Source organism: Thermobia domestica, chromosome 11 (genome assembly GCF_964235325.1).
Source record: "Thermobia domestica chromosome 11, izTheDome1.hap1.1, whole genome shotgun sequence".
NCBI classification, from domain to species: Eukaryota; Metazoa; Arthropoda; class Insecta; order Zygentoma; family Lepismatidae; genus Thermobia; species Thermobia domestica.
Genome location: NC_137464.1, coordinates 99,195,688 through 99,321,046, shown reverse-complemented (window position 1 = coordinate 99,321,046; position 125,359 = coordinate 99,195,688). Strand labels below are relative to the sequence as shown.

At 36.7% G+C, this 125,359-nt stretch overlaps 2 protein-coding genes across 8 annotated transcripts; one reads left to right on the top strand and one right to left on the bottom strand.

The window, feature by feature from the left end:
* Positions 1-22,441: 22,441 nt before the first annotated feature.
* On the top strand, positions 22,442-110,710 carry LOC145664307 (solute carrier family 25 member 45-like). Of its 6 annotated transcripts, none has more exons than XM_081730852.1 (8): positions 22,442-22,595; positions 35,183-35,397; positions 40,526-40,662; positions 53,738-53,847; positions 65,912-66,155; positions 86,074-86,203; positions 106,493-106,617; positions 110,283-110,710. In XM_081730852.1, the coding sequence occupies exons 3-8, from the start codon at positions 40,629-40,631 to the stop codon at positions 110,546-110,548; spliced, it is 909 nt and encodes a 302-aa protein (XP_081586978.1). In that variant the 5' UTR covers positions 22,442-22,595; positions 35,183-35,397; positions 40,526-40,628; the 3' UTR covers positions 110,549-110,710. The 6 variants fall into 6 exon arrangements, with proteins under 6 accessions (XP_081586978.1, XP_081586981.1, XP_081586982.1 ...); XM_081730855.1 differs by lacking the exon at positions 106,493-106,617 and adding an exon at positions 92,790-92,908; XM_081730856.1 differs by having other exon boundaries at positions 22,443-22,595; positions 106,511-106,617.
* LOC145664309 (uncharacterized) lies at positions 75,938-85,686 on the bottom strand. Of its 2 annotated transcripts, XM_081730858.1 has the most exons (5): positions 84,018-85,680; positions 81,735-82,075; positions 80,304-80,510; positions 78,062-78,220; positions 75,938-76,999 (listed from the first exon to the last, which is right to left on the bottom strand). In XM_081730858.1, exons 2-4 carry the CDS (start codon positions 81,834-81,836, stop codon positions 78,134-78,136), a joined length of 396 nt encoding a protein of 131 aa, XP_081586984.1. In that variant the 5' UTR covers positions 81,837-82,075; positions 84,018-85,680; the 3' UTR covers positions 75,938-76,999; positions 78,062-78,133. The 2 variants fall into 2 exon arrangements, 1 of the variants encoding a protein (XP_081586984.1); XR_014127353.1 differs by lacking the exon at positions 81,735-82,075 and having other exon boundaries at positions 84,018-85,686.
* Positions 110,711-125,359: the final 14,649 nt, after the last annotated feature.

The following is a 125,359-nucleotide window of genomic DNA, read 5'->3' as shown; positions in this document are numbered from 1 at the left end:
CTCTTTTATAGTGTTGCTCATTTGTGTAGCAAGTGCATCTAAGAAAATAATAGTGAAATATATCTATCTAATGTCTGCAAGTAGTGTAAGTACCCAAAAGAATAAGCGCCTGCCCTCGCAGCTGGCCAGTAATTCTGCTTCGTACAGGATTCATCGTCATTTCTAATGATTTAGTGTCACTTCGAGTACGTATTGCACCCATTTGTGGATTTGCTCGTACATTATTTAAATATTGTCTTTGGAGATAATCGTTTTAATTGTCAGAAGTCTTAGTTGTGTTATAAACACCTCTTGAGCAAGGTGATGTGTATGTTTAATAATTGCAATAATGCTAGTTGTGTTTCCACCGCTTCTTCTCATGGTATGCCGCATAGTCATTGTACTCATTCTCAGCCCAGTCGTGACAAAGGTTTGGATGGTCGGAGAGCTGATAGTTTTCCTGGTTATGAGCGAAATAATTTATTCAACCCTTTGCTTTCTCAAAATCTTAAATCAAGAAATGACTTGCCTTGTGTCTCGTCAGTCAGTGTTGGTCATGGTGACTCTGCCTACCCAAGAACTTCCACCTTGGAGCCAGATGTCCCCTCTTTTCTGTCCAATGGTTGTCCATTGTCTAGTATTAATGGTAACAATAATAATGGTCATGGTTTAAAGTCTTTGCGTTTGTCAGACTTGAGTCATTTTCCTGAGTTTACAGGAAACGTGTTGGAAATTTCCCTACTTGATTTCTTGCAACAATTAGAGCAAAATTTCAAGTTGTTGAATCTTGATCCCGAATACCAAGTGTTAGTTGCCATGAGAGCCATGAAAGATTCTGCTGCTTGTTGGATCTCACAGGTCTCAGATCAAATTCATTCATATCATGACTTTAAACGTCTTTTCTTGTCGCAGTATCTAAATCCAAAAGTTTGTAGGGCTCAGTGGAGATATTTGTTGTCTACCAAGTACAACCCCAGCATTCATGGAAAAGCTTCTGAGTTTGTGTGGAAACTTTCCAAAGGTTTGAGAATGCTTAAGAATAACATGTCACAAATAGAATTAGTGGATTATTTGATTGACACATTACCCCCAGAGTATCAATTCACCTTAAGCCAAGTAGAAATTACTTCTGTCTCTGAGCTCGCTGAGCGTTTGATGAGACTAGAGGTACCTGATAAAACTAAGTTACTGAATAGTCCTTTAATGTCTTTAGAGTCATTTAGTTTTAAGCGCAAAGCAGGTAATGATAATGATCCTCCCAGTAAAAGTAAGAAACGCAATGTGCATTTCGATGTCAACCTTACCACTACTATGATCAATGAAAGTAATAATGAACAAGATAGCTCTGGTACGAATTCTAATTCTGAAAATAAGGTAACTACTAAAGAGAAATGGGCTCAAGTGGGATATGCCAATGTAAAGGATTACCTATTCAATAATCCTCCTGGTAATAACAGTAACAATGATAATAATGTTAATTTCAGGCGTAATAACAGAAGAAGGTTTGGCTTTGGCAATCGTAATAATAACAATAGCCGTAATAATTTTAACAATAGACAGAATAATAGTAATAACCGACAGGCTAATTGTAACATTAGAAGAGTAAACGTTAGAAATAGAAATTCTAGTAGAAATGCTAATAATCAATCAGGAAATTCTTGTGAACAGGCTGAACCTATTTCATCTTGTTGTAATTGTAGTCATTGTCCTAACTTTAGGAACAACCATGAGAGTATGGGTGTGAATTCGCAAACTATTTCTGAGCCTTATGCTCAATGTAATGCAGCTTTAAATTAACAGGGCAGACTCCTGATTGGTCGCCTGAAGCCCGCCAAGATTGTAGTCAGCGGCCAGAAGCTATGTTATCTAACAGAACTAATGGTACTTGGTTTACTCAGTCTCCTCTCCAAGTTTTCTTTATTTTAAATGAAAATTCACATGACAATGTTAGTGAAAATAGTGTTTTTATAAAGTCACCTTATTTGTCAGGCCAAATAGCCGGTTTATCTCTATCTTGCATAATCGATAGTGGGTGTGAAGCTAACCTTTTGAGTTATGATAAGTGGAAAAGAATCGTAGAAGTGTTGCCTACCGCCAAGCTAGTTCCAGCTAAGCATGTGACTTTACAAGCTTTCGTGGGTGATAATAAACACAGAGTTAAAGGTCAAAAAACTTTATATATAGAATTCTCTGGTCATGTTCTCGAAGTTTCTTTCTTCATTGTGGAAGGTATGAAGTCAGACGTTCTCTTGGGAACTCCTTTCCTGAATAAATACAGCTGTGTGGTAGACTTTTCTAACCGCATTCTTACCTTCAAAGATCTCAATGGTAAGCCAGCGAAGTTGAATTTGAACTCCTTATGGATAAGTTCAGTGGAACCGGAACCTTTAATACAAGAAGTGAACCAAGAAGACAATTATTTGGTGCCAGTGAGTGAAATTCGAGATACCATCTTGTCTAGAACTGATTTAACGGAGGATGTTAAGTCCAGATTAGTAGATTTACTAATTCGTTACAAGGAGCTATTCTTCGAGCGACCTAGACCAGTGAAGATAAAACCTCTAAAGATCGAGCTCACTGATAACGAGCCAGTGGTGTGTAAGCCGTAAACAATAGCCTACTCAATGCGAGAACCATTCAGGAAACTCTTGCAGAAATGGCTGGAATGGGGAGTGATCGAAGAGAGATTGTCACCGTATTTAAACCCTGTACACTGTGTCTATAAGGCAGATAAGCCGTCTATTAGGCCCACGCTGGATTTGAGACACTTGAATAGGAAGGTAATAACTGCTAATGTGCGCGTGGAGCCCATACAGGATATTTTAGCTCGCCTCAAAGGTTCTATGGTGTTTTCCTCATTCGACTGTAAGGATGGATACTATTGTCTACCCTTGGAAGAAGAATCCTACGAGAAGACCGCTTTCTTATTTGAAGGAAGGCAATATTGCTTTCGTTATTTAGTGATGGGACTGAAATCCGCTACAAGTTTGTTCCAGTTCGTCATGAACAGTATTTTCGACTTGTCCACAAAACATTTTGTCTCCTGTTATTTAGACGACCTTCTTTGTTTTTCACCCTCTATAGATCAGCACTTCGAGCATCTAGAATTTATTCTGTACACTTTAAACAAGTTGAACTTTTCTCTAAATTTTCGTAAATGTAGATTTTTGTTTCCAGAACTGTTGTTCCTAGGACACATCATATCTGGCCGAGAAGTTAAAGTCAACTCCAAGCTGAACGAAACTATCAGAAATTTCCCTGTGCCAAGGACTCGTAAGCAATTACGTCAATTCCTAGGTATAGCCAATTGGCGTCGCAAATTCATTAACAATTACGCCGAGTTAACCGAGGATTTGGTGCATCTTCTACGTAAGGAAGTGAAATTTCAATTTGGTCCAAAGCAACTGGAAGCTTTTGAGTTACTAAAACAAGAGTTAATTTCTCCTCCTGCCTTAGCATTGCCTGACATGAGTAAAACTTTTCACATCTTTTCAGATTCATCAGCCATAGCCATTGGCGGGTATATTGGTCAGTACGAAGGTGACGAGTTTAGAGTAATTTCTTATGCTAGTAGACGTATCAAACCTACTGAAATGTCATTGTCTATTTTTCAGACAGAGTTGTTAGCTGTAGTATTTCTCTGTGAGAGGTTCGCAGATTATATTCTTGGTAGAGAAACTGTTGTCCATACAGACAACAAGGCCATAACACATCTAAAAACTATACGCAATCTAGACTCTAGAACTACTAGATTGTTACTAAAACTTCAGGATTATAATTTGCAATTCGAACACCTGTCCTCTGGTGAGAATTACATCGCTGACGTTATTTCACGTAATCCTCCTGATGAGGATGAGTCTGGTAATACTATGTACATGGTGAATGTTGTGTTTAGAAATTTAACCCAATCCTCTTTCTTACAGCTAATGTCAAAAGAACAGCAAAACGATGCTTTTGTTAGTAAATGTTTGACTAAATTGGAGGAAGGTAACCCAAATTATTGTAAACATTTAAATTTAGTATATGTTAAGCAATCTAATGTTTGGAAATTAATTATTCCTAAAAGTCTAGTGCATGTAGTAATTGACGAAATTCATAAGGAAGCACATTTTGGTTCCAGGAAATGTTACCTACATTGTAAAAAGCTTTTCTATTGGCCGAATATGAAACGTGGCATTGCTAAATTTATAAATGATTGTGAAATTTGTGCAACAACTAAACCATGTTCTCAGGCCAAAGTACATCAAATTTGTCATGTAGAGGCAGACCGCCCACATTGTAAATTAAGTGTAGATCTCATAGGGCGCTTACCAAAAAGTAACTCTTATTCATACATATTATCTGTCCTAGATGTTTATAGTAAATTTCTTGTGTTGTATCCAGTAAGGAATGCTAATGCCAAAGAAATTATTTCTATCTTTACTAAAAGGTATTTTTACCATTATCCAATTCCCCAGGAACTCATCACTGATAGGGGAGCACAGTTCGTTTGTTGTTTATGGCGTCGTTTTTGTCGCAGAAATGGCATTCAGCACTTGTTATTAAGTCCGTACAATCCTAAATCCAACCCTGTGGAAAGGTATAATTCAGAAGTTTCTTGCCTGTTAAGGGTATTTATCAATAAGGATCATACTCAATGGAGTCAAAAATTGTCAGAGGTTCAGTCACTGTTAAATAACTCTGTGTCTCTTACTACTGGTTATGCTCCTTCAGAGCTTTTTCTCAATTTTTCAGCTCTAGATAACTTCAAGAAAGAATTAGATTGGCCTTCAGAGTTTGGTGAAGTAGACCATAAGTTTAGACATCAGTCAGTATTGTTGAATACTAGAAAAAGTCTTAGAAAAAATAATTCTAAGGTTAAAACCAAAGGTATCGAAATCAAAATTGGTGATCTCGTTTTTGTAAAGAATCAAAAACATAGCTCTATGATAGATAAAACCATTAACAAATTTTTCTTGAAATATTTAGGTCCATTTTTGGTCATAGGTGTGGAAAATAATGCAGTAAGTTTGGTAAATTTAAATAACCAATGGATTGGCACTCATAATTTGGACAATGTTAAATTGTTTAACTGTTCTCTGGAAAAGCGCCAGGAACTATTGGTGAATACGTACTTATAAAGAAAAAACTGTTTGGTCAAAGTTTTTTTTCTTCAACCTGGGCGAGGTTGTAACGCCCCCGTATAATCTAACTAGAATTGTAATACTAGTGTATCTTACGAAGTACTTCTTGTAACATAATAGTAGTTTGCAACCCTGTAGAAACATCATGCTCTCGTTCGCGCGCAAAGGATTCTGGGTACCCGGCAAGAAGATGGAAGTATAATATGTTGTAGTGATAGATACCTATCAACACATTTTCGGTGTATCTTTATTACTGGTGCTCATCTGCGTTTCAAAAGCTGATTTAATTCACATTGTATTATGTAGAACCATTTTCGCTATTTAGTCTATGTGATTAGCATAAGTTGAAGCAGTATTTTAATGGTGTTGGGACGTAGGTCTTCGCTTTATTCCACCACGTGAGTCGGCATTGTGTGGAAATTTTTCATGTCCTGTACAGTGGCTTCGTACAAGCATATTCTCACATCTGGTGTGCTATTGGTGAAGTGAATTCGTCATTATGTCAGTAGTAGCACGCAAATTCAGTTTGCAGCATAAAATAAATCTTATCATGTACAGTTAAGCTTTTATTAGCGGGGCCCCCAACCCATCCACGTCGTCAATGAAGTAACGCAATGGTTGAGTATTCCATCTGCCTTCATCATCAGCCTACTTCAATTCTGTTTTCTGCTATGGAAGTCCACAGATCTTATTGTCAACACAACAGGAACAAGCTAAATTTTGTGAATGTGTTTTTAGGAAGCAGTCAAAGCAATATGTCTAGTGACCAGCCAGTATTGGTATATTTTCTGCATATCATCATGAAAACCGTGAATTTATCTTATAGCAACTTATGCCTCTGTAACCTCATAATCAATCTGAACAGTTCCATTCATATACGTAGTGTAAAAGTCAAGATGAAGCAAGATGTCATTTAAGTGTATATAGCTCCATGCCATTGAATTTACTCCGGACACGCTTTCTCTGGCGTTTCCTCAATGTGTTATTTAATGTAGCCAGTCTTGGTTTTATTTTTGATAACCCCATATCCTGTACTTACTACATTTGTTACGTATGTGGATCACGTTAAACCAGTATGCAGTTGTCATTTAAAGTGCCCAGTGCTGTCCAGGAAGTGGAGGTATCACCGGCTTCTCCCTGCTCGGAGAGGATTTTTCACAATGAGGACATTTCTCTACAGACAGATTTCAGTCATGGGTAATCAAGAAGGATCAACATCGTAATAGTGTTTCGTCAATTTGTCCAAGCGCAGTATATCACGTGTGTGAGTGATGCATTAGTTCGTGTGTCTCGTGCAATTGTTTTTCTCTTTTATAGTGTTGCTCATTTGTGTAGCAAGTGCATCTAAGAAAATAATAGTGAAATATATCTATCTAATGTCTGCAAGTAGTGTAAGTACCCAAAAGAATAAGCGCCTGCCCTCGCAGCTGGCCAGTAATTCTGCTTCGTACAGGATTCATCGTCATTTCTAATGATTTAGTGTTACTTCGAGTACGTATTGCACCCATTTGTGGATTTGCTTGTACATTATTTAAATATTGTCTTTGCAGATAATCGTTTTAATTGTCAGAAGTCTTAGTTGTGTTATAAACACCTCTTGAGCAAGGTGATGTGTATGTTTAATAATTGCAGTTTGAGATCATTATTATTAAGCCACGAGCGCGTCTCCGCCATTTAAAGTTTGCTTGGCCATATAGCACAAGTTGGTTCAGTGTGTTGTTCCCTTTGGTTATCCTAGTTGTACTACAACTAATTCAATTCTCTGCAGAATTCATATTGTTCTCTCTCAAGTTCCTTTTTCTTAATTTTTGTCCGAAGGTATCCTTGCCTCATTCGTGGTCCACGTTAGATTGATTACATGGGTCTATATTATGGTACGTCACAATGTTAAGTATTATGATATGTCACAATGTCGTTATAGTCATATTTGTCAAATTTGTCCACATTCTGTCCACCTTAAAGAATCCTACGTTCACTGTGAGTAATGTTAATATGACATGATGTTTCTTTTAAAAGGGGTTTATTTGTCTTTTAGTATTAAGTTGGCCGTGTACGATGTTTACGTATAATAAGGTCTTATCCGATACTATGTCCACCCGACTAGTCGTGGTTCTTAAAGTTAAATTGCTCGAGCTATTTTGTTGAAGTATGTACTAAAGCCATGGTAAACTTATCAACATAACAATCTATTATTCTATGTGTGTGTGTTTGCTTTTCGTATATTCAGTTACCTATGCAGCATGTTTAACTTGCGTAATGTATAGTATGAGTCTGTTTTATTGCATGACTGCGCAAGGTCAAAAGTCACAGGAGTTTCATGTTAACTTGATTCTAGTTTCTATGTAAGAAAACAATATTATTCCATTTCTACGTGCATAATGCTCATTAAACAATTTTACTTGTGGAAATATATATATAGTCAAATAAAATGTTGCAACCCATACAATCCCACTTTTTATATTTAGAGAAACCAAACCTCAAGGGTGTATCTTTGGTAATTAAGTTAGGATCGTTTGTCGTGTTGGCAACCCAGCATCTTCTTGGTTTACTATCAGGTAAGGAAATCATGACACAAGAAAAGGGCTGCTCTCTGTGCACTCGTAGAGTGTACAGGTGGCAGTCTCGCTTAGGTTGGATTCGTTTACCGGTGTATTTTTGTTTTTCTTTTAATTTTCCACCTTTTTAGGATCTCTTATATGCAGGTATATCCTGTACTTGTTTTTTTCGTGTTGTTTTTAACTTCTTTCCTGTGTTCCAATCAGTTCACAGGTGGCGACCCCTTGTATATAACTATTAACACGGTGTTCCGGCACTGAGCGTCAAGCTTAGCTGTAGCCTCCCAGGGATTAGGGCCCTCTGAGGCGCTACACTGTCAACAAGCCCCATTCCCTGGCGGAGGGTGGAACGAGGAAATCCTTTGTAACAATCAATCCAGAAGGAAACAAATTATAAAATAGCGTCTCTTTCTAGTTTAAATCACGACCCCTGCTGCTGTTACTTCAAGGAGCTTATTCCAAATAAACGGCATGATTATTTTTATTTTAACATGACATACATCGCGAGTAATCTTGTTTGAAAAAGTTCGTAATCACGTACTGAGAAGGGAGGTCGAAAAATGTAGCATCATTATCACGTTTTTTTCAGTATATAGTTTTTTCGCTTTCCCAAAATACTTTTTGTGACATTGAATTTCGCATTTGAGTTTTTCATTTACTTCGACGGAGTCGGGGCCCCAAAACCTGTGAGGCCCCGGGGCACCGCTTCGGTAGCACCGGTGTATTTACGCCGCTGGCTCAGAGCACCAAATTTTTCCGCTGTTGGACCAACATTATAAGGCAATTGAAGAGCGTGAACGCCGGTTTAGAAAGAAAGAAAAGTATCACCTGGAAGCCAATACGATGAACCACACCATCTGAACGGCCGTAATAGTCCATGGGATTTAGCGACAGGAAATTTGTCACTTCATTCTATCTGTTAGTTAATATTATGAGTAATAATTCAATACAATGTAACTGAAGAAAAATGATATTATGACTTCTTTATCGCTAGTCTCTCATGCAATTTGCCGTGCCACTCGGTGTAAAAGTATACACTTAACTTGTATCACGAGATTCCATAAAGGACTATGGCGGGCCATATGGTGTGCATTTCAGCATTTCAGTCAGTCAGTGCTTGACGCGTAGTCAGTACTTCGGCGTTTAACGCCATATTCCTGACCCTCTCTGAAGCATATAACGTTACATAATGTCACACAGCCTATCCTTGGTATATACAGAATGTTCGGAAAAACTTCAAATCCTTTTGAGAGGTGATTTCTGACACCAAAATAAGACAAAAAGTTTAGATCCACCTGGGTGCAGGGATGCCTCCTTTCGCCTCTATGACCAGTCGAAAATTTGTCGTCATAATGCAAAAACAGCCATAACTCAAGAACGAAATGTCTGATCGAAGTCTGATAAAAAGAGTCATTCATTATTTTTAATCATAGATGCCATTAATGCACAACTGAAATTGATGCAGGGGCGGCGCAAGGTATCCTTAAAAAGTAGGGAATTCGTAGGGTATTCTACGAAAAGTAAAGGCAGAAAGTATTTATATAATGCAAAAAGAGCAACCTCATTCATGAGAGGCCATATGGGCCAAAATTCTGGATGCAGATGAGTCTCCACACTTAACGTAAAAGATTTCAACACATAGAGGAGACGAGGTTCGGAGATAACACCAAAAACTATGTGAAATTATTCCTTACAAGAAGGCATGAAAATATTATGTACAATCATGAATGTAGTAATACGTTATCTGTAGCTGTAGTCCACCCGATATTCGACGGAACGATGCTGAAAAATAGTTCGAGAACGAAGTGTGGGATCAAGATCGAGTAAAATGACGTAGGAATAATTTTCAGCAACAGTGGATCTAGGGCTGGCGGTGCAAGGGTTGATCTCAAAAAGAAGGAAGTTTATGATATCTTCACAAGTACCACCATTGGTGACCATTGCTTGATAATTGTGACAGTTTGCAGTGCATTAATGGATTTCAAGGTTGTAACGTTCCGCATCAATGTCAACACCTGGGAGTAGAGTGATAGTTTTGGAAAGCTTCCTGTTCGTTGATCACTATCAGTCACTGTCCTGACAGTTTTCGAAAGTTATAACCGATTGATTTGTTCATCAGAAGTGACAAAACCGATACAGGAATCAACCAACTTGGGTTATTCAGTACACTCAGAAAAAACGTGCACCTCCAAACGCGACCGTTATTGGTAGGGTAACTCGTATGACTCCCATGAGTGCAACTGTATCACCTTATCGACTGAGCAGAGCTACTGAACAATAGTGGTATGGTATACGCCTAACTCGTCTGCGATTGCGAGAACACTTTTCCGAGAGTTTGCTTCCACGATAATTCTAAGGAGCTCATCAGGAACATGATGCTGGTCGTGGCCATGGAGCTCATTTATCTGTTTTGTCACTGACACTAAATTCCACAAACCAAAGGCATATAGTGAGTTCATTTACCATTCATTCCCTACCAGATGTGGAGAATGTTCCAGTTTGAACTCGTAAAGAAAATGGACTAGCAATTGTGTGTTCTATGGTACAGGTTCACGCAGCCTTCTTCAACAACACATTGCTTCTGAGGTGAGTTACTGGACATTTTAATCCATTTTCTGAACATTTAAGAAGTGGAATTTGATCTCAGCCCATCCATTGGTTGCATTACATAGGACGGTTTACTACTGAACGTAAAATTAGACATTTCAAGCCTACCCATCTAATAGAATGTATAGTAGAATCCCAGTAACTGTATTATCTGTCACATTAAAAATGCACGTTTTTTGCGGGATAGTATCTCTTGCCCATTAAAGCGATGGAAGATATGAGAAAATCAGTTCACTTAATATAGTTGACCTTAAAAACTCTTAAAGCTGTGGATCCTCGTAAAAGAACAAAATATATTACTTTGCAAATACAATTTACACAACAAATAACACGAATAGTGTGACAAGCAGGGAAAGCAGATAAAATGAAATGAAATGAAATCTTTGAGTTTTACGTCCCACAATTATGCCGGTTAGGCTAAAGGAGACGGTGATGATGAATAATGAATGAAATGGTGGAATGAAGAAAGTGGGAGGAAACGGGAGAACCCCGAGAAAACCCACGCACACGGTGTTTGTCCACCACAAAGTTCACTTGGTGGAGGCTGGGATCGAACCCGGTACCCCAAGCACCAGAGGTGAACGCTCTACCACTGAGCCACCGCGGCCCGAAAACAGATAAACTGTTTATAGTAAGACGACAGAAACAAAAATCACAAGCTGAATGTTTAGAGTGTATAGCAAGAAAACAAGCACCTGAGTAAGTGGCATAGTGGGTAACGTTCTAACCTACCAATCAGCTGATCCATGTTCGAATCTTCGTCAAGCCCACTTTTTTCTTTTCGTCGAAGGAACAGCCAATACTTGTTGTATTTATACTTTTATTTCTTTTCGTCAAAGGAACAGCAATTACTTGTAGTATTTACTTTTTCTTTTTGTCGAAGAAACAGCTATTACTTGTAGTATTAGAGTTTTATATATGGTTTTATTCTGTTAGATTTTCTTTTCTTGTCTAGGGTAATAATATAAGGCTGCAAGTATGATTCTACCTAGGTAGATCAAAAGTAAAGGTGTTCTAGATTTTTTCCATTAATGAAATATAAAAATAAGCTTACATCCGAAACTAAATATACAAATAATTGAAATGAAAGTAGCAAGTTGATGAGTCACCACTGGGCAGAAGAGCAAAGCAATATAACCTGAGGCGCTTTCAAGTGCCTGTCTAATCCCTGTCTTAACTGTGAACTGAACAAACCTTTTTTTTAAAAAAAAAACACAATGTTATCAATGAAATACTGGTGTGTGTGAGAGAATATAAAGAGAAGAGGAAAGAAACAATATTAGTATATTTTGTTTTTATTATTAGATGTTTCAGTATGTTGAAAAAAAATCATGTTCACTATTTACTGAGAATATGATTAATAAACTAGTGTTCATACCGAGTGGAAAGACAGTATGTATTCTGGAAGGTCATATTCTATTTGGGAATACTCATGTGAGAATGAAAAGAATGTAACGTTTATGGAATCAACCCTATCAAGAGATTAATTCCTGATGTGAGTTCATTTAGTTTAGTATCCCAAGTTAAGTTGTAGAACCATGCCTCATATAGTCTTGGTGCTGAAGGGGATGTTACACTGCCAATGAACCAACTGATCAATCTTAGAACTATCAGTTTGAGGAAATATGATTGGTTTGTGAACTGTGAAAAGCCTCTAGTAATCTACAAGCCATGCATGAAGCAATTTCCATGTAACACAAAATAGACTGAAGTCGTAAATCTGCGTATAAAAGTGCTCGCTGAACTATTATGACTCATAATTAAACTTGATTTTTAGTTTCCTAAAATTGTGCTTCTAGGTTCCTAATACGGGTTCAAAAGACCCGGAAACATATTCTAAAAATCAAAAAATAGAATACACAATTCGTTTAAAAATATAGGCTGGAGCAATCTTTAAAGGTCAGACACGAACTAGTTGAAATGTACAATCTTCCAACGAGAAGAATAAGTTTAAGGAAATATTATTTGCGAAATATCAGTGTTGGTTAAGTTACTTGTAAAAATGTAACGCGTTACTAACGCATTACTTGCCCCAGAAAATTAACTTTTACTCTACTTCGAATGAAACGCAAGTAACGCGTTAGTTTTAGGTACGAAACTTTTAATATATTTTTAAAAATTCTTATTATTTCAAATTTTTCTTCTACTACTACTACCACTATTATTATTATTATCATTGAAAATTCTGATTTTCTCCAATCATCGTAAATGTTTAGAACTTTAGGTTGATAATAGTAGCGCTGCTATATTCTTTCATGCGGACAGTTACTTTCTAATAAAGTAGGACTGCTCATCAAACACTTTATTCAAATCAACTTCTTACTGTATATCGTTAATTATGACACCCATCAATCATATCCACAGTAATAGCAACAATAAAATTCCGATCTACGTAATAAACACATCATACTGAGTTAAATGGTAGTTCGGGTTTGGCTACACTATATGTAAAGTCCCCCAGATATGAGGCGTACAAGAAAATTTTTCATTGAAATATATTGGATCTTTTGATCCAAAAAGTGTAGGATTTTTACAGTGTGTATATGTTGCACTATTTGTAGCTGCTGTAACATATTGTAAACATATTTGCTACCAAATAAAAATATTTTGAAAAGTATATATATATATATATATATATATATATATATATATATATATATATATATATATATATATATATATATATATATATATATATATATATATATATGTGTGTGTGTGTGTGTGTGTGTGTGTGTGTGTGATTCTTTATTATTGATTTATAATTAAGGATAATCATAATCATATGAAACATTTTACAATATTTGTTACATGGATGTTTTGACGTTTCGCTGACTAATTTAAAACCTGCTTATTCAAGTTGAAAGAGTATATCGTAGAAAATCACTATATCAATTCCACGATAACTAATCAGCATATTACATCTTCTACTTCACCTACACTCAATATACTTACATTTCTTTATTTAATCTCTTGAGAAAACGAAATCACATCTTTTTTATAACTTTGTTTCAATTGAAACTTTTTTCGAGGAAATTGCAACTCAAAGGCTTCATAAGTATTAACAGAAACGCACTATACAAAAATGAAGTACTGAAGTAAGTATTAATATAATATTGCTAACAACACGCGTAAACAAATAATCAATATAGCAAATTATTATGGACAGTAGCTTGATTCCAAATGTTTGTGTGGGTGCTGTTTCGGTCTACTCTAGAAATTTAACTTAACAAAAACTTAATTTTAGATGCTTTCTCAAATTTGTGGACGAACTGGAGCTGTCAAAATCTATGACAAAATCTTCCAAGTGCTTGCAATCAGTATACATGATTTCCCTGAGACTGAACTTATCTTCCGAAAACAGCATGTGGGACTAAGATCTTATCTGTTTCTCTGTGTGTCGTGACTGACAGTTCATGCTCCATTGCTCCATTCTGAGAAATTTACTACAGGAAAGATACATTTGTTTCCGAAAAAGGTGTACATATAGTTATCATCGGAAATGTTACGATAAAAGTAACGCAAATTGGGCACGTTACTGAAAAATTTGTAACACGTTACCGTTAGTTACTTTGGAAAAATGTAACGCGTTACTAGAAATTGTAACTTAAAAAATAACGCGTTACTTGCGTTACGTTACTTCCCAAGACTGCGAAATATTTAAACTCTTCCCCAATAGAATAGCATATCAATCGAAGTGAAATGAAAAAGATCCAAATGAATCCAACTGTTAAATATCTTCTAGATATATTTTGAACAGCTAAAATGCTTACTCATTTTGGCCAGTTTATGAACTCAAAATGGAAAATTAAGGTATTGTAGGAGTTGCTCTGCTTTGTTTGCTAGAGTTGGAATTTCCGAAAACAATGGACCACGTGATCACAGATTTGTAAGGAGCAGTTTAAATGACGAGTTTCATCTTCGTATAATAAAACATTCGTCAGAAACTCTTTTTTTGGAGTATATTTTTAATATTTTTTCCTCGCTTAGAACATGTATTCTATGAAAGTAACATGAGAAAAGCCCGGCCACAGTTAACTAACAAGGGGTAAGCAAACTTTTTTAAATGAACTTCGGGGTCATCCTTCGCGAGGCAGTAGTGCACACTTAAACTGTTAATATTACAAACTGGAGGAGCGCAATACCCAGAAATGTGGGGGGAAAACGTCTTAAAGATTCCAACTTGCCGCATATATGACACGATGCGTAAAGTTATCAAGTGACGGCGTGGCAGAGTTAGGAGGGTCCACAACTCTCGTGCAAAGGGTCCCGGGTTCGATTTCTGCTCGAGTCTTTTTCGTTTTTTAACCAATAAAGTAGCTATTTGTAACTACAAGTAAAATATTAATTCATCATATGTTTATAATATAAAAAAACAATAGAAATGTTCAAATCAGTTGTAAAAACTTTGAATATTCCATGTTAACTAACAATAAAATGTGACCTATTCCGCGTTGTATATTGATACCATGGGTTATATTATGGTTAGCACAGCCGTTGTGAAAAAATATTCTTGATGCGAATTGACTGGACTTTTACAAGGGGAGATGGATTGTGCTTCAGACGACAATAGCATGGCCAACTATGACAGTTGTAGGCAGGGGCGTCATTTAGGGAGAGCAGTAGAAGCAATTTGCCCCTGAAGAGTTTGAGGAATAGATATACTTTAATCGATTGCCCACTAATATACTAGTATAAAACGTAAGTCTCATTTCAGTGGTGCTCTTGAAATGACGCCGCTGGTTATAGCATACATCCAGTATTACCAACAGAAATTTATCTTTCTTTCCCCTTGTAATTCGCACACTGTCCACAGATATAGACAAGAAAAGCCAAGAACATTTTTACACAACGACTGTGCTAACCATATAACTCGTGATATCAATATACAACACGTAATAGGTTACATTTTATTGCTAGTTAACATTTTATCACTACTTTATTGGTTAAAGCAAAAAAAAATGTTCACTCGAGCGGGAATCCAACCCGGGACGCATTTCCGCCGATCCCAAGACGTGCATCCAATACATGGCTGAGGTAGCACCCTTATTGGCCACGTACCGATGACCACAGAGTTTCAAATTCAACCTGCTACTATGCTTGTTGCTTTCGTTTCTGTGAGTGTGTGTCTGAAAAGAGAGAGAAATTATCCATATTATTACTTCTGACATACGTACATTGCATTATAATTCTTGATTTCTGTTCACACTTTACGCGGTACAAATATATTATCCTTAAATAAGTCTTCATCCAAATAAAAGTTTGAAAAACGAACTACACATGAATGTTATTACTGCCTACAATTTTAACATTTTTATTAGATAACATAATTGTGCTAATTGTGCTCACAATAAATACACTGGCTTATCCAGAAATCGTACACTTTATAATGCAATACCTTCTTTTGATTTCAAATGTACACTCATGTCCAAAATGATTGTCGAATATCTATAACTGTCTTCTTGTAAGAGTATAATTTGATAATGATTTTGTAGGGTACTTTTAATACTGATATTATGTGTATAATCGGGAAATGTATATTTGTGGTAAATTTCATGGGAAAAGAATCATAAATACGAAAATTAGAATGAGTAAAACAAAATGTTGCTAAATGGACAAGAAAGTTTTATTTTTGTTTTATTGTTCTTATTTACTGCTCTTTTGAGATGAAATTTGCCACAGACATGTCTTTGCCGATTATACACATACTAACATTATAAGAAATACCGGGCGAATTCGTTATCAAATTATATTCCTACAAAAACATATTTATAGACATGCGACAATAATTTTGAACATGAGTGTACATACAGAACTTGAGTTCCAGTCACTTGTAATGAAGGTTATAAGTGTAGGTTGATTAATAAGGGAGAAACAATGTTAAATTCTGGACTGTATGAGTTAGCGGATTGATACGATATGAGATGAATAGGTAGTAGAGCAAAATATGACTGTTTTAAACCCAATACGATATTAACTTACGTAGGGTGTGTATGCTGCTGTAATGGAGGGAAATACATAAATGTAGAACGGAAACTAGTAAAAGGAAAGTTGCATCTGAGATAAATGCGGTGGAATGGGGCAGAATTCTGAGTGATATCCCATGTTATGGGAGCATAAATTTGTAAAATCAACGGAAGAAATTGTGTATTTGATTTTGCAATAGGATCGTAAAAGTAATAAAAAAATATCGGAATGTTATACATTTAATATTTATTAATGTAGAAGTATCATACAGTACACCTAGAGTTGTATTCCTTGTTTCCTGATTGCTTTCAAATAGTTGTGTTTTCACAAATTTCAACTTTCCTCCGCGTTTCATTCACTTTCTTTGTGCTGCCCTGGCGCCGCCACTGTTTCGCCATCACTTATACATAATTGGATTCTTCGGATGGGATTTCCTTTGATATGTTTTGACCCGATATTTCTATTTCTCACCATTACAAAGATACTGTATTCCTACAATCCGCCTCCCATAAAGTCCCTACAGACTAGCCGTTGTTGCCTTTGTTCATTAACATTTGTTGTTGCATGTTCTAAGTAACATCCCCTCCTACAATTTTTCAGTGTAAATTGTTCACTTTTCTCCATGTTTCATTCACTTTCTTTGTGCGTCCCTCCAGCGCCGCCACTGTTTCGCCATCACTTATGCATAATTGGATTCTTCGGATGGGGTTTCCTTTGATATGTTTTGACCCGACATTCGTATTTCTCTCCGTTCTTAAGATATTGCAAATTGCCGCCTCGGAAGGTGGCATTTCAGACGCCTCTAGTGTCCAAACGAAGCCGCATTCACCCAATGTTCATAGGACATTTCTTGCTTGTTTTTACCTATAGATTCCTCTCCCGAATTTTCCGACATTCATGCACGACCACCCTGTATACACCAAACAACTTTTAACTTACAATATAGTAGGACATGATGCTAAATGTATTTGTTCCTTTGTCCTAGCTCGAATCCTTGATATTACATTGGGTAAAAAGTTGATTCTTGAACTGAAGAATGCCAGAAGTATTTCTCAGGAGGACTTATCCTAAACTTTTAGGTGTATCTTTGTTCTTATCAGCGCCCTGATATCAGAGCTTCTCCTCTCTCTCTTTGTTACAGGGTACGATCAAGTAATCCGATACTTATGAAAGAGGAAAAACACATTGAAGTTTCTCAACAAGCTCTGTACAAACAAGCAACTTCTAAAACCTCTACTGCCTTTCGAGTAATACTGTTAATGTAGGGAATTTCAGTTCAATGCTCTTTGCTGTTATTAATTATTAATACCTTTATAAGGAGAAAAGGTACTGGGTTTGTTATTTACTTCTTTCACTTGCATAAAACGGAACAAATATTACCTTTTTCTCTCTACTGACGGGACGGCCAGGGCACACCCTTAAGATGGGACTGTCCCGGTCAAAACGGGACTTATGGTCACCCTAGCCTTAACACACTGACCACAATTATGTGTTGCATTTGCTGCAGATTTTGAAATCGGGTTACAAAAAGGTAGAAATTAAAAATATGTAGTAATTTACATTTGAATTTAGGGTCCCTTTCAGCATGAGCGTGCATGAGACGTGGAACTACAGCTTAACATGAAACCCGAACTGCATGAGCTTCAGCTGAGAATCGAACCGGTCCTCCTGCGCCAAAGGTGCGTACGCCATGTGTAATAATTTAGAAACGAAGAGCATTTTTAAAGAAGCAGTTTATGTATAAACTGAAACTGAACCATGTACGTAGTGTTGTTATTTGTATGTTTGTAACACTATACTTAGTGTATAATTTCAGATTCAGCATTGAAATCTCAAATGTTCAATAATAATAATAATAATAATAATAATAATAATAATAATAATAATAATAATAATAATAATAATAATAATAATAATAATAATAATAATAATAATAATAATAACAACGATAATTCAGAATAACCATATTTTCATATTTAGTTTCCTTGTGGCTATATGATTAGCATAGACGTCTTTGGCGCGGAAACCTGAGTTTGATTCCAGGCGACAATTTATGTAGTTAGGATTTTACGTTAAGCTGTAGCTTCACATCTCATATGGGTTTGCTGCTGAACGGGACTCCAAACCTCAAACCACTCACCATGTTTTCATCTGTTTATATTTATTAAATGTTTAATTACTTAAAAATCTCGGTGGTTAGCATTCCTCGTGCGATTGAACAGAGCATGGCTTATCTATAATGACAATAGAACGCTATTTGCCTCAAAATACTTCTAAATCAGGCTTACTCTTGGATGCAAATGAAGACGAACTGGAGGGTGTAATGTAAAATTAATCTGAGAACCATTTCTGTACATGGTAAAGTAACAAGGCCAAGACGTTTTTAATTTTGCATCATCAAGTGACTGGAACCCAAGTTCTGTATGTACACTCATGTCCAAAATTATTGTCGCATGTCTATAAATATGTTTTTGTAGGAATATAATTTGATAACGAATTCGCCCGGTATTTCTTATAATGTTAGTATGTGTATAATCGGCAAAGACATGTCTGTGGCAAATTTCATCTCAAAAGAGCAGTAAATAAGAACAATAAAACAAAAATAAAACTTTCTTGTCCATTTAGCAACATTTTGTTTTACTCATTCTAATTTTCGTATTTATGATTCTTTTCCTATGAAATCATACTGAGTCCGTGGGTCACAGTGGGTGGTGGGTCGCAGTGGGTCACAATGGGTCATGGTGGGTGGTGGGTCACAGTGGGTCACATGCTGTTGACCCACGACCCACTGGCCCACTCCGTCTCTGGTATATAGAAGCATGCAACAATGATGTGTGAGAATGGCCGTGACACTAGTAACATGGAGCTCTCAATTATTACACTTTTACACTAGCACTTTGGGAGACTCGATTTCGATTCTCGGTGGGAGCTCATGTGGTTTGATCAAACGTTAATCTGTAGATCCATGTCTCATATACCATCAGTTATGAAAATGATGTTAAACTCAAATTCATTCTTCCAATACTAGTAACAAAAATACAGTAGTATTGTAGTGTGAATACAGTAGTTTGATTTTATCGAAAGGAAAAACATTGATCATAGAAAAGTAAGGGAAATCGGAAAATGCAGGAGCAGGGCAAATATGTTCAGATTTCCGTAATACTTGTGTACTATCTTTGTACTAGTTATAGTATATACTATTGTTATATATACGATGTTAACTAATAACGGTCGCCCCTTTGTGTTAAGCTCCCTTCATCACAGTTTCTCTTCCGCCTCTGCTCACTCCAGTTTCACACTTTCCAGTGGATCAATGAATAAATATTCTCGTAAAAGTGAACAAAAAGTAAGAAATAACCACTTCTGTTTCAGTTATTCTCGTTGCATCAGTTATTCTCGATGACAGAGATATAGTCCGACTTATGCAGAGTCATTTTGACGTATGATTAGAGACATACTAAAGGTCTGACTACTGCAGGAAACATGTTAATAAAACTCTTTAGTATGGCGTTAATCACGCGTCAGAACGACTCTGCATAAGGCCCAGTGTGTGCAGTATTCTCTTACAATGGGTTATATGATAGTCACCCTTATATTATGTGTTATTTCCAACTTACTACTACTGTACCTCTCCCTATGTGCTGCACATACAATTTATAGCTGCTACTTGAATTTAAATTTTGTCATCCCAGCTTTTAATATTCTTTGAAAATCACTACTGTTTTTAGCGATTTTCTTTAGCATGCCCAAGATTAATTAGCATTATTCATATTCGCTAATACCAAGAGCTTAGTTCTATCATAAACTGAACAGAGTACAAAGTTTCAAGATCAATGACGGAAGAAACTTGAGCTGCTGTAACGTCATTATTAGAAGGTCCAATAGAGGACTCTCTTTGGATGAACCTCCTGAGATCGGCGAAAATGTCCCCGGGCGAGTTGTTATTTGCATCCCTGAATGATGTATTATGTGTACGCGCAGCGACGCAACTAGGCTAGTTGTCGCCCGGGGCAAGAACTCGCCTTAGCCACGGCGGACTTTATATGAAGTAGCGGGGATACGGACAAAATCTCGCGGCCGAAACATCGCCGCCCAAAATCTCGCCGGCCAAAACCTCGCGGGACAAAATCTCGCCGGGCCAAAACCTCGCGTGGCCAAAATCTCGCAGGCCAAAACCTCGCGGGACAAAATCTCGCCGGGCCAAAACCTCGCGTGGCCAAAACCTCGCCGCCCAAAACCTCGCGTGGCCAAAACCTCGCCGCCCAAAACCTCGCGTGGCCAAAATCTCGCCGGGCGAAAACCTCGCCACCCAAAATCTCGCCGGGCCAAAACCTCGCCGCGAATGAAACTTTTCTTTAAAATTTACCCAATGTGTTTCTTAATATGCAATTCCACATTACAAATAATAATAATAATAATAATAATAATAATAATAATAATAATAATAATAATAATAATAATAATAATAATAATAATAATAATAATAATCATAAGAAGAAGAAGAAGAAGAAGAAGATACAAAACATCGTGTGCGTGGGCTTTCTCGGGTTATTCCCGTTTCCTCCCACTTTCTTTATTCGATCATTTCCTTCATCCTGGTCATCTACGTCTCCTTTAACCTATAGGACATAATCAAGGGACGTCGTAAAAACTCATATATTATTTCATATTTTCATAGATATTATTAGATTTTTGTTAAAATTTTAAGTTTTTGGATGTTCCAAAGTTCACGAAACTAACCTCGTTAGTTGTCATTACTTTCCTTAGTATATGCCGACTTTCTTTCCCTATAACCAGTTTTAAAACATCCTGTCGCCCTACCTTCACATTGAAATCCTTTAATACAGAAATAGAGTTTTCATATGGTATCTATATGAAGACTTGGTCAAATACCCGTGATACTTCTTCTGAAACAGCGTCTTTTATACTGTCATCCTTATAATCTGTTGGAACATTTACATTTTGGTCAGGCAAGATTTTGGGTATGGCGATATTTTGGGGCGCGAGGTTTTGGCCCGGCGAGATTTTGGCCCGCGAGGTTTTGGGTGGCGAGGTTTTGGCCAGGCGAGGTTTTGGCCCCGCGAGGTTTTGGGCGGCGAGGTTTTGGCAAGGCGGGGTTTTGGCCCGGCGAGATTTTGGCCCGCGAGGTTTTGGGAGGCGAGGTTTTGGCCAGGCGAGGTTTCGGCCTGGCGAGATTTTGGGCCGCGAGGTTTTGGGAGGCGAGGTTTTGGCCAGGCGAGGTTTTGGTCCGCGAGGTTGTCGCCGCGAGGTTCTGGCCGCGAGGTTTTGTACCCAAACCGTGTAAAATATATCAACAGTTTGTTGCTTTAGAATAGAATATTTTAATTATAACATACAGTCAAGCTGTTGTCTCGAGTATTATATTCAGACATTTTGCATATCTCTCAAATCTGTAGGCTCTTTTGGCTGCAAAGGTTTTCACAATGTCCTCGAAAGGTAGCTTTGAAACTAACTTATGCTCTACTGATATGATCCTAGGGTTGGTAAGTCATTGTTGTCCTGTTAAGTTTCTGAGGTATTTTTTTAATAATCTTAGTTTGTTAAAACTTCTTTCCTTGCCTTATAGTGTAAATAAATATTAGCCCAGTTTTGCGCCCACAATCCGCCGCCTGGGGCACAAGCCCCGTTTGCCCGCCCATCCTTATTTACGTCACTGTGTACGCGTGCATCAAAGTGTGTGTATATGTGCGTGATTCCAAAAAGTGACTGTACTTGTGTGCAGGCCTGTAGCCAGCCCCAAAATGTAGGGGGGGGATCCAACCATATTATAGTTAATCATCATATTATAGTTAATTTGCCAGCCTACCGTGAAAATGTTTAGGGGGCCAGCCAAAATTTAGGGGGGCCCGGCCTCCCTAGACCCCACCTGGATACGGGACTGCTTGTATGTCGATCTTTTGCTCACCTTGGAATCGGACTTTAGCTTCCCTTGTAGTCAGTTCTTTATTCCACTCCTTTGGGGAAAATCCTGCTGGCGTCCATGAGTATATATTTGACAATTCACTTTGTTTATTTACATGAGGAGGAGAATCGGAAGATATTAAATATTTAGAACCAGTCTCATACAGTATACGTACGAATATTCAGGAACAACAAAATTAATAAATTATTTATTTTTTAAATATAAATATATAGCCCTAGTTAAGTTTAACAATTTTTGATATATTAGCTCTTTTCTAGCATACATTATGGTCACGGACCATCTGACAGAAAGTTAACGGCAGTAAGTTTGCTCTGTTTCAGCAGGTCACAAGGTCCACAAAAAGAGATAAATATGCCTAAAAGAAGAAAACAAGTGCAGAGGTTAAACGTTGACATTTTTAAAAAAACAAGCTTCACTGAAGTAAGTCAAAGCGAGTAGTAAAATGTAATTTTTGAAACAGCTCTATTAGAATGTGTAGTTTAAAATTGAAATTAAGTAGTGACACATATATTGAAATGAAATATTAACTCACGTAAAGTTGAATAATTACGAGTGTGCAGTGAGAAAAATTATTATGTCGGTGTAGTGCAGCAGACGTTTCTACTCCTTAGAAATCTTCGAACAATTGTTATGCTTATACTCACATGATTGGGCGATTAACTACAAATGCTGTCAGTATGCCTAAAGTTTGTTTTGAAAATGTTTTCCTTTAAGGTAGTGTATTGAGATAGAAAATTGTGTGTCGTGAAACATTAAAGGATTGAGTATAGTAGTAGTAGTAGTAGTAGTAGTAATAGCAGTAGTAGTAGTGACTCTTCCACTTCCGGTGACGAAGAACTGGGGGGAGCGGACTATACACAAGCCACATTAAAAAATAATGTGTCCTCTGCTGCGTGGTTCGGACAAATTTCCGATGACAATCATCATTGAATCAGGAGGGCGTAATAGTAGGCAGGGGCGCACCCACACAGGGGTCCACCGGGTCCGGACGGCGGCCCTCAAATGAAAAATTTACGGAGAAATGAACAGAATCAGACGAAATGCTATCATGGGAATAACAAAAATGCAATGCAGGTTATAAGTGTAGGTTGATTAATAAGGGAGAAACACGATGTTAAATTCTGGACTGTATGAGTTAGCGGATTGATACGATATGAGATGAATAGGTAGTAGAGCAAAATATGACTGTTTTAAACCCAATGTGATATTAATTTACTTAGCTGTATGCTGCTGTATGTGTATGCTGCTGTAATGGAGGGAAATACATAAATGTAGAACGGAAACTAGTAAAAGGGAAGTTGCATCTGAGATAAATGCGGTGAAATGGGGCAGAATTCTGAGTGATATCCCATGTTATGGGAGCATAAATTTGTAAAATCAACGGAAGAAATTGTATATTTGATTTTGCAATAGGATCGTAAAAGTAATAAAAAATATCGGAATGTTATACATTTAATATTTATTAAGGTAGGAGTAGGAAATTGAAAGTGTGCTCTTTACCATATAATACACAATAACAAGGACATGATGAAAGGAAGTGCTATCATAAGGCAGGTGTAAAGTGGTAATGCTAGTGTCGCAAAGCTTTGCGACACACAATGCATATGTTTATCCCGTATTAATGTTTTTCCATTATCTTCATATATGTGTGTACCCACCGTCGCTGACGCACCTCCTCCTGCTGTACTGCCCTGACTCGGTTAGATGGCATTCGTACTTTTTAGTGGCCGCCTTGCACAAGTTGGTTTGTGCTTAATACACTGTAGTTCTTAAGCCAGAAATCCACATACTGTATTTATATTCAGCTCTGGTGAAGTCAATATTTTTTTCTACATATGCACCTATTAATGGAGCTCCTCCTTTAAGAAACGCTTTCTAAGGCAGTAATAGTAGGTCTGCATGTAATGTTGAAGGAAATTCATTCACCTACGGCAGTTTAGCCTTGCCTTTGTTCTCATTCTCATGCTGACATTTCGTCTCGTCTGTTGATTTCTCCGTAAATGTTGTATTTCGGGGCCGCCATTTTCGGCCCTAAAATTACTTGTTTAGGAGAGAAATGATCGATGTAACATAATGACTTGGTCTTACAATTCATCTGTAAAAACACTTCTCTTATAAAAACAATCTAATTCTATACTTTTATCTAGAATATAGGTGGCAGTGCTTACCAATTAATTGCCGTCATTTTGGAGTGTAAAATAACACCAGTTAATTGCTACATAAACATAGTATATTGTAGTTTCGAATTCCCCAACTTTGGACTCCTCCGAATAAATAATTCTGGGTGTACGCCGGATTGTGGGAAGTAAAATCGATTTAATTGTCTCGCAACATTTTTGAGTTACATTTAATTGTATATTTAGTGTATATTTATCTCTAACACTTCAGTTTTTCTCTGGCCCCGGAGAAGGCGTTACCTTCTGTGGCCCGCCCAGTTTCGACTGGGAATGAAATTGCAGTTAAAAAAAAAATTGAATTTTCTAAGTTGATCGTTAATGCCTCCAGGAACAAAAAAGTGATTGGGGCAATAGACATTTTATGAGATTTATTATTATTCAAGGTTGATTTTCAGAATTAAAGCCTTCTTTAGTTTCTAAACATCATTAAAAAAGAAAAGCTTTGTAAATTGGAAATTTATTACAGCATCGATTTAGGACTTTATTTTGCGACACAAATACATACACGCTGGCGCACACGAATACATGAACTTCTGTTTTTGGTCTGAAAAGCGAATAAGACTCGCTATTGCTTCGAAATGTGATATTTCTGTTGTTTCTGTCTTTTTCACATTTCGATTAATGTCGGGGGATGGCGGGGAAATCCCCTCTCGTCAAAGTTTATCCCCGGCCGGCTCGCAGAAATAACATGATATTTTTACATGGAATAAGTATTTTCTTTCTATATATTTGTCAAAAACATCCCCCTTTAGTTCGGAAGTTTAATTCAAACACTGGTATGGTACGATGGCCCTATAGGTTTGGTGGGAGATGGTAGGAATGGCCCTATATCTGTCAGTAATTTTATTTTCTAGATCTGGCAACACTATATAAGTTGAAAGCGAAAGTTGATAGAATGCGAATTCTGGCAACACTGCAGTTAGTTCAACTGTATGATCTAGAAAGCTTTTTTCGTATCAAGTATAGTTTGCTGGATATTTTGATTATCGCAATTGTTAACATATTGCGTTATCCACAAATCCGTTGACACAAGTAATGTTATTCCTTGGTGGTTGGTGTAAAGGGAGATAGGCGACAATAGATGGCAGCACTCTTCTACACAAGTAACGTATTTTTATATTTTCTCTGCTGCTTTCATAAATTTTATGCTAGAGAGTTTAAACTTTCTGCAAAGAAAGTTCAAACCTATTCTGAAGGAACAGCCCGTGTCAATTTTGGATATTGTGACGTTAGAGCATTCCTCGGACTAGAAGCAGGCAAAGACAAGTTTGAAATCCGGTTAAATAAAGACGAAGAAATATACATATAGTAAAAGGATCCGGGTTTGGTTCAATAAGTTCAGAAAAACATATACGGAAACGTTATATTCTTTATATCCTAATTACATTGGCGACTTTTTCTTCGGGGTAAAAAGGGGTCCGCATGGCATACTGGAAAATATTGCTGGAGACTTCTAAGCTGGAAAACAATGTTGGATCCAGTAACAATTTATGCTGGTTTTGCTGTAAATTATGCTAGTAATTTGACGAAAATTTATGGTCCAGCAATCAAATTCCAGCACAACTTTTCTTTTAATTTGGAGCGGAGGGGACACAAGTTCGGATACCAGTTTAACTCTAGGTTCCGTCTCCTTACGATGTTATGAACATTCATCCCATGGAAAGCAATGGCAAACCACCATGAATTCATCTTACCAAGGGACTTTTAGGTCAAATACCTGCCTTCGGACAGAATATCACATCATCATTCATTAACAGCCATAGAATAACACATTGCAAAATTTTGACCCAGAATATATGCCAGACTGCAAGACCATGCGAGAAAGTCTCGCGCGAGACGCAAGATGAGACTTCACATTTGCGAGACGAGACGAGACCAACATTTGAGGCTGTGAGACGAGACGAGACTTTCCATTTCTCGTCTCGTCTCGTCTCGCGTGCATCCCTAGGGGCGTGGTTCGGCCCACTTCATCGGTCATGATGAATATGGTTTTTCTTCGCTATGAGCTTCTATTTCATCGCTCGTAAAATTTACTGATTTACTGTTTCAGTATTCCCTTAATTAGTTTAATTATTTTCTCTATTTAAATAACTTATTATCGCAATTTGTAACAGTATTTATTATATTATTATATTAAGGGTTTATGACGTAAATCACAATATGATTTTGTGTTGCTTTCCGTTATTAGTGATTGTTTCGGATGCTTTCGTTCTTTGATTGCACCCCGTACATGTCGCGCACCGTCATAAAAACACAGTAACTAATTCAAACTATTATTAATTTTCTAAGTCATATTGTAGCCAATAGTTACTCAGATATACTTCATTCATTCTTTTTTTTAAAGTTGTAAACCGAATACTACTTGTTTCTTTCGCCATTTCAATGAAAAACAATATGAAGTAGCAAAAGAACATTTCTGGCTCAATACTTTAAGAAATATTTATGCAGATATGTTATTTATAAATTACAAAGGTAACCAAGGAAGTTTTGTCACTTTTTCACCCACCATCTTCGAACATCGATATGTCACCTAAGACGTACTTGGAAGATCAAAAATAGTCCCCATCAGCATCGACGACCTTCTGCCAACGTTCTGGAAAGCCATGGGTTCCATCGCGATAGAACTTGGTGGGCAGTGAAGAGAAGAAGATATCAAGTGCATCTTGTGCCTCTACTCGGGATTTGAACTGACGTCCTCTAAGGTGATTGTCCAAGGAAAAGAAGAGGTGATAATCGGATGGTGTAATGTCCAGGGAGTATGGCGGACGCAATAGCGTTTTCCATCAAAGGCGTAGAATGGTGTTTTGAGTCATTCTAGCCACGTGGAACTTAGCGTTGTCCTGTAACAGGAGGACCCCTTAGCGGTTCAGAAGTGCTTGCTCCAGAGTTTTAAATTTTTCCTGAACACGCTGACAATGCACGATGTCGCAAGCAGTTCACCAAAGATACAGGAGGACCTTTTTCTGGTGCAGTGCTGATTTCAGCTCTTTTGGAACCGTTTCATGGGATGCTAACCAATGATGAGGGCGCCGTGGAGCTTCATACAGAATCAAATTCTCATCTCATGTCAAGACCTTGTCCAGAAATGGCTCCTTCCTCAGACAGGATAGGAAAGAAACACAGGTGTCTGCTCGCGTTGCCTTCTGGCCCGGAGTAAATCATCGACCACTTGTACTGTTTCCCAAGTTGATGGAGGTGTTGCCGAATGGTTTCTCTACTCACACTGAATTGTAGTCCCAGTTCCTGACATGTCTGGCCACTGCTCGCCTGAATTGCTGCCTGAAGATATTCATTTTGTACATGTATTGGTCTTCCTGCACGTGGTGCGTCTTCGAGTGTTTCGTCACCGTCCTTAAACTTGTTAATCCACCGCTGCTCTGTCCACGTAGTTACGGCATCCTCACCAAATATCTGGCATATCTTTCGTCCTGCTGCAGTGGCGTTTCCAGGGCCGGATTTCCCAATAGGCCCGGTAGGCCCGGGTCTATGGGCGCAAGCTCCCAGGGGGCGCACGGTCGAGAGAAAAAAATTAAAAAATATCTAGAAATAAAAATAAATAGCCATAACTTAACATATTTTTTGCATTGATTTAAAAAATCAGGCTAATAAAGCATTTTGATTTTGAAGTTCATTGGAACAAATAATTGTTGGTAAAGTTCACCAATCTTTTGTTAATACATTAACGGTATTTTGTTAAGCCCAGAACCAAGTAAATTCCTAAAAAAAACTTGCAATGATAAAATTGCATCGTGGAGTGGTGTTTAAGCAATTAACATATAGGCCTGATATAATTTTCTAATAAAGGTTTTTAGGAAAGTAACTTTAACCAGACTAGGGGTCGGAAAAAATTATTGGGCCTAGGGGCGCCAAAATGCTAAATCCGGCCCTGGGCGTTTCACCCCAGTTTGAGCTCGTACAGTATACACGCCCTTACAACGCTCTGTGGAAGTCCCATATTCACTCTGTTCTTATGCAAGTTAAAGGTGTAACTGAACTGCCACAACCAGGTAGTATGTTTATTATACCCACACCAACAACTGACCTTCCCTTACCTTCATTCGTATTCAACTCAGTGTGCGAGGGCCCCCACAAAAGCGACAGAACTTTCTTGGTTACCTTTATACTTACCAGTGCTTCAAACAACAGAGGACAAACAAGGAGGATGCTGCTAAAGTTATCCGTTTTGCTAGTTATCTAATTTCCAGAAAGTAAGCTGCTGGCGAACAGTCAGAAAGTCCATTGAGGCGCTTTATTTTTCATTATGTTATAAAATGTCGAAGAGCCTTTCTTTGTCGTCAATTCTACAGCCAGTCTCACGTAATATAATTTCACCCATAATGCATTGGTATGTATTAGTGAGAACTAAGAGCAGTCTAAAGGAAAATGTATTTTTGAGGGAAGAATTAATACAACTATATGTGATATCAAAAATGAACTCCATTCTCATGAGGGAAAAGCTATGGTATGATGTCTTTGTAGTAAAAAATACCTAATTTCATTAGTAATATAGATGTATCGCAAAATGCGATGCAATTTTTTTGTTTGTATCGCAATTGATTTTGTGTAGCAAATTGCGTTGAGATACCGCTTTAGAAACGTTTATACGGGGTGGTGCATTTAAAATTTGTCACCCCCTGTATTTTCGAAACGACTGTGAATATGAGAAAACGCAGAAAAAACGCCCATCATTATTTTAAGTGGCTTGAATTTTGAGCTATACCTAGGTAAAAAAAACCACCCCAGACCCCCATATAGGGGTACGTGGGGTCAACTTCAAAATTTTAAAGGCAAAGGGAAACGAGTGATATATCGTTGGAAAGATCTCGATAAGAGAAATATTTTGCCGAAAGTTTCAAGTTCCTGTGTTGTTCCCATCCTAAATGGCGGGGGTTCACATTTCGTGTCCATAAAGTCCTTTGCCACCCAGTGTATCTTTGAAATGACTGTGAATATGAGAAAACAGAAAATCACGGCCATCATTATTTTAAGGGGCTTGAATTTTGAGCTATAAAAGATCTACTCCAGACACCCCCATATAGGGGTACGTGGGGTCAACTTGAAAATTTTAAATGACAAAGGGGATCGAGTGATATATCGTTGGAAAGGTCTTGACAAGACAAATATTTTGCCGAAAGTTTCAAGTCCTTATGTTGACCCCATCTAAAATGGCGGGTGTTTACATTTCGTGTCGATAAAGTCCGTTGCCACCCCGTGTACTGTATCTGCGAAACGACTGCGAATATGAGAAAACGAAAAAATACATTTGTCATTATTTTAAGGGATTGAAATTATGTGCTATAAAATCGGGATACAATTCATTAAATCTTCTAGTAGTCGCACGATAGTTTCGCCCACATTCTCCGAAAAAGAAAAATAAGTTCAAATATATCTTCAACAGAACGTGCTCCTTTGATACGATTCATTATGAATGTCGCAAGAAAATCTTCAGCAAAACTCGAACACACACAAGCTCAATCAAACTATCCTCGATAAACTGTCAGAACAACACAGCGTTCACTACTTCGTTTCAGTACTGATTGGAAGACTGCACCCAATTACATTCGTTTGTATGAAGATTGGATTCGACGCGAAGACAGGGAGAACTACAACAATATTACAATTTATGAGCACTGTAACGCATGACTCACCATTGTATGTGAGAAATGTAGTAGTTGCTACGCAAAATAACATCCAAATGTCCAAATTGGATAGGTAATTGTACTTTTAAGTGCTTGCGTGAGCCTAATTTCTCTTAGTCTTAAACCTGTCTCTGTCAAATGGGTTCGCGCCTTTTTGCGTGGAAAACCCTGGTTTGATTCCTGGCGGGAGCTCAAGTGGTTCGGATTCCACGTTTATCAGTAGGTCCCGTCTCATGTAGCCTCGCTGCTGAAAGGGATGCTAACCTCATAATCAACTCAACTCAACTCTGTTAAATGGATAACTTGCTTCGCCGAACACTCAACCGGTGTAGTCAACTATGCTTCGACTGGTGCGCCTAGCGGCAAATCTCAGAACGAACAAGTGACACAGTAAGATGTTTATGCAAAGGTTGATTCACGCCAATGTAACTAATTGGAAGGTAATTTGGGACTGTGTATGCGGGTTGTTTAATTTCCAATCAACAAAACTACGTAGTCCTACATGTCTAAAACCTGTAGTGATTATCACTTCTCTACACTCTGGTAGTACTGATCCCTCTTTCTGATGTCTATATTTTCGCAACTCTTTATTCCTATTTTTGAAATAACCATTTCTTAAAACCTTACTTTAATGACAATACAATATAACACCAACATGCGCCTCCGTTTACAAAACCTGGCGTAAGATGCACAGAAACAAAGTCTCAACCCAATAAATTATCATTTTCTCGTTTTACAAAAGATTTTACGATACTTACACCCTGCCTAAAAATAAATTAAAAAAGAAAAACAAAAAAGGAGAACCACCACATTCACAAACAATAGATATCTAAAAGTCATCAAAGTCCTTCAATCCGAAATTTGATTTCACCGACATTTTAGAGTTCGGCAAACTAGCAAGTTCAGGTCACACACCAAAAAGTTTATTTGTCGAGCCCGTTCAAACTACTTGGCCCTCTTTGCCATTTGAAATCTTCAAGTTTACTCCTGTACCCCTATTTGAGAGTTCTGGGATGGATTTTTTATAGCACATAATGTCAATCATTTAAAATAATGACGAATGTGTTTTTTCGTTTCCTCATATTCACAGTCGTTCCGCAGATACACGGGGTGGCAACGGACTTTATGGACACGAAATGTGATCCCCGCCATTTTAGATGGGGTCAACATAGGGACTTGAAACTTTCGGCAAAATATTTGTCTTGTCGAGACCTTTCCAACGATATATCACTCGACCCCCTTTGTCATCTAAAATTTTCAAGTTGACCTCATGTACCCCTATATGGGGTTGTCTGGGGTGGACCTTTTACCTAGGTATAGCCCAAAATTCAAGCCACTTAAAATAATGATGGCCGTGTTTTTGCGTTTTCTCATATTCGCAGTCGTTTCGAAGATACACTGGGTGGCAACGGACTTTATGGACTCGAAATGTAAACTTCAGCCATTTAGGATGGAATTAAAATAGGGACTTGAAACTTTCGGCAAAATATTTCTCTTATCGAGACCTTTCCAACGATATAACACTCGACCCCCTTTGTTATTTAAAATTTTCAAGTTGACCCCACGTACCCCTATACGGGTGCCTGGCTTGAACCTTTTACGTACAGCTCAAGATTCAAGCCCCTTAAAATAATGATGGGTGTTTTTTCTGCGTTTTCTCATATTCACAGTCGTTTCCAAAATACAGGGGGTGGCAAATTTTAAATGCACCACCCTGTATAGATATACGAAAGGGAGTAAGGGAGAGAGTAGAAAGTCAAAAAACACTATTTCTATTTGTACTATTGTTTCGTTTAATCATTTTTTTATTTGAATATCTGAAAAATAGTTCTCGGTTGATCACAATGTGACACTATCACATTAGTTACACACTTCAAGAATATATGAAGCCTTACATCATTAATACTCCAGGACAAGATGCATACATGTTTACTTGTTAGCACAGTAAAGAACTTCTAGTTCTTGTGTTTTTTATATGTAATGAAGTTGGATTAGGCTATTTTGTTTGAAGTTAAACAATTGAAAATACACATGTTTAACAAGCACGCTACTATGAAAAATCGAAATAAGTATTTGTTTTTGAGCCTCAAAGCTATGCTCATTGATAGGTCTTCATGTATACTTCTTTTAGAAAACACTTTAAAGTCTCGTATGTTTTATTTCACTTCAGAACTGTTCAAAAATATTGACTATGGGAAAAAACAATCTAGGGACTTCAAATACTATTCTTATTCTCGCAAATCTCCCCATTTGGTTTCTAATATGTCTCATTAAAAATTTTTGAGTGAATTGCTTCATCTTGAGTCATATTTAGAAATTTGTCAACAATAAAATGTTTTAAATAGGGAGAATTCCGAATTCGTTTCAAGAGAGGGAACTCAGCATCTGATATTTTGGTGCAATAATTTGTCTTTGACTGTGGCAAGCATTTATCAAATCCAGACTATCTTTTCTGCTTCAAAAGTCACAGACAAAACCTCACAAGTTGCTCTGCTTCCGAAAGGCATTCCTCTGTCTTGTAGTGCACTATTAGCTGCTCAAATGTTGGTAGGACTTGTAACATTAGAGCAGTAATGAAACAGAATTCTAATATACAACTCTTTCTTAATAGTTCCCTAGCTTCAATAAATAACTCAGTAGCGTCCATAATAGAGACTATATTATCAATATTCTCTTGGTTAGTTTTCCTTGTTTACAAGTGTCCAGTCCATCGTTGATCCATCAGCCTCCTAAGCTTTTGGTCTTTGTACATCTGTGACATTCGATGTTACAGCAACTTGGCTAATACAAAATATTATTTCACATTAGTGATCACATTAGTTTGAATTATTACAATATGAAGTTGATGATTATAGTAATGACTATAAGGGACTAGTTTTTTAGGTTCTTGTAACAGCTTTTGAGCACATTCTTTACACCCTACCATCATCCTAGCACCGTCATAATACTGATAAATTATTTCTTCGACATCTTGTTTGGAAAGAGCTTCCAAGACTTTTCTAGTCCGATAAATCCGACAATTGAAAAAGATCCAAACAATGTTCATGAACTTTTCCTTCTTTCACAAATCTCACAACAACTGACAAATTTTCTATAGGAGTCTCATGTGTCCTATAGCTTACTTTTGAGCAAAGATACTATTCTGTCCATTTTTATTTTTCTTATTTTTATTTTTATTTTTATTTTTATTTTTATTTTTATTTTTATTTTTATTTTTATTTTTATTTTTATTTTTATTTTTATTTTTATTTTTATTTTTTATTTTTTTTTGTCCAGTGCCATCTTTGCCAATACATTTATTATTTCGTTCTGAACTTCAGGTGACATTGAACATTCTGAGGAATATGTATAACTATGGACTTCAGTTTCGATTTTTTTTTCCGTTATGTACTTAAGCACTGCTGTAGAAAGTCTAATAGTACTTAATTCATAAAGATTTAACTCCCGCTTATCGTTGAGTCCACATTCTTAGTCCCCACGATGGTATTGGTCGCTGTTTCTTGCTATCTGTTCTACACCTAGAATTATATTAACATCCCCCCCGATACAAGTCTTAACTTGAGTTCTTCTCAACTTTGAATTGCTTCTATGTAGCATTTAGAGGTACTATGCTTATCAAATCCCTTCCCCAGCTCCAATTCTAACTTTCAATTGCAAAATTTTGTCACGTTAAAACTCTGATCCCGTAGACTGTTCCTTAAAGCCTTCCTACAAGGGTAGTAGAATAATTGGACTCTTAAAACGGAATATTCTAACCAAGGCCTTGTGTAGTACCACTGACTTTGAAAACTACGTTCTTTTTCACTGAACTTTGTTTTGAGGTACTCACGTAAATTGGGTTGGGCAGGTTTTTACGGCCCCAAGATCCGTCATTTGTGCAATGCAATTCGAGTTGTAGCTTTTGTACATGACAACTTACTCTGCATATTATCCGCTGAATCTTCAGCGCTAAGTATTTCACTGATTGTCCATGCTGATCATTTGTGAATCATTAGCTGGAGCATTTGTTTCTCTGGGCCGGCGAATAACAAACTTTTCCATGCTACCATCACTTTATTTTCTGTTATCGTAATGACACTCACACTGTAGATGAGCAATATAAAATACAGTATCTTGAGAATTTGAAAGAATTATTCTTTAGATAACGTTAGTTTCTATCGAAATCAAGAACTTGCCCTGCTCGTCCCCCTCTAGCGTTATCACTATACCGTACGTGGAACAAGCTATTAAAATTCTTAGACTACCTGTACATTATCCCAATTTTTTATAATCAACTTGTATCTCGAAAGGTGTAACTTGCTCTCTGTGCAGTTTTAAGATAAGAGGGAAACAATAAGGGTTTCGTTTTTGAAGGTGTTTTTCTTTCACAAAGTCCTTTACCCTCGTGAAGTGTTCCCTGATTTCCAGCTCTACCTAATGGCAAAGAAAATTACAGTGTGCGCATAATTTGCCAACCACACAACTGCTCTGCAAGTTAAATAAACATTTTAGGGCTTAGTAAACATGGATATGTGAGCAGTTTAGTCGACAGCAGCAAAGAATATTTTAGTCCTTATGAATAACTAAATTTGAATATACCCTGCTTTAATGATTATTACAATGTTCAATCTTATGTCTTTTAGTTTATTATAGCCAATTGATTTGTATGGGGAAATTCTCTTGATTTCACTGATTCTATTGATTTATTTATTTTTGATGCCACTGATTCTACTGATTTCATTGATTCTCTTGATTTCACTGATCTTATCCTTAAGTCTGTTTAACTGTTTCTTACTTCGTAAAAATTTAATGTTGTAACGTATAATTTCAATATTTAATTTAAGTAATAGTAATTTTATATACAATGCAAATGAACTTAGAAAAAGTAAGGAACATTTAATTAACCTCAGTAAAATTGAAGATCATCTCAAAGAAAACAGAGAATTCCTCGTATTAATTAATGGGCTAAAAGAAAAAGACGTTATGTTTTCAATATCGTTAAATTAGACAAAATGTAGTTTGTCATTTATGACTTTCAGGCTAGTAAATGCTGCTCTCTTATTGAAAATCGAATCCAGGATGATAAGATTAGAACATACTTCATTAAAACTATTTTTAAGGATTTTTTAAAATTAAATATTGCTTGTATGTTCACTGTTTTCATCTCTATAAGACATAATACAGCCTACTGTACTTATGTATTTATTTTCAGGAAAATAACGAGTGATGTTCTCAAATGGATCCAGTACGCTGGGTTGTACAGTGAATATGTTACTGTGGTCTGTACCTAGGAATGCAGTTGTGGATAACAGAATTATTTAATCAGCGGATTAAATTATCTGTCAGTGAGGAAAAATAGATATGGTGGTATCAACAAATTATCTACTTATCAAAATGACCAACTGATATGTTCATCTGATATGCCTAGTAAGTAAATATTATAAGGAAATAGGTCAAGTTAGCTTGCCACTGTTTTGTCTATTTTTATGTTCAAGAGATAAATGTTTTCGGACAGCGCTGGCTTAGTGGTAGAGTGCTCATCTTGGTGCTTTGGGTCCCTAGTTTAATCCCAGCTTCCGTCAAGTGGGCTTTCCAGTGGAGAAACACCGCGTACTTAGGCTTGCTCGGGGTTCTCCCCTTTCCTCCCACTTTCTCCATTCCACCATTCTGATCCATCTCCTTATTACTAAATTCGTTACGCTCGGTGCACAATAGTGGGACGTTAAAATAAAAGAAATCTTTTAGGTTGAAATAATTTGTGATGACCCAGAAACAATTTAGGACATCTTTATTATAAAAGCACACTACATTTACAACATAGGTAATCAGCCGACTAATCAGTAATTTCCTTTCGGATTACGTTAAAATTTAACAGGTCTATGTTGGAAATGACAAATAGGTTGGTTTTTTGTGTTTTTGTGTGTAAATTTTACTATGTCCAAATCCCAACTTTGGTAGCCGGCCCATTTAACTCGGAAACCAAAGATCTACACAGGAAAGTATTTCATATCCGTACTAAACAGCTCAAGGTCTACCACTACGCTTGTTGAAGATTGGATGAGTTCGTCTGAGTGCGATATATAGTATGATATCTGTCCTTGTGATATTATTACTTTAAAAAAATAATAATGACTGACGATGAACATTTTATACTCGTTTATTGTACATTTACAAACAATATTCATAAACTTCTAAACGATATTCTTGCTTGAATGTTCATTCGTATATTCATAAAGTGAATATTCACAGTAGCATAGTTAGAATTTTTCTGTTTACATCCCACGCATATGCCGGTTATGCTAAAGGAGACAGTGAGGATGAGAAATGAATGAAATGGTGGAATGAAGAAAGTGGGAGGAAACGGGAGAACCCTGAGGAAACCCACGCACGCGGTGTTTGTCCACCACAAAGTTTACACGGCGCGAGCTGGGATCGAACCAAGGACCCCAAGCACCGGAGGTGAACACTCTACCACTGAGCCACCGCAGCCTCAGAATTTTTGTTTAGTGGAGAACTATAGAGGGTGTACCGAGAGGAAGTGGCAATATTTTGGGAGATGGCAGTATGGGTGATTCCTAGCAAAAAAAGAAAAAAAAATCATATGAACATCGGTCCGATTTTGAACAATAACCGAGGTATGAACAGAAATAAAGATGCCGCCACCAATATCAATACACTTTATGTTTTATGCAACTTTTAGACTATGCCAACAGGTTAACCCAGTATGTACGATAAATGTTCCAGTTATGGTAAAAAAAAAAAAAAAAAAAAAAAGTTATGATATGAATTATCACGATTTTACAATTTTTAACTAAAAATTGTGAGCATTAAACGTTAAATGGAATCCAGCTTTCTCATTAAGTCTCCTGTATAATGAGAAATGGTTAAATCAGTACATTGTCAAAATTATTGGTCCATTAACTACTGTCTAAAAAACAATATATTTTGTTCAAAGTTACACTATACGGATTAAGAAGCTAGAGTCAGCCTTACGTTCGATCAGTGTCCCAGAGGGGTCAGAAATATCGCATTTTATCTCTGTTTTAAACACACACACACACACAAATGATTTAAGTCATAGATAAATGACACATTGATTTAACCCGTCAACGCCCAGTGTCACTTACAGGGGACACTATAGTACTTTAAAGGCGTCTTCTTGCTTGTACAATACGTCGACTTCGAAACATTTTTGTGTGGTAATGCAACATACATAGGTAAATAGCTGGTGCTACTGGTTCACTAGGACCCTCTGGTGGACGATTAGTGAACAAGAAGACACCTTGAAAGTAGTGTCACATGTAGGTGACATTGGGCGTTGACCGGTTAAGTCAATAGTATTCGATTTAGAACGCTAAAATGTATACAAAAACGAAGTATGAGACACACACTAAAAGTACCATTTAGTTCTAATTTTCAAGAACAGGGAAATACAAGGAACTAATCTGTCTCTATTTCTCACAATCACTATGTCTCTCTTTGTTGATACATAGTTGTCGTTGATGATAAAGTTCTTCTCGGGCAATCAGCCAGGTGAAAACTGGTGGATAGGCCAACGTTTCGAGAACTGTCATCGTTCTCATCATCAGGGCAATTATGTAGAGATCAGCGGATGTAAGTAATATATACTCTGGACTGGCGAAAATGCTGGTTCCTGATTGGCTGAAAATGCTGTTTTCTGATTGGCTGATTCAATCTGAAAAACTGGAGCTGTGATTGGCTGGCTAAGTTCCGTAGTCCGTGGTACTGATTGGCTGAGGGTTATCTGGATGTTTGTGTGTCGTTTTCTTTGCTGTGGTACTGATGACCGGGTTCCACAGGGGGCTGAGTTGAAATCCAGTGTCTCTATTAACGTTGCTCGAGATTCAGCTACGGCTCGAGAACTATGGCAAGAGATTCAGCTACTATCCTGGTCCAGTAATTGGTGCTCTTGGTAATGATGGATGTGTCCTTAAATAAAACTTTATGGCCTTCTGTTAAACTGTGTTGAGCTAAACCTGATTTTTCTGGATGGAATAATCTAATGTAATTTTCATGTTCTCTGCAACGTTGTTCAATGGTGCGTCCTGTTTGTCCTATATAAGCCCTTCCGCATTCACAAGGTATACGATACACGCCTGGTGTCTTTAAGCCCAAGTCATCTTTGATCGGGCGAAGTAAGTTTCTGATTTTTGGTGGCGGCTTGTGTATGGTCTTAATGTTGTGTTTTCTCAGAATCCGGGAGATCTTTCCAGAAAGTTGTCCAGTGTATGGTAAAACTGCTATAATCAATGGTTCTTCAGTTTCTTCTTTGGATTTCCTCTGTTCAGAAAAGGTTCTTTTCAGGGCCAAACTGATGTCATGCTTCTTGTAATTATTCTGGAGTAGCGTCTTCTTGAGATGATCCACTTCCCGAGGGAGGGATTCTTCGTCTGAGATGTCTTTCGCTCTATGTGCTAGTGTGCTAATGACGGTGTTTCGCTGTGACTTATGATGAAAACTGTTGCCATTGAGATAGAGGTCAGTGTGAGTAGGTTTCCTGTAGACGCTATGGCCGAGACTAACATCGGGCTTCCGGCGGATGAGAATGTCCAGGAATGGCAAGCATCCGTCCTTTTCAATCTCCATTGTGAACTTGATGTTACTATGTTGTTTATTAAGAAATTCTAGGAACAAATGCAGTGTCTTCTCCCCGTGAGTCCAGATGACAAACGTATCATCTACGAATCTATAAAAACATGACGGCTTGAAAGGTGTCAGTTCTAATGCCTTTTGTTCAAAATCTTCCATAAAGAAATTCGCAACTGCTGGTGAAAGTGGTGATCCCATGGCGACTCCATCCGTCTGTTCATAGTACTGTCACAACACTTTCCAAGAAATTGCGTCCCTGTCTTCTGAAGCGTGTCAAATTTGCAACACTTAATCGAATCCTTGCCTCTTTTTGATCGTTATCAAACATTCGTGTAACCTAGTGAATTTTAGGTTCAGTTTATTTGTAATTATTCGTTCTACTGTTCCCATTGTTAGCTCCAGTGTATTACAAATCTCCTGCATGGTGACACTCCTACCTTCTATGATAAAGGTTTCAACACGGGTAACGTTAGCGTCAGTTGATACTGTTTTTGGACGTCCAGACCTCTGCTCATTTTTCACACTCGTTTGCCCTGCTTTGAATTTGTAGACCCACTTCATAACAATGTTTTCTGGAAGAGCACTATCACCACACATATCCTTTAATTGGCGATGAATATCGGCTGCACAACGTCCAGTTGGGGTAAAAAAATTTCACAATTACTCATTGTCCTTCATCGAATATTCCATATCCCCAGGTAGTATCAGACACATGTCTTAATCGCTCAGACACTGTAACTCAACTGCTGCCACCTAGTAAACAAAACCTGGACTGCTTAGAGACGAAGCATGGAGTCTCCGACGCCGCAGTTTCCTGAAATGACAAAAAATATGGAAATGCCGTTCAGAACAAAATTGCCCTTACTTTTGGTGTGTGCCTCGTAGATCTGAGTAATATTTGGCTACAATATAAGTTAGGTAGTAAATATGAGTAAAATTAAGTTACTTTTTTTTGGGGGGGGGGTAAAAATGAAGGTTTATTTCATGGACTACGTAATTCCAACTCTTCGTTTCTAAACGGCATTAAGCTTTCAGTGTTAATAAAAGTGTTACATATGGACACATTCAAAACTAGTTTTTTTAAAGATAATCTGTAGAATGACAAAGTTAATATCTGGTTTTCATTAAGCTTAATGCCGTTACTCTTTGTGTACTTTGCGTTTCGTTATCATACGTGTGACAAAAAATGTTTATTTATTTTAGTAATTTGGCACGCAGAATGTAAATCTAAAACAAAGCTAATATGCAGGGTGTTTGAAAAAAAAAACTCCCTAGTTTTAAGTATAAATTTAATTGGGAAATGAATGAAAACTTACATCAATGAGTACCTATCATGAAAGAGAATTCCTTCAAGTTTTGTTTAATGTTGGTAGACTTCAACGTGGAATCCATTTGTACACTACTGGTTTCCATTTGTACATTATTTGAAAGACTTTAGCCAATGACGGATAGTTTTTGCTGTAGGTGGTTCACCACCATACTGACATCTAAAATTACGTTGCACTGTTATAACTGACTCAGTTTTCACAAGCCAAATAACACATTGCGCTTTCTGTTGCGGAGTATACACTGTTGCTGAGTTGCTTTGTACTGCACGCTTGCCTTGACTGAACTGAGGAAACAGAGGGGAAAAAAAGCAGCACTGGTGCCGTCTCAAGGTCAAGCAGACCTGCCAACTGCAGGGAGCTAAACTTGGAGAGTTGATGAATCAAACACCACAAACTAGAATAGTGTATGCCACTTTGTACAGATTCTAGGACACTTTAAACTAGGAAGTTCTTTTTTAAACACACTGTATATACAGTATAATTACATATATACACCGCTCGTAAAATAGCTTGTTTCAAACCCCGTATTCGGATAATGTTAATAACGAAGAGGGAATGCATTTCTTTAATCTACCTAAAACTTCCATATTTATTTATATCATTGATTTCTTCTTTAGATTTCCAATGGGACTACTAGCAACAAGAACTTTCTGATACACCTGGAAAGGGACGTTATATAGTTTTTGACGTTGTACGTATTCGTGTGTGAATCTGAGTAGTATGTCGTGTGACTTTTTAGGTGGATGGGTTGGTGGTAAGTATGTTTATGGTGTTGTGTAAAGAACAGGGAAATCCAATTATTAACTTACTTTCTTCAAAATTGTAACAGATTTGATAAGCTATGAATTCAGAACAATAGATAAAAGTTAAGAGAAATAAAATTCTTATTAGCAATATGACAATGTAAGAACTGTATTCAGTATTCGTGAATTTTTAATCAGAAGGTACAGTGAAACTTCAATTATCCGGATTAATGAGTTCTGGACGTAATCCGGATATGCAGAAATCTGAATATACTATTTGGGGAAATCATAAAAAAAAGTCATGTTGTGAGATTTTTTTGAGTCGGCCTGTTTAAAATATATCCACAAGCTTAAATAGTTTTCCTTATTTCTTGTACCGAAAGAAATTCTTCAAATACTTGACTAAATATATACTAATATGTAGCTTTATTTGTTTAGTCAAAAGAAACGTTAACCAGAGTAGCTTTCTTATAGAGCATACAATATCTAACTCATCTATGCAATCCGTTAAAATATTCACTTCGTGCGAAATTGAAACATGGACACTATTTAGAGAATGGTTAACTATACCTAAATATGAAATTTCAAGTGAAAATTGTGAAGTGCAGATTTTACTATAAACTGTTTTAGATATCAATTTTTTAATGCACTAACGAGGAAGGTCCATAAACCGTGAGAGTTGAATTTTGATGAAAATTAGTGACAAGACTCAGTTCGAGATGCTAAGTAACGTAGTAATAGTCACTCGATGCGCAAATGCTTCGTTGAGCTGCTACACCGACGCCATCTTGGATTCCAATAGGCAATGTCCAAGTATACCCTTTTGGCATAAAAATGAAAAAGTTTTTGGTAGATATGACTTCAACATTGTAAACCGGGATAGGGCATCTATTTGTGGGAGTACTTCCAGTGCATGACCGCCATCTTGAAAGGCGCCATATTGAATCCCGGTCAAATATGATAAATGGCAAGTGGTTCATGTGGGGTATCAAATAGCACTGGAATTTACTCCTGAATCCATTTCCGTAACCAATGTTTACATATCTGTTTTCAGTTCAGAGTTAGGAGCTCTCACACCTACAGGAACATATAAAACTGTTCGAGTTAGATTTGTGTTATGAAACATGGTCGTGCGAGTAAATGCAGGGTTTTAACTAATGCATTAGTAGTCATTTGATCCACAAGGGCCACTATACCAATAAGATCTTGAGCCTAGTGAGAGAAATCATTAATTAAATTGAAATGCCTGTAGTGAAAAATGGAATAGCAGCACTGCAATAAATTATACCTATTTCAAAGTGTGATGGAATAGACTGGTGGTCGATGAAACACTTGTTTAATAGTGCTGAAGAGCAGAGAACACCAAAGGGATTGTTCATATATATATATACATATATTAGAAAACCCACTATAATCAGTAGGTCCAGGTCTCCTTTAGCGTAGCGGGCATAAGTGTGGGACGTTAAACTGAATCAAACCAAAATTCTATTTTAGGCAGTTTTATAAGGTCCATTATATTGTGTTTCCTTCTCCAAGCTTGACACCTTACACAAATTCCCTCATTGTTGCAGAATATTGCGTTCCTTTCCAATACTCATATTTGACAACCTATAATTTACCGTGCATATTACGAAGTTAAAATTCTTTAATGCATTTATTGTCAGTTTGTCTAAATAAAATCGATTTATCGCTGACGCATTGAACAATGAAGGGGATTTAAATTCAGTTCACAGTATTCTTAGAATATACACCTGAAAACTTAGAATTCACTTTTTCTTGTGTTTGTTGGTTGTTCTGCTATTAGTGATAAGATAATGCATACACACCTGCTCAGAAGAGTGGCTCTAAAGATTATTACAAGATTCAATATCAAGTTGCAATCCATAAAAAGATCCTCTTCTTGCTTTTTCCTTCAATATTAAATAATTAAATATATGCATCTTTCCACATTTTAACGATAAAACACTAGCTTATAATAAGAGCAAGACTAGTTTTCATATCAAAACTGTGATAAATAACTAATTGTAGCAGGTGTTTCGAGGATTTATTTATTATTTAAATCACGTACTTGACAACTCAAGAAACTCATTTTGGGATTTGTTTATTCATGTGCTTTAACACTCACAGTGATATATATGGCTCTTTTTTGTGTTTGAAATACTCTATGGGAATGTGCTGAATTTCCCCAATATTGTACTCCGTACTATTAAAAACGAACAAAGTGGACTTATTAGTTCTCTTGACTTTAGACTATTGTTTAGGGTATTAAGACATAGCACGCAGAATTTAGAGACTTTTCCTACAGGCAATAATTGCAACATGGGTGTGCAGTGCGGTGTATGGTGTCTGTCTCCGAATGAAAAACGGTAGTAGTACAGCAATTTTGGTGCGGGCAGGCGTGTGACGTCCGGTACGAACGTATTTGTTGGACCAGTGAAACATTCGTTCCGTGCATAAAATGCGAAGAATTAATCCAATAAACCTAGTCAACATTTTAAATCAAGCAGTGGTGGAAAAGTATAGTGTCGTGAGAGAGAATGGGGTAGAAGATAAGACATTTGCAAATACATTGCTTGCAATGATAACAAGCAAATATGATGGTAACATTTCTCTAACAGTGAGTGACACATTAGATGTAGACACTGACACAGAGAGTGAGCGTGAAGATTCGACAAAGGAAATGGATTTGGAACAGATAACTAGTCCATCAATTAGTGAAAGTGAGCCTACTACGAGCGAGTATGAGATGTCATCTCCAAGCCGGACAAAATCTGTACGTGTAAACGAAGCTGTCGTTAAAAAATACGAACAAATTCAGGAGCATGTTTCATTGTTGAAAAAGAATGGGAAGCGTAACAAAGTTGCAGCTGCAGCGAAGAAATTCAAATTCAATACGGCGTTTTTGTATAAGGCTTTGAAATTCCGTAACAAACCTCCTCGCTCTCATGTCATGTCACTACTAAAATACGAAGTACTAAAAACATTCAACATTTATCGCACTAAAGGACTTACGGTACATGATTATCATTTAAAAGCGTGGATGTTGCTGACAGCGAGGAAATTGAACTATCCATTCCGTGCTTCTCGTGGTTTCATTAACAAATTTAAGAAAGAGCACAGGATTCGCTCACGAAGGATTACTCAATTTGTAACGAAGAAAGATGTTGAAAACGAAGGTGAATTACTTGATAATGCCCAAAATTTTGTGATTAAAATTAATAAAATAATACATGAGAAACGTTTATGGATCTCCATCATCACAACTGAAGAGCAAAAGGTCATTAGGTTAACATCTGTTTATGTGCACCAGTTTATATGATTTTTCTGATAATTTATCTATTAATTTCTAATAGCTTCAACACATATCCTTGTAAAATCACATGTGCCGTTGCACCTAACTTATATTACAACATATAAGTGCTTATAATTTGTTACAGTGCTGCTATTCCATTTTTCACTAGAGGCATTTCAATTTAATTAATGATTTCTCTCACTGGGCTCAAGATCTTATTGATATAGTGGCTATTGTAGATCAAGTGACTACTACCCTGCAGGGATTAGTTAAAACCCTGCAACTGCTCGCATTACCGTGTTCCATAACACAAATTTAACTTGCACAGTGTTTATATGTTCCTGTGGGTAAGAGAGCTCTTAACTCTGAACTGAAAACAGATATGTAAACATGATACGGAATGAATTCAGGAGTAAATTCCAGTGCTATTTGATACCCCACATGACCCCCTTGCCATTTATCATATTTGACCGGGATTCAATATGGCGCCTTTCAAGATGGCGATCATGCACTGGAAGTACTCCCACAAATATATGCCCTATCCCGGTTTACAATGTTGAAGTCAGATCTACCAAAAACTTTTTCATTTTTATGCCAAAAGGGTATTCTTGGACATTGCTTATTGTAATTCAAGATGGCGTCGGTGTAGCAGCTCAACGAAGTATTTGCGCATCGAGTGACTATTACTACGTTACTTAGCATCTCGAACTGAGTCTTGTCACTAATTTTCATCAAAAGTCAACTCTCACAGTTTATGGACCTTCCTCGTAAGATCTGCATATCAAAATGTAAAACTAGGAAGATTTCATTATCAGTATTTAAATTTTTAGCCAATAGTTTGTGTAATATTTATGTAATATAACCGCATAACTACAGATGACTATACTTTCCTAGTGTTGAAATTTCATTTTGTTATTATTTGTGTATGTAAAGAATATGTTGAATCCATATAGTGTTTAAACAAGTATATATATATATATATATATATATATATATATATATATATATATACACGGTGGTTCAGTAATGTTGGACAGCCCTGAAAAAATCGGAAACAAGAAGAGATATTAACAAGAATGTGGCGGATCCAGATACTTGTGGAAGGGGGACGTCTTTTGAGGTACCACACAACGTTACCAGATCAACAGTGTTGCCAGCACAGTACAAAGTTGTATTTTTTAAATGGAACATATAGGAGTTTATGCCATCAAAAGAATTAGTACAGAATGTGGATACCAACAAGCGAAACCGCACCTGTCAGTGTTGCCAAATAAGGAAGTTATAAATCTTCAAAGATCAAGAAATTAAAGTGTCCGTAGAGCAAAACTAGCAAAAAGGCAAGAAATACTACGGAATGAAAAGGAGTAACCGAAGGAGTAAATCAGAGAACGCACAGCATCCAGTGAGTAACAAGGTTGCCACAGCAAAGGGGGAAAAAATTGAAAATGTTGCAGTTACCATAGGAGGAAAAGTGCCCATATGACGTAATGCTGGAAACATCATATAAAGTCTATGTAAAGCTCAAGAATCCTAATAGCGTTTGATCGAAAGTGATATCTCTAACCGTTCCCGAGATACACCAAAGGTGTGCCGGGTTTACAACACTGCATAATAATTCCCTCGCCCTCCAAACTACAGGAACGAGTAATGAAAATGACACGCCCAACAAAATGTAAGAACTACACGGGTATAATCGTCAAATAGAAGGCAATGATACCTTAATGTTTACAAGAACATATGATGAAGTGTGGGATTTTTCCCCGTAAATCGCATGGGACAAGATGACATCATTGTCACGCAACGGACGTTGCGTGACAATATACACATTATGGTACACAAACCAGATCAGCTGTTCTTGTGATGTAGTAGTTAACGGGCTACGACGTAGGTCGTTGGTTCGATCCCATTCAGGGCTACTGTGTTTGTTCTTTCAACAAGCACTATAATTACGTTAGATAGAGGCGATTTACTATGAAACGTTTTAGTAACGTTCCTTGGCTTCGCGTTAGGATGTAGTCGGTTGCACACATAGGGATTCCGAAGTCTACAAAGAATAATAATTGCATGGTTGTAGCAGTGAACCATGGTTTTGAATACTACTACTACTACTACTACTACTACTACTACTACTACTACTACTACTACTAATAATAATAATAATAATAATAATAATAATAATAAGTTTTACTGAACGCTGGAATAGGCCAGTTATAACAATCATCAATAATGTTTCAACACGCCCGTAGCATGCTTGTCGATGTTCTCACAACATGAAGTCTGATAAGATGAAAGCAAGTGACTGCCAACCTTGCCAAGCTCTCATACTGTCTGGATACAGTGTATTAACCATACTCATACTAATAATACATTTCTGAATCAGTGTTAAATAAATGCAAGAGAAATGCCGTAAAACCTACTTTGTACAGTCGCCAGCAAAAGAATAGGGACCCCAAGTAATGGGATTATAGTACTATAGTCGCTATTCTTTTGCTGGTTACTCTACATACCGGCACCAGTCGATGTTCAAAGTTACATCCGTTATCATTCAACACAGTTTCAGTGAGAGATCGCGTTAACAACATGAAGTATTCAGGGGAAACGGTGATGCTGACATGTTAATACGCTACTGAAGTTCAGGGGATAGTTTCATTTTCATACAAGATGTTACTCATATTCCCAAATGTAACATTCTTCTGTTTCAGATGTCCATCTGTAACCAAAGTCCTACTCTAGGGGACAGTCTTGTATGATTGTGATGACCATATTATTATTATTATTATTATTATTATTATTATTATTATTATTATTATTATTATTATTATTATTATTATTATTATTATTATTTGTATTGTTCCTTTTCTTTCTCTTTCGTTTTTTTCGTCTTCTTCATAGTAATAGTAGTAGTAGTAGTAGTAATGATGATGGTGGTGGTTTTATTTATTAGAAATAAGAAACTAGCATATGAAGAGCAATATGTAGGCAGTAAACAAATGATACGCGAAATGATATTGTAACGGCACAAGGCAGTTTTGTTATTCGCATGCTTTGTTGTAATGGCAAACAGCCTGTCTCCCTTGCAACCTTGTGGTAACCCAACGATCTCAGGAAGCTCTTGTTAAAATCGTTCGATTCGAGTAAGATCTCATACACTCGGTACTGCTGTAACAACGACAGAACGCAGGAAGTGTGGAAGTACGCGTTAAGTGGGGTAGGCGTAAAATGGAGCAACGTTGGCATGAAAATGTGGATATTCTATTAGTGTATGTAGAGTGCAGACAAAATGTATCAGAAGCAGCGAGAGTGTACGCAGAAAGATTTCCGCACAGACATCATCCCAATAGACGGGTTTTCTCTGCACTTTGTGACCGTTTGCGGCGAACAGGACATGTTGGTACTGGTCATACAAATCAACGTCTACGACCTGCAACTGGTGAGGATGTTGAAATCGATGTCGTAGCAGCGGTTACTGTAAACCCTCACGCAAGTTCCCGAGACATTGCTCGAGAAAGAGGTATTAGTCACACCAGTGTATTGCGGATTTTATCTCGTCGTCATTACCACCTATACCATGTGTCGCTCCATCAGGAAATAGTGCCTACTGATTTTATAGCAGGCGTAGAATTTTGTGGATGGGGACTTCAGCAGGTTGCTAGGAATCCTGACTTCTTTTTACGTGTTTTGTGTTCAGATGAGGCATCAGTGACGAATCACGGTGTAATAAATAGACATAACATGCACTACTGGGCGCCTACCAATCCACATTGGTTGCGCCAGCAAGTTCATCAACGACCATGGTCCGTAAATGTGTGGTGTGGAATATTCAATGGAAGGATAATTGGCCCGTATTTCTTTGAGGGGCATCTCACCGGCGCCCAATATTATGATTTCTTCTCTAACATACTTCCACTGTTGTTGCAAGATGTTCCTCTTGCTCATCGCCGCCAGATGTGGTTTCAACACAATGGCTGTCCTCCACATAATGCAAGAGTAAATCGGCGACACTTAGATGTCACGTTTCCTGGACGTTGGATTGAATGGGGTGGTCCTATCCATTGGCCTGCATGCTCGCCGGAACTGACCCATGGAATTTTATCTGTGGTAATATCTGAAAAGTATTGTGTATAGGTAACCGCCAATCACACCTCAGGGTATGAGACACCGCATTGAATGTGCCTGCGACGCCATTCCCCGAGAACACTCCATTGCAGCAACCCAATCTCTCACTCGGCGTCTCAGAATGTGTTTAGACGCCAATGGTCAACACTTTGAACATCGGCTAGAATGAAGTACGTTCTATTTAGTCATTTACCGTACTTTTCTCGTAATGTAGTTGCCTTAGTGATAGTGATGTTTGCAAGCAAAATAAAACAGTAGCCCTGAACGCGATCGAACCAACGACCTACGTCGTAGCCCGAATCGTTAACCACTACATCACAAGAACAGCTGACCTGGTTTGTGTACCATAATGTGTATATTCTCACGCAACGTCCGTTGCGTGACAATGATGTCTCCTTGTCCCATGCGATTTACGGGGAAAATCCCACACTTCATCATATGTACTTGTAAACATTTAGGTATCATTGCCTTCTATTTGACGATTATACCCGTGTAGTTCTTACATTTTATTGGGCGTGTCATTTTCATTACTCGTTCCTGTAGTTTGGAGGGCGAGGGAATTATTATGCAGTGTTGTAAACCCGGCACACCTTTGGTGTATCTCGGGAACGGTTAGAGATATCACTTTCGATCAAACGCTATTAGGATTCTTGAGCCTTACATAGACTTTCTATGGTGTTTCCAGCATTACGTCATATGGGCACTTTTCCTCCTATGGTAACTGCAACATTTTCAATTTTTTCCCCCTTTGCTGTGGCGACCTTGTTACTCACTGGATGCTGTGCGTTCTCTGGTTTACTCCTTCGGTTACTCCTTTTCATTCCGTAGTATTTCTTGCCTTTTAGCTAGTTTTGCTCTACGGACACTTTAATTTCTTGATCTTTGAAGATTTATAACTTCCTTATTTGGCAACACTGACAGGTGCGGTTTCGCTTGTTGGTATCCACATTCTGTACTAATTCTTTTGATGGCATAAACTCCTATATGTTCCATTTAAAAAATACAACTTTGTACTGTGCTGGCAACACTGTTGATCTGGTAACGTTGTGTGGTACCTCAAAAGACGTCCCCCTTCCACAAGTATCTGGATCCGCCACATTCTTGTTAATATCTCTTCTTGTTTCCGTTTTTTCAGGGCTGTCCAACATTACTGAACCACTCTGTATATATATATATTAACGAGATGCGAGTTGTACAGTGTTAATGAACTAAACCGACAAACTTTAAGAGGTTATTCCTCACATCAAGATAAGAGAAAAAGTTCATATGAATCTATGGCGAAAAGTGCATAGTTTCAGAGCTAGGGCTGTCCAAAATCGCGAAAAAGACAAATTTCAAGAGGCCCTATTTTGAATTCGGGAAACTGTGGATGGTAGCCTTATCAGCGTAAAGGAAGCCTGGCATACACAATCCAAAACTGCTTATTTCATTAATTGTCAATGGGTGTAAAGTGTATTCCCTACAGGGTGTAATTCTCAGATATGTTTTCAATAGAGTTTTCAGATATACCCTGATTTCAAGAAAAGTCTAAAGTAGACAGCAGGTAAACCTTGACAACAATGGACATCCAATGCTTCGGGGGAAGGCGGAAGTGTTAGGAACCGGCAGCTTAATGTTTCTTTCTGTTCGCAATAACGTGTGTTAATATGTATTTCGTAACGGTATATTTCACGTTTTCTTCACTTATAAGCGTGAAAGAAAACATCGCACCATGCGTTTTCCCGAGTACGAGAGACCGTGCTGCAGACGATCCTTAACACTTCCGACATCGCGCCAAAGGATTCCGTGTTTACTGCTATCAAGGCTTATCGTTTGCCTACTTTGGACCCTTCTTGAAATCAGAGTATATCTGAAAACTCTATTGAAAATATATCTGAGAATTACACCCTGTAGGAATACACTTTACACCCATTGGCAATTGATGAAATATGCACTTTTGGATTGTGTATGCCTGGCTTCCTTTACGCTGATAAGGACCACCCTTCACAGTCTCTCGAATTCGAAATAGGGCCTCTTGAAATTTGTCTTTTTTGCGATTTTAGACAACCCTAGCTCTGAAAATATGCACTTTTCGCCATAGGTCCATATGAACTTTTCCTCTTATTTTGACGTGAGGAATCACCTCTTAGAGTTTGTCGGTATAGTTCATTAACACCCTGTACATATTAATTGATTATAATTTGAAAGTAGGTACAGTTGGGAAAATTTTTCAACATTTATTTTAATTCAACAATTAAAATAAATGTTGAAAAATTTTGCCAACTGTACCTGTACATATAAAAATGAGAGCTCCGAAGTAAAGTGTTTCTCTGGAGAACCAAGAAAACGCAAATATGTGGAAATTTGGTAGCTAACTCTTTAACTCTGTATTCAGCAAAAGGGAAAGGGGTGACTAGCTTACCCTTTATACTAATACGAATACTATAAAGTCAATACAATGAGTTGGCAGACTTTTTTTGTCACTTCAGTGTCGCATGTATACTATTGTTTCTGAATATACGTTCTTTGCTAGTACTGTGATGTTAGAAAATGTTTACAAAGAGCCACTTTTGACACACTTGAAAATATATGGAGCCTTTTCTAACCATAGTATTTTTCCTAATGAAAAATATAGCGAGCCTATATTTTCTATCCATAAACCACAATCTGTGCAAAATTATTGCTTTGTTGCTCTTACTTGAATGTAGAACATTGTAAGTACAGGCATCCGAAGATTTTATTATTTTATTATCCGAATTACTTTAGAATCGTTTTAATCGTGTTTATGTCCATATTTTTCTTTTAAAAGCCATTATTTTAATTTTAAAGTAAATAAAATTGGTTATCTCAATGAGAAAGGGGTATGTTTGATGTGTGGAATAGCCTTGTATTTTCGACTGCTTCTGAGATAGAAACATTTGTGTTTGTGGACAATTCGATATTGTTCATTTCGTGGTTTATGTAATTATAGAGTATATATGTATATTGTTTAAGTAGCAATATAACTTAGTATAAGTGTAAATTTTCGGCACTTTCGTAATTATGGCATTTTGAGTAAGTTTTGTAAATGCTCGTATCTATGTACATGTGCATCCGAACAATCAACCCTTCCTGGCAAAAGCATTGTGCATTGTTTCACATGTCACGACTATACGGAGGTGAGAAAGAACTATGGATGTTGTGTTTTTGTAAATAGGTAACCCATATTTTTGTTAAATATCTCTTTATTTTCCTCAAGGTTCAATATTAGGTCCCCTATTATTTTCACTCTTCTCAGCAGATCTTTCTACAGTCATAAAACATTCATCAGTTCACTTCTATGCGGATGATACACAGATCTTCATCAGTAGTACACCTGAAAATATTGTGGACACAATAGAGTTACTTAATACGGATCTTTCAACTGTTAGCAACTGGTGCCTTAAGAATGGTCTTTTACTTAATCCATTAAAATGTGTTTTCACTGTATTGGGAAAATCACATCAGTTGAGCAAAGTCAACTCTGATGACCTAAAAGTAAATGTACTGAATTCCAATATTCCATATTCTCCCTTTGTAAAACATCTAGGCTTAATAATAGATCAAGGGCTTAGCTGGAAAAAAACACATTTCTGAACAGTGTATTAAAGCTAAGCGCATCTTACGACAGCTTTATAAATTGAAAGGCTATTTATCGCAAGAAACAGGACTATATCTTGTTAACACTCTCATTTTGCCTCTGTTCGATTACTTCGATTCAATATATGGTAGCTCTTTCTCCACTCAAAATACTAGGGCATTTCAGAAAATACAGAATTGCTCTATACGTTTCTCTCTCAATTACAGAAAGTCTGAGAATATTCTGCCGGTACTTAATGAAAACAATATCCTAACCATGTCCCGAAGACGATATCTACGATACTGTTGTTTACTATACAAAATAAATTCACATAAAACACCACCTTATTTGCATCATAAAATAACATGCAGATCAGAAATTCACCGTTGCAATACCCGAGGAAGTAATAAACTGAATATGCCCCGGCATTCTTTAAGAATAACAGAGAAGGCATTTTCAATTTCGGCAGTAAGAATTTGGAACTCCCTACCAAAGTCAATCACTGACAAACAGTACAATTCATTTAAATCATCACTCCAAACATTATTATTTAGAGATCAGAGACAAAGCATTGGCACACATGAAAGGCTTACTACAGTATGAAATTGGACTGAAATTGGTATGAAATTGAACTAGCAGTATGAGTATAGTTTTTTTACATTTACATTTACTGAGTGTTTTGTTTATCCTTAGTATTATTGAATGTATCATGTTATGTTGTTATTTGTATCTTGTATCTTATTTGTGTCTTTGTTTTTTTCTTTCTTTTCTTTGTAATGTTGACAATGGTTAGGTGGCAGAGCAGCCTCCGACTGAACCTCGTCCGCTGAAATAAAGAGAAATTCAATTCAATTCAATTCATTTTTATGTTATGAGAGTATAGATTGAACTAGATACCATTGTAATCTGTATACTTTGTAGAACATTTTTCCATATGTGGCCCTTGCGGAAAGAGCACTAACAAGTCGTTTCTTCTCCTGCCTTCACCCGCTTAACTCATTCTCAATGTCTCGAAGAGCGGAGCTCAGCAGATATGTTCTGTCCAGCATCTCGTTACGCTCTCAAAGAGAGACCGTGGCTTTGCACTGACGAAAAGTTTGCTAATTCGAGTCAATCTGGGCTGGGGGTGCAGTGTGAAAAGACCCTTGAATTCGATTTTTGAATACCATCGAATGATACACAACAAACTATAAACTTCTCATTGTTTCGGAGCAAAAAGTGATGTTTCTCAAGTGATTATAGAGAGTTCCTTTTCTACTCAAACTTTTCTGATAATAATGACATTCTCCTATGCATTACAGCGGCTTACCATTTATCAGTGTAGTTCTTGCTAAGTATGCACGAAAACGTCTTTGAATTGACCAGGTAATTTTCCATATGTATTCTAGAATGTGTATATGAGACCAATTTATCGAAATAAAAGCGAAAATGTAGTATGACACACGTCTCTTAAAAGTGCAAAGCAAGAAGTAAAGCTCGGAGTGGCTGTGAAGGATAAAGACAAATTACTGAGAAATTACTCATTTTTTTAAACATTTTTGCTCGTCTTTGCGAATTTTATTACATAAATAATTCCTTTTCTCTTAATCCAGGCAAAAAAGCAAAATTTGAATGCTAATAATTAACATTAGTTATTCTTTTACAATCTAAGCAACTAGTAGACAGCAGATACTGACTTAGAAGCCATGCCTCTCGAACAGAAAACGGATTCGATCTCCAACGGGACTACATGTAATTCGATTTCGAAATTAAACTGTAGACTCATACCACTCATGTTTTCTACCACCACATAGCTAGGAATGGACGTCAAATTCAAACTAATCGACACACCAATGAGTGATACAACTTTCTTCTTCAGAGACAGTTATATTCTATCCAAATTAAGATTGTGGCATGTGTAATATATAAAGTAAGAACATTGGGAAATCAATTATGCCAACAATGTCATAATACGAGTACATTAGAGTCCAAACTAACTCTACTTAGATTTTTTTGTATCTCCATGAAAATACTGATATATATGTATGTTTTTTCCTTACCGTTGATATAGCTTTTTTCTTTATTTATTTTCTAAGTTAACTTTTCTTCAAATATTCTTCAGGAATGACTGGAGTTGTTTGTGGTCATCCTTTTGATACTGTCAAGGTGCGACAGCAGACTTTAGGACAAAGTATGACACGAACAATTATTTCGACCTTTAAATATGAAGGAGTAAGTTATGCTTATTTATAATCCTCTATTATGCTTATTTATATATCCTCTATTAATAGTTCAAGAAAAAAGTCCATTTGTATTGGCGACTTATTTACTTGGGATAATTTATGATAAATATTTTTGACGTTGTGTGTACTTTAGCATACAAATATATTTGATAATTTAGTAACATGGGAAATATTTTAAAAAGCATTGTATTATATACGTCATATAAAACATACATTCTGTTATCGAAATAATGTAGATACTTTAGTCTGCTATCAAAATAATGTTGATACTTTTACAAAATGCAAGTTAGCCTAATTAATGCGGTACTGTACCATTTTTAGTTATAACATAGCTTGATTTGATGTAACTCGTGATTAATTTCAAGCGGAATGGTAAATAATTCTTCATACAGTGCAGCATTCAGTTGCATCAGCGACGATAAAGGAGGAAATATTGCTTTTACTCGCTCCTCTGAAGTGATCTTAAATTTTCAATAATATTTTAATCTGATAATTAAGCGGGTTAGGCCATAGTGCTCGCTAAAGTTTATCACATTTCTAGTTGTTTACTGGGGAATTGTAACATTGGAAGACTGTGCCCTTATTGAGGAGCATCTATACTATAGGTTGTATAATCACGCGCAGAGAAAGTTGTGCATGTTCTGTATATCCCGAAAATTTGCATTTATTAATTTTTCCTTCCGTTGAGTCATTAGTAGACACCAATAAGGCAAGTAAAGTAAGTAGTTTCTTACTACTAAGCTAAGTGCTAATCAAAACTTAGGTAGCAATGCTGGCTTGACGTCAAATGAAAATCGACATTGCTTAAAATATAACTTAAAATGTTCAAAATAACTTCGAAACTTTTATACTATGTTTTTAATGGGTTATGGTAATGAAATTTTCATTCGTTCTATCAATGGGAATAAATAATATCGAAATAAAGTGGTTTTGCTGGCTTGACAATCAAGTAAAAATCGTTATTCAAAATATTTAGAAACTGTTTTAAAATTAGATTTAATCGATTGTGCCATATTTGTACCGGATTATACGATTGAAAATTTCATTTCTGCTAGCAATCAGTATAATTCATAAGGAAAATAAAGTTTTGCTGGTGACCTCATAGACAAATGAAAATCAGCATCATTTAAAATATTTGAAAACTGATTTCAAGTTACGGTTAATTGATTGCGCATCGTTTATGTTAGATGGTCACGTCTATAATTTTCTTTTCCTTATCAGTGAGAAGAAAGGATAAATCAAAATTAGGCAGCGGTGCTGGATTTACATCAAGTGGAAATAAAAAATAAAAATAGTTATAGTGAAGTGGAAATGATTGTGTCATGGAGATTCTCGCAGCCGGAGTGAACATGTGGTCGAATAATGACAATACCGGCTTAATAACTAAATGGCAATTGCTACCTTTCAAAATATTTTTGATGGTAATTGTAAATTTTATAGATCGTTTGTGTAACATTTGTATTGGATTTAGCTAGCTAAGTTTTCTATTCTTCTTTTCATCAGCAAAAATAAGCAATGACAGATCTTGACATCAAGTAAAAATCTCCATCATTCACAATTTTTTGATGTCAGTGTTTTACACTTCTGTTTCGTTTTCAACATATCGTAATATGCAGCGTTTGTTAAAATTTATAGCCCGTTTTCAGAATTGAAGTTTTATGAGACGTGAAACCACTGTTTATGATGGAACTCAAACTACCACAATACGTTTAAAAATGTTCCCACCTGGGATTGAACCCGGAAACTGCTTGCTAGTTAATAGGCCAGAGAGAGGACCTGTACCGTTAGAATTTTCGTTTGTACTATGGTCAGTGTGAGGCAATAAGCAAATTAAATGGGTAACATTGTCTGGAGTCAAGTAAAAATTGGCAGCTCTTAGAAGTACTTAAAAAGATGGGTTCCCAGAAATTAGTTACATGATGCAGAGAGCATCATTGAAATTTTATGGAGACCAAGCAGACACTTTTAGCAACTAAACAAGTATAGTAGCAGGCCTCTTATTTATCGTAAAACTTCACTGTTAGTCAAGGCTGTACCATGAAGGGGAAGCTGTTATTAGAGATCAGAACCATTGTAAAAATTTAAAATAGATATTGCCTCTGTGAAGGCATACACCAGACAGAAGTAAGTGGGTGCTTCACTGTTACCTACTTGGAGGATGAGCTGAACATGTCTGTCTAAACTGAACGCAAATTTAGCCTGGCCACTAGTGTATATTTGGACTGTATGTGAAAACTTTTAGTTGCAGTAATCTCGACTCAGCAAGAGATGTAGAACTGGTGGCAGATGTTGCTTTATCGTCTGCAAGTAATCCTTTACCTGGTATTTAATAAAATAAGAAAACAATCTCAATAATCCATAAATTTTAAACATGTGATCGTAAATTTGTTAAATTGAACTGTTTAGATTTCCTTCTCTTAATAATATTATATTAAAATAGTCATGTTCCTTTAACCAGATATAGGGTTATGTGAAGCAACGTTTAACACTAAAGGGTTTAGAAAGATAACATAAATCGAAATTATTTTGGAACAGCAGGGGTAACTTTGTTATTTAGTTGTTATCTATTACATCACCAATACACTGCCTACAAGGGAAACGATACATAGAGTGATTTGTTAGAAAGAGGAAAATCACTTTACATCGAATGATTTTCCTTGTTTCGTTTCCATTGTGTTCATTCTTTGAATTTTTTGTACAATGCATGAAAAGAATTCTCTACTTGTCAGAAATACTGTTTCCACTGCTCAGAAAACAGGAATCTACTGGCGAAATGATATGGATAATGTGTAGTATTTTATTTTCATACCATTGCTGGCAGGAAGGGGCAGATGATACTGTCTCACGAAAAACATGCATTTACTTTTTTGGCACATGTGCCCCACAAGATTTCTCCAGAAGGGTTGTCCTAACCGAGACTTGGCTGCTTTAATCTTCATTCGGCAAGCGAAAAGTTTCTATGTTTATTTCTGTTTTCTTTTCAGTCAAACATTTATTTCGTTCTTTCTCTCTCCGATCTTGATTTTATAAAGACAGATATTAAATTAGGAGACTTCACCAGTATTGGAAGAATAGTCGAGATGTTATAGGCGCTGGTCTAGTAATACTAAAGTCTTTAGTTCTAATCTACTCTGCTTCAAAATAATACTTTTAAATTTATTTTCTTTCTTTCAATGTGAATAGTAAATTCTCTTTGCGCAAAGTTCTCCATCTAGAGATGAAATGTAATAATCATGCACACAGTAACCAAGAGAGCGAGTGGAAATAGGTCTTATTGAAATATTATCAGCAACATTAATCCGTATTCATATTTGTTTATGTTTTATTGCAGTTTTGATTTTTCTTCTTTACGAAATTACAGTTGTCAATTACCAAGAATATAGCAAGGGATAGTGAATGATATGTTATGGCGTTCTACAAGAGAAAGCTCGTATTCCTTTGATATCGTAAATGCCTCTAATAGAGACATACGTGTGTTACTAATTGGAGATTAAATTACTCAAACTCATGTTATGCGCTCACAAAATGTCAAAGATATACATTTTTACTATTTGTTATATTTAGTATTTAACATGATTTTTATTGAAGCGATGATGTTCCTAAACTGTCACGCATTGCATCTTGTTTTTAGGTTCTTAGATTGTCCTTTTTGTTTTTTCGATTACATTTTCCAAACACACTGGAAACCAATAATACAACACAGGAAATAATTCTTGTTAGTTTTAATGTGTGAATGACACACACTAATAATACTTTTTTTAAAAAAATGAATAATACGATGGTTTTGCCGATAAAATAAACCCGACACTTACACTGACATCTTTTGAACAAACTAGAACACTTTTAGAACTGTTTACGTAGTTTTCAACAAAGCAATCCTCATTGGATTGTTGGTTGTTTTAACGTTGAAAGATGTTTAAAATTGGAACTGTGAATGTACTTCTGTTTGTGGTAATACATTTAATAGCGTTTGGTAACGACTGTTCTTTTGTTTATTGACGTCTTATTGTTTGTTTCTGTTTTATTTTTCATATGTTTTTATCTCGTGAGGCCCATGTATTTTGTCGACAGAAATAATGGTTTGACGCACATTCCATTTTCCTTGACGACGTAAGCTCCACGCTGATCTCATGATTGATGCCTGTGAAATTGCTAGGGAAGTAGCGATAGTTCTCCTCGTGAACGCTTCAAGTGGCGTTGCATCAACTACACACATATAATCTTATTCATATGGATAAAGACAATCTTTAATTTCGGGTCCGGTACGGGCTTATCTTGTGAAAAATTCCAATCAGACGTACATGAGACCGAAAATCAACCTGTCGAAAATACAAGTATCAAGATTGATACCTTGTAATTAAAGAAAAAGATGCTAGTACTTAGACTTGTCAGATTTCTGAAGCTTCAAACCGGGACATTGTTATGCCAATATTTTATCGAAAATTCTCGTGATAAATTCTCAACTTATCAAAACACATGTATTTATGAACATTTATAGTGAACGTTTTACACTATATTGTAATATAAGATGTAATATAAGATTTATTTTTACACGCCACTCAGAATTCAAACTTACACTACATAAATATTAGTATGCACAAAGACAGCATTTTAATTTATAATACCAAAGTAATAATGATAATAATAAAGCAGAAATCAGTCTGAGATATTTTAATCTCAAAATTTACTGCTCACTAGGACAAATTCAAATTTGGTGTTCTAATTTCTCGATGTACGATCAAAGATGCGAACTCGTAGAACTTAAAAAGATTACCAAATCTTAGATCTAAAATACCACTAGACCACAACGAATTACTTCTCGTCTCCGTCTGATCGGGATTAAACACGAAACCGCCTGGAACGATCCTCCAAAACTAGGAGTGTCCCGGTTTGAGGCGAGGGTTATATTTTTGTAACATGTCATCTTATACTAAGTATTTTACGATATGTCCTATTTTCTTTTCTCTTTCTCTCTTTTTTACCTTTTTTTATAAGAAATAGTAGGCAGCAACACAAAGAACCAAAAACCTGGAAGGAACGAAGCTGATAAATACTAAAAGGATAATTACTAAAAGTTAAAACAGGTTTTGTTAGTTTCTATTGTCACATGTCCTTGTTTAGACCCTACTATTTTATTTCTTATTTTGTATAGTCTTAAGATTTCTATTGCACTTGTTCAATCACCATCAAATAAAAAGAACCACTTTACTAGAAATAGAATTTTCAGATTTTCTTATCTATTTTGATTCTTCTTAGTTTCCTGGTATCATGCACCAGAACTTATTTTGGATTTTCATGCGCCAGAACTTGTCTTTTCTAACGGAAATACAAATCTCAGTACTGACCTTGTACACCTGACCTTGATGTAACCGCATGCAAAAAAGTACATGGGTGCTAAGTGAGGAGAGAGTGCTGACCAGAACCGTGACAATCCCCTCCCAATGCATACTCAATAAACCAGTACCCCGTGGACAATTTAGTATATTTAATCAATTCACAATTGGAGCAAAGTGCCGTAGGGTGCCGTCATGATGGAGTACTACCGTATCCACAATATTATTAGAAAGCAATTGTGGCTCTAGGAATTGCTGAAAGATGTCGAGGTGCGTTGTGGAGGTGACGGTTTCTACAGCAAATATAAATGGTCCATATATGCGTTGTTGAGTGAACCCCAACCTTAAGTTCACCGTTAGTGTCTCGTTCCTATTCCATGACCGTATGTGGCTGCGTATGCTTATACTTCCTCTTGTGGTGCTTGATGAATCAACATCTGTGGGATATTTCAACAAATGTTCATTGTTTACTACCTCAATGATCGGTGCACGCTGCCATGTGTGACGTATAGTTCTCAGGTTCAAGATGATGGAGCACTTGGATGTGATAGACCCTTTTGTTCAATATTAAGTTCAAGGTTTGCTACACGGCGGAACTTGGATGCCATGTTCTTGATCGAGAAGACGCACAGTGGTCGGAAACTAAAAAAAAGCGGTCAAAAATTGATTTTGTCAACTTCGCTTCCTATGAAATCGGTATTGATATTTGATTATAAGAATATCTCCTGCTTCCAAATCCGGAGTTTCAGGACATAGGTATATTTTCGCTGTCTATAAAATGCATGTAAACATGAACAAATAAAAGTGCCGAAAACTGAGTAAAGTGTTAACCAAACAATATGATATGTTTTAATCATTTATATCGTTTCTGAGGTCGATGAAAGCGGTTGGATAGTACATTAGACTCAAATACTTGTGTTTAGTGAAGAGTTTTATTTGTTATCTATTGTCATATCATTAATATGATAGATTTGTTAGTGTTACCTACAAGTTACATATACGCTGATGTTACTAGCTCTGCAGTCTAACCTTATCCTTCCTTATCTGTAAAATAGTGTTTCTTGAGTTGTCCGTGGATAATACAAAGGTTGAGCATTGGAAATAGCTGCTCCCAAGTGCTCCTGGAGGACGCAGCCCTATCCTTTTTAAGATCTTGGGTTTTTGGGGTATTTTTTAGACTTTCAGTCAAGCAGCTACTGCATCGTTACTATTTATCCTAGGATAATGGTTCATACCTCATTATCTTCAGAATAGAGCAAGCTTTCAAATGGCACCACTTACCTGCCCATACCATATACAAGGAAAGGGGAAAAGCGAGGTCAAAGAGAAACTTTAGGGGAAAAAACTTTTTTTAAAACTTTGGGCCCCTCTGGAACGGCCCTATGTAAATGTGGAGATCTCAAAAAATCCGATAAATACTACTTGGTGGACTGAATGTGTGTGCCAAATTTCAAGCTTCTAGGTGCAAAAGTAAGCCCGCCAAAAAATATACCGACAATACCCCATATTTCCATATACAGAAGGATATTTTGTAAAAATTCCCTGAGACATCTCTAATAACCCTAGGATCATGGTTCGCACATGCCATTTACGTGTCTCCATCGTGTATCTGAGGCGTAAAAATAATGAAAAAGGGATTTTAGGTTAAAAAAAATATCCTTTTTTTTTTTTTACCTTTTTGTCCCTCTGGACCCCCCTTCTGCTGACGCAGAAATCTGAAAAAATCTGGAAATACTACTTGGTGGACTAAATGTTGTGCAAAATTTCAATCTTCTAGGTGCAAAAATAAGCCCGCCAAAAAATAATGAACATAGGCGTAATAAAAGAAAATATATTGTTTAAAGTTATGATGTCATCACCTTCTATGTCTCGACGCAGGAAGGTGTGAATCAATACGTAACGTGTTCTACAATGCCTCTGGACTTGAAAAAAAAAACGGACGAAAAAGCTCAAATAGGAGAGTTATACGAAAAGCTCAATGTACCATAAAACACCCGTATGTTACAAATTGTACCATAAGATCCTTAAAAGGTTATCTAACTGCAAATGCATGATGAGTAATGTTGTGTTGATCACAATCGAGATCTGCTACCTGAGCCTTACAAAGGGAAAGAGCATATTGTCTTGTACGTAATTTGGATTGTCCTTCGTCCCTGAATCAATGTTGTAGTGAAACTCTCATACGTAGTGCAGTGATAAATTATCAATCATGTGGAGCTGCTGTATATTACACGTCAATGCAATAGTGTATAAGAAACTTCTATACTGAATCTTTTAACCTTGCCGAAACAACGTAATCCTGAACTAAATTACATTCCAGTAAGTATTAGTGTTTCTTCGAAGATGGTGCGAATGCAAAACCTCGAAGTTTAACTTTGTATCCTAAGGCCAAACATACATTTGTTTTACACCGTCTTTTTATTAGCTGCACATACAATTAGAGGGAGAGCACATTGAACCTGTAACCGATTCTCGGATGCATATTAACAACTGTCATAACTTCGTACTGGCTAGCGATGTCCAATTCATATAAGACTTCAACATGTTATGTTTTCAATTTATAAACTGCATGTATGATTCACGATGGTGGATTTCAAGATGGCATGTTTTCATTGTTCTGTGTCCTCCCCGATTTCTCTTCATCTTTGTTACTCCTCTACGTTGTTCCTTTGGTTATATTTTGCAGTACTTGACATTTATGCGAGGGGTTTCACACTTTTGGACCATCCTGTGTATATATAACTGCACGTATTGCAGCAGGGGTTCATCTAATCACTTTCACAGGAGTTGCAATCAATTCAGAAAGGATAATTACGTATAGAGCAGTAGACAGACGTCCGTCAACTTCCATTGTTTCGGAATAAACGATTTTTGCGCTTTTTCTCAGTTTCCGACCACTGTGCGACGTGTCGACGCCCTTGGACACTGCTTGATCGCCTGTCGTATGGTCTACACAGTTTGCTGTGATATTGATGACCACTCGGAATGCTTCTTGCAGAGGACACTTCCTCTTCGGCGGAACTTGTTGCCCAGCAGGCGGATGTTTTGGCACGTTGAGAGTTCTGTGTGGTAACGTTTGCGAAAATGTTCCTATACCTCAGCAAAGGGAAGTCCATGGATTCTCCAAGTTACGACAGCTATTCATTGCTGTGCAGTCAACATATTTAACACTACCTGCAAGTGAGAGAATGAAATAAGCATTGATCGAAAAATGCACAAGCGTCCTAGAGGTTGATCGAAAAATACACAACAAGGGTTAGCAAACTGCCTTGACATACAGGGCAGTCATGTCAAGGTGCATTGATTTCATTACTTATGGTGTATTGTATAGTCTGGAAGCAGACGTAATTTCGTAGAATTTTGAATGAAGGAAGTGTATGAATGGTGAAAATGTGTTAGCAAGAAGGCATACAATAGTGTACTTGTGGCAGATGGCTTTTCAGAATTTGTGATTGTATGACGTCATAAATTTAAAATGGCTATCATGAAAGACATCACCTCAATTTTTCGTCTATAACTATTTTCTGAGTAGTTATATCAAAAAACTGTAAAGACCTTCTTTGTTCATAATGAAAAGGAGAAGCAAAATTGTCCTTATACCTTTCTTATTATCTCTTGCCATGTTGCGGGTATGTTCATACATAAGTTTGACATATAAGCGCCGATTTTCATGATTTTCTTTTTGTTTGAAAGGGTATACTTCTCTAGTGGCCCATGTAGAAATAAATTTTTATTAGGATCTTTGGAGCAAGATTATGAAACTTTGTGCGGATGACATAATGTTAACCAAATTAATCTCAGAGTACACTATAATATGAGATAAATTTAAGGAGGATGATGGTTAATACTCGGGTGTACTAATGCCCTAATTAACCGACTTCGGTGTTTGTATGTTCACCCACAACCTCAACATAGGTGTATACCAGTTTTAATGATTCTCTTTTTAGTTTGAACTTTGAAATAGTATGCTTTCGCGGTAATTCTATGTAAATTTCATTGGAATCTATTGATAATCTTTTCAGCTAAACCATGGAAGCCTTCAATAGCTGGCAGTGTTAATACTGTATATATGTTCACGTATAGCTCCGGAACGCATACATAGAAAAAAAGAATGTATGTGGCGTACGTAAAAACGTAGATTATATGCGTAAATCCTGTAGTTTTTGGACTTAACGTACGCCTATGTAACATACTGCAGCAAATGCATAACTAAAAACGTATGTTTGATAATACTTTCCGTATAAGTGTTTCATTTATACGTACTTTCCGTATGAAACAAAAGAACTGTACATATAGGCAGTAAGGATCTCACATACAGATGGACGTATATAACATATAGCCGATGTAACATACGTACACATATATAATATACAGAAGACTGCTAGATGTCAGACATCCTGAAGCGGCATTATGTAACAGCTAAGTGGGAAAAAAGCAGTACGTATGCTTTATATTAATAACATATGCTCCGTACGGATTTCCGCAGTAAATCTATGGATTCCGTATATTTGTACAATATATATCTGTCCGGATAACGGATTTTCCTGAGTGTAGACTAATCAAAATAAATTCATCCACGTTTCGAAGGTTCATACATTATACACCGTGTATGAAGTATGCTCTATCTTTATTATTGAAGTAATGAAAAAAAATGAAAAATTAAGGTAACCGAAAAGAAAAAGCGCGTTTTCAAAAAGCAGAAAATAAAGACTTTTTAAACAAAATTATTAACCGACTCTTAAAAATATTAAAAGCAGAAAACTTTTTTTTTTTTTCACAAAAATCTATCTGCGCGCTATGAAATACGTGAATTATAGGCCTAAACTTTCACATGGTATTAACACTAACAGTTGTTGAGTAGTTTCATGGTTTGGCCCGAAAGACTATCATCAGATTCTGATAAAATTTTTATATGGAACCAGCGAGAAAGTATACTGTTTGAAACTAAAAATAATCTTCAAAATCTGTGCACCTATGTTGAAGTAATGCGTGAATATACATACGATGCAAACAGTTAATTATGGTATTAACACTGTCAGCCGTTGTGGGCTTTCATGGTATAGCTCCGAAGACTATTATCATTCCTAAATGGAATTCATATGAAATCGCTGCGAATGCTCTTTGAATAAAAAGTAAATAATCAAAATTGGTGCATTTATGTTGAAGTTAAGTGTTATCATACACACAATCATAGTATTAATACTGTCAGTTGTCGTGAAGTACCATACTCTGTCTCCAGAAAAGTATCATTACATACCCATGATATTTATATGAAAACACCGGGGAATTAGCTTCTAAACAATAACAAAAACACTAAAATCGGTGCACTTATATGGAAATTATGTGAGAACATATACATATTAAATTCGATTAATTACAATTTTCATATCGTACCCGCTGAGGAGTTTTACTGACTATATCCAAAACCTATCATTAGATCTACGTGGAAACCTCGGAGAAATATATAGGGTATTCCAAAATGATCTTTTCAACTTTGATCGCTTGTAAGTCAGAAATGAGGATAGATAGAAAAATGCGGCTTGATGGACTGATTTGTTTGGGATCATGAGAAATGCCTGTTGCACTCGTTACATATCTGCTTCACTCATGCTCGAACGTCCATAACTTGTTCTCTTCATCTCGGGGTTCTCCCGTTTCCTCCCGCTTTCTTCATTCCACCATTTCATTCATTTCTCATTATCACCGCGTCGTTTATCCTAGCCGGCATAAGAGTAGGACGTAAAACTTAAAGATTTCATTTCATTTCATTTCGTTCTTTTCATGACAATTCCGGTTTCTTTGAACCTCGTGCACCACTGCCGGACAGTCGAACGTGATGGGGGTGTGCGTCTGTAATATGTCCGGAAGTTCCGCTGGATCTAGGTGGCAGATTTGGCCTCTATCCACCACGGTGCCGTCTTCTGGAGGGTGACCATTTTCGTCAATGACTCACCTTCAAAGACACACAAGAAAAGTATTTGTGTGAACATTATGCCGCAAACCGTATCTTTGTATCGATCCCTATGTCTGTCTTATTAGCGATCAAAGTTCGAAAGATTATTTTGGTTCCAAATCACAGGTGCTCAATACAAATCCCTTGGAATATCTTGGGTAGTCAAATTCGCCTCAAGCTTTTGGGATTATTTCTTGATCCACTGCTTCCACGGTTGCTGTTACGCGTTACCACAATTCAATTACTGTAGTTGGAGGGAGAAGTACATAAACGGAGTTTTTTTTAAAATATATAAACCTCGGAGTCTTTGATTGTCAACGAAATTCATGATGAATAGTTGTTACACACTTACGCTTTGCGAAGTGTAGAGCGCAAAAGGTTTCTGCTGTGCAGCCACCATCCTGACAAAGTCTGAAGCGACTGACTTGTGAATTAAGCACAGTACTGCAACCGGTGACCGTGTGAATTGCTTCTTTTTGACGGTTGATTGTTGGTTGAAAACGGATTAAAAGCTGTAACGTTACGATTGTTTGAAATGGAATGATTCTTTTTGAAACACCCCGTACTTTATTGCCAACACTTTGCCATTAGTGTTAAACTTCTTTCATTCAAGATCCCATGGACTAGAATGTTGTGCCTGTGCTCTGCATTTGTCATATCCATAACGGGGTTTAACCCAAAAATATATCGTTATTCTTGGGGCATCCTGTATAAATTTTTCCATGTTTACTATGTATTTAAAACTTTTTTTAAAATTATTATTTCAGGTAAAAGGATTTTTCAAAGGCATGTCATTTCCACTATTATCAGCAGGCCTAGTGAATTCGGTATTCTTTGGAGTATATGGAGGAACCTACAGAGCCCTAATGGATCATCGAGAAGAGAGAACAGGTCATCGACCTCTTATTTCATACACGGATGTAGCTGTTGCGGGGTGTGCAGCTGGAGCTGTTCAATGTATTTTCGCTGGTCCTATTGAGTTAGTCAAAATTCAGCTTCAAACCAATACAGGTAAGAATTACGATTTAATGTTCTCTGTGTGTTCTGAAAAAGAGAAGGTCATTTTATATTTATTGTAATGAATTCGGTTCCTAAGTATCAGCAAGCGTGTACACACTCGAGAAATTATTGCATGTAATTCGAAAGCAGTGGGGAAATTATTTGGAGACCGGGATCCCTAGTCTCCCTGCCCCCCCTTCTCAATAGTGGGTGCTACTAAAAAGAGTATTGAAAAACATAGTGCTGTTTGATTAATACTTTTTGACATAAAACATACAAAACTACATGTTTTTAATGCAATGACAAATATGGAAATAGTCTAACAGTACCAATCTTAGAGTTGGCCACTAGAAAAAAATAGTTTAATATAATAATGAGTCTAGAGTGTAATATTCATTATTAAACTACACTGCAATTTCTTAACTTGATATTTATCTATATACAGTATTTTTTCTTTTCCATTGAGAAGAATTTTCACTTTACTTAAATGAAGTAATACAATGATCATTTTAGACCACACATAACCAAGAATTCCGCTCCTTGAGCTCCCGTTCGTTAGACAATTTGCTTAGGTAACCTGTCTGACCCAGTGTGAGAAGGAAGGCATTCTGACAAGGTATATACATTCGCGAACTATCCAGTACGGGATTCGTGTAAAATTCAAGTGCAAAGACTCTGAAGCCCAATGTGTATTGTACTAATTTTAGCGGCCCATACCGGTAACTTGCATATTTATGGGCCTTCATATATCCGGAATTCAATTATACTGCTATAATGCTCGGACACAAAATTGTCTTTATTTTCTTTAGAAGTAACTGGACATGAATGTGGCACATGCAAAACAAATTGAATCTAGTACTGCTTCTCTGGCAAATGTTACCCCACCCCGGCCGCCGTTTTGGATCCGCCATATTGGATTCAACTTTCGGTTTTTCAAATGGGAATAAATGCAAGTGATACATGAAGTTCATGTACACGGAGTTCATTAAGTTCATTTTCTCGGAACTTTATTGGTGTAGTGAATTTTACCGTTTGGAAGGTATTGCATGTTAAATCCCCCATGTACTTCGCGAATAGACATTGCAGAGTAACATCAGTTAGCTTACGTTTTTGATGTTGACAAACCAAAACAGTTTCTAACAGGAAAAATATTGTAGGTATAAACAAACTATTTACAACATTGATATCATAATCTTATTACATTACTGTGATGGTTATTACTTCCATGTTTTACTATTACAACGAATTATAGTATTAGGGTCGAAATGCCTCATGTAAATCCAAATACGACCAGATTTGGATGAAGACCTACCATTTCCGTATTGACGTCTATGTGTCTGTATGTACATAAATTCAGAGAATATTTTGTCAACGATAAATCACGTAAAAAAATACATATATATACATGGGGCCCTGCACAACTTTCTATTTAGTTCAATATTCCTGAAGTGCCTGACATTTCACATGCAATACCTTGAAAACGGTATAAGCTACGATAAAACTGACTACACCAATGAATTTCCGACAAAATTGTGCATGAACTTGATGTATCACTTGCATCTATTTCCATTTGAAAAACCGAAAAGTTGAAAAAAAAATGAAATCAAATCTTTGAGTTTTACGTCCCACCAGTGAACGACACCAAAGGGGGGCAAGGGGGGCGAGCGCCCCCCTAGTAGCTACTTCTGCCATCTGACTGCCACCTAGACTGCCCCCCCCAGACTCCTACAATCTTTAAACATTCTACATGCAGTATTTTATATCAGTATCATAACCAATCTCATTGTCAAATTGTAGTCTACTTTCCATGCATTTACCATGTGGCAGTTTAATCCTCAAGCTTTCTTCTTTGAGCGTCTGGGTATGCACGCATATTTCTGTTTTCTAATTTAGGGCCTTTTGATGTAAATTTTAGTTATACTTCTTTCTTATGATTTTTAATTATTGTGCCTAGCGAGCAATATTAGATTTGGTCGACTTGTTTTCTTCTCATTGGATCAACTTCGATTGGAAACAAAAGAAAGGTAAAACCAGTTACGTAACTTGTTTGTATTTATCCAGGTTTGAAGTTTTCAGTTTTATATTTTGTTTTGTTTAAAACTTCTTTTTTCTGAAACATTATTATTGGCTTCCAATATTCAGAGGATGTGCTTATAACAGCTTAGTTTGCAACTACCAGGGCTTAATTTTTTGAAGGAGATAAAAAGAGTTGTGTTTTCCCTTCCTGCAAATGATAATAATAAATTTATGGAATGAAATTGATTCCCAATAAAACGTATTGTCAGAGTGCTGATCTTTAGTTAGTAATTGGTTTATACTAGTGCTCCTTTACTTATTTGTTTCAAAGTACTGACGTGACGTCTACCATATTGACTAGGAACTGCTGAAAAATTCGTAGCCCAACCCAGGAGTGCACGTGGATTGGTGAAGTTTTACTTCTTCTTCTCTTCCCCCGAGAGTCAATATACTACCTTGTACAGTGCTCCAGCTTTGCAGAAAAGTTAAAAAAAAAATCTGAAGATTTCCTCGCACCACTGTTCGTAGCACTACCCCTATCACATCTAAAATGGCGTCCTTTCAAGTATTATTTAAGTTTGGGAAATAAGTACACGTAATAGTTAGACGGAGCTAAATCTGCGGAATAAGAATGATGATCTAGACATTGAAATCCTAGATTATGCAATGTCAGTTATGTTCGCAGGGGCTTGATGGACAGGTGTATTCTCCTGAAGGAACAGAATTCCTTTCTTTTCATTTTCCGCAGCGTTGAACTTTGAATTTTTCTTTCAGTTTAGTAAGTAATGTAGAGATTCTGGATTAAATATCTGACCATTGAGGAGGTAGTCTACCACTCCATACTTATACCAGAAGAATGTTCCAAACAGTTTCTCACTCTACTTCTGTGTCTTGAACTTCTTGGGGCGATGGAGAAATGAGTGCTACTACTCCATTGACTGTTGTTCCGATTCAGGATCATAGTGGTACAACCATATTTCATCTATGGTTACTATTCGTGAGCGAAATTGATCAGCATTACGGTCAAATTGGAAGAAGACTTCTCTTAATGCCGTCACTCTTTTATTCTCCTGACAGATATTTTGGGAACCCATTATGTCGAGAACTTGCGCATACCCAAGCCATTCTGAATTATGCTACCGACGAGTTTCAAAGAAATGCCCAGAATCTCTGACACAAGTTTTGCTGAGAAGGTAAAAACTGAGAAAGCGGGGTGCAGCGAGACCTCAGACTATAATAAATATATCGTGAGTTTACTATACACTTTAAAAACTATATAAATAATAGCTTAAATTATTTTTGTCACTCAAAAACTGGGGTGGCTTAGGCCCTCCGACCCCGGGCTATATCCACCACTGGCTGAAATGCTGCAATTTTCAAGAATAATGTCACAAATTGCATCCATTATTCCAGGAATAGTCATTGCTTTTAATCATCCTGGATGTAAAGCTTGCTGAGAAATTGCTACGTTTATACTAAGCCACTTACTTCTTCTGCACTATATATAACGGAGGAGAGTCCCGTGGTGTTTCACTGATTTCCTAATTAATTTACTTCGGTGACTTTCCTTGGTGGAACAAAAATGTTATAGCAGTAAGGATCTGGATGTTCGTGAAATTATCTGTTTGGGCACACATAATCACTTCAGAGGCCTGAGAACCAATAAGAATTTCATTATTAATATGAAAATTTATATTTGTACATACAGAGATATGTTTTTCTAAACTACGGTTTCATTTTTCTACCTAGTACCTACACTCCTTCTGGATTGGACTACGATATTTTCAGCAGCTCCTCGTAAATTCTCTCTCGCTATATATATATATATATATATATATATATATATATATATATATATATATATATATAGAGAGAGAGAGAGAGAGAGAGAGACGTAGCATATAAACGAATGTGTTACTTGTAGCATACGCGAAAGTAATTCAATTTATGTTTAGGCTTCAAAAGTTTCATTGAAAAATATTTCATGTGCAGACGTTACTTATTTGTTAGTTACAAATTTTACTTGAAATAAGTTTAATTTATAATCATATAGGTCTAATATAAAAACAACAACGAAATACACAATGTAATGTAAAATAAGTCAAACGTAATAAATATGTCATTTTTGGTATGGCAAATAGCCGCCCCCCCGAAAATGTATCTGCCCCTCCTTTGCCCCCTAAGAACTTAAAGCTGGCGTCATCACTGCGTCCCACGCTTATGCCGGTTAGGCTAAAGGAGACGGTGACGATGAGAAATGAATGAAAATGAAATGAAATAAAATCTTTGAGTTTACGTCCCACGGTTATGCCGGTTAGGCTAAAGGAGACGGTGATGAGTAATGAATGAAACGGTGGAATGAAGAAAGTGAGAGGAAACGGGTGAACCCCGTGAAAACCCACGCACACGGTGTTTGTCCACCACAAAGTTCTATTGGCGGGACGAAACTAAATCCAAAAGGGCGGCCGGCGTGGATAAAATTTGTTAGAGAAGCAGTACTAGATCTAGTTTGTTTTGCATATGCCCACATTCATGTCCAGTTATATCTGTGTAAAAGCAATGTGTGTCCGAACGTTATGGTAGTGTATGATTGAATTCAGGATGTATGAAAGCCCACAAATAATGGGGGTAAAATTGATAGGATTGTCACACAATCACTAAAACGTTAGTCATCAAACCAGGGGTAAAAGTGGATCTGAAAAGGTAAGGGGACGACTGACATCACGGCGTCTTCCGTGCCTATCTTTGTCCATTGCATTTTTTTTTTTTTTTTTTTAGAAAGTGGGGAGACGCCACGGATATTTTCTGGAAGCAAAGAAACGCTGTCCCCCGCGTTCCCCCTCACTTTTACCTCTGCATCCAACTCAATTTCATTCAAACTGTCTTCAGAAGATTACACTTTATTTAATTATATTACTTAATTTTTAACTCATTATTATTATTTGCAGCCGAAAATAATATTATAGGATATTTAATATAGTAGACATCCTTAAATTGTCCAAACAACTTTAAAATCTATCGGCATTATTCAATTTATCATACCAACAAATATAATAAGTTTGAGACCCTCCTCGATGACCTAATAGCTAGTATTCATAGCTGAGTGATTTGTGGTGTTCAGTTCCAGAATCCAAGACGCAATTTATCTTGGGTTTCAGGTCTACTGAAGAGCTTGGACAGTTTTTAGCTGTTTTTCAGTATTTCTAATTTCTGCATTTGTCCCTGTTGTTTGTGTATTATACAAGTTTATGGTAATAAAGAAAGTTCGTGCGGTTTTCGAGAACAGTTACTCTTGTTGCGTTAGTGTGGTCAAATTGATGCGTCGCGTTTGATGCTTCCGTTTCTAAACGAACAAAAATGAAAAGAAGTGGTAAATGTATAGTACATGTCTATGTCTTTGATGAAGGAAGTTCTGAGTTCAATTCCCGGTCAGAGAGCATCGAAAGCCATACAGTGGTTCAGGCCCTTTAACTGTAGGCCTTGTCCTAAATCAGGGATGCAAATAAGCGCTTGCCCGAGGCGAGTGATTCATCGGTGCGGGCGAGTATTTAATATAATAGCGAAGGTAAGTAAATGATTTCTATTGCGGGATGTGGGCTAGTAGTTTTTTTCTTGGGCGAGTAAAACTTTGTTGCTTATTTGCAACTTTGTCCTAAATAGTCTTAACTTCTGACAAGACTTTAATACAAAGTATAATAATAATGATAATAATAATAATAACAATTATCGTATGATGAAGGAGCTACTCTAAATCAGACCACTATCGGATGTAGCAGGAATTAGAGGTGCTAATGCCTACTTAGCTCGAAGGAAGATTGAAACAAAAATAAATAAAATTACTTTTCTTAAAAATGTTTATACGCAATCTAACTAACTTTGGGAAACCAGTAAAATTATAATAAAGGAAGATATTCAAATGAGAATAGGTTTCTCTTCTCATCCCAATCATTACTTGAAAAAAAAATGTTTATCTCAAGTAAAATGCTAATCTCGAACGAAATACATAATTCCATGCAGAATATGTATTTACAAGCCCCTCTACATCTCCTTGAGTAACCTACTGTTGCTATAAAGTAACTATTTCTACAGATTAGTGTTTATATAATTGAAGCGTTTGGAGGATAAAGGTGTTATGTTACAATTTTTTGAAACGTTGCATTCTGGCGGTTCATGCACGTGTTATATGTTACTCATGCTACGTAACACATTATTTAGTGAGTCCTCATCTGGGTGCAGATATTTAGAAACGACAAAGGCGGTATGTTGACGGACAAAGTTATGAAAGTCAATTTTTCCGTCATATTCAATTTGTTACATAACACCTTTATCCTCCAAACGCTTCAATTCCAGTTTAAACTTGAAATTATACTGGGCTATTTCAATTGCAAAGAATAACTTTCGTGGAAGTGAAGTATTTCAGGCTTTCTCTACTAGAGGACACTACATGCAGGCACGTAGCCAAGGGGTGGGTCCGGGGGGTCCGGACTCCCCCTTCGAGACCAGAAATAAAAAAAATAAGGAAGGATAAAACAAAAAGAAACGAGAAATAGGAAGAGTCAGCGTTAAAAATAAAAAGCTAAAAATAAAAATAATTTTCATCATCGCTTCTCTGTAGTATTAAACATGTTATTTCAGAAACGGTTTTCAACTGCTCCTTAACTTGTAATTTGGAACAGACAGTATTTGACGGATATTAAAAACAAAAAGTTATGTGGAAAAAAGTTCCGTTAACATTTGATTCAATAGAGAAAGGAGCGCAAGTATTGTAAAATATTTTACAAGACATAATTAGATACGTACTTCTTTAAAAATAGTTGAGGTCATACTGAAAGGAAAATTGTTATATTTGGATGAACAGAAGAAGGAACGTAGATATTGTAAAATCTTTTAAAATCTTTTTAATATTCTTTTATTCGACACTTCTTTATAGTTTGTTACTAAAATACTTACTATCATGTCCTCATTTTATTGTCCTAACAAATAGTGATCAAGCCCCTTGTGTGATAACCACAATATTTCATATCACACTCCCCCCCATTACGAAATCCTGACTAAACGAACCAATATATGTTACCAGTAAAATAGTTTAGAATAATCGAACTCTGGTGTGGATAACCACAGTATTTCATATCTCGGACCGCCCCCCCCCCCTATTACGAAATCCTGGCTACGTGCCTGCTACATGACACATGCATGTCAATCGCATACCAATCATACAATGTCATTCTATTGAAATGAAATGAAATCTTCAAGTTTTACATTCTACGGTTATGCCAGCTAGGCTAAAGGAGACGTTGATGATTTGAAATGAGTGAAAGGGTAGAATGAAGAAAGAGGAAGGAAACAAAAAAACCCCGAGAAAACCTACGCTCACGATGTTTGTTCACCACGATGTTTTGAGCCTGGATCGAACTAACCTCATGCACCAGGGGCGAACGCTCTACCACTGTGCCACCGCGGTCCCTAAGACATTCTATTATTTTCTACAGTCTCTTTTTCTCTTTTTTCTCGCCTGCAAATTCTACAATAGTAAATTATATTCTGTCGTCGTATATTAATTTGAACAAGTAAGAAAAATCAATATAGAAATATATATATTTTTAAACGAACAGGGAATTCATGAATTATGTACGTAAGTGTCAAACATACAGCACAGCACAGGCAAGAATAATCTAACATATATACACTGAAAAAAAAGTTTGGTCAAATTGACCAAAAAATAGGTGCTGGTTACCAAATCATTTGGTCACGATTTGTTTGGTTGCAGGAACCTATTATTTGGTTACCAGTACCAAATATGCATTTGGTAATTTTGACCAAATAATGACCAAACAAGTAGAATTTGGTTGGGAATACCAAAAATTTGGTTAAAATGAACGAAATTTGGTTCTTGGAACCAAATAATTTGGTTGCAAATACTAAAGCCGTATTTAGTGAATTTGACCAAACCATTTGGTAGCAATTACCAAATACTGTTGCTATAGGTACTAAACTGAAAATAATACGAGGGTTATCACAAAATTCATGCGAATTTTTTTCTAACGAAAATGGTAACAAAGCAAGAAATTCTTAAACGTGCAAATGGAAAGTTAGTACATATGTAAATATTACGTATAGGTTGGATAGAAATACACATCCCATAATACGAACAATTATTTTTACTTTGTTTTCTCTAGTGCTATATTCTGATGGAGATGTGTATGTTTACACAATACCTTACATGTAACGTTTACATATGTGCTAGCCTTACATTTGGATATTTCAGAAGTTTTTGATGCGTGACCATTTTCGTAAGAAAGGAAAAAAAAAAGTTGCCATGACTTTTGCGGTAACCCACATATAAAGTTGGAAGTTATTGCTTCTAGTTATTAAGAACTTCTTCAAAAATAAGATTTACATATACACTTTGAAGCAACATACGAAATATGTACACGAATGCATGTAAATTTAAAATTCTATGTATATGTACACAAAGTTTCAAATCAGTTTTCTGAGGAAAATAAAACTATTTAATATATAAAGAATTTACACACAACATTTTTCTACAAAATCATTTTACTGTAAATAATAATAGTAAAAAGAAACAGCAACTGAGTCATACAGGCTTCAAAATTAAACAATGATATTAACATCTGTTAAAGTACTGAAAGTAAGATTTTTAGATCAAATGCAAAACTTCAAGAAAAAACGTAAAGAACTTAAAGCAAACTTATGTTGTAATTTTACTCCCAGTAAACAACATTGAAGATTTTTCAAATAAATTAGAAACTAGTTACTGAAAAACTTCGCATACGTATTTAAAATGTTAATGCAAGAAAAAAGTTTATCTACGACTTTGGTCGGATATACATATTTACGTGACTGGGGCCAATTTAAGATAATCAGTAGAAATGTTCGCAGGAGCGGCTACAATGAATAAAAAAACCGGGAAACGTCGCACACGTGTTCAGAATCTCACTATAAGTAAAGAGTTTATTTGCGACTTCGGTTGGAAAAGCCTAATTACAGAAATGAGGCCAATTTAAGGTAAGTAGAACATACTTACTTTTCCGTAATCAAACGTTTCGGATCAAATTTAAACAACCCTCTCGTATCGAGGTACTCAACCGTATCCAAAGTTCCTCGATTGTTTTATTCAATGTAGTATCCTACGATCAATTTAAATAATTACATCAATATATTGATAAATTGAGAAAACAATCAATTTTGTCACACCAGACCCTTTGTAGGCACGAAATCAAAGATATACAAAGACTGAAAAACATATAACTGAACCTGAATTCCAACCTGGAACCTCCCGCTTACCATTCAGATGCGCTACCACTGCACCATTCAGTCCGCTACCAGAACAGCCATACACTCTTCCACCTTGTGGAACAGCATCGTTATAAAGAGTGAAAGAATGTATTGTTGTTACTGAGAGCGGACTGGGTAGCACATCTTCATGGCAAGACGAAGATCCCGGGTTCGAGCCACGGCTCAGACGCATTTTTTCACTCTTGTATGTCTTTAATTATCTTAAATTGGTTCCATCTGCATAATTAGGCGCTTCCGACCAAAGTTGCAAATAAACTTTGTTTTCTTAACATTTTTTATACTGAGGTCCTGAACACATATTCGAGGCTTGACGGTTTATTCCTAGAATAGCATGCATGTACATGAATACATGTACATTTTCATGAAGTTCTAATACATGTACACACATATATGAACAAAGTTATAGATCAACTTTTGGAGAAAAATAGAACGAATTTAGGATATAAAGCATGTACATACAATACTTTTCTACACAAGAATTTTATTATAACTGAGTATAGCAACTGAGTCATACAGACTTCAAAATTAAACAAAAATATTAAATTCAAAATTAAACAATGATATTAACATTTATCAACTGCTGACTGAAAATAAAATAGCATTTTAGGCCAAATATAAATCTTTTCAAAATTACATAACGAAACTAACTGTTTACTGAAGATAAAGTAACATTTTTAGGCCAAATATAAATCTATTCAAAATTAAACAATGATAGTAACATGTATCAACCGGTTAGTGAAAATAAAATAACATTTTTAGGCCAAATATAAATCTTTATAACAAAGAAGGTAAAAAACTGCGAGAAAAGTTATAATTTTACTCCCAGCAAACAGCATTCAAGATCTTTCAAATAAATTATAAACTATTCTTAACTGAGCTAGACAACGTGCTCAAGGGTGTGGACATATGTTTTAAAACTTTTTTGTGTTTAACGCAGAATACCCTAAGGAAGGGGAACATCTTTGGCTTCTTCTGCAAAAAGCGGTATATGACATAAGTAGTCATCACGATAAACAGACGATACATTATTGTTGGATATGATTGTTCTTTTTTTTTTTAACTGATATGAAATATCTGTAAACAATAGTGGTCGAAACAGATACAACTACTGATATTTTATGCTTGCTTGAATCACGTTTCTCTAAACAAATGTTATTTCAGTACCATGCGTTATACGTAATTGAATGAATTATATGTAATTGTTTGTAACAATGCCTGTTTGTTCAATTTACAAATCAAATTTTATGCTAGTAGCAACACTTATCCTTCATTTAAAGCTCAAACACAGAATATCCTCCAATGGAGTCTTTAGATGTATTGATGAAGGTTGTTTTCGCGAATTTCAAGGGGCCAAATCACTTAGAGTTCATTTTCGGAGGAAACACAAAAATCTATATTGCAGACGAAAGTTATTTAACTAGCTGTATGTTAAGCAGCTCCTTATTCCGTAATTGCCAACAACGAACACTCAACGAATGTTGCAGGTCTCTCGTTTCCATGAAAGGTTGAACATCACCCATTACCTGTTGGAATCAGAGAGAGGTTAACTGGTCACGTTACATACTTAAATAATTTTTTTTACATATAAGAACAAAGACACTTCTGCTTCCTCAATAGTCTGAAAGCATTATTTATTGCACATTTACAATGACATATGCATTTTGAGCCTATAAATATATGTTATTTTGAAGCTAAAAAATTGGTAAGTAATACTAATACTGCAAATGTTTTGAAAGCTATTAAATGCTTTAAAAGCTGCAAAGGTTTTCAAAAGCTATTTATATCTGACTGCAAAAACGATACGTTCAAAAAAGGACAGAAGCTACTAAATTACGAAAACTCGACAGCTTGCCCTCAAATAGACATAATAACTTCCTCACTAGCATTTACCAACAGAGAATATAGAACAGATCACATTTATCCTCAGTAAGTGATTTTGGTTATTAAAATGAAATGAAATTTTTGAGTTTTATGCCCCACGGTTATGCCGGCTAGGCTTAAGGAGACTGTGATGAGAAATGAATGAAATGGTGTAATGAAGAAAGTGGGAGGAAACTGGAGAACCCCGAGGAAACCCACGCACACGGTGTTTGTTCACCACAAAGTTCACTTGGTGGGAGCAAGGTTAGAACCCGGGACTTCATGCACTAGAGGTGAACGGTCTATCACTGAGCCACTGAGGCCACTATTTTGGTTATTATTAAATAAATGTATCGAATTCGTATTTGTTCATACGTAATGAAACGTCGTAGCTCAGCTTCACACTCCGAAAACAGGGTTCTTGGCGTAACCTTAATTTTCTTTCCAACGTATGTCTTTGAAGAGTGTGCGTGTGTGTGTGTGGGGGGGAGAATTATTGGCGGGAACAGTTTTATACTACTTTGAAAGGCACAAGTGACTTTAGTTTACGCTACAATCCTATGTATACAACCAATGTATAACTATTAATATGATCATTACAACATACTTGTTGCAATAAAACTGGATTCAGATAGAAAAATCTACTTCATTCGTACAAGTAATTACAATTTCAAGTTAATGAAACAGAAATAAAGGAAGAATAAAAAACATAAAAATAATATTACCTTCTGTAACACTTTCTGTGTCTAACAGACTTAAAAGTTCGACTGCTGAAGCGTCATGTAGCCGTTTCTTCCTTAGTTTTTCCAATTTTTTACGACAGAATCCCATTTCACGAACAAGGATGTATGATCAGGATATAAGTCTTTGTTATCTTGATCAATCTGGAAATGGAATTCCATTGTATTAAAACATTTACATTGATAACATTATATCATTAATTGTTACATAAACTCAGTGATGACTTCCACGAACATGTGTTCCTTACCATTTGTTATTTGCATTTACGACTTCTGCATTTTTAGTTTCTCACCTATCCACCAGCTACGCACACATTTATAATACGTTTGCAAACTTATATGTTATAAATACAATAAGTGCAAAAACCACGCACGAATCTGTGCTAAATGGCCAAAACAAACGAAGTTTGTATCTATTCCGATTCGAAGCAGGGCACAATTTGAGGGATCGCTCGTGATTTTGTCCGCGAAAGCAGGCACATTAGCGATGGTGGTGTGTGCATAAGAAAAGACCATTGTTTAAAATATCACCCTCCTGTTTTGCGGTGCAATTTCTCAAAATACATTCGTTATACATGTAAGTAATCTGTGATTATAGAAACAGCGTTAAAATGTATTGTTCATAATTATGCAATTATAATGCAAAACTAGCTTCTAGTGATCACCTACTACAGATTGGTACGTATTTTTTTGTACTAATTTGTTCATCACTCCAGCAGATGGTTCTACCGAATTTTTACGCTTTTTTTTTTTTTTTTTTTTTTTTTTTTTTTTTTTTTTACATTTTCAGGTTAGATTAGAGCTTTCTTTTACCAGAGCATGCACTAAATGAAGAGCTCCATTACTTTAGGATGGCTCAGTAACGTATAAATAAAGTGTGGACGTATAGCATAAAAACTACTGTGTATAAAACACAAACCAAGTTATGTTAGGTGGCCAGTAAAAAGCACGAATGCTATCTAACCGAGTTAGAGTAGGAGCGCAGTAGGGTGGCCCGAGGGTTTGCGTCCATAGGGAGAGGCGCGTCAGCGACGGGTATACACATAAACGAGGACAGTGGAATAACACACTTACACATACTATAATTTCTTTATAACTAATAATTAACTTCAATATGCTGTGATAGATGGTAATTACTTATATTCACACTTTCATTCCTTCATGAAAAATATTTCACGTCGTTTTTTACCTATAAATTTTCTATTTGGTAGAACTGCCTGCTGAAGTGAACCATTAATTTGCTTACACGTATACCTACCATAGCAAATTTGCCTGTTCACTACGGACGCACCTCGAATATAGCCCAGCAGCTTCACCTTGGCGTAAACCGTAATAGGTTCAAAAATAGCTTGTAATGAGTAGCTTGCGAAGTTTGGTACGTGGTTTTGAGAGGTGTGGCTTTCACTATAGTAGCTAAGTTTCTATGTGTCTTATACAATTGTAAGCAATTGGTTGATAACACTCTAGGAATAACTGGATAAGTTTTACGCTGTTTGCATGGAATTTTGACAAGAAAATACTGTATTTATAGACATAACTATAAATGCTGAGCTAATTTTGTAAAAAAAAAAAAAAAAAAAAAAAAAAAAAACGCATAGTAGTTTATTTCTAGTGGGTTATCTATTGTAAAGCTACAGCATCGCAGGTTTTCTAGCTACATATCCTCCTTATTTCTTTTTGCTAGTTAACAGACTTTACCTGAAAATTAATAAGAACTGTATTCCTAAAACTTCAGAACATTTATTTCATTTTATTGATATACATTATATCAAGGAAAAAATAACGAAACCACGAGCTGGAAATTTCTCCGATCACGAGAATTGTAATTTCATTAGTGGAAAATACAAAAACATTATTGAATGTAAACAGACTGACTTGGATCAACGAAGTTTAAACCCCCAAATTCGGCCGTTCAAGCTAAAACCAAGTTCATCCACCATTTGACCGAGACATAACCTTGAACGTTGTTGGTGCAACAGACATTTTCACTGAACTTGGCTATGATCCTCGTTCAACAGTTGAACTTCGTTGGTGCACACGGCCGTAAAGTCAGCATATTTGCTTCCCCACCTTATTTGCTTCAATAGTTCTCCAAATTCTCGTCGAACTCATTCTCCCACAATAAAAGGTCGAAGTTATGCTATTCAAATGTCCATCAGTAACATAGATTGAAAGTTATGTGAATAAAGTGTCTATATAATAACTGAAACGTTAGTTATATGCATACCTGACATTCCGTTGGAAACAGCTCCTTTATCTGTAATGCCAAATGTTGAAATATTTCATTGCAAAGAGTTACATTCGTTTCCATAAAATGATCAATTAACATTGTAACTAACTGCTTCCTAGTGATAGCAGACAATTTGTTGTTTTGAAGATATTCATTGCAAACTTTTCTGCCTGTTAAGCTCTGTTTTAGAAAAGTCTCAAGATTCTGAGGAAAAAACAAACAGCATTATATGTACGATTACGTCATTCAAGATCACTTAATCGAATTCACTGAAATAGAATTTCAATTTTGCATTTCTGTATAAATTAATAGCTGATTAACTTCTGTTGAAGGATAACCATATTTAATAATACATAACTATATAAATAAATAAATGAATGAATAATAATTACGCCTAGAAATCAAACTGAGAATTTCTGCTTTTCAGGTATTCCTTACACAAATTATTGGTGATTGATATTCAAAGAAACACAATTTTGCTTAAAATATACAATGTCCCTTATTACATTTAAGTCTGTTTGTTCTATAAACTAAGGAAATTAACTTACGAGGAGCTCACAGCAGCATTGGTGTTTTCACTTCAAACATAATAAGCTCTGTGCAGCTCTAAAATTGCACTATTCTTATAGAACACACTTTTGAAATGACACCATTACTATATACGCGAATCTTTGGGTTTATTGTTTGACAAATACTAAAGTGTATCGACCTGGCGTGACAAGAAACGAAAGTTGGTATTTTAGTATGATCTATTTTTACTAACTCCAAGGAAATATAACTTTTATAGATAAACGCATTTAAAAAAAAGTTACAATTTTAAAGATCCTGCATATCGTGATATCATTTCGCTTAAATTGAAGTAACCGAAAATATAACTGAATACCAATCTCTGCGCCCTCCCAGCTACTCTAGTGGATAACGCATGTATCCTTGATGTATGTGGTCCTGAATTCAATTCCCGGTGAGAGCACAAAAAAAAATGCGATCGTTCACTTTCATTAATCACCTGTTTACCTTAGTCTAAACAGCATAACCGTGGGACGTTCCAAAAGCTCTTTCAATGTACCTGATGCTTTCCTGGTATCGTGATGCAAATAAATTTTCTCGGGATATCAGCCAGGTGATGTGTTCGTTGTGCAAAGTCTCGAGAACAAACATTGTTCTCATGATACTGACCCTGATGATGAGAACAACGTCTGTTCTCGAAACTTTGGACAACGAGCACATCATGTGATTGATATCCCGAGAAAAGTTACTTGCACTAACAAAGATGGAATAAATATAACGCAGGCTGTCACCAGATTAAAAGGTGAACGCCAACATCTTTTACATTTCGACTGGTAATGAATCATATTTGCACAGTTCATATTTGCAGCATAAGTATCACTGTATCAATTCATATTCAAGTGACTAAAGGAGAACACTTACAAAATCTGTCAGCTTGAAGAGCTTCGAACTCCGAGACTCTGTAGAGAAATTTGTCTCTCGTTTCAGCATCGTATCAGTTCCTCTTTTAGTAGGTGCTGGCATGGAACAACTGCTTTCTGTAGTTTCAGATCGAACTGACACTTAGTCATCTGGCATTGACACTGATGGTGAAGCAAATGAGAGAGAACCGTCATCTAGCACATCATAAATTTCAACTGTGTTTGTTTCTACAAATTCCATAAATTTTGCTCATAATTTTGCACATGTCCCTATTTTGGGAATTAACTGAGTAATTAGTTCATCAGTTAATGAATTAAATGCTGCTTCATCTATTTCCTGTTCTGAAATATAGATTGAAAGTTTATAATTAACCAGATATTTACTGAATATCAAAAAAGAATTATACACTGGTAAAAGCATTTAAGTTTTATTACACTACCAAGCGAAATTTGGTATGTTACGCGATCATGTGCCACACAAAGAGTATAGGAAGTTGCTCACCCCAGTTTTTTTTTTTGCCTTTACAGAAATGGGTGTATTTGGGCTAAGCTAAAGAGAAAAATGTTCATGGTAACTTCATACTTCAGCTTCATACTGTCAAAGTTACAAGGGTATAGAAGCAACAACAAGAATTTAAGAGCATTTTTAACTCATGCAAATCATTTTATAATTTGGTACATAACGGGTACCTATGGCTAACAATAAGTCTAATGCTAACCGATTGTTTTCAAAGACTAATGTACTTCTAACAAACAATGAAAGGTTCTATGCAGAAATCATAGCCTGTCTCCTCTCTCTCTCCTCTTTGCAATTTCTGACATTGGTCGTACACAAGCTAAATTTTACGTTTACAAGTGGAGCGTTATGACAAGTGCTATTGACACTCGTATCATTGCAATATCCCACCTCTTTTCATATCTTTACTTACGCGTATACCCGCCATCACTCACGTGCCTGCTCCCTGCGCTGCCGCTTCGGCCCACCATCTTTGCTTAGTCCTGACTGTTAGATAGCATTCGCGCTTTTTAGTGTCCACTTAGCACAGGTTACGTTTATGCACTGTATATTTATGACAATCAGAAAGTTTTATTTATACGCAAATCGTAAAAGAACTGTGATTTTTTCACAATTACTTCTGGTGGGGCCATCGATATTTACCTGTAATAAGTGAGATATTTTCATGTCGCCCAGCGTAAGTATTTCAGGGGTCAGTAAGAAGTAAATTAGTGAAAATTATATTTTTTTAAACAATTATTTCGAGTGTTGTACCGAAAGTAAAAATGCACGCTTTTATCAGCGTATTTCACGATAAATATGGATTTCAAAGGTAAGGATTCTATATTTGCGTTCCATGAAATGTTCTTTCAAAATTATGCTTTATATTTCGGATGACATTTAGTATCTCTCCCAAATCCATTGACGGCTCAGGACCCAGTACTGTGACTTAGAGTAAGCTGTTGTTAACTACCTCGTTTATGCGAATACCCACCGTCGCTGACGCGTTTGCTCTCTACGGACGCACATCGTTTCTAACTGTCGGGCCCCCGCTGCTACGCTTCTGTTCTGATTCTGTTCGATAGCATAAATGGTTTTCAGTGTCCATATAGCACAAGTTGGTTAGTGTTTTATGCGTAGTTTTTATGCTATACGTTCGCACTGTACTTATACTCATGACTACTTTACATTTACAAATAACGAATGGTAACCCCTACCATGTAAGTCAGAGTCAATACCAAGTGATCTGGAGGAGAAACTAAATAATAACCCATATTTCTTCCGTAAATTTTAGATTTTTGTTCATCTGTAAACTATAAATGCACCAATTTATTTTGCAAACTACTAGCGTTAGTGTCACTTTATTTACCCCTTTCCGGAAGTATCTAGTGGTAATAGAAATTACCCCAACTCTTGCCCCTGCAACTTTATACCCTGCTCTAGTGTCGTCAATGCCCCCTTTTCCATATGTAAGGGCGTAGGTTTTACTTAATAATGCCCGCTCCGGGTGGTAAACTCACTTTGAAACCAGAAATTATTCTCTGTTAATTCTATGAAAATTGATCAAAAATTCCCTAACCTTAAGCGAACCCGTACCTACAACTACCTTACTCTACTGTACCCTACCCTACTCTACACCTTTGAAAGCGGTTCTACATATCGATGCGCAGTTGGGGCGTGCATTGTAAAGTTTACCCAAGGCGTATTTGTTACGCCAAATTTACAGCCAATAGAATAAGTACATGTGAACTAACAGCAAAAGTAATATATACGAAAAAGTACACTTACCTTGAAACACGTCGATTAGCTGCGGTAAATTCCAGCTTCTTAATAAATTTATATCATGGATCCATTACGTCGTTGAAAAGTAACAATTACTTCTCACTTCACATCACTGTGACTTCGTTGAGAAAGTTGTATAGTGCACACTACACTCATTTACACACAGTTCTTTTACGGTGTCCCTTATGATTGTTGTTTTACATGTATTTTTATTTTTGCGATACACACTTTCGTAATCGAAATGTTTATCCAGAATGCAAATAAACACATGTGACCTTGTAAATAGACATTTTGGTCCGGAAAACCAAATAATTACCAAATCAGTTAAAATTTGGTTCGCATAACCAAATTAATCAACCAAATGTTCTGACCAAAAAATATAGTGTTCATGACCAAACACGTTAGGTCAAAATGACCAAATTTTGGTTAAATTAACCAAAAAAAGTGACCAAATGCTCTGACCAAACAAATTTGGTATTCCTGACCAAGCCCTTTTTTTCAGTGTAATAAGGATCATTTTACATGCATTTTATTCAATAACAAGAATTACAAGTACAAGAGGAGAACTGCGTAAACTATATTTTAATCAAAATGAACATACTGTAAAAGCAAAATGAACAAATTATGTTAATTACTTACTAAGTATAATTGAAGCTAATTGTTGCACTTCATTTCAAACCAAATAATTTGAATAGTTGAATGGTGTAAAACATTTGGATTTTCTATGACACGACCTAAACGTAATTTTCAATATATTATTCATAAACAAAACTAGTTTTTCTGCAGTACCTTATAAAGTGATTGCGACACATGTGTTGGTGCTTCATAATATTTAGATTTATCATATATACAAGACAAAATACAACAAACTATGTATGTATGTAATAACTTAAAATGTTAAAGTAAAGTATATCTAAATCAGGGATGCTCGCCCAAGAAAAAAGCTACTAGCCTACATCCCACAATGGAAATCATTTACTTACTTTCGGTATGATGTTAAATACTCGCCCGCACCAATGAACCAATCGCTCCGGGCGAGTGGTTATTTGCATCCCTGATCTAAATCCTTCGAAAATATATATCTGGGTGGAACTTTTACAACACACAATTGTAAACCCTTAAAATAATGACATACGTGTTTTGCGTTTTATCATATTCGCAGTCGTTTCACAGATACACGAGGTGCCAACGGATTTTATGACACTCTGTATATTCTGTAGTAGCTATCAGTAAAGTCGTCCACATTGTTGCAGATTATACTTTATGCAAACTACTACTTTATGACAAATTAATTAAAAACAATATTGCATTACTGCTTAGATAAGTATTCCGGATAGACCTACTATTTAGCTCGAGTTGAGTTTTTGAGTTTTTCGTCCTTATGCCTCAGGAGCAAATATAGTTACTTTAATTTCCTGTGAGAAATTTAGAAAATAAAAAGGTTCCCTCTCAATACCAACAGAAGTAGGAATTCTAATCAAGTTGAAGTTACAACGTTAGGAGAAAATGGTGAGTACATTTTTAAAAAGTATGTTCACATGGTTGTTGGTGCATTATTTGTTTTATTTTTCTGTTTTCTATATTATTGATATCTGAAATGTATTCTTCTGAAATTTTACATCCCTGGTAATACCTGTAGCTGAACGGATAAAATATTATAGTATTAGTGAAGTGGATTTATGTCGAGGATTGTTAAAGTGTTACATTACATTATATGCATTTGAATATTTCTTCCTATGGACTAATATTATTATTTTTTTTTTAGTTTTTAATTTTGAGATTTTTTTTTTTTGGCGGGGAATATCATCCTTAAGTATGTGGTACTTACTCTAAGCTCATATGGTTGAATCCAGTTAGGTCATTATCTTTCTAACACACTTGAAAATTAACAGTCAGAAATGTTTAATACTTTTCCTGTGTGTGGAATTCGCTTATTACGAATCGATAGTGACAAAATTATAACTGTGACTGATTATAATTTGGTATGCACATATCATTATGCGATTCATTATTTGAAAAATATTCACCTATATTTATTCTCTTTTGTAATTTTTGAGGATAGAAGTTGAACCTGGAGCCTGGAGAAAACACTATGAAAGCCACACTCACGGACCTATAGAATGCATGATGAAAGTGATAAGGGAAAATGGAATCCTTGGACTATATCGTGGATTTGTACCATTATTGTACCGGTATGTGACAAAAGCATGTATAGTAGACTATCGATTTTCCGGTTCTCCACTATCCGACATAGTTAAAATAATCTGTAATAAAATAAGGAATGTTTTTTAACCATCTACTCGATATCTAATGCCTTCATAAAAAACGCAAATATACCAACAAGAAACAGTCATCTAATAAGAACTTTTTTAAATCTTAGAAACTGTAAGTTTTGACTCTTTTATTTTAGGTCTAAATTTGTGTAAAAAATAAGTTATTACACAATAATGTACAGTAAATAAGTTTACATAATTATTTTAACAAGTAGACCTTCATTTTATGTTAATGTTTTGTGTATTTTAAAATTGGATGAACTCATACTGTACATCGTTTAATGGTTCCTACAAATAAGTTAGGCATGATAAAATTTATCTTAAAACTTTTACAATATTTTTATTCTTCGAGTTCCTTTTCCGCAATAAATTTTTAAAAAGTATAGAGCATTACATAAACATTTATACCCTGCTCAAAACAATTATGGAATCAGATGACATATCATGTAAAAGCCCTACGAAATAGTGCGACAGCACTGTATCTGGTCCAATTCTAAGCACAATCGAATAGTATTAATGCACAACGTGGAAAAGGACCGTTCCACACACCTACGCACATGACCGATGACGTAAAGCTGCCGGAAGGCGTTTTGTAGTGTGGCGCTGCCAACGCTTTTAAGCTCCAGGAGTCATATCTGTGTTCAGTGCGGCACAAGTCCATACAGTGAAATGGCTCAACACTGTGATTTGCCAGAATCGCTGGCAGGCGAGCTATCGGAAAGTTGGAAGTGGTCAGTCACAGCGGAAAGTGTCAAATCTCATTGGAGTGGCACAAAGTGTGATTTTTCGATTGCGGACTCGACTGCAAACGACTGGAAGTGTTCGAAGAAGTTAAGAACAGGGCCGTCCACGAGCAACTACAGCCAGAGACGATCGTTATATCTTGTTAACAGCCCGTAGGAATCGTTGGCAGAATGCAACTTTGCTGCAGCGAGTCTTCCAAACAGCAATAGGATGCAAACTATTCACTCAAACGGTCAGCAATCGCCTTTGAGAAGGGGACCTCTATGCACGTAAGGCCATGTTGTGTGTCTCATTGAGAGCACGACATCGTGTTGACCGAAAATTGTGGGCGGAGGGACATCGTGGATGGAGGTGCAATAAGTGGAGCTGTATTTTGTTCCTTGATGAGTTGCGATACAATGTGGAACCTGATAATCGGCGGGATCTGCAGGAATTGTGGAACACAAAACAATCCCATGTTTCTGTGAGAAAGATCCCAGTATCATGGTAGTGGACTTATGGTGTAGACTGGAATCAGCATCGGTGAGCATACTGAGCTCCATATCGTTTGAACTGGTTCTTTGAGGCTTGCAGGTATAATTCTAGGGATGAGATCCTGCAACCTTTTCTTTTGCCTTATGCTGTTGTCATTGTTGATTCGTTTGTTTTTATGGATGACAATGCTCGTCCTCACAGAGCTCGGTTGGTGGATAAAATGCTGTTAGCTGAGAGTATAGCTCGGATGGTGTGGGCAAAATGCTCGCCAGATCTTAAGCTCATTGAGAATGTCTGGGATATGCTTGACAGTCGGATTGCGCTCCGCCAGTATCTCCAACAACCATTTCATGGCTGGAGGTTGCTCTTCTGGATGAGTGGCACAATATCCCCCAAGAACTCATTGAGAATCTCATCGAATGCATGCAAAGCAGGTGCGAGGCATTGTTGGCTGTTCGAGGTGACCACACACCATACTAGGGAACAATTACTGTTGTTACTGTGCCTGTTTGTGAACAGTTCGAGAGGTGCACACATTGCCCTCTTGTTTTCTGAGACGTGTGAACAATGGTTTTCTAGTTCCAACACCAGTATGTACTCGATTTATCTATTATATCTTACAGTGTTTCCTCCTGATGTTATATCTGAGTCAAATACAAACTTATCCAAACGCTACCCAAACATCTTGTTTGATATTTCATCTGATCCTCTAATATTTTTGAGTAGTGTATATGAGGATGGCACAGCATGATATGTATATTTGTAGACACTAACAAATTTCAATATTATGAATTAAATTTAAAATGCTTTCTATTCACCGATGAAATCATAATATTTACTGCTAAATACAGAATTTTCTAATAAGCCTTTATCAACTATTTCCAGCGTGTGCGAGGAGCATGCCGAAAGTTTTTAGATGCTAAAATTCAAATAGCGTTGCCGTACTGAAACGTATCACGTTTAAAAGCGTATGTTCTCTAGTGGTGAAATGTATAAATGCAAAGCTGCAGGTTCTTTTGTTTGAAAATTAGAGGGCTGGGAGTGTAGGTTAGTTTGAGCCTGTCAGTCGGCAACAGTGAAGCTCGACCGACAAAGTTTCGCACAATGATCTTTTGCGATTTTAAGTACGGCCTTCGCAAGAGCAGTGCCCTGATCGTTTAGGAGAGTGTTACAGGAACTATACCCTTCACGCGCAATTGCTTTTAGTTGGTTTGCTGAGTTTAAAAACGGTCGACAAAACCTGATAGATTAGCCTTGCTCTCGGCGCCCTAGTACCGCAGTTACGGATGAAAATGTCACACCAGTAAGAAATTTTCTGAAAGATGATCGCCATATCACATACGAGAAAATTCAGTCAACCTTAAAGATGGACCAGCTGCAGCCCAGTTCATAATAATAGATTATCTTGGTCTTTCCAGGCGTTGCAGTCGCTGGATCCCACATGTGCTGAGCAAAAAGATGACCACGTGGAGTGGTGCCGGTGTATGATTAAAATATTTTTGCAGGGGGAAGATGTTTATAGCATTGTCACATGTGACGAAACATGGATTTACAATTATGATCCCGAAACAGAACAGCAGTCAACAGTATTGTATTTCAAAATGAAACTCTGCGTTCGAAAGTTAAATGAACACGGAGAATGTGTAAAGATACGTGGTATCTTTCTTCTCTATGATCGGCCGTGTAGCAACTATACAGTTAGATGATTGACGAACAATGACAACAAAGTGGTACACTATTAAATGACTTCCGAGTGTCTTTGAAGCTTGAAGATCTGCCCACTGAAAGTTTCCACTGTTTTACTTTCTGCTTCATCATGACAATGCATGGTCACACACAGCAGCAAAAACTTTGGAGTTTGTATAGAAAAGTGGAGTCCGTATTCCCCAGATTTAGCTCCATGTGACTTTGCCTTCTTCCCAAAACTCAAGAAAACATTGCGAGGACATCACTTTCAAGCAAATGAAGAAGCTATTACAGCGTATAATAATGAAATTTCTGATATTCTGGAAAATGAATTTTTAAAAATATTTGACTTATGGCCTTAAAGAATGCAAAAAATGTATTGATGCTTGTGAGGACTGTTTTGGGAAATTGTAAAAAAGTTTTATGTATATAAATTGATTTTTCTGAAGTATCAAAAATTTCATGCATGCTTTTCGTAGATCTCAGTTAGACCAACTACCGGAACGAAAGACAGAAACTACCCAAAAGTTAGATGTTATGTTTGGCCATTCTCACATAGATTTATACAGTTCTGTGCTAAGAGGTAGAAAATATGAATAACAGCAGGTTTCGGTAAATTAAAATAAGTCTACTTTCTAGCGGTGAAAGGAGAGAAGAAAGTTTGGTTGTGAAGAAAATTGAATTCTAAATTTCAACAAATTTACACGTTTAATGGACCGCTTAAGTGATTTTTCGAAATCTGTCCGTCTGTTCGTCCTGATGTACACTCTCTTAAAAGCCATAACGTATCACAACCAAATTTTCAGTTTAAGGTTTTTATGTGATCTTCCAGGGGATGTTCTCGAATTTTCTTCCTACTCCTAAAAATAGGAGTGGTTTACTTAAGGGTAAAATAAAAAAATGCAATTTCTCAAAAATGACAAACGATTTTTTTATATTTCATTAACCAATTTTGTGGAAACAACTCCATACTATGGTATAAGTAATTTCTGTGTTAAAAATCCAGAAGGGGTAGTTTATTCTTTGGGGTAAGTTTTTTTTAGATTATTTTCTCGAAAACGAGACTGGCAATTTTGGTCATATTTCATATTTCGTAAGTAAATGTTTTATTATTTTTCATATAATGTTGCATATATCACTTCTGTGAGAATATCCACAAGGGATTAGCAACTCTATCATACATTCTGATAATGAAGCATTCCTTGTCGGAGTTATGAGTGATCATGCGCACAATTATGGTATGAACACTGTCAACCATTGAAGAGTGTTATGGTTTAGTTCCGAAGTCTATAGTTAGTTATTTTAATGAAATTTACACAGGAGCATCAGGAAAATATTCTATATCAAACAAAAGAAGAATCATATATGAATCGTTGATTTGAGAAACGTCATAAGTCAACAATGTCAATAATGCCGTAAGCCAATGATTTGTGACCTTTCTCAACTCAGGGACACTTGTTGCAGCTTTATATTGCAGGAACTATTAGCGTGACTTCTGACATATCACAATCGAACGGTGTAGCTACCCTTCAAGAATCAAAGCTGCATGTAAAATCATTTTCGGCATATGCTGACTTATGACGTTTCTCAAATCAGCGATTCATATATAAATGGGTCGAATTGAGAACCTCCTCCTGTTTTTAAAGTCGGTAAAAAACTACCATCTATCACATTACAAAACTCCTCACAATATGCCTGAATAAATATTTTTCTCAAAGTGCTTTTTCTAATGCACTTAAAATTAAAAAAGTTTTTCCCATGTACAAGAGGGGATCGTTCGTGTCCGTTTAATTATCATCCAATAGAGTCTATCTCTTACTTCAAGATTTATAAAATTATGGACTATTATAATATATGCAGTAAAACCACTAACGAATAAAATATATACAGTATTTGAAAACAATTGTGTTTTGCTCTAGCGACATTCTCCGACTTAGGTAAACCATTTGATTGAATATACCATGTAATCTCAGGAGATAAATTAACTTATTATGATTTCCATAGCAATAGTTTGAGATTTAAAAATCCCATTTAGTAGGCCGTAAACAGATTGTAAACACGATACATTCAAACATCCTGGAACTAAAATATGGGGTATTGCAGGGATCTTTGAATTCTCTAATGATAAATGATTTAGTTCTAAATATCAATATTATGTCAATTCTATATGCGGATGATACTTCACTACTTAATAAGAATAAATTTTGAAGAAATCTGTACACAAGCTGAAAGCAGATTAATGGAAGAAGCAATATGGTTTAAAATAAACGGTTTTCATTAAATCTAGATAGAATAAACAAGTAGCATAATGATAAGGAAAAAGTATAATGGGACTGAGATTAAATTTAGATATATATAGGTAACTAACCTAGGTACAGCATGTCAATTATGTGTGTACAAAACTCCCCCAAGTGCCATGTCTTTTAAGAAACCTAGATAATACAATTCCTTATGAATACTGTATTTGAGAAATCCATATTTTGTGTTTTAACAGTATAATTGGATATGGCATTTTGCTTTGGGATAGTAGTAGTTAAGTATATGATATTTTATTTTTGCAGTAGAAAACAGACAGGATTATTGTAATAAAATTGATGTATCTTTGATGATTATCGTAAGTCAAAAATAGCTATTTAATTGTAGGATCGAAGCTGTTTAGTAAGCTAACAGCATCTATACAACAGCTTTTGATAAATTAACATAAACTAGGATATAAGGAAAAGGATATAAGAAACTATGTATATGACTGATTAATAGCGAACCCATTTTATTCGATAGAAGAGTACATTGAATGTAAAGAAACCATATCGTATTATGCAGTGAAGCATCAAGCAGGTTCACTACATTACATAAACAAAACAGCACACAAAAGGTAAATAAAACAAAAATGTGTCGTGGGTCCATTTCAGTAAAAAATGCCCACTATTAGGGACCCTAGAAATAATATTTATTCGTATGGCTTTAAGATTTGTCAATATTGTCCCCTTAATTAATTTGTCATGTATTGAACGGGCCCAGAGGTGTAACTAACGGCCCAGCAGACCTTGCCGTGCGGGAGGCCCATAAAGAGTAAAAGAAAGATGGGCCCAAGAATTAGAAAAACAACTTTTTCTAGGGGGCCCAAATACGCATGTTAATGCTTGCCCCCCTCAAAATCTTAGTTACGGCGCTGCTCGTAGCTAGAAATTTGATAAGAAGAAGAGTTTTTGTAGCCTATAAGCATGCCGATAATATACTTTGCTGCTTAAAGAAATGTATAGTGATTTGATTTAGGATCAGACCTAAAATAAAAGTGCTCAGCACAGGAGTTAAAATCTTAGAGCAAGGGTGGCCAATTCGAAGCACAACGGTTAACACTTGCAGAATTTTCAATATGCCAAGCATGGACTTTTGAACTGTAGTTTATTTTATTTTTTTCCCTACTCTTTCGGTTCCTAATATTGTTCTGCTGCTTAGAAACAATCCGATTCAATTTGTGGCATACGTGCTATGGATTGGCCACTCCTATCGTAGCAATTATCCTGTGCATCATCTGGACACCAATATACGTGTAATAAATTATAAATAAGAGTGTAATACCATCAATGTTCAATTTTCTTAGAGATATCCCTTCATTTGGTATATATGTTGGATCGTATGAATACTTAGTTGATGTGATTCAGGGAGAGTTTAAGCAAGAAGTGTCCACTAAAGCAGCTATTTTGGCTGGTGGTGTGGCAGGTAAGAAGAAATAATGTGATTCGAATGTACTTTGCATGTAGTTTTGACTGTATTGCTAGAAAGAGAGAAATGCTACTGTAGAAATCTTCTTGTACTTTCGTATATGTAATGATGTTCATAATTAGTCTGGCTTCTGCTTCGAGGAAGGTAACACAATCTCTTAATTATTTCCTTAGGTACTGTACTGTATAACTAATATTACAACACAAGGTTATAATGTTGTAAAACTTATAGGTAGGTAGAGCTAGTAATAATAACGAAGTCCGGAATCGACTCCCACTACCGTTTTTTAAAAATAAAAATTCACTATGTAACAATATTTACAGAAAATACTAGAAAAGTGCTTTCCTCTAATTTATCAGATTGAAATTAGGTAGTCGTTGACCATGTGGCCGAGACGGGATCTCCACAGAGCCACGAAGCAGGCTAAGCAGAGTGGCGAAGGAAACTCCCAATGTTCCAATGTTCCGAAGCAAGCAGTGAGGGGGTTATAAGTCACAGAGCCCTGAAGCAGGCTAAGCAACTGTGGTAGGATTCCCAACAGAGCTCCGTAGCAGGCTAAGCCAGGAGGAAAGGAATAACCAAGAGTTAGGAAGCATACGAAGCTTTGGGGTTAGGTGGTTCTAATGCTCCGAAGCAGGCAGTAGGAGGGATACCAGAGAACTGTCCGCTGGTTGCTGTCGAATTTACAGGTCTCCAGAGTGGCGGTGGCACTGCTGCTGACCTGTCGTCATGTGTTACGTAGAAAGTGCCAGTGGTCCATCATCTGCTGCTCGTAATAATCTCACGCGGTGTGTAGTAAATTCATGTGATGATGTTTACAAGCAAGAGTACAAGGCATTGTTTGTATACATAATCACGCAGTATACTACAATATAATAATACTACTAATATGTTAGCTCTCCCCACTAGCAACGTAGATTAGGTATCTAGTAGTTCACGTGCGTTTGGTATACAGAGTACCAGGTTCGATTTTCAGAAGTCAGGCTTTGAATTTTAAACATATCATGGTGGTTCGGATTCCACCTAAAACTATACGTCTACGACTCGTATAAGCTCGTTGTTGAAAGGGATACTAAACTTCAATTAGACCAACAACCAATACTAATATTTTATCTTGCCCATTCATTACATATTGACATATGCATTTTTATCCACTCTTTTTTTATACCAAAAGCATCAGTGATATCATCATCATCTTAGGTATTCTGCCCTTATTGACAGGTCACTTGCAGCAGCTGAGAAGCTTCCATGCTCCACGGTCCTCCGCTAACCTCTTCGTCCTCACGTATGATCTTTCTGTTTTTATATCATCCATTAATTATAGTCTCCTTCGCCCCCTTCCTCTCTTTCTCGCCACCATACCCTCTAGGATGTCCCTCATGATACAATTTCTTCTTAGGCAATGTCCCAACCAGTTTCTCTTGCTCTTCTTAATAATATATAAAAGTGTTCTTTCCCCCCTCACCATTTCTAGCACACTCTCATTCATTTTTCGCTCGACTCAACTAATTCTGTCCATTCTTCTCCATACCCACATTTCGAAGGCTTCCAGTCGATTTTCATCACTTTTATGTAATCCCCACGTTTCCACTCCGTATAGTACAACACTCCACATGAAGCATTTTATGATTCTTTTTCTGAACTCTTTATTCAAGGACCCACAAAACAGACTTTTCTTCCTCCTAAAGGCTTCTTTCGCCATTTCTATCCTTGCTTTTATTTCACGTTCGCACTTCATGTCATTACTAGGAATACTACCCAGATATCGAAAACTATTCACTTGTTCTATTTTATCCTCTCCCACTTTTATTTGACACAGACCCCTTCGTTCCAATCACCATTTCTTTTGTCTTTCTAACATTTATTTTCATCCCATATTCTTCAAAGCCCTTCCTCATTTTCTGTAACATTTTATTGATTTTCTTTTCAGATTCTGCAACAAGCGCCATATCGTCTGCAAATCTTATGCATTTAATCATTCTACCTCCTACCGAAATGCCGTCATCATCATATAGGCTATTTTTCACTATCTCTTCTAGATAGACATTAAATAGTGTTGGCTAGAGGCAGCATCTTTGTCGAACTCCTCTTCCAATTGCACTCTCTTCCGTCAGTTCTTACCCTATCCTAACACTTACTTGTTGGTTCATGTATAAGTCTCTTATGAGTCTTCTATCTGTCCATTCCAACCCTATCTTCGTTAGAACTCCCAACAACAATTCCCAATTCACGCGGTCAAAAGCCTTTTCTAGATCAATAAATACAACATACACCTCTTTCCCTTTTTCTATAAATCTTTCACCGATCGCCCTTAATAATCCAATTGCATCTCTTGTGCTCTTGCCCCTTCTGAACCCGAACTGCTCCTCCTCAACTTTTACATTTGTTCTTCCATATAACCTTCTGTTCAGTATTCGGAGCAGAATTTTAGCTGCATGAGATATGAGACTAATAGTTCTATAATCCTCACATCTCTTTGAATTCGATTTCTTAGCCATCGGTATCATGATCGTCTTCAGAAAGTATTTTGGCCACTCTCCTGTTTCATATATTTCATTGCATAGTCAGAACAATTCCCTCTTTCCCTTGTCTCCCACATTTTTAATGAATTCGATTGGTATGATATCTACTCCAGTTGCCTTTCCATTCCTAATATCGGATATAGCCATTTCAAACTCATCCCGAACAATAATAAATCCTTTATCATCCTCGCCTACTTCATTTTCTACTTTCAACATTTAGGCTAGACGGTTTATCCCTACTCTTATATAAGACTTCAACGTATACTTTCCACCTTCCTATGACCTCATTTCTGTCGGTGACTACCTTCCTATTTTTATTTTCTACTGCCATCGTAATACACCCTTGTTTCCTACGAAATTCCGTAGATTTCACCTCCTTGTACATTTCCTCATATTTCCCATCTGTTTCTAATTCTTCTATGTCCTCACATTTTCTTTTGTAAAACTCTTCTCTCGCTCTGTCTGTTTCTCTTCGTAATTCATTGTTTAATTTTCTGTACATCTTTCTACCCTCTTCTGTATCAACCGTTTCCACGTCTTCCTCTCCCTCATTTTCTGCAACATCTGCTCTGTAACCCATGGTTTCTTAGCCGTTCTGTGTTCGCGGTAACCTAGTGTTTCTTCTGCAGCCTGCTGCAAGCAACGTTTAATATGTTCCTACCGTACGTTACTACCTGCGCCTATCCTTTCCTCGTTTGAACATTTTTCTTCGAATTTTTCAACGAAAAGATTTCTTGTTTCCTACTTTTTCAACTTTTCAGTATTCAACAATTTGTTGCTTCCTTTTCTTCTGCCTACATTTTTCAGTTGAATAACTACTTCGGCCAGCACAAGATTATGATCAGAGAAAATATCAGCCCCAGGAAGGGTCTTAGCGTTCTTTAAGCTATTCCGATATCTGTCCTGAATCATAACAGTCTATCTAATATCTTCCGCCGTCTATTGGTGATTTCCATGTATATCTTCTTCTCTTGTGCTGATTGAACCAAGTGTTCCCAATTACTAGTGAATTCTGTCTACAGAAATTCACCAGTCCCTCTCCCCTTTCATTTCTTTCGCCTAAACCATATTTGCCTACGATACTACCTTCCTGTTTTTCTCCCACAACTGCGTTGAAATCTCCCATTAGAATGATAGTGCATCCCTCTTCTCCTTATCTATAATTTCTTCTATTTGCTCATAGTTTTCCTCTACTTCTTCAATTGCATGCGAAGTCGTCGGTGCATATGTCTGTATCACCACTAGATCCTTCGTTTTCCCTTTAAGTCTTAACATCATAACTTTATCATCAATAAATTCTACTTTCACTACCTTCTCCTTTAAGCGCTTTCCAGGAATTATTCCTACGCAATTATGACCGCCCTTTTCATTACCTGAGGAAAATATTCTATATCCTTCGCTGTTCAACACCCCATTATCTTCCCATCTAACTTTACAAACTCCTACCAAATCTAGATTATTTTGTTTCATTTCTTCTTTAAGATTTTCTAATTTTCCTCCCTGTAACGTAGTACGTATGTTCCATGTCCCTATCTAAACCTTTTCCTCTTCCCTTTCTTTCTTTCTCTGTCTATCTTTCCCCCATTATTACTTTCTCGTCCAATAGTTAAGGACGCCGATTTCTCTGTAACTTTGGGGGAGACATGCATAAAATATATATATAACAATACATATAACAATAAAAATGCATATAAAAATATATATTCATAAAAATATGGGGCCCACACGAGCTTTGGGGGGGCTCGGCCCCCCAGATCGGCGCTCTTGCCAATAGTCCTTCCCAAGCCATCCCCCTCCCGGAGATCCGAATGGGGGGATATTTTACCTCCGGAACTATATTTTGACCTGCGAAAGACCATTGTACATATGTTCTCTTTTTGTTGCCAGCAAACTAGGGAAAAATAGATTGGTGGTTATCTAGAAGGAAAAAAAATGCAATGACGACTAATGTACATAATCAATGATATATTCACATTTATTGTTCGTCCAATTTCGCTAAGCTAGACAGAATTGAAATTGGATTAATTTTTTTTCATGTCTGTGAAACTGCCTATCGGTACAACATGTACGGAATATCCTTTCATTTTTTAATCAAACTGTTTGTTGCTAGTATTAAGGATAGCGTGCAATGATAATTTCAGCCATTTAGAGCAGCCTGTGATATTTGATCAAGCCTTAAACTTTTACTTTCGAGCGAGGATAGTTCTGATGAAAGTCTACTTATTTCTAATAGATAAGACAATTAAATAAATAACATACAATAAATAACAATTAAATAAATAATATCTTATCAGGACCTATACATTTATATTTCAAACCAAATAAATTTGTAAGAAAAAGTCTTATGATCGTGAAAAATTTCAGATTTCAACGTATTTACACGTTTTATGTGTCTTTATCCACGAAACTTATTTTGAATATCCGTCCATCTGTTTCTCCATTCATCTAGATTAGTAATATACAATTTATAATACACAGCAAACCATTTTCCTTGTCTCTTCTAAAGTTATTTGTTGAATGTGTGTAAATCAGATTCTGTGTTCAATTGTCCCTCACACCATGAGTTGAATGCGAATGGAGATAAGGCGAAGCTCAATTGTTGCTGTGGGTATATTCAACATACTATCTGGTTGTGTCAGTTCAGTTACACCATGAACTTGCGTAAGGAAAGAGTGAACATAAGACATCCACAGAGCGTCATAAGGCTGTGTATCTGTACGAGTTCAAACTAGGGTCAAACGCCACGGAGACTACAGTGGAAGTCGCGTATGGTTAGACGAGTGACAGCACATAATTTTTTTTAGAGGAAGTCAACTTCTGTTTGTATCATGGTGGTTGCATCGGTATCTGGCGCTAATGTGGCACTAGGCTGGGGGACGTCTGCATTTTGTATTGTCCCGTTAGTCTGCCACCGAGTGTTATATTATGAGGTGTCATTGAATTCCGTCCGTCATGCCACCCATGCATTAACGGACTTCTGCTGCTCAAATCACACTAGAAAGGGAAAAGGCTGCACGGTGTTTTAGTGAGAAGTGCTCAACTCTGGAATGAGGATAAAGATTTAATTTCATTTCACTGCAATACATCAATAGGGTAGTTTGTTGTATTCCGAGTTTCTTCTAGGCATACTTTCGGAGGTCCTATAACAGGTTTGGGTACAAAACCTCGCGGTGGCAACCTCGCTGACCAAAATCTCGCAGGCCAAAACCTCGCCTGGCCAAAACCTCGGGGGCCAAAACCTCGCCGTCGAAAATATCGCGTGGCCAAAACCTCGTCGCCCAAAACCTCGTGAGCCAAAATCTCGCCTGGTCAAAACTTCGTCGTCCAAAACCTCGCGGACGAAAATCTCACTTGGCCAAAAACTTGCGGAATAAAATCTTTCCTTAAAGTTTTCCCAATGAATTTGTTAATATGCAATTCCATATTACAAATAATAATAATAATAATAATTAGTCGTTGAGCCAGGAGGTTTCATGGTTTCATCTCTGTGGACTTGGTGTACCATACATTTTTTGATTCAACACAATACCAGAATGACTTTATCCATGATACTGTCAGTTACAGGGTTGCTATTGGCCGCTATATTGGAAAATGGCCGCTAATATTGCAATTTTTGAGACCATTTGTTAACAAGGGAGTTGCATGATTACATCTCTGTGGACTTGGTGTACTATACATTTCTTGATGCTACACAATACCAGAATGGCTTTTATCCATGATTCGGTCAGTTACAGGGTAGCTAATGGCCACCATATTGGAAAATGGCCGCTAATATTGCAATTTTTGAGACCATTTATTAACAAGGGAGTTGCATGATTACATCTCTGTGGACTTGGTGTACATTGTTTGATGCTACACAATACCAGAATGGCTTTTATCCATGATACTGTCAGTTACAGAGTAGCTAATGACCGCCATATTGGAAAATGACCGCTAATATTACACTTATTTTACTTTTTCCTTGTTGATAGTTACTCAAATTAACGGAATAAAATTAACAAAAGTTATTGATCTTAAAAAGTTCTGAAAATAATATTGAATAAACCATAAATAAAGACACACATGGAACAAAAGGTACAACGAAGTTCAGCAAAAGACCTGCAGCAGTTGAAAGATACTATTTAAACTCTGATATGAGAGCAGGATTTCTTCACATGGTTCGTGAAAAAACAAGCTGCAATTCTTCTTCAGGACAATCTGTGCTACATCCAGATCTTTCTTTGCCTAGGATCCAAAAAGATGAACATGATGTTTCAGTGTTACAAAACCTGATGACCAATGAATGGATAAATCCGTTTGAAGAAATAGATATGATCAGTTTATCTACTGGAGCTGTGCCAACTCCTGAAATTGTCAAAGACATGGTCAGAGCACATGAAGTAGGTCAAAAAGCTTATGAAAAATTCACGAAAGATCGTCTGTCTGAAGACTCAAAACCAGAAGAATTTTTCAAGCCTCTCAAGAAGCAGAAGCTGAAGACGTTCTCTGATTTGAAGAAGAAAGAGAGTGTGAAGATGAATAACACAGAGTTCGTTTTCAAGGCGGAAAGAAATCTGTTTGCTCAGATGGCAATCATTGCTAGCCTAAGAGAGTTGGACATGAAAAGTTTTTTCTCGTACCCTCTGGGACCTCTTCCATGGTCTTTGGCTACTCCTGATGGTTCGATTCGAAAAACTGCTAAGTCCAAACTGATGGAAGTCCTGACCAAAGACTTTGCAACTGATGGGCAAATTCCTAGTGACGCTGTTAACATCTTTGATGGAATGTGCCTTGTTCAAAAGCTGCCACAGGGACTACAAACATTTGGCGAAGTAGCTGACAAGCTCTTTTCGAGAATATTACAAGAATCCGTATTTTCTCAGACAATTCACGTTGTCTTTGATACGTACAGACAAGTGTCTATAAAAAGTGGCGAACGAAAACATCGAGCTGTCGGTGATTTTATAAAAGTGAAACATATAACTGCTGCCCATTCAGTCCGAAAGTGGAAGCAGTTTTTATCTGATGACGAGAACAAAAAAGAACTTATACGTTTCATTTGTAAAGAGTGGCAGAGCGAGCAGTATCTCAATCAGCTGAATACACGAGTTATGTATGTTACTTGTGAAGAAAAATGCCATAAAATTACAAGCAAACTGGCACAAGAAGCTCCTGAGTTGACATGTTTCCAAGAAGAGTCGGATACCCGACTTCTTCTTCACGTACAACATGCTCTTCTTTCGGGATTTAAAAAGATAATTATTAACTCCCTTGACACAGATATTGCTGTTATTACACTATTTGCTATAGAAGAACAGTTGAAAAAGTACAAGGGATCAATATTTCTAAAATGTGGATCTAGTGACAGAGTAAAGCACTACAACATGAGTGAGATGAATGCTTTTCTAGGTCAAGAAGTGTGTAAAGCATTGCCCGGACTTCATTCATTTACTGGGTGCGATGCAGTAAGTGCATTTGCAGGCAAGGGGAAATCTGCAGCCTACAAGATAATGACTCAAAATTCTAGACTCAGAACCGCTTTAAGTATTCTTGGAACTCAAGCTGATATATCAGAGGAAACAAAGAAGCAGCTTGAGTTCTTTGTTTGCCAGCTCTACTCTAGACAGCAAAAGTTCACTGACATCAATGAATTGCGTTACAGCATATTTTCTGCTAAAAAGGGGTCTGTTGAACCTCATAGCCTTCCTCCATGTCGGAACTCGCTCTATCAACATATAAGAAGAGCAAACTACCAAGCCCTCGTTTGGAAGAAATGTCTACAAGCTGATCCAGAGCTTTCATCCCCAGTGGACCATGGCTGGATTTTTACAACGGACAGTGAGGGAAGATCTTGTCTGGGAGTACAATGGATGGACTGTTCTCCTGCCCCTGAAGCTGTTTTGGAACTGATGTCATGTTCTTGCCCAAGAAAATGTGCCATGCCTTCATGTGTGTGCCTTTCCAACAGCCTCAGATGTACAGACATGTGCAAAATACAGACCAGTTTCAACTGTGAAAAAGTCACTGATTTCGACGCTGGACTGTCATCTGATGACGACAGCAGTGAAGATGAAGACTAACATGAATAATTTTTGAAGGAACTTATTAGTACAAATATTAAATACTTCAGAAATATGTATCTCGGTAAAATATTTCCAGGGAAAATAATAAATGTTACAATTTAAAACAAGGCCGTTTCTCATTTAATCGCAAATATCTCCTAATCGATTGGTTCTAATAAAAAAAATATTACTGAACATAATATGTGCAAAATTTTATCCTCTTCAATTTCATTCCTCTTCATTTTCTCGATAAGAGGAACCGTTTATGAGATAAATGCGCAAAACCTCGTAAATGTAGAGACATGGCAGCCATTTTTCAATATGGCGGCTTTAAGCTACCACAAATTTCAGGGTATCATCATTTGATGAACACCTTGGACCCCTGTGAGTACAAAAAGGAACATATCATCAAGTCCTTAGAGATGAAACCAAAAACCTATTTTTTGGATTCTGGCTCAACGACTAAATAATAATAATAATAATAATAATAATAATAATAATAATAATAATAATAATAATAATAATAATAATAATAATAATAATAATAATAATATACAAAACATCGTGTGTGGGGGCTTTCTCTGTATATTCTCATTTTCTCCCACTTTCTTCATTCCATCATTTCCTTCATTCTGATCATCTACGTCTCCTTTAATCTACAGGACATGATAGAGGGACGTAAAAACTAAGATACTATTTCATACTTTCATAAGTATTATTCGATTTTGTTAGAATTTCCTAAGGTCACCGTTACAGTGAAATAAAAACCACCCTAGGCTCAAACCCCATCTATGTTGAAAATTTGATCGAGACCAGTCTTTTGGTTCAAGAGTTATTAAGTCACAAACGCAGCCACTTTCATTTTTATGAATTTTTATATCTCACCATTTCCCTCTGCCATCCCGTCAAAGTAAAAAGATAAAAAACATCCCAGGAGGTAACCTGATTTGTGTGCCGAATTCGATCGAGATTGGTCTCGTGGTTCAAGAGTTACCAAGTTTAATTTTTTGTATATATATAAATATATCTCCCTCCTCTTCGTTGTGCCGTCAAAGTGAAATTAAAAAAGACACCCCAAGCTCGAACCTCATCTATGTTGAAAATTTGATCGAGATCGGTCGGGTGGCTCAAGAGGTATGCTGTCACAAACATGGTAATTTTCATTTTTATATGTACAGAATTTCAAAGCACGCGTTAGAGTATTTTCTTGTCATTATTTTAATGCAATTATGTGTTATTACAAAATATATACATATATAGAGCATTTTTCATCGAATAAATCGCCGTGATGAGATTTTATACTAAAGACATTTCTTCCCAGGCGAGATTACGTCCCGTGTAGTTTAGACCAGGCAAGATTCTGTGTCCCTAGATCAGGAACACGAGGTTTTGCCCAGGCGAGATTTTTGGACGCAAGGTTTTTAGCAAGGTGAGGTTTCAGTCAGGCGAGATTTTGGGACGCGAGGTTTTGGACTAGCGAGATTTTGGCCCACGAGGTTTTGAGAGGCGAGGTTTCGGCCCGGCAAGATTTCGGGCCACGAGGTTTCCGGCGGCGAGATTTTGGTCAGCGAGGTTGTAACTGCGAGGTTTTGTATCCAAACCTCCAAACCTGTTATGGGACCTCCGAAAGTATGCTTAGAAGAAACTCGGAATACAACAGACTACCCTATTGATGTATTGCAGTGAAATGAAATTAAATCTTTAGTTAAGTATACCCTGAAGGCCAAAGAAGAAAAATGATGAAAGAAACAGTGAAATGGGAAGGTAGAAAGAAATAGAACTTCTAAAGGACCCACGTATACAATGTTGTCATCATAAACTTACGCTGCCTGACATGGAATCGAACCAAAATGACTTTTGGACCCAGAAGTGAGCGCTCCATCATTCCCAAATTATGACAGACTGAGATTCGAGGCTGTTCCGTTTCGAAAAGTATCGTGAAAACAGTTTCGTCGCAGATAGATATAACTTTTCTATTGTACTAGTTCTCTTTTGTCTCGTGTTTCCTCTTATCTCGTGAGCAACACTAGTTTTTACACATGATACGAGGGTGGATTGGAAAGTTCGTGGCCTGACTAGAAATGAAGCAATTACTTTATGTTTGTATAGATTAATTGCGTAGTTATATCCGTTGGTAGTCACTGTGTAAAATTTCATTTCTCTTTCGTTTCAGGTGAGGAGTTTATTAGGCGTTAAGTCGGTGAAAGTGACAGAAATTTGTGACATAGAGAAAATCGAGCATCGAACTGTCATTAAGTACCTGCATAAAAAGGGCTTAACAGCACAGGAAATTCATATGAACATGGTAGAAACGTTAGGAGACTCCGTGCCCTCATATTTCACGGTGAGAAAGTGGGTAATTGAATTTAAAAGTGGCAGAAACAGCATTGAAGATGACCCGTGCAGTAACAGGCCTTGAACATCAACAACTACAGAAAATGTCAATAAAATTTTTGACCTGATTTTGAATATCCGCAGAATCAAAATCCGAGAGATAGCTAAGACAAGGGGTATTGCGCAAAACATTATCCTAAACGAATTAGGTTTTTCTAATGTGTCAACGAGATGGATACTCAAGTTGCTTTCAGTTAACCACAAATGCAATCGACTCCCCTTTCCCGTATTTGTTTAGAACTGTTTGAAAGTGATCCGGAGGAGTTTATTGGGAGATTCGTGACTATGGACGATATATGGGCACACTATCATACACCAGAATCGCAACAACAATAGAAGCAATGGAAATGACCTGGATCTCCTGTCCTAAAAGAAGCCAAACAAATTTTGTCGACAAACAGGGTTATGGCATCAATTTTTGTGTATACGTGGAGCATTATCCTGATTGATTTTTTGCAAAAGGGAAAGACTGTCAATTCTGAGTACTACAGCACCATTCTTCGACGTTTGCGTGAGGAAATCAGAATTAAAAGGCCAGGAATGCTGTGAAGAAAGGTGTTGTTTCACAAAGACAATGCGCGCGTCCACGTGTCCCTTGCATTCATGGCAGAAATTCGTTCCTGTGGGTTCGAACCTTTACCGCACTTGCCCTATTCGCCTGATGTGGCCCTCTAGGACTTTCACTTGTTTAAAAACCTAAAAAAGGTTTTTAAGAATCAATGATTTTCTTCGGATGCAGAGGTGAAAAGTGTTGTACTGGGATATTTTACAGGGCTCGAGGAATCATTTTTTTAAAAAAGTGATATAGAAGCGTTACCGGAGAGGTGGCGTACATATATCTCGGTCGAGGGGAATTACGTGAAAATATAAAACATAACTTATCCAAATATTTTCTAATTTTGTAAGACAGGCCACGAACTTTCCAATCCACCCTCGCAGCATACACATACACAGGGCACCAGGAATAGATAACCGTGGTGCCGTGGTGTGTGGACATGTTATTAGGTCTAAAAATGTAACATTCAAAAAATTGAAATGTGTTTAGTTCATAAGTAAAATTAATTTCAAGATACGAAGCTTTCTTCTGAAGATCGAAAATGCTTTTACGTTCTAAACATTTGCAAGTGCCAAATCGGAGTGAAGTGAGAGTATTTTATCTCTTTGTGAAATAATTATTACGCGATTCCCTTATTCCTTTTATTTATTCTTTATCGGATTTTTTTTAAAAAATAGATATATCGTAACATTGTTTAGCAGGTAATTATTATATTTTGTTATCTTCGTGAAATAAATGTAATAGGCTTATAACTTTTAAAATTTATTTTCGGTGCACATAAGCAAAACCCCCGGACTTGATCTACTCAACTTCTGTGGTTTCTCCTGAAGGCAAAGCGTTTCATAGTTACAAACAGCTTTCGACATTTGGTAGAACTTGTTTATTTCTCTTCGTTTCACTTCGGCAAAAAATTCTTTCGATTTTGTACATCGGAAATGTGCCATCAATATTTCACATTGGTTGTAGATATGAATATAATTTAAATTTGTATTTGTTAACTATGAGAAAGTTCTAGTCGAATCGACCCAGCATTTACCTAGGTAAAATGATAATCAATGTGCGAAAATGCATTCGTACACTATACATTTTCGTAATTTTAATATTGGAAATCAAATTTCTAAGACTGAATAATAAAGTATAATTCCAAATCATAATTTATGTATTACTCGATATTACTCTTATTTTGCGACATTTTATCATATTTGTCAATGTATTAGGTTGGTTGATTGATCAAGTAAGTGGAGTTTAAAGGCAGTTTCCAGCATCAGTTTTATACAAGAAGGAACTTTTCGCATTGAACTCGAGTTTTAATCCTAGTTTAACACCTTTCACGGTATTGAGTATCATAGATAGTAATATTTACGCTATTTCTACTATATTTTCTTCACTCATTTACAGAGAAGTTATGATTTTGCAATTTTAACGTTTAGCCATTTGACATTTCTTGTCTTGGAAATGTCTTTTCGATGTATTCAAAGAGAGCAGTTTACGTGTAACGCAAGATTTTCAGACGTTGTTCTTAAAGAGATTTTTGTTTGTCCCTCATAACAAATGTTTCACTACAACTCTAAAACATAATGCATTTTTTTAAAAATACAGAAGAGGTAGTTTCCTCGTGAGTGTGTTGCTTTACATACGATTGTTCTGAAACAAATAAAAAATACAAATAAAACGTGGAACTAATAAGAAACATAAATATCGACATTCATGATACAGTAAAATAACAAGTCGTTGTAGAAGTAAAATAATTTTTCCCATCTATTTTATCATGTAGATCTATTATCAAATAAAAGTATCGTAAAGCTTGTTCATAAACTTTTGTAATTATCAGGCTGGACTCTTGATAGTACTAACGTTGGTAAAAATTATTTTTTTTCTGCTTCAGTCTAAGGAAAGAAAAGTTATTTAATGTTCTAACTCTTGTATTTAACAATGATATCATTAACTTTTATTATCTTAGTTTGTTGAAATAAAACTTTATTTTCTCTGATGTTTCCTCATAATCCGCCGCTGGTAATTATAAATCTAATATTCACTTTTGTTAATTAAATTTTATAATTTATATTAGTTTGCTCTGTTTTCTTAGCGATATAATTGCATCTGTTGTCTACATGATGACGTATACTGTTAGCCTAGAAACCCATTCAAAAGTGTTTGGAAATCCATCTGTTCTAGTAGCTGGAGGAATGGCAGGTAGTTATTATTGCTAGTGCTTATAAAAATGCTATTTTATGTATACTTAGATGCTTTTCTTCCTAGTAATCAAAACATTTTAGTAGTTTGTGTTGTTGTACTTGATTTTCATTCTGTGCATTATTAGTTGCTTTTAATGCAACAAGCTAGATAATATTCTATCATATTAATTTGAGAATGTTACCACTAAGATTTAACAACTGATTGTGACTGTAAGATAAAGATTATCGGCTAATTTGAAATACCACTGCACCAAAGAAATGACGCTAGAACGACGCGCCTGCTGTAGTGAGCAATAGTGTTTATGAACTTGTAGGTGGATGAGTGTCATATGTGAGTGTCGTAAAATGGGACCTAAATTAAGTTCTTACTAGTATTACATGTAGAGATGCTTGACACAAGTTACTTGGCGCTCAAACACCAAGAAGTTATGGGTGGCCCTGGGAGAAATTGGTTGATATGTTAAGAGAAGATTATTTTTCTTTTTGAGCCAACCAACCGGTCCAGATATATATATATTTTTAGTGCATGCGTATCTTAGCCTTAAGACCAGCTTTAACGTTGCTTGCCTAGAGGGAAATTGAAAGCAGCTCACTGGTTGCCCAGTAACTGACCAAAAATAGAGTGCTCACAAGGGAAGTTCGGGAGAAAGCATTCGCTTGCAGAGAAACTGTGCATGCCATTTGAAGAACCAATTCATGCTGATTACAACAAACTAATAAAATTCCTGTACGGTTGACAACTGTAATCAGCATGAATTAGTCCTTTAAATGACATGTTTAGTTTCTCTGGAGGCGAGTGCTTTCTCCCGACCTTGCCTTGTCAGGAACTCTTTAATTCTGTTCCTCTGTGATTCTCCTGACCGACTGACAACAGAAAGCCCGAAGTCCAATTATAATTGACATGCAACAGGTAATCTGCGCCAGATACACGAGAGTAGAGCGATCATTTAAGCTCAAATGTAAATCTCGAGCTTGGACCATCTCAGAGAAGTTATGAAAAGATCTATGTCTAGAACGATATCAATGTTATATAAGTGGAGGCAGACAATAGCTCAGACAGTAGCGGGGAACGAAACCAGAAACTATGATCTGACGGGAACAATTTTTGCAGAAATGTATCAGATGATCTTAAATTGTTCTCTTTTTTAATAGATATGGCATTTCATGTATTTGGCAAAACTCTTAAAATATTTAAAGACAGGCTTGTAGCCGAAATCGTTGCAATGAAGTAGTTAAATTAATCGAAAATGCAATATTAATTTTATACGATTTATTGATAAAATAGAAAAAGACGAGAAGATTACGGGAAGATGCAATACAGAAATACGGGAAGATGACATAACTAAGAAAATATTATGACAGCAGTTTGACTAATTCAATTGTTATTCATTTAATTTATTAAAATGATAGTTAGGTTTACTCAGCCTTTTCTCCGTTTCCTTAACTTTATATTACGAGGTTACTACTCACTACATTATAAAAATAACAGCATGAACCACTTTTGATGTTTTTTTTTTTTTTTTTTTTTTTTGAGAAGACTAGTATTAATCACGTTTATTATGGTTTATCAAACTGTAACTTGGTTTCAGTCTAGTATAAGCACTCATCACAATCCTGGTGGTTTGCCTCTTAACTGTTACACGCAACGAAAGAAAAGCAAAAGTAAACAAGATTTCGATATTCCACCTTGTTACCTTTTACAGTATCAAGAATGTAAGATATTTCGCTATATACGTTATCACAAACAGTACACAGCACAGTTAAAATAAGAACTAGTTTGCCTGAGTGCTTAAGTTCCCACGAAAAATCTGAAGAAAAAAGATTCTTTTTTAAAGGATTAGAAACTATAATCCAATTAATATTTTAAATTTAAATATGTATTCGTTCTGCATAAGGATACTTCAGGTATGATTTAATCTTCCCATGACTTGGGAAGAGGACAATTCGAATGTCCTGTCATAAGAAATAAGTAAAAGCTAAGACTATCATCCATTTCCGCACGGTCACTTTTAGTCAAACTCACGAAAAATTGTAAATGTCGGATGCCACTGCAATGAGAGTATTGTTAAGAATTAAGGTTTGGGCTGTGTTTAGTACTAAAACATTTAGTATTGCCGAACGTTTAGTATTTGTTTCTGTTATGATAAACAGTGAACATTATGTTCTGGTAACAGCTTGATAAAGTATCAAAGTTCTTTTACAATTCAGTAACATCCAAAATATCAGATTAAATGAACTAATAAATATTCAGCAGAATACTTCTTTTTGAGTTATTTCATAGCTTTAGTTTAATGCATGAGATTCAATTAATCGAGTCGAAAACTTCATTGGTGCAAGACTATAGTTAACACTTTTTCTTTATTATAGTGATTCATAGGAGACATTAGTCGTTCATAAAATATCGCGTAGCAAATAAGGTACACTGAAGTGCCACTGAACTAGGAATACTTAAGTAGCCAGAATTTCACATAAAACTGTTAAGGACGTCGATTGTTGATGATATTCTTCCACACTGTTTTTTTCAGTGTATACCAGACAGGTTCAATGGATCGGGCTTCCAGGTGACCATTTCAACAGGAAAAAGTAAATGATATACTTCTCGAATCAAGTGGTAGCCAACGAAGATCTGTGACAAGAACAGTTATCCTGCTGATATACTCCTTTTCAATTTTGATGGCAGAAACCCATGAAAGGTGTGAGTTCGCCCATCATCCATCAAATTTACGTGTCATAGTGTATGTGATTATTTAATCCATGCACCAAAGATCTCGAACACAGCAGAAAAAAATCACTGAGCGACCATGATCTTGTATTCTTCTAATCTTGTATGCTTCCTTTTACAGAAAAGGCACTATATTCGTATCTTACCTCTCGTGCTTCTCTTTTCCAATTGTCAATCGTCCAGTCATGGTGTTCTGTGTCCGATGGAAGACAGTGGGCGGAATTGCGTACACTGAGAAATGGCATTCTAGTCTGTCATTGGCTTCTGAAGCCTATGCTGTTTAGCGAGCACTACAAACATGAGTATGGTTGCACCGTTCTTCTACTGACTGTCCAATGGGTAGTCTCATTCAATTGGGTAGTCACCTCGGCTAAGGTTTGGTGACACTGACTGCGTATGATATAACTGGGCCTGCAAGATTACGATTGTTCAAATCCACTTGCCCCTTGGGGCTTGTTCGATGATCTTTTCTTCAACCACCATTTATGTACTCTCACCTTTCTGTTACACCGCGGAACGATAAAATCCCATTTCTCAATATTTCTGAAACTGAATGCCCTCCGCCTGAAACACCTATTTTGTCCTCGATCGAAGGAGTCTTAATCGCCCAACAGCTGCATCTACACATACGATGAAATAAGGCAGCAGCCCCATGATATGAGCATTACACGGTCTATTCCTAATTCAGTGGCACTTCAGTGTATAAAAAGTACCAAAAATATGTCTTCACACTTATCTGAAGAAACATACGTACTTTATTTAAGGAAAAATTATCAATTAGTATTACTAAAGCTGTCTGTTAATACAAATTTCAGTGTACTTACAATTAATTGATGTATATAACTATAGAATTTTATTTTATTCCCTGTGAAATATTATTGAACGTTTATTCAAAATTACATTGTTTAAAATATTGAAAATACTGGTGTTCATTTTCGCAGGTGCTTTATCATGGGCCTTTATCATTCCATTTGATGTGATCAAGTCTCGGTTGCAAGCGGATGATCCTTTAGATCCAACTTATAAAGGAACATGGGATTGTGTTGTTAAAAGTTATCGTGCTGATGGTATAAGCATTTTTATAAGAGGCTTTAGCGTGACTGTGTTACGTGGATTTGTAACAAATGCTGTTACATTTCTTAGTTTTGAATCTTTTATGGAGACTTGCCGTCGTTTTCTTGAAAAGGAACTTCGTCGTTATAGATGATAACCATTTGGATGGTTTGATAATTAAAAGAAAAACAATTACTTACGAATGTGACTAGTACAACGCTTTGCTCAAAGAAGATATACATACGTGCGTGTGTGTAATGTTGAATATTTTTTTTTTATAAATTTATTTTATTTGAATAAATCATCTAATAGTATATCTTAAGAAAAAATAGTAATTGACTGCGGTCTAAGTATTGCAACTATTGTAAAATAATACGGAATTATTACTCAAATATAATTGTATAGCAGTTTCAAAAATTGAAAAATTGACAATTACATTTTATAAGTTTCTGTTAACTATTTACTAAAAGTCACAGTTAAATTTGATTAATTTATCATTTAAAAATTTAAAAAGAAAATCCTTGTAAATAAGAAAGAAAAATAAAATAGGAGATCTATATTATCTTTCTAGAAAATAAATTTGTGTTAAAAAATTAAATGTGTAAGGTAATCGGCAATTTTAAATTAAAGAACTGTTATTTTGAAAATAAATAGATACAACATTGTAGAATCATGTTCATAAATAACCGAATTGTCACTTATCTTTTGATAATTCATTGCATATCAGGGTTCACAAATAATTCATCTCATGGATTTCGCTCACTTAAAAGGGAACGAATTCTTTAGGAAATGAGATAAATTTTCGTTTCTTTTGCAACTGAAGCCGTGACGTCCATAACTACACAAGTCCAGCTGAAATGATATTGTGAAAATCAATAAAAACTTAATATTTCTTGGAATTGTGAACTTGGAAATCAGATTTTTTCATAGTTACACTTTACTTAAGAACAAATGACACTAAGTATTAAAAGAAAGAGTAATACAAGTAATTTGTCTATAATAAAATAATGAAAATACCGGACATGTGTTATTATGGAACTCATTAGTCTGTTACATTGGCTTTAGATACTCTAGCTCTGATTTGAAAAAGGAATATAAGACTGGGTTTATGTTTAAGCAATAATGTTTGGAAATGAAACAACAAACAGTCACTGTATACATAAACCCAGTCTCTATTTTCACAATTATGTAATATCACAAACAACACATTTAGTTTACTCATATCTTTGCTTCACTTAATCAGAATCCTACACAACTTTACTTCATGATTTCTCAGCACTGGGAGTCTGATCTTTAGCATACTGGTCCAGAAGTCTCTGAAAGTAAAGTTGCTCTGCAGGTAAAATTGAGGAAATGTATTTTTCAATATTCCTGGCTTTAGGAGCTTTCAGGGCGAATTTCAGCTCTATATCTCTCTAAGTTTTCCGCATCAACTTTTGCTTTTCCTGTCATCATGAATGCTCCTGTAACTAAGTCGCTTGATGTCTTGCTTGCAGTTATGGTTTTTGATCTCTATTCAATTATTTTATAAAACGTCACTTTCCACTTTTCTTGTTCATCAGTAAGTGGAGGCGGTACTTTAATGTTAGTGAAAACAGCTTTAAAATCTTTAAATCATACTTTGTTCCACTTTGACTACACTAATATTTCTTGGTGCGCGTGCCTCTATGTAGCAACAGTGGAACATTGTGCTGTTATGATTTACAGACACGCTAAACTCATGTCGGCTGTTTGCTTTCCAGAACAACACAGGTCCATGGACTTGTGTACTAATGAAACTCAATAGGTCAGTAACACGCAGAAAATACGGGAACCTGTTTTGTTTTGAATGTCAAACGATAGACCTCAGTTAGACGATTACAACGATATATATAATTAATATAGTGCCAAAATTACCAAATATAGGCCTATATCTCAATCTTACGTAGACTTAACGAATGTGAATAGTGCGATTAGTTTAAAGAATAACTAACTCTATGGCCTATGGAACCCAGAGGTTCAATGCCGCGTTCACAGAAGCTCTCTACTGACTTCTATTCGTAGCCAATTGGATCCAGTTTCTACTTTATATTCCTATTTCTGCAAGATCCAACTTAATATTGTCCTCCCATCTGCGTCTAGGTCTTCCTAATGGTCGTTTTCTGATTGATCTTCTAGTTAAGACTTTGAAAGCGTTCGTACTTTCTTCCATTCTTTCTACATGACCTGCCCACCTGAGCCTCCCAGACTTGATGACCCTAACAATGTTTGGTAAACCGTATAAATTATGTAGTTCCTCGTTATGAAGTTTCCGCCATTACCCATTCCCGTTCCTCTTGGGTCCGAATATTCCTCTCAGAATCTTGTTCTCAAATACTTTCAAGAGCTCCTTCGTGGCTAAGCGGTTATCGTACGCACCTTTGGCATGGGAGACCCGGGTTCGATTCAAGGCGGGAGCTCATGCGATTCAGATTCCACGTTAATCAGTTGGTCCACGTCTCATATAGCCTCGCTGCTGAACGGGATGTTAAACTCAAAATCAACTCAACTCAAATACTTTCAGTCTATGTTCTTCCCTAAGAGTAAACGACCATGTTTTGCAACCGTACAGAACAACAGGCATGAATATCATTTTATATATTTTAAATTTCAAATTCCTCGACAGAATTCGCGACAACAAGATATTAAAACGTTTTAAGAAACAGATAGCCATTAAAATATTTTCAGACTTGACTACATTTTAAAAGGGTAATGAGATTCTTCTTGAAGGAATGAAATTATTCAAATCACTGTAATTCCTATCACTTGAAAAATAGAATATAAAACACTAGTGTACGCAAGATAGGGGGTCTATTTTATCTTCAGAATTTTAGGTTATAAGCTAAATGAAATGAAAATGAAATCTATGAGTTTTACGTCCCACGGTTATGCCGGTTAGGCTAAAGGAGACGGTGATGATGAGTAATGAATGAAATGGTGGAATGAAGAAAGTGGGAGGAAACGGGAGAACCCCGAGAAAACCCACGCACACGGTGTTTGTCCACCACAAAGTTCACTTGGCGGGGCCTGGGATCGAACCCGGGACCACAAGCACCAGAGGTGAACGCTCTACCACTGAGCCACCGCGGCCCCAGGTTATAAGCTATATTAATGCATCCTATAGATAGGAAAGAGGCAATATATATATATTTCAGGATTGACAACATTGGTGGTCACGAAAATATTCACAAAGTAACAAAACTGGGGGGCCTAGGCCCTCTGGTCCCCGGCTTGATCCGTCATTGCTTTCTACATTTGCTGAGATAAAAGCTGAATTGTATTTCTTAAAATGAAAATGAGCTATGAATATGTATTTGGAGGACACGCAAATCTTTGTGACCAACTAGATTGCACAACAATGACCTATCATCGACAATATGGCTACTGATTGAATGCATATAGATTGAATATACAGAAAGCATTTAATGAAGATATTATTCTTGAACAAGAAAGTAGAGAGCTTATAAGGAAATGGAAAGAAGCAAGAAGGATTAAAGAAGAATGTGATAGAGTGATGAACTGGAACAGTGGATTGACAATAAATGGAGAATGGGAAAGAATATTAGAAAGAGAAGAAGGAACAAGAAGAAAAATGTATACACGACTCCAAAAGTGCATTACCACCTGCAATTCTCCTTTTTCTGCAATAGCAGGCAACCCAAAAAGCTCGGCGGTTGGGTTGGTAGCAAATTCGAAAGGCGTTGGACTAAACCTCAATTTTGTCAAAAATATATCAGTGTGGCAAACTGCAAATAAGAGAATAAAACAAATTGTTAAGAATGACAATTTTATTCCTGTGATGGAGTTGGATGACATCAAAAGTTACAAAATGACTTACTTAAGCAGTTAAAACAAGGTGAATGGTAAGAAACAGATATAAGAAGAAAGCATTTCTCTCTTTCCCCCACCCCACCCCAAAAAAGAAACTCATAAAAAGAAAAAAGTTATATAATATAAAGGTTTCATATAAAAGCCTAACAGCACAAAAACAAATAGCTCAACGAAACGAAAAAGAGACAAACACAGAATAGAGGACACAAGTGGCGTAGCAGATTGCGGCCCTCCCATGCAAGATAAAGAAATGGGACCCTAGTTGTAAACCCCATTGTAATAATAATAATAATAATAATAATAATAATAATAATAATAATAATAATGATAATAATAATAATAATAATAATAATAATAATAATAATAATAATAATAATAATAATAATAATAATAATAATTATTATTATTATTATTATTATTATTATTATTATTATTATTATTATTATTATTATTATTATTATTATGATTGTTGTTGCTATTTAAAAGTCGTTTCCTTTTCAAAATCTCTGACTCTGTCTAAGAGCATGAATGCATATAGCGATCATTTGTGCTCGTTTTGTCAACGAGCGGTCCCAAAGGCTAAAAGGGGTGGAAATCTCCAAGAGAGAGAAATAAAAAACTTTCTTATGGTAAATTCTAGTTCAAAGTTCGAAGCAGTTGCTTTTGCACGTGACTTTCTGTTACTTTTTTCAGGGAACAGAAAAGTTCTGGCGCCTAAGAAATTATACCATATAATATTGCAAATTCGCAAGTGAATGAATTTACATTGCAATTTGTGGTAATAAAGATATTATGATTAGAAACCAATATTGTAAAAAGTAAGTTTAATTTGTTCATCCATCGCAAGTCTTAGGGATCCCTTATACCTCGCCGCCCCTCGAATATCGATATGGAAAATTTAGAATGATATATTCATGTCCATATATTCGCGATATCGAATGTTGATATACGATAATAAAGATAGCGACAATAGCGATGTATAGACATATCACAGGCCCAGGTCCGAGAAGTGATGCTTGAAATATACTGGAATCAACAATCAAATTCTAAATAAGTTCTCCATTTCCGTATTCAACGTTGAGGTGGAAGGGTGTGAACCCGAATAGAAATTTTAAGCAAAACAAATGTTAAGATAAAAGTAGGTTTTCCGCCTCCCCTTGAATACAAAAATTAAGAGAAAACTATTACTGTAATTTATCTGGAGAAACGGCAGCCTCCAACCTTGGAATTTCGAAACAAAACCTATGCCAATCGTTTGTGCTACGTTTGTGCCGGAATGTACCGCAAAAATTTTCGTTTGTACCACTTCCGGTACAAAGTTATGGAGTTTTAAAGTGGCGGCTGGGGAAACGGCAGGCCCCCACCAAGGAATTTCAAAACAAAACCGTATGCCAATCGTTTGTGCCGGAATGTACCGTAAAAATTTTCGTTTGTACCACATCCGGTACGAAGTTATAAGGGTTTTAAAGTGGGGGGCTGGAGAAATGGCAGCCTCCAACCTTGGAATTTCGAAACAAAACCTATGCCAATCGTTTGTGCTACGTTTGTGCCAGAATGTACCGCAAAAATTTTCGTTTGTACCACTTCCGGTACGAAGTTATAAGGGTTTTAAAGTGGAGGGACTGGGGAAACGGCAGCCCCCCACCTAGGAATTTCAAAACAAAACCTATGCCAATTGTTTGTGCCGGAATGTACCGTAAAAATTTTCGTTTGTACCACATCCGGTACGAAGTTATAAGGGTTTTAAAGTGGGGGGCTGGAGAAATGGCAGCCTCCAACCTTGGAATTTCGAAACAAAATCTATGCCAATCGTTTGTGCTACGATTGTGCCGGAATGTACCGCAAAAATTTTCGTTTGTACCACTTCCGGTACGAAGTTATAAGAATTTTAAAGTGGTGGGACTGGGGAAACGGCAGCCCCCCACCTAGGAATTTCAAAACAAAACCTATGCTAATCGTATGTGCTACGTTTGTGCCGGAATGTACCTAAAATTTTCGTTTGTACCACTTCCGGTACGAAGTTATGAGTTTTAAAGTGTGGGGCTGGGGAAACGGCAGCCCCCCACCTAGGAATTTCAAAACGAAACCTATGCCAATCGTTTGTGCTAAGTTTGTGCCGGAATGTACAGCAAAAATTTTCGTTTGTACCACTTCCGGTACGAAGTTATAACGGTTTTAAAGTGGGAGCTGGAGAAACGGCAGCCTCCAACCTCGGAGTTTCGAAACAAAACCTGTCAATCGTGTGTGCCGGAATGTACAGCAAAAATTTTCTTTTGTATCACTTCCGGCACGAAGTTATAAGAGTTTTAAAGTGGGGGCTGGGGAAACGGAAGCCTCCAACCTTGGAATTTCGAAACAAAACCTATGCCAATCGTTTGTGCTAAGTTTAATCCGGAATGTACCGCAAAGATTTTCCTTTGTACCACTTCCGGTACAACGTTATAAGAATTTTAAAGTGGGGGCTGGGGATACGGCATCCCCCAACTTTGGAATTTCGAAAGAATACCTATGCTAATCATTAGTGCTGCGTTTGTGCCGAAATGTACCGCAAAAATTTTCGTTTGTACCACTTCCAGTATGAAGTTATGAGTTTTAAAGTGGGGGCTGGTGAAACGGCAGCCAACAACCTTGGAATTTAGAAACAAAACCTATTCCAATTGTTTGTGCTACATTTGTGCCGGAATATACAGGAAAAATTTTCGTGTGTACCGCTTCCGTTAAAAAGGTGTAGAAGTTTTAAATTATGAAGCTGTGGAGACTGCATCCTTGTAGTTTAAAACTTTTATATCTTTGTACCGGAAGTGGTACAAACGAAAATTTTTCATGTGCATTCCGCTACAAACGTTGAAAAATAATTGGCATATGTTTTATTTCGAAATTCAATGGTGGGAGCCTTTGAAATCGGCAGCCCCATAGATTAAAACTCCCTTATCTTTGTACCGGAAGGGAAACAAACGAATTTTTTGCTGTACGTTCCGGTACTAACATGGTAAAAGGGATTAAAGTAAGTTTTGTTTGGAAACTCAATGGGGGGGAGGGGCTGTGGAAACGGCAGCTTCCTAGTCTAAAACTTTTATATCTTTGTACCGGAAGTTGTACAAAAGAAGATTTTTACGGTACATTCCAGAAATAACAGTACAAACGATTGTCATAGGTTTTGTTTCAAAATTTTAAGATGGCGGGCTGTGGAAACACCAGCTCCCTAGTTAAAACTTCTATGTCTTTTTAACAGAAATGGTAAAAGCAAAAGTTTTGCAGTACATTCCGTTACACACGTAGTACAAACGATTGGGAAAATCTACAATTTTGGAAATTGAAAGGGGAGTTTCCGTTTCTACAGCCCAGACTTTTAAACTCTTATACTTTTGTAACGGAGCTGGTACAAACGAAATTTTTGTACGTGCCTGAAGTTGCCCCCCCCCCACCTCTCCCAAATTACACCAAACGTTGCACATCGTTAGTGCATCGTTAGTGCACGTTAGTGCATTTAGAACTAACGTTAGTGCTATCAGCGTTTACGAGGTATTAAGATTTTTGGTGGGGGGGCCAACTTCATATGAAGTTTGCCCCCCACCCATCTTTATGCAGACAGATTTACACAAAACTTAGCGCATCGTTAGTGCATCGTTAGTGCACTTAAACACACTAAGCACTACCGTTAGTGCTACAATATTTTGGGATTTATTCAAGATTTTTGTGGGCGGGCCAACTTCAGAAACATCAAATTCTATACAAATAGAGATAGAAACATAGAGTTAACGGCAATCGTCAGTGCACTTAAAAGCACTAATCACTAACGTTAGTGCTATCATATTTTGGGATTTATTCAAGATTTTTGGTGGGAGGGCCAACTTCAGAAATATCAAATTCTATACAAATAGAGCTAGAAACATAGTGTTAACGGAAATCATTAGTGCATCATTAGTGCACTTAAACGCACTAAGCACTAACGTTAGTGCTACCATATTTTGAGATTTATTCAAAAAATTTGGTGGGGTGGTCAACTTCAGAAATATCAAATTCTATACAAATAGGGATAAAAACGTGGGGTTAACGGCAACCGTTAGTACATCGTTAGTGCACTTAAAACACTAAACACTGACGTTAGTGCTACCATATTTTGGGATTTATTCAAGATTTTAGATGGGGGCCAACTTCAGAAATATCAAATTCTATACAAATAGAGGTAGAAACATGCAGTTAAAGACAATCGTTATTGCATCGTTAGTGCACTTAAATGCACTAAGTATTAAGGTTAGCATTGCCATATTTTGGGATTTATTCAAGATTTTTGGTGAGGCCAACTTCAGAAATATCAAGGTCCATACAAACATTTAGTGCTTTCTAGAAACACTAATGATACACTAATGAATGGCATTAATTTTTGTTAGTGCTTGAAGTTCGGGCAAGTTCACCCTGCCCTCCAAAGATATTGTACCTGTAGCACCTACACTAATGAAGTACTAACGTTAGAGATTGGTGCACTAAGAACCACTAACAATTGCACTAGAAGATATCATTAGTGCTTTTGAATATGGCGGAAATTTGATGCAATTAAAAATTTCCAATAAATTTCTTATAGGAGTTTCGTGACATGTAATTGTCCATAACTACACTAATATTGAAGGACAAACGAAACTGTCAGTGTTTTCTAGAAGCACTAACGATGCACTAACGATTGCACTAGAAGAGATCATTAGTGCTCTTGAATTTGACGGAAATTTGATGCAATGAAAAATTTCCCATAAATTTATTATGTGTTTCGTTACATGTAATTGGCCATAACTAAACTAATATTGAAGTACTAAATAAACTGTCAGTGTTTTCCAGAAGCACTACCAATGCACTAACGAATGGCGCTAAGTTTTTAGTTAGTCCTTGAAGTGGGGGCGCTAAGTTCACTCTGGCCTCAAAAGGTATTTTAATTGTAGCACATTTACTAATAAAGCACTAACCTTAGGTGTAGATGCACTAAGAAGCACTAACAATGCACTAACGATCGCTCTAGAAGAGATCATTAGTGATTTTGAATTTGGCGGAAATTTGATTCAATGAAAAATTTGCCTAAATTTCTTGTGAGACTCGTGATATGTAATTGGCCATAACTACACTAATAGTGAAGCACTAACAAAATTGTTAGTGCTTTATAGAAGCACTAACGAATTGCACTATTTTTTCTGTTAGTGCTTAAACTGTGGGTGCGAAATTCACGCTGACTTCCCCATAGGTTTTTTACTTGTAACATCTACACTAATGAAGCACTAACGTTAGGTGTTTGTGCTCCAAGAAGCAATTACGATGCACTAACAATTGCACTAACAGAGGTAATTAGTGCTTTTAAATTCGATGGGAATTTGATACAATGAATAATTCTCCATGTGTTTCTTATGGGAGTTTTGAGACTTATAATTGGCCATTTCTACACTAATGGTGAAACACCAACGAAATTACTTGTATCTTCTAGAAGTACTAACAATGCATTAACGTATAAAACTAATTTTTTCGTTAGTGCTTGTAGTGGGGGCTAAGTTCACGATAATTTCGAAAGTTTTCTTTCCTTGTAACATTAGTGCTTACTAGTGCACTAACACCTAAGTTTAGTGCTTCATTAGTGTAGGTGCTGCAAAGTAAGAAACCTTTGCGGGCCAGCGTGAACGTGGTTCCCACTTCAAGCAGTAACGAAAAATAAGTCCATTCGTTAATCTATCGTTAGCGCTTCTGCAAAACACTCATAGTTCCGTTAATGCTTAACTATTGATGTAGATATGGCCAATTATATGCCACAAAAATCCCATAAGAGATTCATGTGGAATTTTTCATTGCGTCAAATTTCCGCCAAAATCAAAAGCACTAATGAGCTCTTCTACTGAAATCGTTAGTGCTTCTTAGTGCATTAACACCTAACGTTAGTTCTTCATTAATGTAAGTCCTACAAGTAAAAAAAACCTTTGGAAGCTTTCATGAACTTGGCGCCCCACTTAAACCAATAACGAAAAAATTAGAGCCGTTTTCGTTAGTGCTTCACTATTATTGTAGTTATGGCCAGTTACATCTCAGGAAACTCACATAAGAAATTTATGGGGAGTTTTTCACTGTGTCAAATTTCTGCCAAATTAAAAAGCACTAATGAACACTTCTAGTACAATCCTTAGTGCATCGTTAGTGCTTCTTCGTGCACCAACCCCTAACGTTAGTGCTTAATTAGTGTAGGTGCTACAAGTAAAATATCTTTGGTGGTCAGCGTGAATTTGCGCCTCTTCAAGCACTAACAAAGTAATTAGTTCATTCGTTACTGCTTCCTGAAAATACTGACACTTTGTATGGAATTTGATATTTCTGAAGTTGGCCCCCACCAAAAATTTTGAATAAATCTCAAAATGTGGTAACACTAACGTTAGTGCTTAGTGTATTTAAGTGCACTAATCACGCTCTAACGATTGCCGTTAACTCCATGTTTCTACCTCTATTTGTATAAAATTTGATATTTTTGAAGTTGGCCCCCCACCAAAAATCTTGAATAAATCTCAAAATATGGTAGCACTAACGTTAGTGCTTATTGCGTTTAAGTGCACTAACAATGCACTAACGATTGCCGTTAACCCCATATTTATACATCAATTGTATGGAATTTGATATTTCCGACGTTGACTCCTAACCAAAAATCTTGAATAAATACCAAAATATTGTAGAACTGACATTAGTCCTTACTGCGTGTAAGTACACTAACGATGCACTAATGATTGCCGTTAACACTATGTTTCTATCTCTATTTGTATAGAATTTGATATTTCTGAAGTTGGCCCCTCCACCAAAAATCTTGAATAAATCCCAAAATATAGTAGCACTAACGTTAGTGCGTAGTGCTTTTATGTGCACAAACGATGCACTAACGATTACCGTTAACCCCATGTTTCTACCTCTATTTGTATAGAATTTGATATTTCTGAAGTTGGCCTCCACCAAAAATCTTGAATAAATCCCAAAATATAGTAGCACTAACCTTAGTGCGTTTAAGTGCACTAACGATGCACTAACGATTGCCGTTAACTCTATGTTTCTATCTTTATTTGTATAGAATTTGATGTTTCTGAAGTTGGCCTCCCCACCAAAAATCTTGAATAAATCCCAAATTTTGGTAGCAATAACGTTAGTGCTTAGTGCTTTTAAGTACACTAACGATGCACTAACGATTATCGCTAACCCCATGTTTCTACCTCTATTTGTATAGAATTTGATATTTCTGAAGTTGGCCCCCCACCGAAAATCTTGAATAAATCCCAAAATAAGGTAGCACTTATGGTAGTGCTTAGTGTGTTTAAGTGCACTAACGATGCACTAACGATGCGCTAAGTTTTGGGAAAATCTGTCTGCATAAAGATGGGTGGGGGCAAACTTGATATTAAGTTGGCCCCCCCACCAAAATATTCAATATCTCGTAAACGCTGATGGCACTAACGTTAGTTCTAAAAACACTAACGTGCACTAACGATGCACTAACGATGTGCAACGTTTGGTGTAATTTGGGAGAGGTGGGGGGGCAACTTCAGGCACGTGATTTTTTTGCGGTACATTCCGGTAAAAACGTACCACAAACGATTGACATAGTCTTATCTCGAAACTCCAAGGTGGGAGGTTCTGGAAACGGCAGCCCCTAGTTTAAAACTGTCATACATTTGAATTGGAAGTGATACAAACAAAAATGTTTGCGATTCATTCCGATACAAATGTTGTTAAACGATTGGCACAGCTTTCGTTTCGAAATTCCGAGGGAGCTATGAAAACGGCTGCCCCGTACTTTGAAACTCTCGTATCTTTGTACCGGAAGTGGTACAGAAAAGAGTTTTGCGATACGTTCCTGTTTAAAAGTAATGCAAACAGTGAGCATAGGTTTCATTTCGAAACTTTTAGGTGCGGGGCTGCCGTTTCCACAGCCCCTCTTAAAAACTCATATAACTTCGTACCGGAAGTGGTACAAACGAAACTTTTTGCGGTACATTCCTGGTCAAACCTAGTACAAACGATTGGCATAGGTCTGGTTTCGAAATTCCAAGCCCGGAGGCTGCCGTTTCCCCAGCACCCCCGACTTTAAAACTCTTATAACTTCGGATCAGAAGTGGTACAAACGAAAATTTTTGCTGTACATTCCGGCACAAACGATTGGCATAGGTTTTGCTTCGAAATTCCAAGGTTGGAGGCTGCCGTTTCCCCAGCCCCCGCTTTAAAACTCTTATAACGTTGCACAGGAAGTGGTACAAACGAAATTTTTTGCGGTACATTCCGGCACAAATGTAGCACAAACGATTAGAATAGGTTTTGTTTCGAAATTCCAAGATGGAGGCTGCCGTTTCCCCAGCCTCCGACTTTAAAATTCTTATAACTTCTTACCGGAAGTGGTACAAACGTAAATTTTTGCGGTACAATCCGGTACAAACGTAGCTCAAACGACTGGCATAGGTTTGCTTTGAAATTCCTAGATGGGATATGGCGACATGCACCTTGATTAGGGATGGCCACATCTGGATAATTTTTTATTCTGATATTGCATAGAAACTTATTCGGATTTGCAATATCCGGTTGACGGATAACAAAACGAATGACGCATAACAGATAATATCCGCCTGACGGATAATATCTGGATAACGGATGACTGATACTATCCGGATAATGGATGATATCCGGATGACGGTTAGGGATAATATTTGGATGTCGGATAACATCCGGATAATTTATAAAATTAAGATAACGGATAATATCTGGATAATACAACATTCGGATAAGTGACTACACCCGGATGACGAATAAAGGATAATATCCGGATAACGTATATGGTTTTAAAAAGACATAATAGGAGAGTCCGTATCAGTCTTTTCAGCTCACGGAGTTATTAAAAGACGATCATCGGGCAGTGGTCTTTACCATTGAAAGATGTTGCTTCTTAAAATGTTTCCTAGTAACTACCAATTTTCTTGTTCTTGTTGTGGGGCGCGCTGGCTCAATGGTAGACCGCTTACTCTGGTGCGTGGGGTTCTTATTGTTTCGATCCATGGCAAGTAAGTTTGCGGTGGACAAGATCGTATCCCGTGGGTTTTCTCAGGGTACTCCCGCTTTTTCCCCCTTTTCATTACACCAATTCCTCTATTATCATTGACTTGCTTTAATCATTGAGCGCTGTGGCTGCGTGGCAGAGCGCTTCCTCTCGTGCATGGGGTCCTTATTTTTTCGAACCCCGGGCTAGTAAGTTTGTGGTGGACATGATCGTATAGGTCGGTTTTCTCAGGGTACTCCGGCTTCTTCCCACTTTTCATTACACCAATTCCTATATTATCATTGATATGTTTAATCATTGGACGCGGTGGCTCAGTGGTAGAGCGGTTCTTCTCGTACATGGGGTCCTTATTTTTTTATTCCCCAGGCAAATAAGTTGTGTGGTGGACAGGATCTTATCCGTGGGTTTTCTCAGGGTACTCCCGCTTGTTCCCACATTACATTCAACCAATCCCTCTGTTATTATCGACTTACTTTAATCGTTGGACGCGGTGGCTCAGGGGTAGAGCGCTTCGTCCGGTGTCCAAGTAAGTTTGTAATGGACAAGATCGTATCTGTGGTTTTTGTAAGGGTACTCCCGATTCTTCCCACTTTTCATTCCACCAATTCTTCTATTATGAGTGACCTACCTTAAGGATTGTCGCGGTGGCTCAGTGGTGGAGCGCTTCCGCTGGTGGACGAAGTAAGTTTGTGGTGGACAAGATCGTATCCTTGGGTTCTCTCAGGGTATTCCCGCTTCTTCCCACAATTCATTCCACCAATATCTCTATTATTATGTACTTGGTTTAATCATTGGATGCGGTGGCTCAGTGGTAGAGTGCTTCCTCTGGTGGGCCAAGTAAGTTTCTGCTTTACAAGATTGTATCCGTGAGTTTTGTCAGGGTACTCCCGCTTCTCCCCACTTTTCACTCCAACAATTCCTCTTTTATCATTGACTTGCTTCAATCATAGGGCACGGTGGCTCAGTGGTAGTACGTTTCCTCTGGTGCGTGGGTTCCTTACTATTTCGATTCCTTGCCTGATAAATTTGTGGTGGACAATATCGTATCCGTGGGTTTTATCAGGGTACTCCTTCTTCCTCCCATATTTCATTCCACCAATCCTTTATTATCACTGACTTGCTTCAGTCATTGGGCGCAGTGGGTCACTGGTTAAGCGGTTTCTCTGGTGGGCCAATTAAATTTGTAGTGGGCAAGATCGTATCCATGTTTTTTTTGGGTACTCCCGCTTCCTGCCACATTTCATTCCACCAATTCCTCTAATATCATTGACTTGCTTCAGTCATTGGGAGCAGTGAATCAATGGTAGACCGCTTCCTCTGGTGGGTGATGTAAGTTTCTGGTTTACAAGATTGTATGCGTGGGTTTTGTCAGGGTACTCCCGCTTCCTCCCACATTTCATTCCACCAATTTTTCCATTGTCATGGACTTACTTTAATCATTGGACGTGGTGGCTCAGTGGTAGAACCCTTCGTCTGATGTGACAAGTAACTTGGTAATGGATAAGATCGTATCCGTGGGTTTTGTGAGGGTATTCAGGATTCTTCCCATTATTCATTCCACCAATTCCTCTATTATTATGACTTGCTTCAATCATTGGGCGCACTGGCTCAGTGGTAGAGCGCTTCCTCTGGTGGGCCAAGTACGTTTGGGGTGGTCAAGATCGTATTCGTGGGTTTTGACAGGGTACTCCCGCTTCCTCGCACATTTCATTCCACCAATTCTTCTATTATTATTGACCTGCTTCGAACATTGGGCGCACTGGCTCAGTGATAGAGCACTTCCTCTGGTGGGCCAAGTAAGTTTGTGGTGGACAAGATCATATCCGTAGGTTCCCTCAGGGTACTCCTGCTTTTTCTCACTTTTGATTCCAGCAACTCCTCTATTATCATTGAATCGGTTTAATCATGGGGCGCGTTGGCTTAGTGGTAGAGCGCTTCCTCTGGTGGGACATGTAAGATTGTGGTGGACAAGGTCGTATCCGTGGGTTTTGCCAGGGTACTCTCGCTTCCTCCCACATTTCATTCCACCAATTTTTCTATTGTCTTTGCCTTACTTTAATCATTGGACGC

Excerpts from the sequence above, each read along its gene's own strand:
- LOC145664307 (XM_081730852.1), top strand. The coding sequence starts at position 40,629 with ATGTCGTGTGACTTTTTAGGTGGATGGGTTGGTG. Across the intron at positions 66,156-86,073 it reads TCAGCTTCAAACCAATACAG|AAGTTGAACCTGGAGCCTGG; the intron begins GTAAGAATTACG and ends TTTTGAGGATAG. Across the intron at positions 86,204-106,492 it reads TTTGTACCATTATTGTACCG|TTTGCTCTGTTTTCTTAGCG; the intron begins GTATGTGACAAA and ends AATTTATATTAG.
- LOC145664309 (XM_081730858.1), bottom strand. The coding sequence starts at position 81,836 with ATGCCAGCACCTACTAAAAGAGGAACTGATACGATGCTGAAACGAGAG. Across the intron at positions 80,511-81,734 it reads TCTTCAAGCTGACAGATTTT|AATCTTGAGACTTTTCTAAA; the intron begins GTAAGTGTTCTC and ends TTTTTTCCTCAG. Across the intron at positions 78,221-80,303 it reads TGTTTCCAACGGAATGTCAG|ATTGATCAAGATAACAAAGA; the intron begins GTATGCATATAA and ends TTCCATTTCCAG.